The following is a 133,478-nucleotide window of genomic DNA, read 5'->3' as shown; positions in this document are numbered from 1 at the left end:
GCAGCAGCCCCTCCCCTCAGGGCCCCATTCCATCAGTCCAGGCGGGAGGGAGGGAGGAGGGGGCACCCACACAGGGGGATTCATAGGGAAGAGACCTTTTGAAGGGGGAGGGGACCCTGGAGGGCAGCATTCCTGGGGGGAGGGGCAGGCTGTCCTTGGAGATGCAAAGGGATGTGGGGCTTCATGGGACAAGGCCTCCCCCGTCTACTGAGGGGCTCATGGAAAAGACCCTCCCCCCACCAATGGACTGATGTTAGCCTGGGTGGGTGCTCTGGCTGAGGACAATGGAGGTTGTAGTCAGGATGTCTGTGAAGGCTCAGGCTGGGGAAGGGAGGGAGGGAAGAGGAGCTGGACTCCTTGCTCCCTCCCCTACTCAAAGGACACGCAGGCACTTTATTAGAAAGGGGGGGGGCATGCCGACATCCCCTCCTCGGAATCGGGGGGGGGCGTGCTGTGCTGTGCTGCCGCTGGCCGAGCTCCATCACTCCTCATTTTTCACAAAATAATTTTCTGTATTTTATCTAAATGAAAGTCATTTGTCTTCCCCTCCGCCCTCTTTCAATCATCCGGCAGGGGTCTTTCCATGATGGCATGTCACAAATTGAAATATTCATTCATTCTGCAATCCATTCTGCGAGTGGATTATTTTTCATCTGCTTTTCAAGAGGAAGAAGGGGAGGATCGAAAAGGGAAAAGATTAAGGCTCATTATCAGGGGAGAGAAGGGGCCTCTCCGGCTGGGATTCATGGGACTTGTTGTCTGGCCCAGCATGGCACTTCCAGGTTCAGGGTCCCTCAGTCTCTCTGCCCCCCCTGGCCTTGCTCTGAGGTTCCCCCTCCGATTTCCCCTGGGGGGGGAGGCAGGGGGTGTGTAAGGGGGGGGTCTCCTGGCCTCACTCAGGCAGCCGCCTCTTCTGCCCTTAGCAGCCCTGGCCATTAGGAAGAGCAGGTCTCCAGGGAAGGGCTGGGCAAAGCCTCCAGCCGCAGGGACAGTCTATCAGAGTTTCTGGGCATAGGCAAAAGAGAAAGGGCTGAGCTGTGCTAGATCCAGGCCCAGTTGTAGGCCACGGCGTCTTTTCCAGGCTGGGGATGATGGGAAGTGAGGAGAACGGCAGGGGGAAGGGCCCTCTGAACAACCCCTCCTTCCTGGGCTCTGGCCTCTCGTGGTCGTCCCCAGAAGGCCTGGCCAGCCAACCCCAGGAACCTCCCTCCACCAGCCCCATGGCCTCTTGGCCTCTGCACAGGGCCCTGGCAGGCTCTCCTTGCAGCCCCTATTCTGTGGGGGAGGGGGCTGAGCCCCCCCCCCCCCGCCCTTCCCTCTTCTAAAGGCCACTTAAGGAAATTGGGGGTCTGTGCAATGCCAAGGCTCCGAGAGGAAGATTCGAGAGCTTTAAATCCCCACCTTATGGCCAGAGTGGGGGGGGGGGCGCGGGGGTCTTTGCCAACTGCATATCTTCTTCTTCTCTTTGGAGCTTCTCTCCAGAGGTCAGAGGTCAGGGAGGTTTTCCCAAACATTCTTTTCTGAAGTTGAGGAGAAAGTGGCTTTTGCAGATCATTTGTGGGGTGGGTGGGGGCCTCCCCCCCCAAGGGGAGCCTGGGAAGGGGTGCAGCCGCAGTACTGAGGCCTTGGGAAGCACCAACCAGACCCAGAGGCCCCACCCCCACCAGTCCCGGCATGGCTGCCCCCTCCTCAGGGAAGACTTTGCAAGCCTCTCTCAAGGATGTCCTTTGGGGGGGCTCTTAGCTCCAAGAGGGGGTCCCCGATGTGATGCCCACTTGGTTGCCTCGCCACCCTGGTATCCAGCCCAGCTCTTATCCTGCCCTGACCCTCAGCTGCTGGTCTGCCCTTCCTGGCTTCCTCCCTTCTGATCGGGGTCTCCGCTGCTATTAAAGGGGGGTCTTGACCTGATTGCCTGGAGCGCAAGTCCACATGGGAAGAAGGAGGAACAGTTGGCTTCTGTGGAAGAAGCAAGAGGGAGGGAAGGAGGGCCCTTTGCTGCTGGGCCTGGGGGGCCTTCTTGGAGGAGGCTTGAGCCCCCCCTCCCTCCCTCCCCCCCCCTCCCTCCCTGCCGGTTCCTTCCCTGGCAATGGCTACCAGGGGATTAGAGCTAACTACTCTTCCTAAAGATTCCCCTAATTGCTTGGCTTAGCTCAGGTTTTATCATCAAAGCAGCCGTTATTTCCTCTCTAGCCTGCTTTTCTTTTTATTATCTCTTAATTAATCACTCTGGCGTTCACACTTAGAGGATAATTAGAGTCCCTGGAGCCCTGGAGCTCATCTTCATAACCTCTGGCTCTGAGGAGCTGGGGAGAGGGAGGGGGGGAGGGAGGGAGGGGGGATGGGGAGCAGAAGAAGCCCTACCTTGGGCCCTTCCTCCGGGGCCCCACCTGGGCAGTCTCCTCCAGAGCAAGGGAGCTTGGCAGGCCCCCTTGTTCCCCTGGACAAGGAAGTGGGGCTCGCATCAGCAGGTGTCCCTTTCTGGGCTGGCTTTGGAGGCGAGCCTGCAAACCACACCAAGGGGCCGATCCCCGGCCTTTTCCTAGAGGAGGGGGCATTTGGGCAGCTCCTTCCCCAAGGGGTTTCAAGAGTTGCCCCGTGGGGTCTCTTTCATCTTGCGCCTTTCCCAGGAACCCCGGGACCTCCTGGGGCCAAGAGGGCAGGGCCCCTTCCTCAAACTACAGTTCCCATGATTCTCTGGGGAAAGCCCCCTGGGGGTTGAAAGGCAGAGCTGGAAGATGGTACTCGGAGGGCGTTTCTTCCCTAAAGGCTGGCTGGGGGAGGTGGGGGGGGGGGCTGAGCCCAATGGGTGTTCCTGCTGAGATGGGGCAGGTTAATCAGATGGGCTGCCTGGCAATAACCAGTTAGAGGGGGGGGGTCCTGCTTAGTGCCTCAGAGTCCCTGAAGCTTCGGTTGCAAAACGTCCTCCCCCCCTTCCCCCCCTCCCATGTTTACTCGAAGCAAATGGTGCCTGCCTGTAGGGAGGGGGCTTAAAGACGGCCCCCATGCCTGAAATACTTGGGGTCTCCTGGGAGTCCGGATGGGGATGTTTGTGTACACAGGGGGAGGGGGAGGGGGGATGAGCGAGGGGGGGGGGCATTGTTTTGCCAGCTAGAAGCCACAAGGAGCCTGGAAAGAAAAGAGGCATCTGAAATATCACTATCCAACTTTTATTGCAAAATTGGAGAACAGTTGTACGCCTGGAGGTGTTTCCATAGAAACACCAAAGAAAGGGAGATGGGGACTGTGTGGTGTGTGTGTGTGTGTGAGGGAGGGGGAGAGAAAGAGAGAGAGAGAGAAAGAGAGAGAGAGAGAGAGAGAGAGGGAGAGAGAGAGAGATTGGAGGCAACAACCCAATCAGAGTAAATGCTTCAAGGGTTGAACAAAAAACCCATTCAGAGATAATTAAGTAAGAGGAGCCTTATCAAGGGAGCCACTCCTGAATGCCAGCCTCCTCCCTCCTCCCCAGGAGCAGAGGCAAAAGTCACTCTGGTGATGAAGACGAAGATGGGCCCCTCCCTGCTTGAAACCAGAGGCCAGCCAGCTGATCGGTCAGGCCAACTGCCTCCCTCCCCCCCCACGGCCTCTCCCCCCCTTGCTGAGCAGCTGGTGTGGCCCTTGGCGGCCCCGTTGAATAGGCTGGCTGAACACCCCCCCCCCCTTTATGGCAAGGATGGGGGAATCTGCTGCTTCAGGGTCTGGTTCCAAAGTTGCCCTTTTCTGATCCTGGTCAGTTTCATTTAGGGGAACTGGAGCCCTTTGAAGTTTTGTCCCAAAGAAGCTGCCTTTGGCCTTGGTAACAGAAGGAGGGCCTGGTTTGCTTGCAAACAGGGGGGGATCCCAGCCGGCAGGGAGGGGGCCTCGGCCACATCTGGGACGAGGTGGCATAAAGGGTGCCCAGGGAGGAGGTGGGAGGAAGTCCTCCTCCTCCTGGCAGTGGCTGAATGGGAGCTGCCTTGTGAGGAGTCTCGAGGTGCCAAGGAGGAAGGGCATGGCCTGGGCAGCCTGGTCCAGGGGAGGCCCTGGGAAGCCTCGCAAAGCGCTGACCGCCTTGGGCTGCAGCCAACTCTCAGGACGGCTGTGCAGACCAACGGGGAAGGCGGCCAGGAGGGCTGGTTCAAAGGTTAACTGGACCAGCCGGCCAAGCTTTGCACATCCCTCCCAGGATGTGGAGGGATCCTTCCAGGGAGGAAGGAGACGCCGCTGCCTTGTTCCCTGCGCAAGTTACCACTTGACCCTGCAGGGCCTTGTGTCAACCTGCCTGGATTCCGCGTTGCATCCCCCTCCGAAAGAGACACCCGGCCCCTCTGCTGCACGGGGGGGCCAGGATGCCTCCCGTCCCCCCGCTGGGCTGGGGCCCAAAGCAGGCTGGGCTCCGTAGTCTCGCCTGCTGCTTCTCTGGGCCAAGAGGGGGGAGGGGGAGTGCGCTGGCTCTGCTGCTGCTGCTGGGGGGGGGGGTTTCCCTTCTCCAAACTCCCGGCCCAGGTGAGCAACCGATGTGGTAAAGGCGGCCAGTGCCAACTTGTTGGTTGGCTCCCTTGGCATCTGAGTTTCCACACGGAGCTTCCTGGGGACGGAGGAGCTGAGCAGCCGGACGGGAGGGAGATGTGGCGGAGGAGGCTTTGGGCTGCCTCCCCCTCCCTCTAATGCATCTGCCCAGGAGGAGCCTCAGGGCAGGCTCAGGCTCTCTGTGCTGCCCACGGGAGAGTCTTCTGGGTGGCCCCCAGGAGGTCCCACCCTTGGGAGGGAGGCTTTGAGGTTGGACAAAAGAAGGGCCCCCTCCGCTCAGCCTCTGCTACCCCTCTGCAGCCAACCAGATGCTGGCGGTGCCCCTGTTTACCCTCCTGAACTCCTGCTAGGCAGGGTCTTGCTGCCCTTGTGGGCCTCAGCCAGGGTCCTTCCTCCTCCTCCTCCTCCTCCCTTCGGGAACTGTTTGGTGGGCAAAGACCCTCCCACCCGGTCAGAGGAGGCAGGGAGGGTCAGTCCAAAGGCTCCCCCTCCTCCTGTTCTTCAGCGGAGGCACCTCCTCTGACCAGGGGAGCCAGGCCAAGGGAGGTCCGGCTGCTGCGGCTGCTGCTGGAAGGCCAGAGGCTCCCTCCCCTCCCCCACGGCTCCTCCTGCCTCTCCTCTTCTCTCTCTCTCTCTCTCTCTCTCTCTCTCTCTCTCTTTCTCCCGCCTGGCAGGAAATGCTTCACATTCCGGGCTTGTGGAATCACTGCAGTGTTGCAACCACAAGAGCCAGCAGAGGCAGACTGGGAGAGAGGGGGGGGGGGAAGGCCCGGCTCTGCTCTCCCAGCCCCCCCCCCCAGGGCTCCCAAGCAGCACTGTGGGGAGAAGCCCCTTCTGCACATTCAGGGGGCCCTGCTGGGCTGCCTGAGGGAGACCCCCCCCCGCCATGAGGGGCCTGGAGGTGGGAGGGGTTTGCTGGCCCCCCCCACCTGGCCGCGAAATACAGGACCTGTCCCAGGTGTGGCAGAAGCCCCGGCGGCATCTCTCTGGCTCCGGGCTGAAGGAAGCCCCTCTCCCCCAGAGAGCCGGCATGGGGGGGCAGTGGCCTTCTGGGCTTCCTGGAGCCCCCAGCCAGGGGGAGTGCAGGGCTCCAGGGCCAGCCTCAGGCTCCCAGGGTTGTGGGGATGAGTTGGTGGTCCGTCTCTCTCTGGAATGCTCTCTGGGGATTGCTGTGGGGGGGGGGGTCATTGCCAACCCAGCCTGGCTGGAGGGGGGGGCGGAGGGCGTAATGGGTTCCATATGGGCCCAACTCCCTTCCAAAGCCTCTTGTGCCTAGAAACGCAGGGACTTCTTTAGCTGTGGGTGGGGGAGGGGCCCTGCTGGAGGCTCCCCCCCTTCGGTGGGAGGGAAATGTGCCAAGCAATGTTTTGCAGCAGCCCTTTCAAGTTGCCCCCCCCCTCCTTTCTCCTGGCTCCCGAGATGATGCTGGCCGTCTTCAAGGCCAAGGAGGCTGGGAAAGGAGCCTCCTTGCATTCCTCCTTCTCCACGAAGGGGGGGTGGGGGGGAGCCAAGGTTGCAGCGGAAGGCTGGCAGAGGAGGGAGGCTGGGGGTGCAGCCAGCAGAGGCTGAGAGCGGAATGGGGTGCCAAAGAATTGGGGGGGGGTTTCTCTGCTTCAAGTGGCTTCAGCTGCCCAGTGGGGCTGGGGGGACGGACGGACAGAAGGACAAGGTTGGGGCAAAAGCTCTGCCTGTGGCATGCCAGGAGAGCTGGGCAGAGCCTGCGGGAGGAGGGGGGCTGGGCCCTTCTGCCCCAAGAGGGTTTCCCCCGTTCTGTGCAGGGCAGGAGCTGGGCAGAAGCGCAGGAGGGCAAGCGGGGCTGGTGGCCAGTCAGAAGGCGAACTGGGTTCCTTCCTTCTCCCGTCCGTGGTGGGCTGGAAAGGCAACAGCTGCCCTCCGTCCGAGGGGCCTCTCCACCCGCCAGCTCTCCCTTTGCAGACCCAGAGAGGCCTTATCAATCAGGAGGAGGAGGAGGAGGAGGAGGAGGAGGAAGAAGGGACCCGGTTCCAATCTGCTCAGCCCGGCTGGAAGGAGTGCCCAGCTCCCCTCCGCAGCATCTGCTGGAGCCGGGAAGGATAATTCCGCTGCTAAAAGACCCTCATTAAGTCTCCCGCCGTCAGAGCAAGGCAGGCGGGAAGCAGCTTGATGGACGGCTGCCAGCGTCTCCCTTAATGACTGCCGATTCGTCCCTCTTTTTTCAGGAAAGGGGGGGGGGAAGAGATCTTAATTAGCCATTGTCCTTAACAGGGATATTATACAAATTAATTAAACTTGAGCTAATAAACAAGCCCCCTTAGCATTCCCAACAGCCGCGGGGACGGAGGTTTCTGCCAGAAATGAAGCAAAATAAGGGGGACCCCTCCCCTCCCCCAGTCCCCAAACCCCAGGGCTTTTTCCAACCCATTTCACCCTTCAAAAACGTGGATGGGGGACATTTAAGCCAGGAAACTACGGTTCCCGTCATTCACCTCCTGGTCCTAATTTTCAGCAAGCACAGCTTAGAGGGTGCAGTTTGCAAGACCCTTGATGTGGGGTGGGTGGTGGGTGGGCGACCGACAGTGGGGGCAGCTTCGCCCTGCTCCGGTCAGCAGAGGCCCACAGAAAGGCGGCTTTGAGGCACGGAGGGTGGTGGCCTTCCGTGATGACGTCATTGGGCAACCAGTGCTGGGCTTGGACCAGTTTTGGGCCACGGCTTCTCCATCTGGACCCTGCCCTCTGGCCTCTCCGGGCCCCTCAGGGCGGAGGGAACGCCCGTCCCTCGGCCAGAACAGCCAGCAGCCTCATTCCACAGGCAGGGATCCAAGGGCTTAAATGATCACGATTGGGCAGGACAGCCGCTTGTCTGGTTGCGCATCCCCCCCCCCCCGACTGACCAGCCCTGCCAGGCAGAGCCCCATTCCCAGCCAGCCCCCCCCCCCGACCTGCCCTTCTGCTTCCTACCAGCCTCGGGGGGGGGGCAGCCATGCTGTGTGTGTGTGAAATGCTGCTGTGCAACTGTGTGAGGCCCAACGTGCCTCCCCCTCCTCTTCCTCCTCCACGGCCTTCCTCACCTTGCCCCCACCCAGAGAGGTGGCGAGAAAGACTTGCAGCCACTCTGCCATTCCCACCACTGAGATGCCCCCCCCCCCGTGCCCTGGGATGAAGCTGCGTTGATCCTGCCCCACTCAGGGCAGCCTCTGAAGTGGAGAAGGAGCCCTGGACGCCTCTTCCCCTCTCCTTCCATGAAGTGGCCGTGGGCTTAACCCCCCACGGGAGAGCCCCACGCCCAGCACCCGAGGGGGCTTCCGAGCAGAAGACGCAGCCCCCTGAGAGCCACAAAGGTTTCCTCGCCAACCTTCACCTTTGTCCTTCTGAATGGGAGAACCAAACGGCTGCTTCCTTTGGCTCCTTCGGCTGAGCAAAACCCCCTCCTCTTAAGGGCTGGGGTTATTTTCCACGGTGGGGTCCGGGTGGGGGAAAGGGGCTCCAGGTGGGTGGGGAAAAGGGGCCGCAGTCCTCACTTCTTGGACTTCTTAAAAGCTTTGTGTTTGCTCAAGAGTGAGATAAGCTGTGACAATAGAAAGGCAGATATTAAACATTTACACGCACCGAGTGGGTTAATGAAATATTAACTTTAATACGGCGGGTACTAATCGTGCTTCTGAGGAGTCAGGTCTTGTGCTGCCCATGGGCACGGAGGGGGGCATGGGCTTCATTCTTCCTAAACGTGCCCCTTCATAAAGCCCCCTCCCCCCCCAGGCAGGGCCCCTCCTCTCCTGCTCCCTGGAACGTGGGGTTTCCTTGCCTGGAGGGAGCTCCTCCAAGGGTCTCCAGTCTGGTTCTGGGCAGGGGCCCTTTGGGGCCTGCTCCCTTCTAGGGGTCTCAGCCGGGCAGGGGCAATGGGGCAATGGGGCAAGATCAGTGCTGGAGGGGGAGGAAGGCCAGGCAGCCCCTCCCTCGGCAGCCGTCCTTAGCAAAGGCTTTCGGGGCAGCTGCTACTTTTGGGGTTCAGGGGAGGTTGGAGCCCTGGAAGAGGGCAGGAGAGGATCCCTCCGTGGGGTCCTGTATGTGGAGACCCTCCCGGTCTCCGGCCCGGAGGAGCAGGGGGGGGCTGCCCTCTGCAGCCTCCCAGGGCTTCCCGGGCAAAGGGGGGCTGCCTTGTGTCGGTCTCTCCTCCTGAACTGACTCGGTGGTCTCCCTTCGAGGCTCCCGTGGGGAACGGAGGGCGGCTTCTGCCGGCATCCAGGCCAGGATGGACGATTGGAGATTTCCAGCAAAGCAACGGCAGCCTTTACGTTTCCCATCTTGCCCAGAATAAAAGAAGAGCTAAACTAAAGCGGGTGGAGGGGTTGGAGGAGAAATAACAACCTGGAAATTAACTTCCCTGGTGGCTGGTTTTTTCCTCCACCACGGTGCCTGCTTGCCAGGCTCTGCCTCCCCCTGCCCGCTCTTCTTGGGAGAGCCATGGAGGAGGAGGAGGAGGAGGAGGAGGAGCAGCCAATCGAAATCGGGGTGCAGCTGCTGCTGCTGCTGCTGCTGCCCCCAGGCGAGTTCCAAGTGGGAATAACGTTTTGCAGCCTTTAATGGGGCTGGAGATGCTCTGTTGCTTGAAGCCTCCCTGGTCTCCAACAACACGGATGCAGGCGAGGGAGGAGGAGGAGGGGGGGGGAGCCATCCTCCGCATGGGCCTCAGAGGTGGGGTTGGGGCAGGAAGCCCTGCTTGGAAATTGCCAGGAGTCGGGCAGGCCAGTTGAAGGAGCCAACGGGGGCCACGGGGTCCTTCCCTTTCTTGCTGCTAAAGTAGCGCCTTTTCCGAAAGTCCCAGAAACCCACCTTGAGGAGGGTCTCGGCTGCTGGTTCCTGGGTGGGGAGTTGAAGGGCTCCTCCCCCCCTCTGCTGACCCCCCTGGGCAGCCTGGCCTTCAGGGCCTCCGCAGAGGAAACCTCCTTTGCTCTGAGCATCTGAATAGGATGGCAACAGGAGGCGGCGGATGGGGGGGGGATGATGGGGCCTGTAGTCCAAACGTCCCTGCCTTTGGAGAGTCACTCGGGAGGGGGGGTTGCCTAACCGAGGAGGGGACCTGCTCATCCATTTCCAGCCTTCTTGCAGGGCCGATCTCTGGGCGACCATAAAAACAGGCAATTTCCACTTCCACGGCCGTCCTGTTCCTTTCCAAGCTGTTAGCCCATAAATCAGAGGAGCCTTTGGGGCGTTTGGGAAATCTGGGGAGGCCTCTGGAAGAAAATCAATATGTGAAGCAGCTTCCCTCCGAAGGGGAGGCGTGGAGGAGCACCATACAGCTCCCGTAACCGACCAAGCGGGCAGAGCCAGGAAAGGCCTCCTCTGCCCACCTCCCCTGGCTGCTCTGCCCACTCCTGGGGGTCTTCAGTTGCCCCCACCCTGCCAGGGGAAATGGCCCTGGATGGTCCCAGCTGCTGCTCTGAAGGGTTCAGATGCCCTTGGAGGATTCTACTCCCCAAGCCCCGCTGGGGGAGAGCCCAGGAAGGAGAGATTTGGGGGTCTGAATGGGAACCGGCTGGTGGGGGGGGGGGAAAGAGCTTGCCGAAGAAGAAGCTGCCTTCGCTGACCTACTTTTCCACCGGAGCTGCTGGCTACCTGCAAGGAAAGATGGGTGGGGGGAGGCGAGCAGGCCAGCAGTGGGGAGAGCTCCTCCCCATTGCACCTAATGGGCAGACCCCGTTACAGACATGAGCCCCCCCCACGGCACCCTACTGCTAAGAGGGCAGCTGTCGACCCATAAGTCCCGAGTCCCTCTGGGTGACCATTTCTCTTTTCCTCTTTGTAGGGGTCGACGGGGGTCTTTCGCTGCCCCTCTTCCCCTGGGAATTCTTCATGGGAGAGGAGGAAAAGAGGCCCCCCCCCCCCGTCTTTTATTTCCTCCTTGGCTTCAGCCTTCCCACCTGGCAAATGGGGGCTGGGGCTGGTGGGAGTGTGTGTGCTCTGGGCCTACCCTGCAGGGCTCTTGTTAGGGAGAAAGCTGGAGCAGGTTACCAAGGACCAGAGAGGCAGCCCCTTCCTCCCCCAGCAGCCCCCTTGGTCTTTCTGCCTGGCTGATCAGGAGGATTAAACAGCCCCAGGGGAAGGGGGGAAGGGTTTCACGGGGGGGGGGGGCGACGGAGCCAGGCAGATGGAAACCCTCTGAACTGGGGGGGGGGGTGTTTGCCCTGCCTCCCTCCACTTCAGGGAGCCCCCAAGCGGAGGGGCCCCTGAGGCTCCTGGGGGCGCAGTTGGGGAAGGGGAGGGGGCATGAGGGGAGGGAGCCCTGCCAGGCAGGGGGGTGTAATGTTCCAGCTGCTCTGGCCACCAAGGGGCTCGCAAGATAATTGGATTCCTTGGGCCTCTGATTTATAAAAGGAAATGAAGTGGGAGAGAGGGAGGGCGGAAAAATTCTCTCACCAGTGAAAGAAAGGAAGAAAGAAAAAGAAAGAAAGAAAGAAAGAAAGAAAGAAAGAAAGAAAGGAGACAAGAATTGCAGATTCCAGCACAGCGGAGAGGCACTTAACCCCTCCTCTCCCAGCTTGAGCTCAGGCAGCTGGGCTTCCCGCGCATGGGGCAGAACAAAGGGGCTCAGGGCTTGGAGCTGCACCCCTGCTGAGGTTTGGGGGAGGGCTGGGAGCCCCCCCCCTTTTCAGAGATTCCTCCAAAGCTGCACTGTTTCTGGGCTTGGAGTGAAGAATTGAAGGGTTTCTGTGAAAGGCTTTTAAAAACGGGGAGAGGTGGGTGTGGGGCCCAGAGATCTCTTCCAGGAGGGGGGCTTTGGGGGAGCAGACCCAGCTGAGCCCATGAAGTTGGCAGCATTATTCCAGAAAGGGGGAGCTGAGCAGGGCAGCCTTTGGGAACTGCTGGGAGAGACCAAAATTTGGTGTTTTTTTTTAATGTTTCTCAAGAGAGACACAAACCGGGATCTTGTAACTTTGGGATGCTGGTAAACAACTCAGTTTCTTCTCATTGACTTGGATCAAACTTCCCCCCCCTGAGCCTGCCTTGCCCCACCTGCCCTGTTTGGGGCGGGGAGTTGGTGCCTTATTTGGGAGCCCCAGGTAATTTTCCAACCACCGGCTCTTCTGCATGGAGCATCCGGAAAAATCAATCTTGCACTTGGCCCAGATTTTATGTCAACATTCAAAGGTGTTTTAGCTGCAGCTTCTCACCTGCCAAATTAAATGTGGGGGACGGGGCCCCCCGGATGTTGGCAGGTGCTTCTCTTGAGGCGCCCCCGAAGCAGGAGAAAGTTTCCAGCCAGCCTTTCTCTGGGCCCCTCCGGGCTCCGAGGCTTTCTTGGGACGACCAAGGCGGCTGAGCAGAGTTAAGCAGATGTGGGGAGTGGGCTGGAAGAAGCAGGTCTCCGTGGGCTCTTCTGCCTCTGGCAAGGGCTGGACACACCCACTCCCAATTTGAGAGGCAGGCTGTGCCCAACTTTCCCAGGGGCCAAGGCTTCCGTGGGGACCCCAAAGGGCAGCTTTTCCCTGCCCTCTTCGCAGCAACGGGCATCGGAAGGAGCTTCCTTGGATCCAGTCTTTGCCATCCCTTTGATCTTGGGCCTTTTTGGGGTGTTGCAGCTGCTGCTTTATGCTCGGTGTCTCAGATCCTGGCTTAATGCTGGCTTGATCCATCTCCCCAGCCAAGCCCCAGATTCCTCAGCTGCTGCCCATCGGAGGTTTATCTGCTCAGCTGCCTTTCCCTTCCTCTGCCTCCCTCTGTTTCTCCAGACAAATGGAGCTGTTTGCTGCAAGGCGGTAATGCTATTCATTAGTTTTAGGGGCTCTTCCCTGCGCCCCCCCCCCCTCCCCGGCTCTCCTCCAGGCACAGCGGTTCTGTTCCTGTCTTTGTGCGCTGAAAACAGTATAATTTGTTCGGAGTTGGGGAGGACTTCATATATTGCTTTTTGAAGCCTGAGGTTGGATGGAGCTTTTTAATAATCCTCATAATAATTCTGATAATGATAATGTTATTTATTAGGTGGAAAATATTTAGGAAACTTTGAGCAGGGAAAATAAGAGTCAATTTCCTTGTGTCAACCCAGGGCTGTATTTATAGCTCCTCTTGACATCATTTTAATTGAAATTTTTCCTTATGTTTTCTCTGGACTAATTACGGTTCCCTCCTGCACATCCAGCAAGGCCAGAAATTTTCTCTCCCCCTTTCGCCTCTCCATCCTCTCCTCCTCCTCCTCCTCCTCCTCCTCCTCGGTGGTGGGGTGGATGGATGCTCCTGCAGAGGGCTTGGGAGGGGGGCTTCCTCCTCTTTTAATTGATTGGGGTGATGAGGCTGGCAGAAGTTTGATGAATGCCCCTTCATTAGCTGTCTCTTCCAATTACTCCCCGCACCTCCTGGCAGATCACCGGGCTCCCCTTGGGCCTGGCGGTTGTGTGGAAGAGGACGCAGGCCCAGCTGCACTTGGGGATTGGGAGGGGGGGTGAGGGGTTGCCCCCACCCTCCCCAGAAGAAGCCCTCGGGGGCCCAGTGGATGAAGAGTAGAAGCCTCAGAGGCCAGACTTGTGGAGAGAGCTGGAGCTGAGCTGCTCTCTGCTCCCCCCAAAATGGGGCTGTGTGACAGACAGACAGACAGACACACACACACGGATGGACGGACACTTGGAAGGAGCAGTGGCAGATGGGTCCCAAAGAATTTGTCTCCTTCAGGCTGGAGAAAAATTGAACCCTGCAGGAAGTTAGCTGCGGGGCTGCTGGAGGGCCGAGAGAGGAAGAGAGAGAGCTGGGAAGCAGTGGGGGCTTCTCCCTCCCAACCTCCCCCCACCCCCAAGCCAAGGAGAGGCTCTGCCGGTCAGAGACTCTGCAACCACGAACCACAACCAGGCCAGCCTTGGCTCCGGGAGCTGTTAGCGGCGGCAGCAGCCGCCGATTCCAGGAGCCCCCAGCCAGCGCCTGCATCCCCACAGCCTCCTTGGCTCTGCTAGTACGGGGGGCTGGGGGTGGCCCGGAGGACGGTGGGAAGCCTGGAGTTCTGTGGGTCGTTGCCTGAAGGGTTTTCCCCTCTGGACCTTTGGGCTTCCCGCAGGCGATGCTGGCCAGGGTGGGGCCTCTGGGGCAGGCAGGAGGCAGCTTCCCCCCCCCCTCCTCATGAGCCAGGCTGTCCCTTGCCCCTCCTCCCCCACGGCTCCTCTTTCCCACTGGGAGGGGGTCGGAGGAAGTGGGGAGGGGTCTCCTCCTGCTGCCTCTGCACCCGGCTGGGCTCTTTCCCTCCTTTTCTGCCAGGAGGTCGGACGCTGATTGAGTCTGACGTCCAGCAAAGGTGTTTTCCGCTCATTCGGATGCGAGGAGCCCCGTCTTGTGGCGGTGGAATAATCAAGGTGGAATATTTGATCGGGGCAGCAAATGAGGTGCTAAATTTGTTGTGAGATTGGTGTCAAAAGCAATCGTGGCCTTTGCTTCTGCAGGAGAGACGGGGAAATGAGGACCGGCCAGGAGGGCACCGTTTGGGCAGAGAGAGCGGCCACAGACACACACACACCCAGCTTGCCAGGAGGGGCTTTGACTTGGGGCCACACAAAGCACACGTTCCAGGACTCCCGGAGCACCAAGACCCCGCCAGACCCTCGTGGGGCACCTGCCCAAGGGAGGCCTGGGGAAAAGGCAGGGGACCTTCTCTCTCAAAAACTGACCCTGGGGAGTGCTGGGGGGGGGGGAGAAGTGAGATCCGTGGTTTGCCATCTTCTCCCACCAGCCCACCAGGGATGATTATGATCGGGACAACCAAGTGGCCTACACTGCAGGGTGCTTCTCTGGGTGAAGATGAGTGCCGGGCTTTCAAGTGTCCCATCCTCGAGGCCAGAGGGCGCCCCCCCCCCAGGCATCCCCCCCCCCGAGGCCTCCCATTCAGAGGCTGAGACGCCCAGCCAGATCTGGCTAGCAAAGTCCCAGGATTGAGAATCCTTCCAGGGCAACTGATAGTCCCCCCCCCTCTTCCCTCCCCTCCCATTTGAATGCCCTGGAGTAGAGATTGGACAACCCATTTCAAGTTGGTCTTAAGCCACAATGTGGCCGCTTTGTTTTTAGTTTAATGTCTGGATCAGCCACTGTGGTTTGTAAAGTGTGATTTAGGGCTCCCCGTTCCATGTGAATGCTGCCAGCTTTTCTCCCTTCGCCAGCAGACCAGGCAAAGCGGGGTGTGCCAACCAGGTCAGCATTTGAGGAGAGAGAGGCTGGCAGGCGTCCCCCCTCGCTTACCTCCCCTGACCTCGCCTGGGAGGCTTGTGGGGGCCCCCAATCACAGGAGTCTCTCCTTGAGCCTTGGGGCTAAAGGAAAGCGAGCTGGGGGGAGGCTCTGGGGGTCCCTTCTGGGCAGGAGCCTAAGAGAAGGGCCCTCTGTGGGCGTCACTTTCCTATCGCCCACCAGGGCCGCTCTGGCTCGGTTCTCCTTTTGGGGGGGGCAGGTGTTTGCGGGGGGGGGGACTTCAGGGTGCCTGTCAGACAGACGCAGGCAGAGAGGCTCCCCTGGCACACAACGGGTAACGGCTCCGACGTGAACTTTGATGTTGCCAGATCTTGTTGTCTGGCTGCTCCTCTGGTGCCTGTCAGAATCCCCCCCCCTTCCTCTTTCCGTTCCCCAGACCGAAGAAATTTGTTCCCCGTCAATTATCTGGCATCCCTTTGTTTCTCTCCTTCGCTGCTTTGAAGAGGAGCCGTCGGCTGCCTTGTTTCCTCTCTTTGAGGCTGGAGAAATGCTTTTGGCGGAGGGAGTGGGCTGAAGGGGGGGGGCAGGGGAGTCCGGGGAGGGGTATCCCCTGCCAGGTTGCCGGGGAGGCTTTGCAGCAGAGGGGCAGACCCCCCAGTGCTGCCTAACCTCCTCATGACTGGGGGGAGGGGGGGGCTCAAGGAGGCAAGGGGGGAGCAGTTTGTTCCGTTCCTGGCTGCCCGTCCTTCCTCCCTTCGCCAGGTTCACGCATTGCCACCTCTTCTGTGCCCAAGAAAGGGCAGTTCCCCCTCGTCTCCCCCCCCCATCCCCAGAATGCCCAGGGCAGCCATGGGTTTCGCTGCATGCTCCTTGGAGGGGCCCAGTGCCCGGGAGGAAGGCAGAGCAGCTCTGGGGGGAGAAAGGGGGCTCTTGCAAACATTTTGTCTCCATGCACAAATGGCTCCTTGTGACGTCGTCTGCTGGCATTTCCCCCCTTCCCGGCTCAACAATCAATAGGACTGCAGTGTTTTCTCTTATCTGGAGAGAAGTGACAGCAGCCTCGAATGAAATCTCTCTGCGGTGCCTGCTTATCACGGCTATCGCCTCCTCCGAGCCGCTCGGGGGCTGGCATGAGGGGGCCGCTCTGCCTCGCTGGCTCTGCGCTCCGTGTCCAGGGAGAGGCACGACGATCCTGCCAGCATCCAGGAAATAACGCCACCCTGCCATTTCTAAGCAGCCCTGCAAGTGCCCGTTCCTGTTGTGTCTTTATTGCCCTTTATAAAAGTCGTTATTATGCGGTGGGTGGGGAAGGGCACCGGTGCCGGCCGAGGGCCCAGCCTTTGTGGAGCTGCCTCCAGTCGGTTTGGCTTCCCTCCTGAGGAAGGGAGAGGGGATGCCCAAGGGGGCCTCTGCCAGGGGGCTGCCCTGGGGGCTCCGTCTGGGCTTTGGCTGCCCAGGGCAAAGGACGCCTTGCGTGTTGGCATCCCTAGTTAAGCATGTTGCAGTCAAACTCTTTAGTGTTTTTGGTGGCTGAGTTGATTTAAAGCTGGGCCTGGAATTGGGAGGCATTCAGCGTGTTTTGGGTGCCTCAGAAAGTGCCCCCTGCGTCATTGTGCACCCCCCCCCCGTTTCACTCTCCCACGTTTTCTGGGTTCTCTGGGGCTGCAAGAGGAGACCCTGGCTGTTTAACCCATTGACTGGGTGGGGGGGGGACCCATCTATTTTGAAAATCCAATGCGGAAGGAAACACCAATGAATTAGGTGGCACATTTTTAAGGTTAATGATTATTTCACCAAATCCTTCAGAGGAGGGAAGGCTCCCCCAGGGGGCAGGTACAGGTGGCAGAGAGGTATTCCAGTTTGGGGGGGGGGAGAGGAGAGCGATACTGCTTGGGGGGGGTGTTTCCTCCCGGACCCCCCTGCTCCACAGCTTCAGTTGCTGCCCTGAAGCCCCGAGGGAGGAAAACGCCTCTCCTGCCCAGGCCTTTCGCCTCCTGTGCCGGCTGCCCTGGTCCGCCTCGTCCTGTGGGAGCTGCAGCCGCCCCTCTCGCTGCTTGCCCTCCTCATCCTCTCTCCGGAGGACTGTCACCCTTCATGGCGGTTCTGCGGATCCAATTCCCGTGAATGGTTGCGTTAGACCAGTCCGAAGGGACTCATCCCGCCGCCTTCTCCCCCCCCTCCCCTCAGTCCTGCAGACCCGCTTCCTGGAGGAACCGGAGGACCAGACGGTGGTGGCCGGGCAGAAGGTGGTGCTGTCCTGCGTGGTGCTGAACTACTCTGGGATCGTGCAGTGGACCAAAGATGGCCTGGCCCTGGGAATGGGACAAGGCCTCAAAGGTGAGGTCCTCTGCTCCTGGGGGGGAGGGGGAGGGGGGTCTTCCCGGGGCGTCTTCCCCACCCACCACAGGGCCCCATCTCGGAAAACGCCAGCTCCCCCTTCCCGGCATCAGCCAGCCTCCTTCCAGGCTCCTCCGCTCCATGCAGCCCAGAAGTGCCACCGTTCCAGCGCGGAGGATGAACCCCCCCCCCCCGATTCATCTGCCGCCTCTTATTAATTAATGTGGCAGTTTCCCCGTGATTTTCTATTCTGCAGACGTCTCCCTCGCCTGCTTTCATTCCTCACAAGTCATCATCCACCGTTTAAGACACTCGAATTTTACACCAAGGTGACCCAACTAAATGCAGGAGAAAAAGCTGCTGGGGGGGGGGGTTTGGCGTGGCTGCTGCGCTCCTTGCCTGTGTTTCTCGGGGTGGGGTCGTGTGCTGGGGGGGGTATTGACCCCCTCATCTCTTGGCCACTGGGAAGAGCGCCCTGCCCCCCACTCGGTTGGGGGGTGGGCAGGCTTCTCCTTGCAAACGCCCTAAGGACCAAACTTCCCTTCTGCCGTTGACTGAGGCGGCCGGGGTGACCCTCAGCCCAAATCCTGCGGAGGGTGCAGGGGGGGGGTGTCCCCCAGATCCGTAGTGGAGACAGGACTGCCCTGGAGACCCCAATACTCTGGGAAGGGCCCTCCTGCAGGCCAGTGGCAGAGTTTGCAAGTGGGCAGCCTGAGGCTTTGCACAGCCTCACCAAGTCCAGGCAGGGCAGGCCGAGCAGGAGGAAGGGCAATGCCAGCTGGGCACCAGGCCCTGCTCTCTGCTCTGCTCCCGCTCACCCGCCTCTCCCTTCTCAGCCTGGCCACGCTACCGGATCATCGGGGTAACAGATTCCGGCCAGTTCAATCTGGAGGTCACCGACGCGGATCTCTCCGACGATGCCTTGTACGAATGCCAGGCCACGGAAGCAGCCCTGCGATCGCGGCGTGCCAAGTTGACAGTCCTCAGTGAGTGTTTGGGGGAGGGGTGGTTCCCTCCTGGAAAAACATGGCTGGAGCCCCAGCAAAGTGGTGCCCCCTCCCCTCCTGCTGCCCCCCTGCCCCACATTCTGGAGTTGCCTCCCACCGATCCCTTGTTAACAGCCGTTGGTGGCCAGGGGGGCTCCGGGGGGGCGACTGATTTCTTTCCCAGATGCTTCGGTGCTTCCTAAACAGTGTGAGAAATGGGGAGGGGGTGCCTGCTATCTCCCCGCTTTTCCCACTGGGGCCTGGAGGGTCTGCACAACTGCTGGGCCCCCAGACCAGCCAGGCTCTTGTCCAGGATCTGGGCTGTGAGGCTTCCCCTCTCTGCTTCCCTCCCAGTTCCCCCTGAAGACCCCATGATTGACGGGGGCCCCGAGATCTTGCTCCGCGCCGGCACACCACACAACCTCACCTGCCGAGCACAGAACGCCAAGCCTGCGGCCACCATCCTCTGGTTCCGCGATGGGTTGACACAATCTGAGGCTGCCACTGCCACGGTAGGCCAGGTGACGTTGGCAGGAGGGCCGCTTGGGGTGCGCAGGTGTTGTGAGGAAAGTGGCCCTGCAGACACGATTGAGGGGCCAGAACCGGCCACGGAAGCCATGTGGGGTCTCAGTCCGCAGAGCCCGGTGCCCCCCCCCCTCAGGCCTCTCGGACTGCAACTCCCCTAATTCCCAGCCAGCGTCTCTCGAGCGTTTGGAGGCGTTGCTGGTTTCAGCCTCCGTGCCTGGAGCACCGTGTGCGAAGGGCGAATCCTGCTCGGCTGCAAATGGGTTTCTCTCCACTCCCTCTTTCCTCCTGGGAGCGCTTCCCCTCCCCCGCCAATTCTTAATCTCACTCCTCTCCACCAAAATCCGGAATAACCTTCCCACTGGCACGGCTGTTGGCCTCCTCGCTCTGCCGAGGCCGTTTTTCCCTCATTAATCCCCAAGCAGTTTATGGTGCGTTGACATTAATTTGGGCAACCTCATTGGGCGTTTAATAGGCATGGCTGAAACGTTTTGGTTCCAGGCTAATTTGGAAGCGATGATTGGTGCAATTACCCCCGGATTCGGGGCAGGGCACAGGAAGGGCACAATTCCTCTGCTTCTCTGTTTCCCTAACAAAAGGCGGTGGGGCTGCTTCAGTTCCCGCACCCTGTGCAGGAGTCTCTCCTAGGGACGCCGGGGGGGAAGATTCTGGGGCCCTTCATGCGGTGGGGGGGGGGTGGCTGCGTTATTCACCAGAGTGCAACGCCCACCCCCCTCCTGAGTGCAGGGAGGAGACCTGCACATGGATCAGCCCTTCTGGCCGGGGAGAGCCGCGGTCCCAGTCCTGAGGGCTCCCCTTGGCCCCCGTCTTCCCAGCCTCTCCGCTTCTGTTGCCTCTGCAGGAAGTCTTAATGGATGGGAAGAGGGAGACCACCATCAGCCAGCTGCTCATCACGCCCACCGACCTGGACATCGGGCGAGTCTATGTATGCCGTTGCAGCAACGATGCCATCCCTGCGGGCAAGGAGGCCTCCATCACGCTCAACGTTCACCGTAAGGAGACCCTCCCGGGGGGGGGGGGGGGCAAAAGGGCCCTTTGGGTCAGGAGGGGGCCTTCCTGGAGAAAGGGGAGGAGCGCAGCTGATTGGCTGGCTTGGGGGGGTCTGGGAACAATTGGAAGAGAAGAGGCGGCAAAGGCTCCTTGTTGGAGCTTCCGAGTTCACCCTGGGGGGGGAGGATGAGCGGCTGGCGCGACAGCCTAGCTGTGGACCCCTTGGCAAAGCTTGGCAAAAGAGGATGCCAGCAGCCTTTGCAGGTGCCCAGGAGGAGCTGGCTGGGGGTCAGGAAATCTGGGGATGCTCCATGATGAAAGCAGAGAGGCAGCCATCGGCCACACGCCTGTTAACCCCCCCCTCCTGCCTGGCAGATCCTCCCACGGTGACGCTGTCCATTCAGCCACAGACGGTGCAGGAAGGAGAAAGAGTCACCTTCACCTGCTTGGCCAACGCCAATCCGGAGATCAAAGGCTACAGGTGAGCCGGGCACTGGTTGGGTGGAAATGATGGAGGGAGGTTCCTCCGACTCCCCGAAGTCTTGGCCCGGTGGGACATCTTCCTCCAACCCTGCCAGGTGGGCGAAAGGCGGGACGATTATTGAGGATGCCAAGGAGAGCAAATACGAGACGCAGGTGGACTACACCTTCTTCACGGAGCCCGTCTCTTGCGAAGTGCGCAACGACGTGGGCAGCACCAACGTCAGCACCCTGGTGGACGTCCATTGTGAGTGGGGGGCCCGGCTAGCAAGGCCGGGACAAGGAAGGGCAGCCTCTCTGGGGAAGCCAGGCCTCCTCCCTGCAGCCCCCCCCTTCATCCCCCTGGGCCCCTGGTCTCCCCTTTGAGGGGAAAGGGGGGCTCCCATGGCACCTCTTGCCTTGCTCTCCCCTGCTAGTCGCTCCTCGGATTGTGGTGGATCCAAAGCCTCTGACCACTGATATTGGCTCGGACGTCACCTTGACCTGCGTGTGGACCGGGAACCCCCCGCTGACCCTCACCTGGGCCAAGAAGGAATCCAACATGGTGCGTTCCCTCCTTGCCCCAGACGACCACATTGGGGGTGGGGGGGCAACTCTTTCTTAGAAGCAGTTCCAATTTGGGATGGGGGCTGCACCCATGTCTTGATTGGGGTCTCAGGAGGGAGGGAGGGAAGGTGCTGTTCCATGAGGGACCCCCTCTTTGCGCCCCCAGATCCTCGGCAACAGCAACCAGCTGCACATCAAGTCTGTCAAGCAGTCGGACGCTGGGCTGTACATCTGCAAGGCCATCGTGCCACGGATCGGGGTGGGCGAGCGCGAAGTGGCCCTCCATGTCAACGGTGAGTGAAAGCAGGGGCGCCCCTCACCCACGGGGCTCTCTGGGCCTTCACACAGGGACTCCCCCCCCAGGGATGAGGGGAGGCTGCTGACCACCTCAGCTGCCCCTTCTGGGCCGTGGTCCCTCTCTCCCTCCTAACCCCTTTCCTGTCCTCACCTCTGGCTGTTTTCCCAGGTCCTCCCATCATCTCCAGCCAATCCGTCCAGTACGCTGTGCGGGGCGACCGAGGAAAAGTGGAATGCTTCATTGGGAGCACACCCCTTCCCGACCGAATCGTGAGTCTCCATTAGATATCCTGGCTCGGAGCGTCCTGAGGGACCTGGCAGGAGGCCCGGCTGGCTGGCTGGCGGGCGGGCGGGCGGACAGAGGCCAAGACTCTCTCCTCTTCTCCCTGGAAGGCCTGGGGCTGGAAGGAGAACATCTTGGAGACAGGCACCTTGGAGCGCTATACCGTCGAGCGGAGCAACACAAGGGACGGGGTGCTCTCCACCCTCACCATCAACAACGTCATGGAGGTGGATTTCCAGACACGCTACAACTGCACCGCCTGGAATGCCTTCGGTCCACAGACGGCCATCATTCAGCTGGAGGAGAAAGGTGGGCAGGCAGGAGGGGCAGCTGCAAGCCCAGGGAGGGCCGCTCCCCAGCTTCCACCTGCAGCGGCCGCCCTTGTGCCCCAGGAAAGACCAGGAGGGGGAGGAGGGGCGTGCAAATTCAGCAGTCCTCTGCCCGTGCCGGTCCCACATAACGTCCAGCCCTCTGATGCTACTGCTGGGAGAGAAGGTGACCCTCGATTCAGACATAGCCCGGGGGTTCCTCTCGGCTTTCCCTCTAACGGGGCTGGGGCTGCCCCTCTGTACTTGCTCTGCCCCCCCCTCCCCACAAGGACTCAGGCGCAGAGGGACAAAGCCAGCGTGTAGAAGCTGGATCGGCCCTTGGAAGGAGCCTCATCTTGCCCCCCATTACTTCCCGCCCTCCCTTTCGCAGAGGTCCTGCCAGTGGGCATCATTGCTGGGGCCACCATTGCAGCTGGTATCTTGCTCACCTTCTGCTTCATCGCGCTGGGATGTTTCCTCTACCGACGTCGCAAAGGGAGTGAGTGTCTGGTGCGCGTAATCGGGGCCTGATCTGCTTCACAGAGAGCCAAGCGGGGGCAGCGGTTGTCACAGGGCAGCCGAGGGGTATTTATTGAGCGGCTCCTAGCTGGGAAGGCTCTGCTCGCTTGTTTGGCCGGAACTCGGCTCCTGTGTGACCACTTTGTTTTCTCCGGTTGCCTTTCCGGGCTGAGCCCAGGGAGCAGCGGCTGTTTCCTGGGCTCCAAAGTGGCCCTTTCCTGGGCACATCGAATGAGTCCTCTTTCATTCTGCTGGGGACATTGGTCAGGGGCTCCTCCTCCTCCTCCTCCTCCTCCTCCTCCTCCTCCTCCTCCTCCTCCTCCTCCAGTCCCCGGAGGGAAACGTTGCTTAGTGCCGGTGGCTCAGCCCGAGAAATCCCTGGGCTTCTCCTTCTGCCAGGAACTGAAGATGGGACAAATTTTCTCTCCTGTCCAGGCCGGAAAGATGTGACCCTGCGAAAGCTGGACATCAAAGTGGAGACGGTCAACCGGGAGCCCCTGACGCTGCACACTGACCGCGAGGAGGACACGGCCAGCGTCTCCACCGCAACGCGGGTCATGAAAGCCATTTACTCGGTGAGGGGCCTTCCCAGCCGGCTCCTTCACCCAAAAGCCCGAGGGGGGACCTGCCATTCCTTCTCTGACCCAATTGCCGGCTGGGTCAGAAGCAGCGGTGGAATCCAAATGCTTTCAGTGCCGGCTCAGTGGGCGTGGCTTGGTGGGCGTGGCAGGGAAGGATACTGCAAAATCCCTCCCCACTCGGGGGCCAGCCAGGGGTGGCGTTGGCCGGTTCTCCAAACTACTCAAAATTTCCGGTTCTCCAGAACCTGCTGAATTTCAGCCCTGGCCAGAAGGCGCCCAAGTCATGTCTCCGCCCTCTTGAAATTATGGCTCAGATGGGGGAGATGGTGGGAATGTCTGGAGGGTTGTGGGTCAGAGCTGGGGGAAGCGTCCGCCAGGGAGAGAGAGGTCAAGGGGGCAAAGAGCCATGGGGAGCCGCTGGCCTAGGACGAACTCCCTGGGAAACTGCTGGGCCAGAGGGCTTGCTCAGGATGCCCGCAAGAGAGCAGGAGGGACGGAAGGGCACTTGGGGATGTTGTGAAGCAGGACAGTCAGACTTGGCCTGGCTGGAATTTGGGGTCTTTCTCTGTCCCCCCCTTGCAGTCCTTCAAGGACGACGCGGACCTGAAGCCGGACTTACGCTGTGACACGGTGGACACGCGGGAAGAATACGAGCTGAAGGTGAGGAGGAGGCTGCTGGCGGCCCCAGGCGGAACCTGGGAGACTTTGGGCCCCTTCCGGTGGCTATGAAGCAGGGGGGCCTCACTGAAAGGGCCGCCTTAGAAGGCCTCCCAGCCACCTCCAGCCAGCGGCATCCACAGCAGCATCCAGACACTTGGGGGGGGAGGGGCCTCCCTCTGCCAGGCAGAACTTTGTTCCTGGGGGGGGTTTCCTCCCCCTTTTCCCTCTTGGCGCTCGGCAGCGATTGTGAGGCTGCTAGGTGAGCCGCTGCAGCCCTTCCCTCCCGGTTGCTCCCCAGGACCCCACCAACGGCTACTACAACGTCCGTGCCCACGAGGACAGGCCGTCTTCCCGCACGCTGCTCTACACGGACTATCGCGCCCCTGGCCCGGCTCGCTACGACGGGCGGCCATCTTCGCGCCTCTCCCATTCCAGCGGCTACGCCCAGCTCAGCGGCTACGGCCGTGGCCCTGCCTCCGACTTCAGCGGAGACCCCGTCCCAGGACCCACGCCGGGCACGGCCGCTGCCGACACAGCCAGCCAACTCTCCTATGAAAACTACGGGGTCATTCGGGGTTCCCCCCGAGTGCCGGCTATGCCACCTACCGCCTGGGTTACAGTCAGCCTCCACCGCCCACCCTGGACCGGGCAGCCTACGACACGTATGACCCCCTGGGAAAGTACACCACGGCGACCCGCTTTTCGTACACCTCCTCGGACTACGGGCAGCGTTTCCAACAGCGCATGCAGACTCACGTCTGAAGTGGGCGTTGCCTCCTGGTGGGGTGCAGGTACCTCATGACTGCCCCCTGATATTCAGGGGGCTCTTTCCCTCCCCCCTCCTGGCCTCTTTCCAGGCTGGACTTGTGGACAATGCGGAGCATGGCCCCTGCTGCCCAGCCGAGGGTAACGCGGTGGCCGCCGGCCCAGCTGCTCCTCCCTTGCTGCTTTAACAGTCTCTGGCGGTTCTTTTGTGAGGGTCCAGATTCTCCAGACGCCCCTCCCTCAAGGGCTCTTTGTAAAGACAGATCAGTGGGGAGGGCAATGGAGCCCCTGCAGAGGAGGGATTCTCTCTCTCCCTCCCACTCATGGCACTGGGGGCCCTGAGGCCCAATTCGGTACAGCGAGGCCTAGTGGTTGGAGGTAGCCACCAAGTGGGGGGCATCGGCCGAGTTTTAGCCCTGGTCTTTTGAAGAAGCCAAGGTCAGGCCGGCCTCAGGTACAACAGGTGCCTCCTTAAAGCCCCTCTTAAGAGATGTGGTTGGCACCTGGGGCAATGCTGGCTGGGAATGATCCAAGTTCTTCAGCACCCCTCGTGGGCCCCCTTTGGCTGAAGGCTGACCGAGCGAAAGTCCTCGGCCACACCTGTACATGCTGCAAATTGTGGTACGAAATGGACTCCTTGGGGGCGATTCCTCTCCCCCCCCCCTTGCAGGAAGGTGTACATAAAACTTGCACCCTGTGTGGGTCCAGTTATGAGAAGGCTAGATAGGCTGCCCCCCACCCACCCAACAGGAGGGTCTCATCCCCAAGTGAACCTGCTGCCATCCAGGACGGTCTCTGCAGGGCGTGGCACTGTGAGTCCCCACCGCAAAGCCTTGTGCCACAGTAGCCATCCCGGAGGAAGCCTCTTCTGCACCCTCCCCCCCCCCCCCTCTTGCTTGAGCCCCCTCCCCTGGGGCCGCCTGGGCTTTCCTCTGGGGCCGCCTGGTTGCAGTCGGAGGAAGAGGAGAGTCCTGCTGGAGAGAGACTGGCCTGTGGGAGGTCAGTGCTGGACACACCCTCTGTTCTCCCCCATGGCCACTTCCTGAGGGCCTGTCCCATCCCCAGCAGGAGGGCTTAGGGCTTCCTCCTCTGTTGCAGAGGGCTGGTGGAAGCCTCCCGTGGGCCACTGTGGGTCTGTGCAGCCTCCCCCCTCCTCCTTGTCCTGCCCTCCAAGCGCATCAGTCTCCTGTGCCTTAAAACTCTTGCTCTGGTGCGCCCACAGAGACAGCAGAGCAAGTGGGGGGGGGCAGCTTGGCTGGCAGGAGGTACCCCAGGCTGCCCCCTGGGGGAGACAGAAGGGACTTGGCTTCTAGGCTGCACAGGGCCCCGCCCCTCCCACCAGCCCATCCCCCCGGCCCTCCTTGGCACAGTTCATATCTCAGGTGCAGAGCGGGGCCTGTGAGACACACAACTGGGAACCCCCCTCCCCCCTCCCCCGTTCTAAGACAATGGTACCCCTGTCCTTTGCATGCTGCCTCTTCTGGTACTCCTGCCCCCCCCCCCCCCCCCCCGCTGCCCTGGCCTGAGAACAGCCAGCTGAAGAAGTGCATTGAGACCACGCCCTCTTCTGGCTGGTTCTGGGAAGTGTCTGTTGGTGCTACTCGGGGTTCTGCTTCCCCTTCTCCCTGCCCCCCCTCGTGTGCTGAGGCTGGAAAGGGGAGCTCTCGGTGCCCCCTTCGAAGGCTGCGAGGGCCCCCCTTTAGAGGGACCTTCTCCTCGGGGAACAAGAGAAGGGACTTTGGTGGTTCAGGGTGCAAAACCTCCTGGAATGGCTGAGAGGGGAGAGGGACAGGGAGCCCCGCATTGGTCTCACCTCGCAAGTTGCAAGTTGAATGCCGAGACCCCCCCCTCCTTTTTTCACCAGAGCTGCCAGGAATTGAGCTCCTGCAGACCCTGCGTTCTCTCCCCAGGAAGCGAAAGAGCGGGGGGGGGGAGTTGAAGAGGAGGGGGAGGAGGGACGGATTCCAAGCCCCCCGTGGCTGGATTTACACCCCCCGCCAGGCGCCCATAGCCCCATTCCTGAATGAGCCATTTCCAGAGCCAGCTTGAAAGGCCCCACGGCCTGCGTTCATCCAACCTGCTTGGCTGCAAGCAAACCAGCATTAACATTAGCCAGGCTTGCCACGTTGTGTGAATGCAACTTCCACCCCCACTTTATGAACATGCAGAATTTGAGCAATAACCAATTCCAACTCCAAAATGCGCTTTGGGATCAGAGCGCACAGCCTTCGCACGGGCCCCTCCGGCTCTCTGGTTGCAGGCCATTGTGGGGAGCCCCCCCCCCCCCGGCGTGTTTTTGATTTCTCTCCCAAAGAGGTTCATTCGTGACTGTCCCATCACTCCCCCCCCCTCACTTTTTTTTAAAAAAAAATGGTTTCCTTTTCTCATTCTTAAAAAATATTATGTACTATATTTTTAGTCGCAAACACAATATATTATATATAAATATATATTTAATTTTTATATATATAAAGATAAATGTTTAAAAAAAGGGAAAGTGTCCTCCTCTCTTTTGATACAGGCTGTGGGGTGCAACGTTGGGGGTGGTTGAGAGCGGCCATCCAGCCTCTCCCCCCCCCCCCCCGAGAAGCCCAGGACAGCCCAGGTTGCCCTAAACGCAGGAGGAAGGGGGGGGGGTGATCAGAACGCAGGAGAAACTGCAATGGGGGGGGGAGGGATTTGACCTGGAGAGCACAGACTAACAAAAGCCCTTTGTTTTTCTTTTTTCTTCAAGCCCCCCCCCCAATTAAACCTCCACATTACCTTCAATTCCCTCTGCTTTTAGCTCTCTCCATTTGCTGGGGGGAGGCGAGAAGGTCCCCTGCGTGCCCCCCCTTCTAAGGCTCAGCAACAGCAACTCCTTGGCAGGAGGTGGGGGCAATGCCAGCGCCAGGCAAGAGGAGGTTTTGGGGTGGGGGGTCTTGAAAACGCCTGCATTTCTGCTGCTTCCCCTTCCACCCGGGACTTGCTGGCCGGAGCTGAGAGGCCTGGAGGAGCCAGAATGGAGGGAACCAGGCTGCCCTTTGGCCGCATTGCCGTCTTCGGGAGAGGGAAGAAGAGCCCAACACACAGGGCCACCATTGCACCACCGTGGCTTTGCGCGGCTGCTCATCAGCAGTATTGTTGCTGCTGCAGATCGGGCAGACTCTCCTCTCCCTCTCTTCACGCTGGTGGCAGTGATGATAAAGTGTAATTTGATTTCCTCTCCAATAAAGCAGCTAAAGATGCACCTGGGAGCCTCTGGGAAGCCTCGCTTGGCACGTGGCTTCCTCCAAGCAGCCGGCCCTGAGGGTGGGACTCTCCCCGAGCATGGCAGCCTCCTGGCCTTACCCGGCACCGGCCCACACGCCTTGGCCCAGCCTGGGCAGGCCCAGCCCTCGGCCACTGTCCTGCCTATGGGTCAGCTGCAGGACACTCCTTCCGGTGGCCATTTGGAGAAGGTGGGGGAGGAGCCTCATCGGAATCCTAAGGAAGTGGGCGGTTACTGTAGTTGCTATTATAATATCGTGCGGAAGACCCTCGTGCAACACTCAGCAGGCCTCCCACCGCCCTCTCCTGCCTCTGCCGGGCGCCTTCGGTTGCTTCCCTCGGCTTTGTTCTTGGGGAGGCCAGGGAGGAACAGCCTGCCATTATTTTGGGAGAGTGCGCGAGGCCTGTGGATGGTCCAAAGGAAGGAAGGAGGCCGGAAGGACCTGGCCAAAGCAGAGGAGGAGGGGAGAGGCGGCAGGCAGGCTGGGAATGCGGCGTTTGGGGTCTTTGTGGTGCGGCCAGTTCAGGGGAAAACAAGCCCCCCTCCTCACCTCTGCACAAATGGCACCCTCCCCTCCCGGTGTTCATCCCAAGAGCCGACACCTGGGCTGGAATCATGCCACTCTTGCCATCTGATGCAAATCCTACGCCTTCCAATGCCAAACGCCCGGGACCACCTCAAATCGCGCCCTGAATGCTGCGCATTTCTCTGCCTCTGTAAAAGTGGAGCATGGGAGAAGCTTCCCTGACACTCCAGGCTCGGTGAGAGTCTGAGGACCCTGTCAGCCAGTCCTCTGGGTCCCTGATATATGGTGCAATTTCCCCCTCCCCCCCTTTTTCTTCTTTTTTATATGTCCCTATTGTGAGCAAATAGGCGCCTTTATTTGCTGAGCAGAACAATTTTTTTAAGCCAAAAAGAATGGCTTTTTTCTCAGAAACCTCAATGTCACCTATTTTTGGAGCGTGAAACGCCAGCGCTGAGGGATAGCGGTTTAATTGAATCACAGGACAGCTCACAGGAAGAGCTCGCCTGAGAATCTAAGGCCATCAAACACCTCTCCCCCCCCCGCCCGCCCGCCCCCGTGTTGCAAAGAAGATTATCAAAGCAGCGTTCCCTTTCCCTTGCAGCATCCGTAGATTACCACTCTGTAATTCTGAATCCGCATTAAGGCAACACCTTTATTAGCTCAAGTCTGGGAGGCCACGCCTCTCCCGGCTTCGGTGCCCGGCCCCCCCAGAGTGCTTCTTCCCTGTTGCCCCCCCAGACGGGGCAGGCTTGGAAGATGGGGCCAAGGAGGACCCCCACAAAGAAGAGTGCTCTGGCTCTGGCCAATTCTTCCTGCTTTTCCTCCTGTTTTCTGCCTGGTTTTCCCCCCTTTTGCTCCCTCGGCTCCCGATGGAGTTAAATGAAGTGAAATGTTGTGGTAGTAACTGCAGCTTTTTGTACCAATGTTTGACCTCACCGTCATTTGTATGACCAGAGTTTAAACACTGAATTATTTGAAGAAATGGCCCAAAGGTGGTGCCTTCGGCATCTCTTCCCCTTCATTCCTGCAAGAGCGCCAGGGACTGCCTGTCCGAAAGCAGGCGGGGGTGGGGGCTCAAGGGCACCAGGACCCCGCCTGGCCTAAAGGAGGTGGCGATTCTGCAGGCAGCAGCAGCCAGGCTCTGGCCTCCCCTTCTGACCCACTGCCCACCGGAGGAGGGCTGCAGGGGGAGATTTGGGCTCTCTAGAGGGCAGAAGCGCTTCGGGGCATTTGGGGAATGGAGGGAGGTTTTCCCCTTGAGGTGGGGGGGGGGAGGTCTGCGTCTTCGGACTTGCTGAGTTCTTGCCCCGAATCTTCCTCAAGTGAATGTAATTTCTGTTGGGCAAGTCTGTCTTAGTGCAGCCTCTTATTTATTTAGGACTCTTAGAGGACACATTTCCCACCCTTATTTAATTATCCCCGGGCTCTCCGAGGATTTCAACGGCAGAGGAACGGAGGCTCCTTTTAATTAAGCAGAGGCTCACGGAGCTGGAGTTAAAGAGGCCGCCCAGGGCAGAGGAGGACCTAAGAGGCGGCGGAGGGCAGGCAGAAGAAGCCGGGCCAGAGACCCTCCGCTCAGAGGCCTGGGAAGGGGCGATTGCCAACCCCTTGGGAGGGGTGGGTGCCATGGGCTCCCCAGCTCCATCACCTGCCATGGGGGCCACCAGGTGGTTCCGGAGGGGTCCAAGGAGGAAGGGGCAGCGTTCCCCCCGGGTCTCTCTCTTGCTTGTCTTCTGCTAGCTCGGAGGCCCCTTTGCAGGAAATGCCATTCCGGGGACCCGGAATGTGACTCCGCTGAGTAGAGGCAGGAGATGCACTCAGGCAGGACTGCCGCCCTGTGGGGAGCCAGGCCGGCTGTCCAGAAGAACAAAGAGGGAAAGACCCTCCTCAACTCCCCTCTTTGGCGGGCCTGCGTGTGCGTGCACATGTTTTGAGACCACCCGGTGGGAGAGGAGCCATGTGGCTGCCCAGGGGGGCTGTGAGGGAGGAAAGATGTCACTTGAACCTTCTGCTACAGAAAAGGAAGCAGCCTTCGGCCATTCCAGTTCTCCCTTCTTTGTTCGCTTGATGGCAGTGCTGGATCTCTGGAAAGCTGCCTTTGAAGGGAAGCTCTGGAGGCAGGCAGATCCTCTGGGATCCACTCCCAGAGAAGACAAACCGTCAGCCAGAAAAACCCCGGGCATCCCTTGACTAAACAAACATTAATTAGATCCAAAGTTGGCAAGAGGGACCTTCCGTGGCCCTTAGCTCCCCTGAGGGCTGGGGCAGGCATCCTGGCGTCAATCAGCTTCTGTTCCTGAGATTTGGGGCGGAGGAGACCCAAGACCCTCCCCGGGTTCTTCTCCCCTTTCATCAATTCCCTCCTATTTCCCCCAGGCCCCTCTGTTCCCTTTTTTTAAAATCTTCATATAAATTTACATTAAAACGTGCTGGCAAACGGTTTGACACACTTTTTCTTCTGTTTATATTTTCCTTGCAAAACATGGGTGACTTAATGCATTTACCCTTAAAAGAAGGCTTGGCAAGGGACGTTTTGAGCTGAAAACTTGCCCAACAAGGAGGTTGAAGGACTTCCATTGGCATCTTGACATGAATGGCTCTCATTATTTCCCATCTGCGGGTTGCTTAAATCCAGAAACTTGGCCAGCTGGTTTGAGAATCTCACACACACAGACACACACACACACACACAGAGGGAAGTGCATAAATTTATGTTAAACTATGCCAAACGTTGTAAAAGTCCTTCCCCAGACACAGAAGAAGAAGGAAGCGGTAAGAGCAGTTGCTCAGCAGCCTCTCCAGATGGTTGACGGATTTTATGCCTTGGGTTTTAAAAAGAACTCCCAAATTTCCCCATCATCCTGGCTGGTGTTTGCACTGTTAAAGGAAGAGCTTCATCCCTTCCCTGAGAAAGGGGCTTGGGACCCTCCTGCTGGCCCAGGAGCTGATCTCCAGGTAAGCCGGGGGTGGGTGGGCTGCCACACCTGGGAAAGGTGGCTGACCAAACTCCACGCATGCCTCCCTGGGACTTCCTGGTTTGCAAATGTTCCAGGTGTTTCTACAAGGATGATGGGAATGACCCAAAGCTTTAGCAACTGGCTCTTTTGCTCCGAGAAAATGTTCTTTTTTTTTTTAATAAAGGGTTAACATTTTTTTTTATTATTACAGCTTTATTCCTCAGTTGCATTTGGTTAACTATGCCAATGCAAATATTCTGGGAAGGGTGCATAGAACCCCTAGTAAGATCCGTTTTCTCTCTTTCCAGAGCGCAGGACAGGCAGCAGGAAGGAGAAGGGGAGGAGGAGAGAATCTATCGGAAAGGGAAAAGTAATTAATGCATAAATATCTGGATTTTATTTTCTTTAGACATGTCAGTAACTCTGCCAAGGATGTTTACTCAGGCAATCCCGGACCATGGCTTGACTCTGCTTTCTCAGACCAGTCAGATGCAAACGTCCGTCTTCCAAAGGGAGATTATCCACTTTCTACGCAACTAAAAACTAAAAGGAAGGCGTCCCATCCCACCATTTAATGCATCAAAGGGAAAAGATGGAAGACTGGATGTGGTGCCAGAGGAAATGCCAACTCTCCTTGGCAAGAGTGCTCCTCCCTCCTGTCCTTTGAGGGCATCCATGCTCACCCCCAAAGGTGGGAACTAAGCGAGCAAACGGATGGCCTGCCTTCCTTCCTTCCTTCCCACAATCTGGAACCAGAGCAAAGAGGAAAGAGGGCCTGGAGCAAAATCCCAGCAGCAGCAGATATGAGTGTTGGGTGAGGCACAACTGCTCTTTCCGAGGAAGCCCCTTCCCAGGAGCCAGAGGGGAGGTAGGGGGGGGGACCTGCCTGTTCTTGGTGGGGAGGGGGCAGCCCCGAAGTTCCTCAGCCTGCTCTCTTCCCAGCTTCCACTGAACTTGCCCTTCCAGCCAGAGGCAGCTTCTCAGCCAGATGCAGCCAGGCACCACAAGGGGGCGCAACAGTCTTGCCCCAGACAGGGACTGGGAGGGCAGGATCAGTCTGACTCTCTCTCTCTCTCTCTCTCTCACGCACACGCACACACGAGGGGGGGGGAGTCTGCTCTGTTATTTTGAGCCCCACCTGTTGAGAAGCAGCAAAGCAGCAGGAGAAACAAATGGGAGGGGGGGTTGGGGGGGGCTGCAGAAATAGATGCCGAGCGTGGGAGGCACTTTAACCCAGATCTCCAGCATCAGGACGACAAAGCCGAGCCTTTCCAGAGTGTTGGGAGGCCAGAGGGTCTCACCTGCAGGCAAAGACCCCGGTTGAATCCCAGCCCTTTCTTCTCAAAGGGAGCTAATGACACTTATGGCAAACTGCCTTCGGGGCTGCCTTGTGGCCGGAGGAAGCCTGGAGCCGTTTCCCGATGCTGCCTTCACCCAGAGGGCTTGGGGGGGGAAGGAGGAGGAGGCCCGTCTCTGCAGGCTTCCTCTGGCAGCCTCTGCAGCAGACAAAAGAGGCTGCTTCAAGCCCCCCAAAGACCCCCACTTCATACAGGAAGCGTTTCCTTTAAAAAAAACCCAGCCAGACACCCCCAGCCGCCTCAGCTGCCACAGAAATAGCCCCAGGGAGGCTCCCAGGCCAGCCGGGGTCTCTGCGATGACCCTCAGGGAGCCCCCCCCCCCCCTGCCTTAGGAGGAAGACACTCCTGCCAACGCGGGCAGAGTTTAGATCTCCCAGGCGAGTAGCAGAATCGCGGCCAGGGTGAGGCAGAGGAAGGAGCTGGTGGCAACCTGGCGGGCAGCATCCTGCTGGAAGAGGTGAAGCTTCTGGGAATCTGGATGGAAGATTCGGGCATCCTCCAAGGCGCCACGAGCCGCCAGGGTGAAGTTGCTGTCCCCCGAGGCCACCACGTCGAAAACGCACGAGTGGAAGTAGACGTCCTCCACCGGCAGCTTCTCCTTGCACAGCCGGCGGGCTTTCTCGGTGGCGATGGTGCCATGGCCGCAGCAGCCGGTGTGCCGGGAGATGCGCTGGCTGGCCGGGCATCCTCCCACGCACAGCTGCAGGTCCTGCTTCTCGGTGAAGGAGCTGGCCACCTCCTCGGCCACGCGGATGGAGAAGGACAGCTGCTTCCCTGCCCGGCGCACTGCAATGGTGGTGCCGATGTAGGCCGCCCGGATCTCCACGTGCTGCCCGGGAGCCCGTTCAAGGATGCTGAGGCTGTCCCCACCAGGCCGCTCCCCCCCGTTGACCGAGCCGTCCACAAAAGCCGCCGGGAGGTTCTCTACCTCTGCCTGGAAGACCTTCTGGTCAACGCACTCCTTCATGTTCTTGAAGATGATGGTGATCTAGGAAGAGGGGAAGGTCAGCGGCTGCAGGAGGCTGCAGGAGGCGGCCCAGTACGGCCCCCCTTCCCTGGACTCAGGGGGAGCTGCACTTGGTTGGGCGGGGGCTTCCCTCCGCCCCTCCGGTTTGTCCCAGAGGCCCCGATCCCTGGCCACCCATCCCCACCCTTGAGGAGGCACCCCGGGGGGGGGGTGGGGGGGTGTCTCCTATTTCAACTGAAGAATTTTCAGATTGCAGGCCTGAGCCCGAATCGCCCCCCCCCAGACCTCAGGTACCCCATTCTCCCAGCCTTTCCAGAACGGCCACCCGGTCACCTTGCTCATGGCCGTGGCGTCTGATCCTTTGGCCACGGGGGAGTTGGTGGCCTGGGCATACAGGTAGTGGTTGTCTAGCAGTGGCCAGGAGCCCTCCGCGCGGCAGGTGTGGAAGTCGTCCCCAAAGGTCCGGACGTGGGGGTCCCCAAAGGAAGCGCAGTGCTGGTAGGTGGGGGGCCGGCCGCGCTTGTGGGCAAAGGCCTTTTCGTAGTTGCAGAGGTCTGGGGAGCCGGCCCTGCGGGGCTGTGGGGGGCGGGGACCCGGGCTGGGCCCCTCCTTGGAGCAGTTGTGCTGGGCCATGAGGTCCTCGATGCCGTGCACGGCCAGGTGGAAGGCCAGGTCCCCGCGGCAGCTGCGGGCGGTGTGGCGGGTGCAGCGGGCGTAGGCGCGCAGGGCCAGGCAGTGGGCCGCTCTCCTGCCAGGGGCTCGCAGGGGAAGGGTGGAGGCCACATACTCCGAGTTGCAACGCAGGATCCTGCAGCGGCCTTGCACTGTGCGGGGCAAAATGCCGCTGCGGTGAGTGCCAGGCGCCCCCCAGGAATGGCAAAGACCCCCCACCCCCCCCACCCCCCTTCCTCTTACCGTAGCCACAGAACAGGAGAAGGAGGAAGAGGGCTTTTAGGAGGAAGCCTCTGCCCAGGAGGTGCAGGAGGGGCAGCCTGGTCGAGCAAGGCGGCCCCCCACTCCAATCCATGCGGCCTTGGAGGGAAGCCGCTCACCCCTCACGGCTCCTGGCCTCTGGAAAGACCCCGATGCCAAGGAAGCCTCCGGCACCCGGCCCTGCACCTGCCTCTCCCCAGAACCCCAGCGGTCCTTCTCTGGAAAGCGCTTCGGCCAGCCTCCTGCGTCTGGGGCTCCGGCGTCTGCCTTGGGGCTCCGGCTAAGGGCATTTGGTGGAAGGGAGAGGAGAGGACCTGCAACCCGATCCCTCCCCCAGAGGCAGCAACCGAGGCAGAGGCTGTAAATAGGCCTTGCTATTTCAGACCCCCTAAGCAAAATGGGGGGGGGGGGATTTTAGGCTCAACCCTCTCGCATATTTGCACATATGCCCGATCAGAGTGAGCAGCACAGACAGGAGCAAGTGGAGGCTCTCAGGAACTCCAGCGTGTCCTTAAGTAGAGTCCCCCCGCCCCCCCCCGTGTGCCTTTCTAGGCATCTGAATGTCAACGCTGGATCACGTGACGAAAGGAGGGGCCAATTGTCTCCCCCAGCCCACCTTTGGGGCATTGAGAGAAGGTTCAATCCAAGCAGAAGAGACCCTGGTGGGATTTAAACGTTTGAAAGAAAAAGCCTTTCTACGGAGAAGCCAGGAGGGGGCGCTCTTCTTCCCATGGCCACTGGGTGCAGGCAGTGTGTCAAATCCTCCGACGCCCGTTTTGTGTGAGCAGTGTGGAGTTTGGGGAGCCCCTTTCAGGCCGTCGTCAGCCAGGGCGGTTCCTCTCGAGGAGGCGGAAGGCTGTTCTGGAGAAGGTGGGCAGGAGGCTCGGAAGGTCGCAAGCAGCCCAGAGTTCTGGGTTGGGCATCCAAGGGCGGGTGACAAAGACCCCCCCCCCCGACCCCCGACCCTTTCCTTACCCCAGAGATAGAGGGCAGGAGGTTTGGCAGTGAAGCTGGTTCATCGCCACAGAGCGAACGTTTGGGCAAAAGTTGGGAAAGCCGGCTGCAGACCCACCGGGCCCTCCACCTCCCTGGCTTTGGAGAGGAGGGGGCTGCAACAGACAAGTCAAGAGACGGGCACACCTGTTCCTCCGCGGCTGTCGTCCCTGGCTGGAGGCAGTCAAAGCCCTGGGGGGGGGTGTGGGGGCGAGGAGAGCTGCGCAGGCGGAGCCAGGCGGAGATTCCGGCACACGGCAGCTGCCTGGTGTCTCTGGAGATCCGTCCCGGGCGGCTCCTGGGTGTTGGGTGGGAGGCGGGTCCCCACCCACAGCCTTTGATCTCCTCCTCCTCTTGGAGAGAAGCGAGGACTCTCCTCTAGGGGGCTGACGCCTGTATTCAGAGTGGGCAGGAGAAGGGTTTTTCCAGAGGTGTGTGCGCGCCCCCCCCACAGACACGGACACAGACCCCTTGCGCTGCAATGTAGCCTCTGGGATCCCATCCGGAGGTTCCCCCCACTTGCCCCACATGCCAAGGGCAACGGCTGAGCCCCCCACTGAAGACCTGTCTATCAAGGCCGCTCCTGGGAAAACGTTCCCCTCCCCCCCCCTCAAGAGGTCCCAGCTGTCTCAGGAGCCCCCCCCCCCCCCAGTTGGCCCTGCTGCAAGGCTGGAGCCTCTGGAGAGTCCTGCTCGGCTGGGGTGGCTTTCAGCACAGAACCAACGGCCGGAGGCGGCTCTTCGCCGTGGACTCAGCAACGCCTGGGAAGATGCCTCTCCTTCAGTCTTGGCGGTCTCTGCCTCGTCCCCTCCAGGGTGGCTGCGGAGCCTCCCCACCGAGAGAGATTCCCTTCCCCAGGCGAAGGGTCTGCAGGGCTTCCTCCTAGGGCTTCCCCAGGCTCCCTCTGCTGACCGCCTGTGATGGACGGGGCCTTGGATGCCCGCCAAGGAGCAGGTGAGACATAGAAGGAGGGGACTCAGGCTGAAGAAGTGCTGCCAGTTCAAACCCCATTGTGATGTCTGATGGTGAAGTCATCGCATGGGCTGGAAAGGAAGGCTGGGGGTCCCTCAGAGCAAGGAGAGGCCCACGTGCCCAGCTCTAGGCAAGGAGGAAGATGCCATGACCCCTAGGAAAAACCTATGCCCTGGTTGTCCAGCCTTTTGGTCCTAGAAGAGGAAAAGTGGAAGAGAGAAAGGGGGAGACGCCTGCCTCTCTCATGAGAACGGTCACTTCCTTCCACTCCTGAGTCGGCCACCCTCTGGGACGTCACCATGCCTAAGCAAAAGGACCTGGCTATCGGGATTGACCTCGGAACCACCTTCTCCTGCGTGGCCGTCTGCCAGCATGACAAAGTAGAGATCATCGCCAACGACCAAGGGAAGCGGACTACGCCCAGCTACGTGGCCTTCACCAACACGGAACACCTGATTGGGGACCCGGCCAAGAGCCAGGCCCCTCTCAACCCCCAGAACACGGTGTTTGACGCCAAGCGGCTGATTGGCCGCAAGTATGAGGATGCCGCCGTCCAGGAGGACCTGAAACATTGGCCGTTTACTGTGGTGAGCCACGAGGAGAAGCTAAAAGTCCAAGTCTCCCACAAAGGCAAACAACGGACCTTCTACCCTGAGGAGATCTCTGCCATGGTCTTGGCCAAGATGAAGCAAACGGCTGAGGCCTACCTGGGCTACTCCGTTTCCCAAGCCATTGTTACGGTGCCCGCCTACTTCAGCGATGCCCAGCGGCAGGCCACCATTGATGCCGGAGTCATTGCAGGCCTCCAGATCCTGAAGCTCCTGAACGAGCCCACGGCGGCTGCCATCGCCTACGGCCTGGACGCCAGGCACCAAGAGGCAGGCGGCCGAAACATCCTCATTTTTGACCTGGGTGGAGGCACCTTTGACGTTTCCATACTTTCCGTGGAGGACGGCATCTTTGAAGTCAAGGCCACCGCGGGAGACACACACCTGGGTGGGCAGGACTTTGACCAGAGGTTGGTGGCCCACCTTGCAGAGGAGTTCAAGAAGAAGCACCGGAGAGACCTCCACCAGGACAAGAAGGCTCTGCAGAGGCTGAGGACGGCTGCCGAGCGGGCCAAATGCACCTTGAGCTCCTGCACCAGTGCCAGCATCTCTGTGGACTCCCTCTTCCAAGGGGTCGACTTCCACGCCACCCTCACCCGGGCACGGTTCGAGGACCTCTGCTCCGACCTATTTCGAGCCACCCTGAAGCCCCTTGAAAGGGCCTTGAGAGACGCCAAGATGAGCAAAGGGGACATCAAGGACATTGTCTTGGTTGGGGGCTCCACCCGCATCCCCAAGATCCGGAAGCTGCTGAAGGACTTCTTCAACGGCAAGGAGCTGAACAAAGGCATTAACCCTGACGAAGCTGTGGCTTACGGGGCAGCTGTCCAGGCCGCCATCTTGACGGGCAACCGGACGGCCAAGATGCAGAACATGTTTCTTCTGGATGTCACTCCTTTGTCTCTGGGGATCAATACTCAAGGAGGCGTCATGGCAACCATCATAAAACGCAACTCCCCTGTCCCAACGAGAGAGATAATGGAGTTCACCACGACGGAGGACGACCAGGACACCATCTTGTTCATGGTGTATGAGGGAGAGCGAGCCTTGACCAAACACAACCACCTCTTGGGCATGTTCACCTTGAAAGGCATCCCCCCAGCCCCCTGTGGGGTCCCGGTCATCCTGGTCACCTTCTCTATTGACGAGAACAACCTTCTGACCGTCTCAGCCAAGGATGTGGAAACGGGGACCACCAGCCACCTGACTATCTCAGACACCCGCGGGCGCCTGGGCAGGGAGGAGATAGAGACGATCGTGCAGACGGCGGAGGAATTTCGGGCCAACGACCTGAGCCAGCAGGAGAAGATTGAAGCCATGAACTCCTTGGAGTCCTGCACCCTGGAGCTCAAGCGGGTGGCGGAGGAGCAGCTCCTGGACGGGAAGGCCAAGAGGAGGATGCTGGACATGTGTGACGGGGCTGCCTCCTGGCTGGAGGGGAACCCCCTGGCCGAGAAAGAGGAGTGTGAGAAGCGGCAGAAGGACCTGGAGGAGGCCTGGGACTCGGTCTACACTGGCCCAGGCGAGGGGGCAGAAGAACGGATGGAAGGAGACCCCGAGGCCGCTGAGCCGAAGGAAGACAGGGAATGAATCGGCCAAGTGCCAGAGTACATTGTTCCACCCAAAGGGCGCATTAAAACTATGGGTAAAAAAAGGAGTCCCTCTCTGGCTGCAACCCTTTCGTTTCTCACTCGTGGCTTTTAGGCCCCCATCAGCCCACCAGCAAGTCACGTGACCAAGTGTATCCGAGTCCACGTTGAGGCTTAGCAGGAAGGCCAAAGCAAGAGAAGAGGCATTGAGGGCGGGCCAGGCAAGTCGTCTTGAGTGGCTGCCCAGCTGGTCAAAGTCCCCTGCCCTGGCCTCAGCCGAGGCCCAAGTCCACTCCAAGGTGGCACTGCAAGGCGCCTTCTCAAAAGTGCAAGAACCCAGGAGCCCCACAGCTCGGCTTGCTCCCCCTTTGCCCGGCTCTTGACACAGTCGCGGTGGAGCCCTGGATGACCCTCCCTCCCAGGACGGCCACTGCAGCTCAAGGACGGAACCCACCGGGACCTTCAAAAGTCTTCCTTTATGTCAGTGTACCCTCGTTTCCTCTAGAAGGCTTCGGAACAGGGTGTTTGGTTCAGGTTCTCCAGGTGTGGGGGGTGGGTTCTCTGTCCCATTTAAGGATTTTGTTGGGTTTTCTCTGGCTCCGAAACCCACCACAAAAGGGACCTGCGTCAGGGGAGCAAAGTACAGCCAGACCCCTGCCCAAAGGCCACGGCACTTACCCAGGAGGCCCAGCACTGCCCGTTTCCCCCAAGGTGGCTGGGAGCAGGGAGCCAAGATGCTGCTGTCCCAAGGGGAAAAGCCCCCCAGCCCACCTCCTCCGGGTGGAAACCATGGTGGGCTCTGCAGCAGAATCTCCCCTGGAGACAGCAGAAGAAGAAAGGGGCTGCCATCTGCTGGGGACACCGAGAGCCCCAACAGGCCCATTGTGACATGCCCGGTGATGGGGGAAGGGCATGCTTGTCCTCTGAAGAAAAGGCCAGGGGGAGAAGTGGGGGAGGGAGGGGGGCGCACGCAGGGCCCAAGAAGACCTGCCCCCTGGGATTGCCAATTTTCCATCATTGGCAGAAGGCCAGGGGCTGCTCAGGGAAAGAGCCACCTATGGGAGCTGACTTCAGCCATGCAGACGCGCCCAAGCCCACCTCCAGGCCAGAGACTCCCTCTGCGTTGAGACCAGGCGCGCCCAGGATTTGCCCCAAGGGTCCAGCCGTGGGAATTGACCTGGGCACCACAAAGTCCTGCGTGGCAGTATGCCAGAGGGGGAGGGTGGAGATCCTGGCCAACGACCACAACAGCCGCACCACCCCCAGCTGCGTGGCTTTCACCGAGAGGGAGCGCCTGGTGGGGGAGCCGGCGGAAATGCAGGCCAGCCTCAACCCAGAAAACACCATCTGCAACGTCAAGCGGCTGATCGGCCGCAAGTACGACGACCCCTCGGTGCAGCTGTGCCTGAAGGACTGGCCGTACCACGTGGTGGAGGCCGGCAATGGCAAGGCCAAAGTCCAGGTCTCCCACCGAGGGGTGAAGAAGGTTTTGTACCCCGAGGAGATCTCCGCCATGGTGCTCTACAAGCTGAAGCAGGTAGCTGAGGCTGCCTTGGGCCGCCCGGTCACCCAGGCGGTCATCACTGTCCCGGCGTACTTCAGCGATGCCCAGCGCCAAGCCACCATCGACGCGGGGGCAATTGCAGGGCTCCAGGTCCTGAGTTTAGTCAGTGAGCCCACGGCGGCTGCGGTGGCTTACGGGCTCAAGGAGAGCCGCCCGCGTAAGGGCAAGAGAAACATCCTCATCTTTGATCTGGGCGGGGGCACCTTTGACGTCTCCCTCCTCACTGCCCAGGACGGCGTCTTTGAAGTGGTGGCTACAGCGGGGGATTCCCACTTGGGCGGGGAGGATTTCGACCAGAGGCTGGCCAACCGGCTGGCCCAAGAGTTCAAGGACAAGTTTCAGGAGGACCCCGCCGAGAGCAGGAAGGCGATGCAGCGGCTGAAGGTGGCCTGTAAGAAGGCCAAACAGGCCCTGAGTTCGAACACAACGGCCACCGTCTCCGTCGACTCGCTCTACAAGGGAATCGACTTCCACACCACGGTCACCCGGGCCTGCTTCGAAGATCTGTGTTGCGACCTCTTCCAGGCCACCATGGTCCAGGTGCAGCAGGTGCTGGAGGAGGCAGGGCTCAAGAGGAGCCAGGTGCATGAGATTGGGCTCGGGGGAGGCTCCACGCACATCCCCATGATCCAGAGGCTCCTGTCCAAATTCTTTGACGGACAGCGCTTGTGCAAAAGCATTAGCCCCGAGGAGGTGGTGGCCCACGGGGCAGCCATCCAAGCCGCCGTTCTGACGGGCCACCGGTACCAAAACCTGCAGAACCTCCTCCTCCTGGACGTGACCCCCGTCTCGTTGGGGCTGGAGACGGTGGGAGGCGTGATGGACGTAGTGGTCAAGCGCAACTCTCCCATCCCCACGAAAGAGAGCAGGAACTTCTCCACCACCGAAGACCAGCAGAGCAGCCTCTTCCTGCAGATCTACGAGGGGGAGCGGATGCTGACCAAGCACAACCGCCTGCTGGGCACCATCACCCTCGGCGGCCTCCAACCAGCACCAAGAGGCGCCCCGATTATTGTGGTCACCTTTCAGATTGACCACAACAACATCCTCACTGTTTCAGCCACGGAAAGGCACACGGGCAACAAGAAGGAGCTGGCCATCAGCGACACCCGGGGCCGGCTGGATCGAGACGAGATGGAGAGAATCCTCCGGGAGGAGGAGGAGCACCGAGCGCAGGAGAAGCTGGAGGAGGAGAAGCGGGAAGCCCTCAACGCCTTGGAGGCCAGCACCCTCCAGCTCAAGAGGGCGGCGGCGGAGAAGTCCCTGGACGACCGGGCCAAGCGGAGGCTGCTGGAAATATGCGAGGAGGCGGCCGCGTGGATGGAGGACAACCAGCTGGCGCCCAAGAAGGCCTACGAGGAGCGGAAGAAGGAGCTGGAGGGCGTCTGCAGCACCATCCTCACTCACTTCAGCACCGGGGAAGCCCAGCAGGAGAAGCCAAAGGAATCCTAGCTCCAGACCCCTCGAGGGGGGGGGGGGGAGCCTATTAAAAAAAGAGAACGGGCTCACTCATTTTCTCCTCCTTCGCCCAAGGGAGTCCCTGGGGGGCCTCAGGGGCAGCCGGCCCAGAGTGGCAGAGCGCCTTTGGTGCCTCGGCCGGGCAAGGAGCTGAACTAACACCCCATCCTCCTCTCCCCCCCCCAGGCCCCCACCCACTGGGCCCCAGTGGCAGCAGAGGGTCTGATAGGGCCAGTGGGCACTCCAAAGGGATTGCACTAGGCCTGGGGGGGGGGTAGTCACAATAGTGTGTGTGTGTGTGTGTGTGTTGTGGACAGCAAGTGGAGTGTGGAGCTGGCAGCTGTAATGGAGGCCATCCTCTCTAGGGCAGTTGTGCCCCACTGAGTGGGCTTCAAAGGAGTTGCCACACCACACCTAGGACAAGGGATCCTCCAGCACCAGCTATTTGGAAACAGAGGCCTTCAGCCAGCCCCCCCCCCCAAACTCTCAAGGCCCCCTTGATCAAAGGAACCCTGGTGGGGATCCAGGCTCTGTGAAATGCAGATTCCGCTCCTGGAGGACCAAGTGGCTGCCAGCCTCAGGAATGGGCATCACCTGCGAACTGAGTCCTCCCTTCCTCCCTCCCCCAAATCAGCCAAGGATTTGCCTTTGGGGCTGCTGCATTCAGAGAGAGAGGGGGGGGGGGAAGGATATCAGCCGCCCCAGATAGGGAGACAGAGAGGGGACCCCAGGCTTAGGCGGATGACTATATATTTGTGCTGGAACCTGGGGGGGGGGGCGTCCTGTTCCTGCCGGGGGAGGCTTTCAAAATGTTTCTCTCTGCGGTTTATTTCAAAACAAAGCTGACCAAGGTTTCCTCATCTCAGAACCTCATTGCCCAAACTAGTAACGTCTCTGGGACCAGCACTGATGATGTTACCCACTTTGGGTAACGCAAGAACACCACCAAGGTCAGGAAGCATCCGGAAGCTTAAGGGATGGGCGGGGAAAGGCGGGGGAGGACATGCCAGCAGAGGGGACTCAAAAGCTTGGAAGCCCCAGCCAAGGAGATTTGGCCTTTCAAACGAGGACCCCCGCCCACCCAGGGGATGGAACTGGCTCGAAACAGAACCAGGCGGGTTTAAGCTGGAGATCCTGTTAGGTGGGGATCTTGTGCAGTGGGTGGAGAGACCAGAGATTCCCCTCCCTGTCCTGCAGCCTGAGAAGATCGGGGGGGGGGGGGGGGGCTGAAGGAGGCATCAGAAGCCCCTCCCCGCTCAAAGGCACCATGCTCAAAAGGCCGCAGGGACGTTGCCTGAGGCCACAGCATGGACCTGGTGCAGAAGTGACAGCCTGGGATCTCCTGGCTGCCTCCCAGCCAGGGTGGAGCAGGCCAGGCCCTCTGCTGCTTTCTGGGACCGGCCCAGGTGGGGGGCTGCCCCAGTCATGGGCCTCGGCTTGGGCTGGGCGGCTTCAGAGCGCCTCGCGGAGGAGGGGGCGGGGGCGGTGGGGGCGGGGATAAGGCGCGTGGGTGGGGGGACAGAAGCAGGAAGCAACGGTCTCTTTTCTCCCGCTGGACAAGCGCTTTCCTCCCAGCAGCTCGGAGGGAGACCCGATCGTGGGAGCCGGCCCGGCCTGGCAGAAAGCTCAGGAAAGGTTCGCTCGCCACCTGGTGGACAAATCCGGGCCTGCGCCGACTCAGGGGGCTGGGATGGGGTCGGTCCGGTGTCGGGAGGGCTGGGGGATGGGAAGGGGATGCGTGCGCTGCACCTGGCCACAGGTGAGTCCCGGGAGGGAATCTCCTGCTGAGGATCGGGCGGCGCGCTGACAGCCGCTGCAGAAGGAACATCTACCTGCGGCGCACCTGGAGCCCAGGAGCGGAGGCCAGCGATGTGGGGTTCCCATCAGTTCCCACTCTGGGCGGCCACGAGAGCACCGGGGTCTCCGCGGCCCCAAAGCGGCTCTTCCCCGTCCCGCCCAGCCAAGACTACGGCTCCCAGAATGCAACAGGGCGCGAGGGGGGGGGCTCCTAGAGGCTGCCGGGAAGTGTAGTGCCGTTGGCGCCCCTCGGACTGGCAGGGACTCGCTTTCCCGGCAGCGGCGAGGCGGGCTCAGCGCGGAGCCCAGGAAGGGAGGCGGTTTGGGGACGCGGCAGGTGAGTCACCTTGGGCGGCGCAGGGCCGGCGCAGGGGCCCTTCCGAAGCCGTGTTGGGGGGGGGAGGTTGCTGCGGCCCGCCGGGCTGCCCTTGGCCCTCTGCGAGCCCTGACGCTCCTCCGGCGTTTCCGTTGCAGCTGCTCCAGCCGACCGGCCGATGCTGCCCTCCAGCCTGCCGGCGCTCCTCGGCCGTGCCCTCCGCAGTCCGGCCTTCTCCGCCGGACGGGCGGCGCTGAGCGGGGCGGCCCTGGAGAAGCCGGTGGAGTCGGGCATCCGGGCGAAGCTGCAGGCGGCGCTGGAGCCGCTCCACCTGGAGGTCATCAATGACAGCCACATGCACGCCGTGCCCCGCGGCTCCGAGACCCACTTCCGGGTGGTGGTGGCCAGCCGGCGCTTCGAGGGGCTCCCGCTCATCCACCGGCACCGGCTGGTCAACGATCTCCTGCAGGAAGAGCTGGCCGGGCCTGTCCACTCCCTCTCCATCCAGGCCAAGACCCCCCAGCAGTGGGAGAAGGGCGCCAAGGCCAGCCAGAGCCCCCAGTGCCTGGGAGGGGCCAAGCACGACCCGCAGATGGCGGCCAAGTTAGGGAAGCCGACGGTGGAGGGCTAGGTGGGGGGCCCCGAGGGCAGCCTCCTCCACGGGTCCCCACCACGTGCCTCGTCTTCCACCAGAGGCGATGCTCCTTCCGGGCTGAGCTGCCCAGAGCTGGCTGCCCTAAAGGGGCCTGTGATGTCCGCTGAAGCCTATTAAACGCCTTGGCCTTTCCTCCCCTTGTCTGCTGTTTTGGGGGAGAGGGAGGTGGCTATTGGGGGGGGGAGCTGTTCCTCCCCAGGTGAGGGAGAGAGGGTCGTGATTCCCTCCCCGCCCCTTGGCAAAAGGGTTCCCAGGAAAGAACATTGGCTGAAACGGCAGGAGGGTGAAAGAGCCATTTGCTCCCTGGCATTCGGTTGCCCTGCGCTCTGGAGGAAATGTTGCTTCAATGGCCTCTTGCAGCTTAACCAGGCACCACCCCAGGAGGCTGCCAGGTGGGCAGGGAGGCCATGGCACAGGCTCAAAGCAGCATCCCTCATCGAGTAGGAGGGGTCTCAGTGGAACCTCAGAGGAGCCCCCATTCAGCCGGCACTGGAGCTCCGCAACTCCCCACGAGGGACCCTTCTGGTCTTCCGCCCATAAGCCCCCACCCCTCCCAAAGGCTCAGCTTCCCTGCCAACTGATTTGGCTTCCTTTCCAAAGGTCCTCCTGGGGCTCCCTCCGAAAAGGTGGCCTGTGAAATGGACGATTCTGCCCGGTTATTAAAAAGCAGACTTCAACCAGGAAAGAACATCAGATTTTTCAATCTTTTATTTCCCTCCATTTTTTACATGGATTGTTGTTAACTACAAGTTCATCATGGTGGTGGTGGGAACATGGCTCGATTTAGCCAAACATCCAGATTTCCTTCTCCGGTTGGACGATCTGTACACATATTAGCCAAAGGATCTTTTTTTCTTAAAAAAACAAACACCCACTGTTTCTCACAATGACATTTAAAATAACTCTCCTATCTAACCAGCATTCTAACCGGCTTCCTTGTTTATACAAAATGAAATGGCCCAGAGGCTACAGCTGACGTTATGGGTTGTTTCCCCCCTGGTTTTTTAAAATTGTTGTTTACAAACATCTAAAAACTACACCACGGCACAAAGTTTTTGTCAGTTGGTTTTGCGCACAGACAGAGCTACGTATGGTTGGTGTCTTGGTTTTGTTCAGAAGCCCACCTACGCCGGGACAAGGGAGGGGGACGCAAGCTCTAGGGGGGGGCCTGGAAGCAGCAGGAAGGGCGTGATTTCACTAGGTAAGGTCTGGTCAGCGAGGTGGGGAGAAGTCAGCTTCCCCTCCCTACAAGCAGATGTGGCCTTCTGCATCTGGAGAGGACCTTGGAAGAGGAAAAGACACCCGGCTGCTCTCCCCAATAAGGAAGGAACCATCATGGTTGCTGCAGGGGGTGAAAGGGACTGGGGCCATCCTCCCTAGTGGTCCCACCGTCAGTTAGGAGGGGGGAAGGGATGGGGTGCAGGGGGGGGGGCTCCCATTTTGGTACAAGGTAGCGAAACGCACAAGACTCGGAATCCTGCAACTAGGCAGCCTCTGAAGGATCGAATGCCCCACCCCAAAAGCATCAGAGGCCCCATCCAGGGGCTTCGTTTGGTCCAAGATCCGGCTGCTGCGCTCGGCCAGCCGCTCCCTCCCCTTGGGGGGGGGCATTTTCTGCTCTTTTGGTCTATTCAGGACAAATGCAAGGAGACGTTTCTGCTTAACTCCTCCCAGGTTGTGCTCGGATGCCCCAAAACTGATTCCCAGTGTTCAGTGGGGAAGAAGGCAGGAAGGGAGGCCTCCCCAGGCACCAGGCGAGTCCTGGCTTCACCTCCTTTTCCTTCAGGGTTTCTCTGACTCAGTCAGGAGAGGCCAAGGGCCTCCTGGATCAGCCCAGAGGGGGGGGGGAGGGAGGGGCCACCCCTTGAAAAGCACCATCGCAAACAGCGGGGGGGGGGGGAACACGCTGCAAGTTAAAACACTCCTTATAAAACCTTTTTCTTGGGAAAAAGTTGTGCTAGGGTGTGTGTGTGTGTGTGTGCGTGTGCCTGCCCACTAGGCTTTGAGGGAAGCTATGCCTCCAATTCACCTGCTTGTGTGTTTGTGTTGTGTGGATCCATGCTTCTAGCCCTCATTGTTAGCTATGGGAGTTGTAGCTTTAGTTTACTGGACAAATAGAGAACTCATATTCACATATACACAAGTTTGTGGAAACTGTGATCGAGAAGCAGGAAAGGAGACTGCAGAATACAAGATTGTGTCTTATGTTTGCTAAGTGCCTAGCTTGCAAAATGCCACCCAGCTCCCAGGGCTTGGCCGGCCCTCCCTTGGCTTCTCCGGCCGCCTTCGCGCCTGGCGTGGCCCCGTGGGAGAAGGGATAGTGAGGAGAAAACCCAAAAGAGCAAGTGAGCTTGTGGAAGAAAACTCAAGCGAAGACAGATTTCCCACTGAAATGGTACAACAAGACAGTCACAGTGTCTACAACGCTAAATCTCCCCCCGGGTGGGGGCAGGGATGGGGGCGGAAGAGTGCGGGGGGGGGGCTCGCTCTCATTGCAGCACCTGCCCCCGGGTCTCCGGCAGCTTCAGGGCCAGGGAGCTGCCCACGGCCAGGGCTGCTGATGCCAGCAAAATGGGCACGGCTTTTGTGATGCCCACAAACGATGTGAAGATGCTGATGCCCAAAACCGCCGCCAGCTTGCAAAGAGCGTTGAGGAACCCAAACGCAGTAGTCCTGGAAGCAGGGAGGGGGAGGCCGTGAGGAGGAGGAGGAAGGGACAGTGGTAGGCTTTGGTGGGGGCAGAGCGTTCCCTGGGTCTCCCCGTCCCTTCTGATTCCAGGGGCCCGGAGGGATCCCCATCCCGTCAAGGGTGAGGCCACCTGGATCCCATGAGTGGCAGAAGCCCAAAGGAGCAGGGCCCCTTTCCAAACAGGCTCACGGAGGCAGCTAGGAGGGCCCTGGGCACCCAGATTGGGCAGAAAGCCACAGGCATTTTCGCCACGCCCCGTGTAGGTGAGACCCCTTCCCCAGCTCTCCTGGAGGGCAGGTCGGGGGAGCCTCACCTTCTGTCCGAGGGGTACAGCTCCACCGTGAGGACGTCCAGGGCGTTCCAGGAGGCAATGCTGACCCCACCAAACAAGCAGAGGAGGGCAATCATGGCTGACTCGCTGTTGCCGAAGGACAAGAAGAAGCAGCTGACGCAGGACATGACGCTCGAGCCGGCTGGGTTGGTCAGAGGAGGCCGAGCAGAGGAGGAGGAGGAGGAGGAGGAGGAGGAGGAGGAGGAGGGGGAGGAGAAGCATTAGGCCCCCAGGGTCCCTTTCTAGACCTCATTGTAAAAGACAGGCAGGCTCAGGAGCCTTTTTGCCCGCAGCCGGAGTCCCCATGGCTGGTTTCAAAGATCCTGCCGGGCCGCCTGGCAGCCACAGGCAGAGCCTCAAAAGGAGCCCAGCACCACTCTGGATCCTCAAGCAGCCCCCACCCCCCACCCCCCGCATGGCTGACCCTTAACAGCCAGTCCCAGAGCGGGAAAGGGGCCCCCAGGAGCCCTGCTGAGAGGGAGGGCCGACCCCCCCCCCAAGGCTTGCCAAAAGGGGCCCCTCACCCAACATGCGAAGACGCCCGATCTTGTCCATCAGGAGCGCGGAGACGATGTTGCCCGGCAGCACCGCCAGGGTGCCCAGGAAGCTGACAAAGTAGATCATGTAGGCGTTGTTGTCGTCACTGAAGTCCAGCTGGCAGCCCTCCTTGTTGTGCAGAAAGGTGCTGTTGACGATCCGGCTGTCGATGAACTTGTACTCAAAGAGGTCTGGGGGGGGAGGGGGAGAGGCCCGGGCTTAGGCCCTAAAGAGACCCAGCAGACCCCCCCCACCCCTCCTCTGCCGCCTGCTCAAGCCAGCCCTCGGCCCACCCATAACCTGCTTGTGCCCGTGGGTGCCCGGCCGAGAGCTCCCGGGGCTCTCTGGGTGGCTTCTTGCAGGCTCTGCCAACAGCTGCCCCCTCGCCCACGGCGGCCTCTGTCTTCCCACGCTGGGAGACGCTCCTGAGCCGCCTCTTCCTCGCTCTCCAGTGGGGCAGAAAGGCAGCAGAGGCTCCCCAGGGGGATCTGGGGCTGGGGCAGCAGCAGCAGCAGCAGCAAAGCGCTTCTTGAGCGGCTCTTGGGGGGAGCCCAGCTGAGGCAGGAGGGATGACGGAGGCTCCCCCAGGACCCCCCCCCCGCAGAGGCGCCCGGGAGCAGCTCTGCCCCCCCCACCCCCACCCCCCCAGAGACGCCACCTGTGTTGTAGAAGACGGTGGCCAGGAAAGTGCAGTTCTTGAAGAAAGTGTTGCTCGACGTGACGTCCTCGAAGTAGCACTCCTCGAACAGGGAGTCGATGAAGGAGACCGACTTCATCTTCAGGCCAATAAACCTGTCCGGGGGGGGGGAGGGGGGCGGAGGGGGGAAGGTTGAGGACCCACCGGTTAATTCACACCTGCTGCTCCGTCCCAACGCGGCTTCTTCTGGCCTGGCCTGTCTCTACCTGCTCCAAAAAGCATCGCTGCTTTTGGAGACCCTGCTGGGAAAAGACCGGAGCTGGGCAGCCCAGATGAAGCCCCCGTGCTGGGCCCCCAGCCTCATCTCTGCACCACCGAGGAAGCCTGAGGAGGGGGGGCAGCAAAGCCGGGTTGGCACCTACTTGTCGTTGAAGTACTCTCCCCGGCGGTGGATCTGGTTCTCCAGGGTGAAGTTGAAGGTGACGTGCCGGAAGGTCTCGTTGTTGAAGACCTTCGTGCGGGAGGCGTATTCCACATTCTGGAGGTGCTTAATCATGTCTGGGAACCAGACGGTCAGCCCGTAGTAGCTGCGGGTGGAGGTGGAGGAGGAGGGGGGGGGCGGACCGGAAAAGAAAGAACCAGAGAGGTTTGGGGACCCTCAGTGGGAGAGAAGGGCTGGTTTTCCAGGACATCCCTTCTCCCCCAGTGGGATGTCAGGCAGGACCCCTCCCTGGGCACTCTGGGTGGGACTCTGCGCAGCCCCCCCCCCCCAAGTGCAGCCGCCCAACCCTCAGCTCCTCCGGAGGGAAACGGTGGGAGGGAAGGCCCTGGGCCCCAAGGTGGCCTCCGCCCGGCTCGTGCCCTGCTCCCCGGGGATGCTGCTGGGTTGACTCAGCCTTGACTCAGCCTTCCATCCTTCCGAGGTGGGTAAAATGAGGACCCAGATTGTTGGGGGCAATATGCTGACTCTCTGTAAACCGCTTAGAGAGGGCTGAAAGCCCTATGAAGCGGTATATAAGTCTACTGCTATTGCTATTGCTGGTGGGCGGCTGGCCTTTTACTCCTTAGAGCAGGGGTGTCCAAACCTGGGAACTTTAAGACTTGTGGACTTCAACTCCCAGGATTCCCTAGGAGTCTGGCTGGCTGGGGAATTCTGGGAGTTGAAGTCCACGAGCCTCCCTGCCTTGAACATTACTCTCGGCTTCCCCGCATAGATTGGAGGCCTGGATTCTCTTTGCCACTCAATACTTCACGACGGGAGCCAAGCGGCCCAGGGTGGGCTTGTGAGGGAGGAGGAAGTAACCGAGGGGTTTTAGGCGAGGGGAGACGGGGGGGGGGGAGGCTTTTCCCAGCCCAGTGCAGAGAGGTCGTCTTGTGTTCCAGAGAAGGGATCGGTGCGTCTCCCTCCCTCCCTCAAGGCAGATCCAGCGGCAGGTCGCCTGACTCTCCCCCAGCGGGCTCACCTGAAGGACATGGTGAACCAGACGGCCATCATCATCAACGTCACCCGGCGGTACTCGGGAGCAAAGCACTGGTGAAAATTTGCCCAGACCTGTGGAAGGCGAGGGGACCCACTTGGAGTTTCCCGGTGTGGGACGCAGCAAGGGGCGCGAGGGGCTCGGCCGGCTTCTCCGGTGGGTCCTTTGGGGGGTGGCTGTCCTGGAGGCCTTTTGTGGAGGCCACGATCGGACTGCAACCTTCCCCCTCCCTGGCTGGTTTTATTGCCCAGCACGGCTCCCCCCCAAGGGAAGAAAAACCCAGCCAACCCACAAAACCTCCCCCCCCCCCGGACAACTGACCTGCTGAGAAAGATTCAGGAAGCGAACCATCCAGCGCCGGTACCAGGTGCCTGTGTCCGACTGGATCTCCACCAATTCGTCCTCCTGCTTGATTGTCTTGATGTGGGTCACCTGGGAGGGGATGGCAAAGGAGAGGTGAGGACCCTCGGGAATCCTCCAGAGGCCCCCTTGCCAAGAGAGCGGCAGGGAGGCTGGCAGGCGCCAAGGGGGCGGGAAGGGCTCCTACCGAGAAGACCCGTTCAGGGTGGCCTTTGGCCCTCATGTTGGTGTCATGGACCTGCTTCAGAACCATCCAGGCCTCGTCATGCTTGCCGTTCTGGAAAGAGGGAGACAGGGAGGCATCCGGCACCTTCCTTCCCGAGGGTCTCCCTCTGCCCCCTCCGAGAGAGCAGCCTTCCCCCCCCCCCACAGGCCCAGCCCTTGCCCCCCACCCCCGCATCGGCTGCAGAGGAAGCAGAGTCGGTGGGCATCTGGCAGTTCTTTCCGCCCTCGAAAGGGGGCACCGGGGTCTCCCTACCTCCAGGAAGAAGCGGGGGCTCTCGGGCATGCTGGTCAGGGCCCCGATGGCAAAGACCGAGGGGAAGGCGCAGACCAAGACGAAGACGCGCCAGCTGTGGAACTGGTAGGCGGATCCCATTTGGAAGCTCCACCCTGTGCAATGAGGGGGGGGGGAGTGGTCGAGAGGAGGAATGTCCTCTTCACTGCTAGAAACAGCCTCTACACCACCACCACCACCAACACCCCCCCCGCAAGGTCCTGCCCCAGCTCCTCATCTGAGCCATGGAAGGCCACGGGGGGCCATCGGGGGCAACAACGGGCAAACCCTGGTTCTCCGAGCCCCAGGACGGCACCCCTGGCAGACACCTTCAGATTGGGGGGAAGGGACAAACCCTCCTGCTAGCTGCCCACCTCCGGGGGACGAGTGGGACAGCGACCGAGGAGCAATTTCCGTGGGCCCAGGGGAAACCCCAATTCCTGGGATGTGGGCCTGGAAAGCCAGCCAGGGGCCAAGCTGAAAAGGCCCTCCCGATCCCACCGGTCCTCTGTGACCCACCGTAATGGGGGATGATGGCCCAGGCCATGGCAGAGGCGTAGATGCCGCCGATCATCCAGAACATGCAGAGCCAGCTGAGGTGCTCGCCCCGCTTCTCCTGGGCCAGGAACTCCGAGTAGTAGGAGAAAACGATGGGGATGGAGCCCCCGATGCTGGGAGGGGAGAGAGAGAGGTTTCAGAAGGGGGACGGGGAGGACCAACGGAGGCCACCCTGGGCCCCCTGCCGGCCCCAGGACTCTCTTCTGGCCCTGGGCGCCCTCAAACACACTGCTCTGTTTGGCTGGGGGAGGATGCCCGGTTCACCCCCCCCCACCGCCGCCCCCACTGGGAAGCCAGCCCTGGCCCAGGATGGGGAGGAAAGCCCCCAGGGCCCCCTTACCCCACACCAGAGAGCAGTCGGCAGAAGAGGAAGGTGCCGTAGCCCTGTACGAAGGAGGAGAAGAAGGCAAAGACACTGTTGACCGAGAGCGACATCAGCAGGCACTGCCTGCGCCCCAGCCGGTCCGCCAGGCCGCCCCACAGGAAGGCCCCCACCATCATGCCCAGGTAGACAATCAGGCCTGCAGGGGAGAGACAGCAGGAGGGGGGGGGAGGGGGAGGGGGAGGAGTTACAGCGTGGGAGCCACCTTCTGCAGGGAGCTTGGCAACCCTCTCTTTCTTCTTGGGGAAAGGGCTGGCAGCCAGGGAGACTCCGGCTCTAGGGAGGGAGGGGGGGGTAGTCTTGCATTTACACCGACTCTGCTGTCGAACCAGGCTGAGGTCCAGGAGGGGAAGGGCCCTGTGGCCTCCAGAACTGGGCATGTGGGGATTCTTGCTACCTGCTGGCAGTCCAGAGTTAACCTCTCCAACACCGGCCAATTGTGCCCCCCTGCTGGGTACCTGGCGGCCTTGGCCTGGGCTCTGGCAGCATCTCCGTTGCCGTGAGGTAAGAGGGGGGCTGTGGGTCTTTCCGAGGGCTCCCTCTCACCCCTGGGACGGAGCTGCATGCTGTGCCCTGGTGGGGGGGGGCACCCCCGCCCTCTTCTGTGGCTTCACCCAGACTTTTCAGGGAGGAAGTGGGGGTGGGGGCTGGCTTTTTGAGCTCTCAGGCAGCTGACCGAATGGCCCAGCCTTGAACCACAGGGCTGGCGGGTGACCAGGGGCTAGGAGAGGAGACGGCCCCCCTCCGCCTGAGCTATTGCAGGCAGCCCCCATCAAGGAGCCTCCCTGTGGTCCGGAACAGGCCTTGCTCTGCTTGTTGGGTGAGTCTGTCCTCCAGTCCCGTCCTCTGCTGAGGCCACCCTGCCCACCTTCTCCAGCCACCCTGGCTGCCAGGGAGCCCAAAGCCTTTGGAAGGCGGCCTCCCTGGTGGCTGATCTGATTAGGCCCACAGCAGAGGAGGAGCGCCTGGCTCACTTGCCCAGCCCAAACCCGAAGGCTGTGGGGTTCTGCTGCTGCTGCCCCACTCCTGCCTGACCTTTCCCACCCGAAGTGGGGAGGAAGGCCGGCTCTGCCGCACTGCGGTGGTGTCGCATGGAGATCTGGCCCCACAACTGCCTCCAAAGCCACTTCCCCCCCCCCTCGATTTCTCACCCCCAGCCTCCTCCTCCTCCTCCTCCGCCCGGCATCCCTCTTCCTTTCTGGGGAATTTAATTTTGCCTGCGCTGCTCTCCCTCCCCGCCTGGCCTCCCTTGCAGGGCCCCAAAGCAGCAAGGAGATAAGCTGGGGAGGGGGCTGGTCTCTCTGCACAGAGCGGCTAAGATGGAGAAGGGGAAGATGAGTCACCCGGCAGGCAGTGCCGGAGCCTTCGTCAGCAGCAGCAGCAGCCGCAGCTGGTCCCCGACTGAGTCACAGAGCTGCCTTGGAGCTGCTGTCCCTGCAGCAGCCAAGGGGCTTCCATCCCTCCCAGGAGGTGATGCCCCCGTACTTGGGGTCACTGCCTGGGGGAGAATCGCTGCTGCTGCTGCTGCTGCTGCCTTTGTCAGTGCCTTCTCTGATCAAATGGACACGGAAACACCTCTTTGGCCCACAGGCCACTTCAACAGAGAGGCGCTAGGAAATGGTCAGTACTGATCAGAACAGGGCCAGGGCCCCACCAGTACAGACCCCCGGTGGGAGCTCAGCCAGCTGGACGGCTGGACCCTGATCTCCTTGACCTCCTCCTCGGCCTGTGTGTGGAGAACAGCCATTTCCTCCCTGGATGTATTTCTTTTTCAAAACTATCCGGTGGCCCTAACGGCATGGTTTATAAAACGAAGGAATCCCTGCATGGCAGGAGCCGGCATTTTAGGGGAGAATGAAAACTTAGAGCATTGTCCTCCCTGCTGTGCTGGTTTTCCATGGGATTTGTGTCTCCTTACACTCAACACGGAGCAGTCATACAATCCCAAAGTGCAAAGTGGTGTTATAACTTGCAAGCACAACAGCTCTTCTTTACGGACTCTCAGGCCTGTCCCCAGATACATACGCACGGAGGAGTCAAACTTTGCGCAACCATCCACTATGCTCTCAATCTGTCTGATCCCATAAAGATTGCACTGGTGGCAAGAGAGCGCTATATAATCTGAAAGTTTGCAACGAATACTTTCTGCTGCCAGAAAATTAGCAGTGCCAACTCCACAACTCATTCCACATGAACTGGGATGACTTTCTTCAGGGCTGCAAATTTCTTGCTATAAATTATTATGCCTCTTCCCTAGCTGCAAATATTCCTTAACTGGGAATCACTCTTGGTGGAAGTATATGTGGCTGAAGGTAAACCTTTTATCAAGTTTCGGGTTGCAATAAATAGGATGATTTAAAAAAAAAAACCACCTGTTTCCCATCTCAACTCTAGCAGAGAGCATCGTCTCTCTCTTTCCCATGATGCTCTGTGAAACCCTAGGACTTGGGTGGGGGCAGTTAACCATGCTCATCATCTATTGTCTTCTGAAATGAAAAAAACTGAATCTACACCCGAAAAGACGGTTGGGGCAGCCCCCTTCCAAGGTCATCCCAAGAGGCCAAAGCTTCCAGGAGATCTGTGAGTCCCTCACTACGTCACGCCCTCCCTGGGGGACTTACCCAGCATGCCTTTATTGGAGTCCGACAAGCACATGTCTTTCTCAGCACTGGGGAGGACAAAGCCGACCACAAAAATCTCCACTCCGTCAGCCATGAGAGCCAGTCCGAGCACAAAGTAGAGCGTCCACTGGAACCTCCCATGTCCGCACTCCTGGAGGATGAGCTCATACTGCTGGGAAAGCTCCTCCTTCTCCTTCTTCTTGTCTCCTTCCAGGTCATCAAAGTCTCTGAACTCACTGGCTACCTCCGGCCCGGCCGTCAGCCGCTCCCCCACTTTCAGGGAGTCATTCCGGGGGATCCCCTGGTACTCCCCCTCGTAGATCTCGTCGTCTTCATCGTGGCCTTCCGTAGCATCGCTGGAGGCCCCCTCATCGTCAACCGAGGGCTCCCCACGGTAGTATCCATCCTGGGGCTGATAGTCGTCATCCTCCTCTTCCTCGAAGCGAGCGTAGGAGCGCTTGGTGTACTCGTCCTGCACGCGGTCCACCCCCTTCCCCACCTTCTTGGTTGTGTGCTTCTTCACCTCCTTGGCGATGTCTTTTGCGCCACGGATGAAGGCGGTCCGGTCTCTGAAGCCTTCGTCCATGACTCCCACCAGCCCTTCGGGCCTTGAGATGAAAGGAGGAGGAGGAGGAGGAGGAGGAGGAGGAGGAGGAAGGTGCTGGGGACTGGGCCCGTGTGTGCGTGTGTGTGCTGTATTCAGCTCCTTCTTTTGGCAAAGGCTCCCCCTTGGAGGTCCAGCTCTTCAAGGGTGGGGACCCATCTGCCTGAGCCCTGGCTTCTGCTTCGGGGGGGGGGGGGGGGCGGCAGTGGCAGTGGCTGCCCAGGGGGCAAGGCAGAGGGGGCTCTGCGGGGCTGACTGACAGTGACCCTGCAAAGGAAGGAAAGGGAGGGGTTGGTAAAAGAAGACGGAAGGTCAGGTGGAAGCCCGGGGGGCTCAAGGCAGCTCAGGTGACGACCAAAGGGACCAGATGGGGAGATGGTGCCCTCGCTCAGCCCCGGGAAGCTGGGGGCAAAGAGGAAATCTTTTTTGAAAATGGGGCCAAGGAAACTGCAGAGGTCTCTCCAGGTGCTGGCAGGAATCAAAAGGGACTTGAAGGCACACATTTAAATCAATAAATAAAATAAACGGCACCTATTGGAACGCTTGTTCAATACAGGTAGTCGAGGTTGGGACATTCCTCCCATAGATCCTCCCCCGGCTGGTCCCGGATGAATCCCGTGTGTCCCTCCCTTTCCAATCCCAGGCAAGGAAACCCAATGAAACTCAAAGGGCCGTGGATCTTTGTTATCCCACCCCACAGCCCCCACCCCAGACACAAACACCTGGCAGGACGGGGCCACTTCTTGAACCGGGGGTGGTGGTGGGGGGCTTTGGAAGAGCAGAAGGAGCCAAAAGGATTTTGAGTGGAAGAAGAAAACGGCCCCTTTGCCAAATGGTCTCCTCTCTCTCTCCCAGCAGGCTATTTTTAATCTCTGGCAGCAGAAGTGGCTCTGGGAGTAGGAGAGAAGCCCGGCTGAGACCCAGGGGGCGAGAGGTGGCTCTCCAAGGTCTCTGGCAAACCCGGGGATCCTCTTCCTAATTTGGGGGCTGGGAGAGCAAGGGAGCCTCGCTTATTTTGCCTCACTTTCTTATCTTTCCAGCCCCGTTTTTTTATTTCCTTCTGCATCAGTTTGGGACTGAAGGAAAAAACACCGCACTTTCCCACTGGAATGCAATCTCCCCCCCCCCCCGCCCATGTTATGCCATTGGCACTTCAAAGGGGGACACGCGGCCTCCTTCGCTGGATTCCAGATTACACAGCTTCACCCGGCAAGGTGCCCCCGAGAGGCCTCCTCCAGGACTGGCAAGAACTAGCAGGGGCGGGGAGGGTCTGTGGGGCCTGGGTGCTACGGGTGGAGGTCTGCCCCAACACACAGGAGGGAGGTGGAAGAATCCCTCCCTCGGAACCCCTTCCCCAAGGATGGCCTGTGGGGGAAAGCAGCGATGCAACCTGCCTTCTAGGCCCACCCCAGGAGGCCCACAGCGAGGCCAGTCTTCTGCACCTCCAAACCTGCAGGACTACAACTCCCATCCCCATCGGGTCGGCCTCTGTTGGCCTCAGCAGGACTTGCTCCTGGGCTGGGAGGCATCTCAGCCACCTGGGATGCCTGTGAGGGAGGCTCCCACTCACATGCCTCCGAGGCCTTACCTTGAAGGCAGCCAAGGTGGGCCTGCAGCCTTGGGGGAGCCCCGGCTCTGCCTCCTTAGCAGCCTATCAAGGGGAAGAGAGCCCCACCCCACCCCCGCTTTGGCTCCCTAGAGGCCCCAGATTTCCACCAGGTTTTGGGTTCCCTGCAGTCCGACCGAAAGGGGCGGGAACGGAATCGGTCATTTGCATAGCTCCACCCCTCCTCCAAACAGCCCCGCCCCAGGTGAGCAGATTTTTCCAAAAGGGGGAAGGGGAGGAACCATTTTTTTCAATGCCCCCCCCCCCCCGATCTCCCCCATGCCGGGGCTTATTTTAAGGAGTAGCCGCATTCTGAGCTTGTACAGAGCGCAGTTGCCTACGCGACGCAGGTCGGATTCCAGGGTCGCTCCTAAGGGAACGCTTGCTCGGCCTTGCGCGGGGCTCAGGACCCCTCTCCTCGTTCGCGCAACCTGAAGCCCGCAGACCTGGGCATTTTCGCGGCCTCCTTCAAACGTTTGCCCCAAACACGCGTTCTATGTGGGGACGAAACTCTTGTGCTAATTGGCAGGGAACGACCCCCCCCCCAAATGCACACCTAGAGCTGGGAAACCGCGCCCGCGTTCCTCGCCGGCAGCCCCCCCCCCGGGAAAGGCCTCTCCCGCCTCAGTCCGGCCAAAGCGGGACCTCGTCGCCAGCCCGGCCATAGCCGCTCGCAGAGCCCGAGCGATCCGACCCGGCAGCTGCCCCCCTAGCCTGGCGGGGACCCCTCGCTCGCTCGAAAACCAGCTAGATTAGCCCGTTCCATCTATTTAAATACGCAGAGACGTCGGGCTACGTCTCGGGCCCCATGATTCCGAAGGGGAATCACGCCGGCTGTGAGCGATGGGGAGGGTAGTCGTTGATTGTGGGCTGGGGTCCGCAATCGGGGCGAGGCGAGCAAACGTGGGGGTCCCCCCCCTTTTCCTTCCCAGCGCCTTCTTCCCCTTCGGCGCCGTCCTTTGGGTGGGGGCCTCCGAGACCAGAGAGACGCTTCTTTCATAACCATCCTCTCCCCCCCCCGCAAGAACCTATTTTTAATTTGCAGGACCGACGGAACCATCAGTTCCTCCGCGCTGCCGGCACCACAGAGACCGCCGGCTTCATGCGCTTTGGACGGGGGAGGGCGATCCCGGAGCCCGCTTGGCCCCCTCCCAATTATTGTCGGCCTAAAACCATCCCGGCTACCTGGGGATGATGAGCGAAAGGGGAAGAGCCCCGGCCCCCTCCCTGCGCTCGCCCCCCGCCCCGGCCTCCAAGGTCATTTTCTCTCCCGCCTCTGCCGCCGCCTCAACGGCTTTCTTCCTCCGGGCAGCCCCGGCCGTGGCGGAGCATCGCCTCGGGGACCGTCCCGCAATCCTGCACCAGCCAGGGCCGGAGCGCTCCCGCAGGGCGAGCCCGCAGGGGGAAGGGGCTCCAAGGCGCGGGAGGAAGGCCAAGGTTTCCCAGGACAAAATGGCTACACGACGGGAGAAACGGCGCTGGCATCCCCCGCGGCCGGCCTCGACGCCCCCAGCCCTCCTTTGGCTCACCTCACTCCCGCGGTACCCGGCCCGTTCGCAGCCAGGCAAGCGCTCGCTCCCCCCGCCGCCGCCGCCGCCGCCGCCGCACGCTGCTGCTGCTGCTGCAACCGCCTAAGAGACGCAGGGGGGGCAGCGGCGGCGGCGGCGGAGCTAGAGCGCTAAGACTGCTGCGCCCCTCCACTCACGGGAGAGTCCATTGTGGCACGGAGGGGAAGGGGACGGGGACGACAGCCCGGCCGGAGCAGGACTGGGCTGCGTCGGGGTCCCGCTTTCCTCGCCTCCCAGCTGAGCCCCTCTCAGCCCTGCGCCCCGAGAGAGGGAAAGCGGTCCGAGGAAGGCAAAGGAGGCGACTTACCCGAGTCCCCGCTTGCGCTGTTTCTTCTCTTGCGCTTCTTCCAAGCAAGCTTCTTTAAAAGGCAGCCGCCAGGCGAGTGGCTGGAGGACGAAACCGAGTCACGCCAGCCAGCAACCCTGGAACAGCAGCGATGCTCTGCCCTGCGGGGGTCTCTCCCCCCCCCTCTGTCGCGACCCTCTTTTTCTTTACATCACCAGTTTCTGGCCAAAGGACCCTCCTCCCATAAGCCAATGGCCCTCTGGTCTCTGGGCACCGTAACCCCAACCCAGCAGTGTAGAAGGGCTTTCACGGGTCAGGCTCTTCCCTTGGCCTGGAGCACCCTCCAAGGGCCCTCAGCTGCTGCAGAAATGCCCGAGGGTACCTGGGCTTTGTCTGGAGCAAGTCACAGCCCCCAGCTCAGGCTGGCAGCTTGCCTGAGGTGGGTGGGGCAGCTTTGATCATGGTGCCAGAAGGGGGCCAAGACTGGCTGAGGGTCTGGGAGAAGTCCTGGATGGAGGTGCACAGATGGCGGGCACTCTGTCAGGGCGAGGCCGCCCTGCGTATCCCACAGGTGGTGGTGGGGGGTCTTGCTGCCCAGAAGTGAAGTGCATCTTAGTGGAAGGGAGATGCCCCTAGATGGGCGGTGGGGGGGGGGAGGGAGAGGAGGGAGCTAAAGGTCAGAAGCCAGGAGGAGGGTGGATCCTCTGGCTTTAATTCCTTTCATGTCCTTCCCACATGTGGCCAAAGGAAAACCCTGCACTTCCAGAGAGAGAGATTCCGGGATGCCCTCTGAAGCCGCCTGTTTTGCATCTAGGAAAGGGCTTGTCTCTTTTCTCTCCCCCGGGGGGGGGGGCATCACTGGCCCAGGCCCAACCCAAGTAGGGAGGGAATTGCTGCACAATCCGCCCCCTGGGCCACCCAGCAGGTCCCCACCGGATGCTCCCCCCTCCCGGATCTTGGCCTGCTTATCCCACACCCTTGGGAGGCGCCGGGGGCCTCTTTGCAAAGCAGCAGAGTCCTCTCCGCTCCTCTTCCAGGACAGACCTAGTTCACACACACACACACACAAGATATTGTTCAGAGTTGGTTGTTGTGAGCCCATCTGAAAGAAGACCCAGGAGCTGCCAGGATCCCTACGCCTGCTGCTGCCCAAATGAGCTGCCAGGTACGTGCGCTGCTGGTGGGCACACCGGATGCCTAGAAATAGGCTCAGCATGCACTGCAGTGTTTGTGCCAGAGTTGTGACCTCTAGTGGCGGCAAGATCCTAACAATTGTGTGCTTGGCTTGGCTTTGTTTTTCAAGGAGATGTGGCTCAGAGCAAAGAGAAATTGGCGGGATGCTATTCAATGTTCGTTTGGGTATTTAAGAAACGTTAAACTGAAGATAAAGCTTTATTACTGCAGCCGATCAGGCTCCTTCAGCACACTTGGCTGAAACAGGCAAGCTTCCATCTATTTACTCTGAGCCTCAGTCCATCCCTTTATCTTTCTGGCTGGAGAGCTTAAGAAAAGGGTGAACTATTCAGAAAACTGCCCCTTGGAAATGTTTTTCAGAGAGGTCCAAGTCCATTTCTCACATCAACTGTCTTCTTCCAATCTCACCCATTCCTCCCAATAAATGCTATTAAAAACATGTGTTTCGCTAAAAATATATATACTACTGTATATTAGCAGGTCACTCCTTTGACATTTTCCAAAAGTATGTCAGTTCTTTGTAAAAAAAAAAACCAAAACCCTAAAAGCCTGAAATTTAGAGATTCTGCAAAAAATAGAACACATCCTGGTCTCACTCCCCAAGACACAACAACCAGGGATTAAAATACGTGTGAGTTTTATCTGCTTGAAAAAGGATGTGTAGAGAGTACAGAGACAGCATTAAGCCTGAATGCAGCACTGTTGTGAGGTGTTAATTTTCCTTACCAGGATATTTTTTAACATTCAGAATGTGGGATAATTATCAGTTCTTTGCCTGTGATCACACTGACTATGTGGGAACCAAGAAAGCTTCATAGATTTTACACCATTCTTTCTGGGTACACCAGTGGAACCCACCCCTATCCTTCGGCCCCACTCCAACCTAGCAGGCCACTTTCATCCCAGTCTTACTCTCAGGAAGGATCATCTGCATCTTGTCAACTACGTCAATCCCTGTTATTTTTATATTGACAGCTTTTTCTGTCTCTGGGTTTTTTTCAGACTTCAGTTTGGCATCTTGGTTAAGGCCTTCTGGGAGGTGGCTATGGTTGGGTTCAAGTGGTGGTTCACAGCTCCTTGCAGAGAGGATGTCACTCTGCAAACTGATTCAGGGCACACGAGATCTAGTTGTAAGAATGGGTTGTTTTGCACGGGTTTCCTCCTCCCAGTCAGCGGTCATAAAGGGAAGGACAACCCTATATACTCTGGCCCAAACTAACACCATGTTTAACCACTGCATGAACTTTTACTATAAAAAATAGCGAGAGGCACGGACTGTTTTCTGGGAATGCAGGCAGGTGGCAATGCCCGGTGTAGACAATGAGGAATTTCCAGGTATGGCATCTCACTGATACACTGGTTTCTCACCCATCTTATTCTGTGCACAACTATAAAAGGTTTACAAGCCAGCCCCTTGCCGTGGCAGAATACAGCGCACCTACTTACTGTTGAAATATTTATCCATATAATAAAGCTTGTGAGGATCATGTTGGCTTTCAGCTCCTCCTCCTTGAAATCTCTCGCGGCCACTGTGCCTGGAAGGCATGTACATCTGTGCATCAAGAACTCCCCATCCCCAATTTTAAACATTCAGTAAGGTAATAGCAGCACAGTAATCTGATAGCTGGGAGGGGGGGGGTATGGCACTTGGAAAGCCCAACCTGTCCTACTGAATTGGATGCTCTCCCTACCCAATACACTAACCTCCCTGCTGGGAGGAGCCGAGCCCCTTCCAACTCCGTGAGGGCAGCCATAGACAAAGAAAGTCATTACAGAAAACCTTCTCATTTTTTATTTCAAAACAGCAGTTTTTCAGTTGGATTTCACAGGCTCATTAAAAAAAGGGAAAAGTGAAAAACCAGCTTTTATTTACGGGAACACGGAATAACCGGGATGCCTCAATGCTGCTAAAGACATGACCATGTTTTTCATCACTAAAGCAGAGGGAGATTCTGCTTGCTGGAATGTTTGCCCCCCCCCCCCAAAAAAAAAGAGAAGAAAAAGGGAGACCCACAGGAGGCGGCTGTTTTTTCAGGCAGGCTGGTGACCTATTGTGGCCTAGGGGGGGAGAGGCCCCCGCATAGGTCCCCGCGGAGGCACCATGGGCCGTTGGGCAGGACGAGGCGGCAGAGGGATGCGCTGATAGCTGTAGGGTGGAGGCCGAGGTGGGCCATTGTATCCATGGGGTGGCATCAAAGGAGGCGGCCCACGCATGCCATGAGGTGGCATGGGACCAGGATGACCTGGAGAAATAAAACATGCGGGTAATTAGATGGCACCCAGAAGCCCAAGACCGCATTAAGCTGTGAGGGTAAATTGTTTCAGGCAGAAAGGGAGTCAGAGCTATTGCATTGTTGGAGGGATGTAAGAAAAACTGTTTCCCTTCTTTGGCTGGAAGCCACTTCTAGGAAAGTTGATACCCTTCACGCCCCCCACATGCCTTTTTGGCACTAAGCCAGAAGAGGAGAGAAGAAAGAGAGTACTTGAGACTTTGGCTTCCACTTACCCATTGGGGATCCAAAGTGAGGTCCCCTGGGTGGCATGCCCATGGGGGGTGGCCCAGGATGGGGCATGCCTGGAGGTGGGCGCGGAGGTGGCTGCCCCCCTGCTCCTGGAGGTCCAGGGTGATGTGGGCCCATCCCGGGCATTCCATGATGGACCTGCATTTGCGGCATCCCTGGGAAGACAACAAAAGGCAGGGATTTCTCATGCACACCTTCACTGTCCCAAAGACACAGATCGGCAATTTGTGTCAGGAAGATCTCACTCTCATCGTACAGCTGGTTTACAGCTGGACCCCACTGTTCCCAAACTCTCCCCAAAGACAGAATCGGTCTTCTGCTAAGAAGAAAGGTGTCCAGATCACAGAACGTACCTGGATGCATCCCGCCAGGAGGGAAAGGATGTGGGTGGGGAGGATGCGCCCCACCGGGGGCTCCTGCAGAAGGAGGTCCTGGGGCACCAGCTCCTGGTGGCATGGGTGGAGGTGGCATGGATGGAGGCAATCCTGGTGGCAAAGCTCCCGGAGGGGGTACTGGTGGAGGAAATGATCCTGGCGGGGGGATGCCTATAATGGAAAATCATAAACACCCTGAAATACTAGAGAAACCACACAATAACCCCCTTGTTATGCAAAACGTTGCATCACTCGTCAACGTTTTCAGAAATTAAGTACTCAAGCAGTGCGAAAAAACAATTGCCGGAAGCTACCAGCCCCAGAACTGGTGTACCTGGAGGAGTAACCCCTGGCCCCAAGGTGGTAACCACTGGCGTAGGCACCGAGGGTGGGGGTGGAGCGTCTGCAAAGAGTTGATGTGGCCGGTCTGCCTGGGAGAGGGGGTTCTGCGCAGCGAGGAGGCGCTCAGCCGCTGAGCCATGCCTTTCCCCCTTAGAATCCTTCTTGAAGGCATAGGAAACGGTTATGGGGCGGTTGCAGAGGTATTGTCCATTCATCGCCTCTATGGCAGCATCTGAAGCATCAAAGCTGGCAAAGTTGATGAAGGCGTAACCCTTGGAGTTGCCCGTGTCAGGGTCACGCATGATCTTGGGAGTCTGAAGGATGACCCCGAAGGCGCTAAATGTGTCGTACAGCAGCTTCTCGTCTATCTCCGGGTCCAGGTTGCCGATGAAGATGTTGGCGCCCACATCCAGGTTCTTGTTGTGGGCCGAGGCCTTGTTGACCCGGATGGGCTTCCCGTAGAGTTTGATCATGTTCATGATCTTGATGGCGTAGTCAGCGTCCTCCTCGCTGAGAAATTCCACGAAGCCATAGCCTGCAAGGACACAACCCGGGGAGGGCAGCCGATTCTGCCGGTCATCGCTGCCCTCGCTCGCCCCAGCAGCGCATGGCCCCCTGGCCAAGAAGGGCTGCCCCAGGAGAAGCCGCCCGCCGCCCGCTTACCTTGGTGCTGGCCCGTGACGCGGTCCTTGGGCATGTGGGTGTTGACGACGGGGCCCGCCTGGAGGAAGAGCTCCCACAGGAGCGGCTCGCTGACCTTCTCGTCCAGGCCGCCCACGTAGACGGTGGCATCTGGCGGGCGAGACGGCGGTCAGGCGGAGGAGCCAGCCCACCCTCCCCCCCGCGGCCCCTTTCGGAGGAGGGCGGCCGAGGCCCAGCCCGCGACTCCGCCAGGGGCCTCGCGAGGGCCTGAGGAGCGGCCGCCCCGCACCGTCCCGAGCCCAGCGCCGTTACCTTGGTTCCGCTCCGAGATGGGGCCCGCCGCCATCTTGATCGGGCCCTTCCCGGCTTTCACTCGCACTTCCGATCCTAGCCGGAAATTACGTTAAGGGCGCAGCGTGGCCGCCGCGGCCATCTTGTTCTCGGGCGGACGCTCGGACGCCTCGCCGTGGAAGGCAGCTGGCTGTAAGGACTACCGGGCAACTCACGCGCATAATAATCTCCTCGCGGAAATCAGCCTTCAGATTAAAAGTAACGAAGTGCCCGCCACTATATCTCAATAACGCGTCTACGTACGTGCGTCATTTCGACAGCGATAACGTGGCCTAAAACCAGAACTTCCGTGGTCCACCAGTTATGCTACTTCCGCCCATAAGAGGGAAACTGCTCCTGGCCAATCAGCGTGAGCCTATCCCAAATTCCTCCCCTTCGCCTTTTCCCGCTTTTTTCTTTCACCACGCAGGCGCAGTAGCGACTCACGAGCTCAGCTCCCCCCCCCCTTTTCCTTTTCGTTCGCGCGCCAATTCCTGAGGGGGGAAATCGTTGCCTTTTAAAAGGAGGCAGAAAAAGAGGGGAAAAAACCTTGAGTAACTAAGTTTTGTGGGAGCCTCCTCTCCAAATAGAAAGACAGCCATTGGCGCCTCTCCCTCTTCTAGCCAGGCCGTGTTTGGGCTCGCGAGGTGGTCGAGGCCCAGCAAGGGCAGGAATAAGACTGGGGATGATGGGTCCTGTGGCCTGGCTGAGCGGAAGGAAAGAAACATGGCCTGGGACGGGCAGGTGGTTTATGTGCTTCATGCTAAATAGGCAGAGAGTTTTATTTAGACCCCAAATACTTCTGTGGCAGACCTTTATATTACATAGATAGCAATCCTTTAACACCCCCCCCTCCCCCGGGCGCTCAATGTGTTTCTATGCCAGTCTGGCCAAGGAAGAGCCACTGGCAGAGGGGACGATGAAGGCTCTGCGGTTGCTTCAAACGTTGGTTAGGAAAGGCAACTTCAGGCAGAAAATCATGATTTAGCCCAAGGTGGGTGAAACAAGCTTTGCTCTTTCTTTTATTTTTCTGTCTAGGTGAGAAGAAAGGCAGAATAAATAGTAAAAGGTGTATATAGCACACAGACAAACAAATGAAGTGAGTATGAAATGGTGGCATGAATCCTATATACTCTGGATTGCAGTTTGACACGTACAAAGGAAAATTTGCCTAAAGGTCGGTTGTGGCAAGCCAATTTTTTCCTTGTAACATTGTGACCAAGAGAAAAACAACCCCCATTTCATCAAATATACAAATGTCCTTGACCACAGTTTGGGTGTATGCTGTTTACAGAGATTTTTATTTTATTTAAAAAGCCATTACCTTAAAATTGGCAATTTCCTGTTTGCTGTTAAGGCTTCTAAACCAAAGCTTATGAAATAATATAAAATTTAAGTTATGACAAACTCTTGCCTTTAAAGAAATATGGAAGGTTTCACTCACAAAAACTTGCATATACAGTACATATATATATATATACACACACACACATACATACAGCAGATAGTACAAATTGAGTGAATAAACAATAAGCTTGATATAAGAAGAGGGAAGCTAAAAGGATTATGTTTTTGTGCTACAGTGTATCATGCATGTTGAGTCTGTGGCTCCAGGGTTGATGATTTCTGTCTACTGTATGTATAAGTCAGCTTTTGATGCTACTTAACAATTATTAATGTATTTACAGGTTACCTCTTAGGCAGGAAGGCAGGCAATTAAAAAAAAAAGTTCCTATTAATCCTTTTCTGTATTCCAGGGCTGTAATTATATAGCATGTCATTGTCTCTGCAGCATAAGAACGTTAGTTCATTTGCAAGGATGTTCATTTTAGAAAACTATGCATGGAATATATAAAGTACAATGCCTCATTTAAGAAGTTTCTAAAACCCAGCTTGTGGTGGGTGGTATCATATGAAGGAGAAGCAATAGCTCACGTTTTCCATGAACGTTCACGAAGCCCATTCATTATCCATGGGAGGACAAGAATGAACTATTTTTAATAAACTGCTGTAGCCTTCTTACGCATTTTCCAGAGCTGTACTATAACTTCCTCTTGCTTGCAAATAGGTTAGCTGCTTTTGAAGACGATCCAGTTCTTCCGTGAGTTTAACAATGTTGGAAGCAAAGAGGCCAACCTGAAGGATGACATACATTGATATTAAACCCACAAGTTACAAAATAGTTTCTGCTGCTACTATACATGCTATTTTTAATTAGCTCTTGCGCTTATACTCCACGTGTGTGTTGAACAATACAGGACACAAATTTATCACCAAAAGGATCTAACAAGAAGGATTTTTAGTATGCTTTTAATCCAAATGTTGCATCAGAAAATTAAATTTTCTGCAGTTTGAAATTTCATAAGACAGAAAATCTTTTCCACAATTGAGGATACTGCAAGTCTTGTCCTTAACTTCTACAAAAAAATCCCCTTATCCCAACCAAATACAAGAGGGAAAAGATAGTATTTCCTCTCCCACCAACATTTTTTTGAGGGTGAGGGAATTGTTACCCATGGAGCAGTTTCTATGGGGGAACTGCTTAAGAAAAATCTTGCCAGGAGGTAGGATGATGCAAGAGCAATGTTTTGCCCTAATCTCTTGGGAGCTTCAGTGTTTCAAATGGGATGGGCGCTTTTACCATATCTCCAGTTCACCAGAATCAGAAGAGTAATTAGTGTATAACCTTTAATAAGTAATTTTCATATACATCAAGGCTGAACCAGAAATAAATTGGCTCATCTGCTGAATCAGAGGATAGCAGGAGAAGATACATGTCTGGAGCAGATTGTGGATGGCACCAAGACGTGTGCAAGTGCAAGAAAGGGAACACAAATTATCCCTGCAACATGCGCCTGACATTTTTTAACATGCAAGATCTTTTGACCTTAGTGCATGCTTAGATTTTAATTGCTTTTGGCATACAAGTGAATGGGTTAAAATGATTTAGGAACAATGCAAATTAAAAGCACTGCCCACTTGAAAAATAATTTTCATTACAGTGCAATGTTTGGAACCGAGGCAGTAAAGATGAGATGCTGAACAAGCTTTTACAGATTTTCATCACACGAGCACGCGCGCGCACACACACACACACACACTTCAAAAACTATATTTGGCAATTTATTATTTCAGCTGAGACTTTTTTCTATTGGATTTTTTTTTTTTTTGTACCTGAACTTCTGGATTCCCCCGAAGATAACACCTTTTCCATAAACGTATTGAAGTTCCTGAATGCGATGGGAGAAGCAGCAAATTGTTATGATAAATGAAGCTGTCATTAGATTTGGCCTTCCAAGACCTTTCTTGTTCTCTAGAAGTCTCCAGTGCCTGAACACGATGAAAACTCTTTTTGGAGAGGGTTCCATTTTTCCAAGGAAATATGTGGGTTTGCAAACTGAGAGACCCTTTTGAAAAAACGTACAAGGTCCATTTTTCTGAAGAAGTGTTTTCCATCTAGAGGAAAAAGAATGTAGAAAAGATAGTTGGCTTTGAATCTAGCAAGCCAAAGGTTAAAAAATAGCACCTTACATTTATTAATACGCACCCTGTGGCCATTTGTGAATGGGGATTTTTTGTTTAAAGTGGTGCCTCCATTGCTGAAGTTGTTCTCACTGTACCAGGGATTCCTGAACTGTGCTATTTGCCAGGGGTTGGATCTGAGTAGCCAGTTCCAAACTGTAGACAAATTCGTGTGCCCTACATTCTTGACAGGATACCCTCCTTTTTGCAGGACTTCTAAGCAGAGATTTTCTTGCCAGCCATTGATAGGCGTGTAAATTTGATTGAGAAAATGATTCTGAATACAAAGGAAGAGAAACCAATCATTTCCAACACATGTTTCCTCTATTTTCATAGACTTTAATATTCAAGGAATTAGGACAACAATCTCAACTCCGTTATTTTTCACAAATGACGCCAGTCTTGGCTCACCTGATTCTTTCGACCTCGTTCCCACTGGCAGTTGAATAGGAAAGTACTAGAAAATGGGATGAAGCAGCTATCGTATATGGCCATCAAGTAGGCCTCCGTAAACTCAAAAGATTGTGGGAACTGCTGCAGCAGCTGCCATATAGAATCCAGGAACAGGAAAAACACCGGTGACTAAAAAAGAAAAGAAAAAGAGAATTACAACAGATTAAACAATGAAGCAATTTCCCCCTCCTCCTCCTCTAATCCGTATCTCTTTTGTATGTAACATTTTTTTTCTGAAATGAGGATGAATTTTAAAGTAAAATGAATGCTTAATAGCGGATGGGAACACCATGTTTTTTTAAAGGCAGAAAGAGGTTCGGACTATCCCTTCCATTCTTTGGGTTCCTTGCAAATCCATTTCATTTATTTTCATTAGATTTCTATTCTGTTTTATTGATTGATTGGTCCACTGAAGGCTGAATACATACTTGATATTCCTGCCTCCTATTTTTCCTACACCACCAGTCCTGTGAGGTGGGTAGGACTGAAAGAGACTGACTGCCTAAAGTCATTCCGCTGGCTTTCATGCCTAAGAGAGGCTTAGAACTCGGTTTCCTGGTTTCTAGGCCAGCACCTTAACCACTACACGAAAACAACTCTCATTTTATTTTACATATACACATTTTATTTCAAATAGCTAAAGGCACAATTTCATCCTAACTCTTAAAAGAAGAATCTGACCTCATCCTGGTCATTTTTCTGGAGTACATTGAGACGCTGCAGGAAAGGATGGCCAGCTGCTACCCATTCTTTCTGGATCAGACTCTGGAATCCATGTATAGTCCTTGTATAGGGATCTGAAAGAACTTGCACTAGGGAAGCCAGCAAACAATTCAAATCTCTGTCATCTGATTCTGGGAGGAAATGGAACAGATAAGAAGAGTTTGTAAGCCATGGCATTGTTGCATAATTATTAATATGCAGATAAATGGATTTTATTTACTAGAAATAGAAAAGAAGACAAAAATTATAATAGTCACAAAGATGTAATAGGAAACACGCCATAGATCCTGTTTAAAAACTTATGGACAAAGAGAAATAATACAGTGAAATCTGATAGAAGGTATTACTTCCATGTGAGATTTTGGCACTGTTCCCAAATCAGTACCATGACCTTGGGGGGACAAGGGTTTCCCTTAGCACTAAAGGCTTTGTAGCTCTAGGTTTTGTTTTCAGCTTTACTAAAGGCCTGGGGGGGGGAGGGGTTGTTCAGCTTATTTGAATATTTTTTGTTGTAGATTCACTTTGACTCTAGTCATCTAGGTATCTCATCCTATTCGTAAGAGGAACCAAACGGGGTTGGGAAGTGTGTTTTCTCAAAAGTAGCATCATCTCTGAAATTATGGTTTATTGTGTGAACCCTTATATTACAGTTTGCAACAAGGGTCAAACAATTGTCAAGCAATTATTTGAAAATGGAATTAAGGACCAAGGAACTTACTTTACCTTGCAGAACAATTGATCGACTTCTCTCTGTTAGCAGAAGAGTCACTTCACTGGCTTTCTTCAAGCATAATCTAGACGAGGAAGGTAGCACTTCTCAAGATGTTGGAAGCAAAAGGTACAAGTCTCATATAATCTTTCCTGCTTTGCTAATTCTCCTTCTGTCTTTCTGAAGAATACGCTTTGTGTGGCAATTTCTTTTATATACTGAATAACCAGTCATATTTAATATAAATCATTTGAAAGGTTTTCATATCTGCATGCTAACATTGATCTTTAAAAAAAAATGATGTAAAAACAGCCGCGTTGCGAATCAAACATTAAGTTTTTCCCTGCAGTCTCTTCATAGCAGTTCTTTGGCCAATCTAAAATTACCTCTCTTAACTAAAATCAGCCTTTAAAGCACAAGATTAAGTAATTAGGAGGATTCATCTTGCAAGAAATAGTTCTCAAATCATAAGGAAGCTAAAAGTCATTTTGTAAACAATCTTCTAAATTTTCAAGAGAGACAGGCCTCCTTATTTCATTGAAAGAGAGCAAGAAACAGAGCCAGAGCTTTCCCATCATAATTGTCGTGTATGTATAGGCTTTGCATTTGAAAATAGAATACTTACTTGAATTAATGTATTGGTTTGATGTTTAATAAATTTATAGGCCGCACAATCCCAAAGGACTCCGGGCGGCTTACAACAATACATTTAAAATAGAAGTTAAAAACACAAAAACATAGTTAAAAAGACCACAACATACACCCAGTCTAATCGGGGCTGGAACTCAGTCGTAAGTTCAACAGCCCGGGGCCAGCCGGAATAGCCTGTTTTTTAATCAGTCGGTGACTGAGAGAGTTAATTACGGGATAGCTAGTTCCCGTCCAAAAGTCTGAGACCTCTTACCGTACATGATCCAGCCACCGTGTATTTTCCAGACTTGAGAGCCATTTCTCATCAGATGGTGCAACAGATGTATCTGGGAGAAACAAGAAGTATCACTGAAGTTAAATTTGACAACAACGTTTTGTGAAAAGTGGGGATATTTTACACTTTTTTATAATAGAAGGCTCATTAAAGGCCTAGGAATAGAATCCTAGGCTTCCAAACCCAAAGAATCAGCTGTATCATAGATCTAAAAATAAAATCAATAAAGTAAAAAAAATAGGTAAAAGAGGGCAACTGCAATAAAGTGAAGAGCCAGATCTTCACGGATGCTCTTGAAGGGCAGAAAGGGGCCCTCTAGTTCTTGGGGGTGACTTCATTCTGGAAGGTGGAGAAGATGCCCTTTCGGTTCCTCCTGAGGGACTATATTCTTTATTTGAAGAAACCTGGGGCATTCCAATCTTGTAGGATCAAATCAACTGGGTGGATGTCATGGGAGATTCCTCAGGCCCTATGCCATGTATTATTGTTTGTAAGTTTAAAGTATTTCACATAGATTTTAAAATATTCCAACATGCTTGGAGTAATTTTATTGACATTTTGTGGGAAATTCTCACAAATTAGGTGAGAATTGAAGGTAAGAATAGCTTTCTTAAGGCCATGTCTTGTATTGAACCAACGATTTCCTGATCTTTAACTCAATATATCACCTCTTATCCACATAGGTATTTCTGGATTTCCTAGCGTCTGAATTGAATTTCTGACTTAAATGTATTTATGTTTAAATTAATGTAACCGAGTATGTGAGTCTCTAGCATTAGACCTGTTTTTGATGTTCAAACCTATCTGGTTGCTTATGCCATTTTCTTGCTGACAAAATTGCTTAATGATTTGATGTTAGTAGAGCGCTTGTCATCTTGTATCTTTCATTCACTTACGCAGGCATTCTCACATAATTAATGATTGGGTGGAGAGATCTCTTGGTCTGTCCTTGCTAGTGCTAAAATGTGTGTGTGGCACACTTCTTAGAAGGAGAATTGTCTTCTGATTCTGCTTACCTGTCAGGCAAAGGCTCAGGTTCCACAGTTTGGAGTAAGACTGGTGGATCTCGGGAAGGCTGGGAAGGTCAGCAGTTGCTTCTACAATTACACACTGAGAATGTCCAGCAAACAATAGCGTTTCTATTGCCCTTCAGAGAGAAATAGGGAGGGTGAAGGTAATACTCCAGAAAAAGAGACTTGGGGGAAAAAAAGGAGTCTAAGGTACTGCACAATTTTGACACTGCCAAAATTTTACAGATTTTCGATCTTTGGCTGTGTGAAAATGCAGCTCTGTAAACCTGATGAGATTATATCATTCTGGATCCTTTGTGTCTGCAGTTCACCTCCTCTCCAGCTGTCCCACAGTCTTTAGCATAATTCATCCCACCCCTCCCCGTCATCCCTGCCTTTCAACCAGTTGTGGTTTCTCAAGAGCATAAAATTCCATGTCTTACTGTTAGCTATGAGTTTCTCTTGTTGGCATATACCTTATATCTTCCTTCTCTGGATCTGAGTTAGTGTGGAAGTTAGCTGCTCTAAGAAGATCACTGCCTCTCGGGTGATGCCAGCACAACCTCTGGTCATAACAACAGAAGGAAAAAACTTGAGTTCTAAGCAAGATTTTTCTGATCTTCAAATTCAGACTTTCCTCTTTTTCTTCTAAATGGTTTTACGTTATTTAGGCAGGTATTCCAACATGCAAACATTTCCGCTTTCATGCTCACAGACTGGGTTTCCATATGATGCTAAATGCAAGTTTAAAAAGCACAAGTCTTAATTTTTATAGAATGTGCTATGCTCTTAGAAATAAACCCTATTGTGGTTTAATGTTAGCATGATTCACACAATGTACTAATATAGTAAGTGAGTTTCCTCATTATACTGAATCACTAATTACCTGGTTCCATTTTAATCTTGTCTTTCAGGTTGTGGGAACTTGGAATCATGCTATATTCAGCCTTTGTGGGGAATAAATGTCCCCTCCCACTGCTCCTCTGTTTGTGGCTTAACAGAAAGGCTCCCTCCCTCATTTGCCCTCTTGTTCTTGTGCATGGCACAGCACTCTCTAATCACAGTCTTATACTCAACTGGTATTCGTCTTTCGTTGAAATGCACAAAGGCTCTTTTCAGCTCATTGTCCAGAAATCGACTGGGGACCCACAAGTATTTAGGAAGGCTGTTAAAAGGAAACAAATACATTTGAAATCAAACTTTACAAAGTACTTCTCTGCAACCTGGCACCCTTTAGTTACACTCCACCATCCCCAGCTAGTATGGGCAGGATAGGACTTAGGCTAACACATCTGGAAGGAACCAGGTTCCCAAATAAAGATTTTTAATATATATGTTCAGAAAGGACAATCTCGTATTTACTGCTACACTCTTATTTAGTTAATTCCATGCCTGATTCTTGCTGCAGCAAGACAGCTTAAAATATTAATTCATTAGAATCTGACTACATACTTTTAAAATACCTGGGGTTTAAGAAGATTCTACTAAAAAAAGAGACAAATGGATATGTTAACTGGCTACACAGAACAAACACTAACTAGCTTTTCACCGTTGTTGCAAGAGCTTCCAGATGTAGGCTCCTTGGGTTAAGCAACAACTTCTGTCTCCCATTCTTCCTGGCTTCACATCTTTCCATTGTTACTTCTCCATCAGCACATATGCCCTCAATGCATCATTTGCTATTGGTGGCCAAGCACCTCCCATTCTCCTGAAAATGATCTTTACCTGGTAGACATATCAAAGCGCTCATTGACTGGGCTGACTCGCCAGCCAGCTGCACCGAGACGCTTCAGCTCCTTTTCCCAGTCACAGAGGGTCTCAAAAAGCACTACTGAGAATTCTTCCTGCAGCTGTATGTCCTGCCTGGCCAGGCAGCTGTTCTCTAGAACACAGATGTCAATGTGTTGAGATGCATGTTGCAATAAAATCTCCCTGTTTCTTTGATGTTGCAAGTGCTCCATCGCTGGAGGTTTTCAATAAAAGATTGGATAACAGTTTACCTGAGATTGTGTAAAGACTCCTGCCTGGGGCAGGGTGTTGGACTTGGAAGACCTCCAAGCTCTCTTTCCCACTCTACTTACCCAAATTCTTCAGAGTTAGGTATTCATAGCAGGTATCCCTGCCACTGTTCTCCTGAGCTTGTGCAATGGCCATTGTCACCTGGAAAGCAAAGTTATAGAAGAGCAAGGTCATCTAGCTGGTTTCCTGTCTAAGGCGAGACTAGAAATTTCTATTGTGCCACTCATCTGTGGCATCCAGACCGAGGGTAAAAAAAAAAAAGTAATCTCTTATTTTAAAAGAGAAGGCTTCTCTGCCTTTAAGGAGAAGTTAATAAAATATGCCAATGAATGAGGCCAATGAGTCTCGTATCTAAAATATTATTTACCATGATGAGAAGAATTAGTGTGTGCCAGCTTGCATTTTCCAGTGCCAGAAGGGGCAAAGAATTGTGTATTCTCTTAATTGCAGAAAAAGGTGAGTCATACAAATATTTGATTTCTGGATGCGGAGTGAGAATATCTTTTGGCAGAAGGACTGTGTTTAGACTCACCATTCACTATATGTCTTTCTGTTGAATTCACCTCCACAACTTACCTGGAAGGCCTGAGGTTCTAAGCCATTTTCGTGGAACTGGAACCTTAGCACCCGGAAATCTCGGCAGTAAATGATCAGTTCCTCAGGAATGAACTTCAGTGTAGATGTGCTCGTCAGCACCTTGGCTTTTGTGAAACTATTCACTGAGTGAGAACAGAAATCATGTTATTAGGAGAAGGAAGGCTGTTGTGAGGGAAAGACTGTTTATTAGAATAACCAAGAGCAGTGTCAATTCACAGAGCAATAAGATAACAATTTCCTGCCTTGAGCAGTTTACAAGTCTACAACTGGATGAAGTCCTTCCCAACAGTTACATTCTAATTCTGTCTCTGTTCTTCAGATGAGCAACAGAAAAATAATATTCCATATTATAGATTTGAAGAGGTATTTCAAGCTGAATAATATTTCCATGAATATATCTCTGTGAAATGGAAAAGAAGCATTGATTGATTTCTTGCATCTTGAGCAAAATTATCTAAGAACAAAATAGTTGGCTATTATAAACCCAAAGATTAAATAGGTGTTTTTCCTCTAAACCTACCAGCCACCAGTTTTCCAATACATGGTAGGGCCACTTCATAATCACTGCACATAAACAGACAGCAAGGGTCATTCTAGAAGGAAAAGAAAGAACTTTTAATTGGTTTTTTATATTTCTTTCTTAGTGTTCCTTTCACACTGGATTTCAACTGATTCTGTAGGCTGAATCTAGAATGGAAATGTAACTCAAACCCAAAGCAGAAATACAACAGAAAATATTCCTTCTGTGAAGGCAGGTTTAAAATTCTGTTACTGATCAGGCCCCAAGAATTCCTGCATTCTGTGTTGCTCTTCTGAGTTCCGTGCCTGCACCACTTTCGAACTATCTTTCCTTCCTACATTTCCGTTCTTGTTGCTCACCTGCTGCTCTCCGCTTTTGGCCTAACCTGAATTGCTACTAGTAGCCGTGAATCAATCGCCAAACCCACCTCATTGTTTGGAGAGGAATCTGGTAGGAAGGCCACTCTTAGATTAGTACAATAAAGTGTGCCAGGAATACGGCCTTCTCCATCTTGGGAAGAACTGCTTTTTTTAACATGGCCTGCTGCTTCTTGGATATATTCACCTGAAATAAACAGTTAATTAACAGTTGAAGGACGACCACACAAGGATTTTGTCTTTCATTTTTAAGTGACATTTCATAGGATATCTGAAGGTAGTATGTGAAATATTTAATGAGTTACGTGCATGAAGTATGTAATGAAGGATCATGTATTTTATATATGAGAAGTAATGTAGCAGTGTGACCTCAAATGAACTATTGTACAGTAATAACCCTTCATGTCCTCCTTGCTATAAAAAGTCTGACTCGGTTTTTAAGAGCATTTCTAGCTCTGGTTTTTCCTCTCCATGCAATCTCAGCATGCTTGAGAAATGTAGCCCAAGACTGACATCCATGTGCATGCATGCCCCTATTGGCCCATTTCCCCCACTACCTGCAATGCACTGGAGAGTGTGACAATTTCCGTTCCTCTTTCTGTTCATGTGGGGGGACTTTGGATTCCTGGGCTGCAGGGAAAGAAGTGAAGATGGTCACCAGTGCAGCACAAATTGTGTTTCCTAGAAGCAAAGATCTTTAGTCTGAACTAGTAAGACATATTTGGATATTCTTAAAGTAAGACCCAAGCGGAGATGAAACAGACAACACTTCTTGTCTTTTCAGTGCTGGTGGAAAAAGAGACAAGGGATTATTTTGCATATTATTTTCATAATTGTAAAGGAGGAGGGGGTTGCCCAAGATATTGGCAGTTTACAAGACTGTATTCTATCCACTCCACTACACAAGGTTTCAAGGCCAAGTATAATTTAAGAGATCGGTATTTTGATTTCCCCCTTTACCTTCTCTGGCAGTGCTAGTAAAACCAAGCACATGTCTGTCCTACCATTTCTTTTACATTCTAGACGTGAGGTTGAGGTTTGTCAGTCTAAAATAGCAAGCAAGCTCACCAAGGACTCCTCACGTCAACCCTGAGCTACAGATGTTCTCCTTTATTCATAAGCTTTAGACTGATTATGTTTCTTCAGCCCCAGTGACCGTTACAGCACTTGGGCTGGCTGACTTCCGTCATGCATACTTCTGCCTCAGTTTGGAAAACATTGCTCGATCATGCAAAGAATATCAGAAGGGAGAGAGAAAGAGAATTCATGTAATAGTAAAAAAAAACAAAACCCAGACCTTTCTTGGAAAAGCAAAGACAATTGAAGCAGAAAAATATACACAAACTATTAATTAGACAAAATGTCAAGCATTTTGAAACAAGCACTTTAGAATCACAGACTTTAACCTACTTTATTTGGCCTTATTACTCTCCTTGGCTGTTCTAAAGAAGCAGCCTGAGATCAGCTGCCTGGTCATAGCAGGGACGCTGGAATGAAGCACTCTGGCCAAGAGGCTGGGTTTCCTAGCTACCAGCTCAAAAGCCAAAGAAGTATTGAAGCCAGGCGGCAGGATTTTTGAAAAAAACATCCTAAATGTTTGTGAATCATTAACGGGAAAGTTGCCCTGCTGAAACGCTCCGTGGCCAAGTACATAACGTACAGAAACAAACACCCATTTCTAAAATTATCACTGCTTTAAACAAAAAGGGAGACCAGTGCTGTGAATCAACTTAAGAGTTTGGACGTGGAACTCCTGCAGATCTTTACCCAAAATAATTATAGAAACGTGCTTTGAAATTGCAGCAGTATTCTAAACCTTCTAAAAGAAGACAAAAACAAACAGTTGGCTACATTGAAATTATTTCCCAACATAATGCCATGGATATCCAGTCATTACACCTAACGTTGCTGTTTTTCTACCCCTGTCCAACCGTTCTGTTGTGCAAGGGAACACATTGATGTTAGTGGCCGTTGTGGCAGGGATACAGTTAACAGTTTGCATCCCAATGATTTCAGTACACATTGTTTTTGAAGAACTCCTGGATGATACAGGTGCCACTTTAAAACATTCTTAAATTTGCACAAAGTATAGAATTAACTTCCCCATAGGCATACCACAACCACCAGGTGTAACAACTGTATACTTAACCCATTGCGTATCAGTTAGACCCTTGCAGCGGACCTCACACATCATCCTCTTCATACTAGAAGCATCTTACCGAGCAATCTAATCCCCTGCTGCATTTGAGAATATTACAGTAGAAAACCGGAAGATACATTCATAGCCGTATTCCCCATCCTCCCCCAGTTTCCCCAAATCGCTGGCAAAAAGTTACTCAACCTCCATTCACACATCAAAACAACAGGCAGATTCTCACTACTTACCCCTGTACCCGGAAGAGGGTGTTTAATTTTAAAAGAGTTCTTGGACATAGAAAGCATTGTAGTGTCTTTGTGTGCCCCATAAAAAAGGGGGTGAGTCTATTCTTGAGTGTAGTGGGAGAGATTCAGGAAGGAGGGAAAGAAGTCCGTGCCCTAAATCTCCCCTCTGATTAGCCTGGAATCTGAAATGCAGGCTGGGACGGGGGTGGTGGTGGGGGTGGTAGGACGGGGGGGGGGGGGATCTTGGTGATCAGATGCCTCCGAGACTCTCCTTCCCGCCAGGCAAGGTAAACTGAAGCAGCCCTTCTGCATATGCCGAAGTCTTCCTTGCAGAAGGCAGAAGCAGAGAGAATGGGTAAATTTTAATCAGATTCCTTTCTGAAAAATAAAATGTTGCTGCTGTTTGGAGAGGACATCTGGAAAAGCTAGCCAGCAGCTGTGCGTGTAGGAGGACTGCTAGCTACTGCAAGGCGCGGCTTTTGGCTTTTCCTGGGAGGCCCTCCCCCCCCTCCCCTCTTGCTGCAATGGGCCCTTTGGAAATGAGCAGCCGCAGGAGGGCCATTCAGTCCTCCAGTCCTCTGTGAAACTGACACCTTCCTCCCTCCTTCTGTGGAATAAGGAGGGCGGGTGGTGAAACTGACGCCCAGGCAATGCTTGTATGCTGCATGCAGCAGCTGCCAGCAACAAACCCCCCCCCCTTCCCTGGAAGCTGCAGTTTCACAGACAGAGCGCTCGCTCTGCTGTTCTAGGTTTACAGTTGACAGGCTAACCAGCAGGACCCCCACCCACCCACCCCCGTCATAAAAAAACCCCTCCCACACATTAGTTCTTTTTGCAAGTAAGTGGTATAAACGTGTGGTTTATGCAAGGGCAGGCAGACCCCTCTGTTTAAATTTCCAGAAGTAAATTCCCTCTCAAGAAAGGGCAAACTTGGCAATCATTTTGGAAAGAGCTACAGTGTTGAACAATTGAAGGCAGAAATGATTAATTAGATGTGATAAGAGAATGTAAAGTAACCCCCTTCTATAGTGGAAGCTAGTGCTTTTTTAACACATGACCAGGCATTTGTAAGCAGCAAGATTTTTAGCTTTACTGACAACAGCAAATTAGAGTGATTAAAACAAAAAATGGATAATGGACATTAAAAAGAAATAAACGTCCATTGTGAGCAAGTTCCAAATTAAGTACAGTAAAAGAAAACATCTCATTTTTATACAAACTGGTGTTGCTGTCATGTATAAAAAATAATAAAGACTATACTTTTTGCAGAAAATATATTTGTAGAAAGTGGGAGGAGAGTTGTCATATATAAATGCTGCAGTTTAGATACAAATAAATCAAAATTCTTTTAGAACTCAATATTGAGAGTGTGGGAAAGCTGAAAACGGAGTTGTTTGCAACCTTCATTAATCTCCAGAATTGTTGGGCAATGACAATTAAACCCAGGTCCTGTGGTCTTTGGACCTGCTTGCTGTGATAGTAACTGTTGTAATCCAAAACATCCAAAGAGCACTAGGTTAGGAATATGACTCCCAAGATCTTGCCCAAATCTTGTTTCCTTCTCCAAGAAAACAAGTTAGCAGCAGCCTCAGGAAACCTGGCTAATGGTTACAAAAAGAGGTCTTGCTGGAAGGATCGAAGGGTAGCCTGTCACAAAGGCTCTGATGAGGAGGAGATCCTCGGAAGCTGAGCAGCTTTGAGTGGGAGTTAGACCATCCCAGGTCAAAGTCTCCGAAATGTTATTCTCAGTTAATTCTCTGCATTATATAGCAGCTTTTTTTCAACTTGAACAGCAAAACGCAGTTCCAGTTATTGCGAGTATATACCGTATATAAATTTGGACTGATGAATAATGCCCTCCAACATTGCTAGAGAAGATTAGTTTGAAACAGCAGCTATGCATACTTGGGTAGGCCAGCCCTATCAGACTCCAACAGCCTTCCCCACACAGAAGCCAAGAGCTGTCTTGAAGCATGCCTGAGCAGGGATGGTATAATGGGGGTCACCCCTCCCTGGCTGGGGGCTTTTATAATAGGAGAGGAGGATGAAATAGAGAGAAGGAATGCAAGCTGAAGCAGAGGCTGGCAGAGTTCCTGCCGTGCCTTTTTCACTTGTACTTTGCTGTCCAAAGAAATATTAGAGACAAGGAAACTCTGCTAGCTAGAGGATTTATTCCTGTCATAGAAAGCTTCTTGGTTAATCTTGAGAAGATGCAAATAAAAATACTGACCTCCTCTGTCAGCTTTATAAGGTAGACGACTGGACCACGAAACCAGTGCCATAGATGCTACTCTTGTTGGAACCATTGTAACGATGGAACCTTGCAAAGTCTCCCTCGCTCTCACTTTATGCCCTCTATAACTTTGTGGAAAAAACCCCACTCCCTTGTACAGAGTCCTTCCCACTTTCCCTGTCCAAAGCAGGAGGCTGTCCAGACTAGGAGCTTTAAGTCATCATTTCCTAATCAAGAGAAAAATTTCTGATCTGCCTCTAATATATAAATATAGCTATAGTATATGTATACACATATACATATACATACATATACACATACATACATACATATATACATATACATATATACATACATACATATATCTATCTATCTATCTATCTATCTATCTATCTATCTATCTATCTATCTATCTATATATATATATTTAAAGTCACAACCCCTGGTATGCCCAAATATGGGAGGAAGGTCACACTTCCATTCTCTGTCCTTCGGCTCGTCACAAGAGACCATCCAGACAGAAACCCAATATTTTTTACTGTTGCCTTTTTGTTACATTTGTTATGTTTGTGCTGATAAAGGGAACGGGCTGTGAAGGCAGCAAATGGAGCTTAGTTGGGATATGTCCCTTTTATTCTCAGATTCACTAACCTAGAGAGGAAGGTTGACCAATTGCAGGTATTTTTTTCTGCCCCTCTTCCGGAAATTCTTTTCCTTCCCGCTCCCTCCCAGTTAGAGGACAAATTTAACTCCACAGCAAAACATGCTGTTTCCCTTCGCCAGTCTCCCTACCTCGGGGCATCTTTGGTCAAGCGGAAGAGAGTTATTTTTGGAGGCCACAGTGCCCGCCTTGAGAGCAGCAGCGTATTATAGAGGAGAGGGACAAAGACTCAGCATGGGGCTTGATGGTCGAGGAGGCGGAGCCAGCAGGGATGCTTGTGGGAAAGCAGAAACAAGCTTCCTTGGCACTTCAGATACAAAACAGGAAACTGCAATTCTCTCTGTCAAGAAGTAATCCAACCACAAGTCAAACCAGCAGATGCCACTTGGTTCCCCTTTGCCAAACAGAAGTATATAGTAAAGCTTCCGTCCCATCAGACTACACAGGATTCGCCCAAAGACTCACCTTGCCTGGCATCTAAATATTCCTGACCTGGTCACACGAAGCAGCAGAATAGCAGAATTGGAAAGGACCTTGGAGTCTTCTCGTCCAACCCCTGCTTGAGCAGGAGACCCATGGATGATATACCTGGGATCAGTGGGATGGTGAACCTATGGCACGTGTGCCACAGGTGACATGCGGAGCCATTTGTCAGGGCACTGTCAGCTGGCCAGTGCACATGAGTTCAGCCTTTTTTAAAGCCATTTTTCACCCTCCCCAGGCTCCAGAGGTTTATAGGCGCCTGAGGAGAGCGCAAAGAGCCCCCCCCCCCGGGGCGGAAAAAAACCAGCCCTATGGGCAAACCGGAAGCCAGGAACGAAAGGGAAGCCTCCGGAAGGTCCCTGAAGACTCCGGAGGGCCTCCGGGAGGAGGGGACGGGGGGGGGCTGTTTCCACCCTCCCCAGGCTCCTATAAAGCCTCTGAAGCCTGGGGAGGGCAAAAAAAGCATGCAAAAATGGGGGGGGGAGCGCCTGTCTTGCGCGCATGCACACTGAGGGGGCCACGTGTTGCATTATGGGTGTGGCATGCCTGCACATGACCCCCCCCTGCACCCCCCCCCACTTATGGCATGCAAACCAAAAAAAGGTTCACCATCGCTGCTACATACTATTTCAGTATGGATGATATATGGCTCAGCAGTTCGCACTGCATAAACGAACCTTTTTCAAAAGAATGTTTTTAAAAAATCTGCACCATTAATAAATTACGTTTCACTGGATTAAAATTTCTAGATCCATACTGAGCTTTTAGAAGTGACGCAATGCAGCTTCCTGGCCAATATGAGCTCTTTTACCAAAGTAGAACCAGTAGATTCACTCCTTGGTTTTGCACTCAGAAAGAAAAGTGGAGACCTCCAACCCGGGGCAAGGAAGCCCGGCTGAAGTCCCTCAAAGCCCCAAGAGGCCATCTGTCTGAAAAGGCTCTTGTTATGGCACAAAGAATTCCAATGCAGCATTTAGCAAAACTGCTTGCCTGGAACCGGGTTAGAGAATATCAGTTCTTTAGAATGCAAGCAATGCTCCACTTGGGGACCAATTCCCTCCTGTCCACCCCCCCCCCCCCCTGCTCCTCAACCCGGACTGGCAGGGATCAAAGAGAACAGCCATTACCAATCAATGTATTTAATGTACTTGAGGCAGAAGGGAAGCATTTCACGCAACTGAGGACAGGCCCAAGCCTGCAGTTTGAACCAGGAGAGCTCCCTGGAATTTCCACTTTTAAGGCAAGGGTAGACGAGGACGAGAAAGCAGGGGTGTATGTGGGGGAGCAGCCTCCTGCTCAATACCAGAAGCATCTTCAGGGGGCCCAAGCCAGCTCTCTCGTGGGCTTTGGTTCTTCCATTTTGTTGCCATTTTCCCTGCCAGGGAGGGTGGATGTATCAATCTGTAAAACTACATACATGTAAAAAGTAAAGTATTTGGAAGATTATTCCTATATACTGTATATTCCTTAAAAAACAATTGAAATAGACAAACAAAACATCAAGAAATGGTGGATTCACAAAGATAAAATATTCTCCATTGTTATTTTAAACCAGATCCCAGTCATTCTTCATCTGCAGACAAGGGGAGGGGGGGGGGAACCTGTTTCCAAAGAGGCTCCCCAGTAGAAAAGAACCTGAAGAGCATCAGCTCACCCTCCTCCTGCTTAAAAGGCTACGGTAGTCGCACTAATTCTTAGAAACATTATTACCTAGTAACACATAAAGAAGACATTTCTGGAGCAGAGTAAACAGAAATTACAACAATGCAATTAAATAAATTTTTTAAAAATATTTTTTATTGTCAACAACTGGAGAATTAAATCACGTCAATTAATTCTTAGACAACTAGCAGAAAAAAACCTAACAGAAAACCTTTCTATAGAGTTTCTACATGCTGGTTAAAGTTATACCCTGGGCGTTTTTATTTAAGGTCATTCTATTTTTGTCAAACTAAAATGAAACAAATTGAGACATAATGTCAGAATTAATCATAAAGGAACCGAAGCCAAAATGAGGCCTTTTCTTTTGCTGTGCAAAACATTATTGTGCATAAAAATGGGAAAAGTTTATTTTGAGCATGGGGATACTGGGAATATTAAAACAATTTTAACTATTTGAAGAGTCCCACAAGTGTCTGTCAGAATCCACATCACTAACAATGCCTGCCTTGCCTCAGAGATCTGTGGTCTCTCTCCGCCTATGCGCATCCATATATCCATAGGGAAAGGGGGGAGAATAAAAACCAATTGTTAAATTTCTCAGAGTATGCCATGAGCTTTTTCCTCCAGCAGGGGGAGTAAGACCACAAACCTCTCCCCCTACTTGCCTTTCTATGAAAAACTCTTTACTGTAGTGTCCCTTCTACTAAATTAGAAAAAGGTGCTTGGGAAACTCATCTGCTTATATTTCTGCTCAAGAAAATAATGGCTAAAAAAGGTACCTTAAAATATATCCACTGCATTCAATTTATAGCTGCATAGACAATGAATAAAAAGGGGATGGTTTTATTTTTTCAATAAATAGTATTTTTAGCCTTTGCTTTTTTAATGAAAAAAGAGTGCTGTTTCACCATAAAGGAAACAAACCTACACTTTCAGAAAAATAGGAGGAGGGTCGGGAAAGGGAAAGTCAGTGAACAACTATACCAATTCAAACTTGATCTGGTAGGCAGAAGTTAAATAATTAGAATTCACTGTTACTAAGGCGGAGAGGTTCTGGAATTAAAATTCTGGTGTGTACATAGAAAAATACTTTTCAAATAGAGGTTTTTAAAGTGTTCACTTTATCTTGATGTACAAAAATGCTACAATCTATGAACCCAATTGCTATAATAATTATAATACTAGTTATAATTAGAAAGTGATCAGCAACAAACTGTCAAGGTACAATCTCAAAGTTACTAGTTACCAGTTTGGAAAAGCAAAAGAAGAAAGCACACAGATCTCTAGAAAGAGGTCTTACTACTTGGAAAAAAATATATGGGAAAAGGGGATTCTGCATATATCATGTCTTCCAGATAGCACATGTGCATTTCCAAACAAAAATTTTGGAGGTGACATTCAATTTAGCGAAAGTGATCCAATACAAAGTAGTCCAATGCCACGGATAGGACTTCTTGTGATAACCAAACATCTTAAACAACCAGCACTGAAAAGTGACACAGAGAATCATAAGAATGCAACCACTATTGCTGCTGCCCTCATAAAAATAGATTTGGGATAGTTAATTTTTGAAGAAATGTGTAGTTTTTTAAAAAGGCTATTTTGAGCTCAGCTACTCTATACAGCCACCAGCCAACTGAACAAGCTCCTCCTCAAATTAGTTTTTAGGCTATCAAACCATAAAACTGCTTGAAATATCAAAATTGAACATCCCGAGTTGGGTTTTCAGGTCATATGAATTATAATCTCCAGATGTCCGCCTACTGTCAAATTTTAAGACTGAAATTATATTTCTGAACACAATGTAAACATTTATGTTGCCTAACAAGAGAAATACATGGTTTTATTTTTCTTTTGCTCCTGATTTTACCCCTGTGCACATCCTGGATTAAAAAAACCACCACCTTTCCCCTATTATGGGGCTCTGAAATTAAGGAATCTTTCATCTTCCATGACAGCATTTAGCCAGAGGGGTGGATGGACTATCAGCTGTGAGTGCAAATCCATCTTGTGTGTCTCAGCTTTTCTGCCAGCCCCACTTTAATTTTATATCATGCAGCAGATCCTGACAAATTTAACACAGAGCAATACATACACTTTTGCCTCTTAATAGTGCTCCTTTCTCAAATAAAATTATCTAGGAAAGACACAAGAAAGCGCCATGTTATTTCATATTGGGCTACTGTCCATGTTAAGGCAGTGCAAGAAGTATTAAAGAAAGCCATGAGTATTGGGTTATTATTTAAAATATTAAGTACACTTGCAGTTCTCTGTCCCAACTCAGCAGCTCTTGATGGAAAATAATTGCATAGTTTTATACTCCCAAAGGAGCCAAAAAAGAAAGAAAGAAAAACATTATCCACCACTCAAAATTCAGTCAAAACATAACTGGCATACGTCTATGTGAAATATCTGATTAGGAGGGCGTTTTCTTTATTTGTTGGAAAAATATTTGCAACAAATGCTGCAACACCAAAAGTGGGAATAATCAGGTGCTTTTAAAATATACCAATATTTCTGAAGGCTGGAGGTGATGGGAAGTTAATGTACTGCATTAGAAAACCCGCAAGGAACAAAGAATAATTTCTGTCTTATGTTCCCCCAAAGTCAGATTTTTTTCTATATAGAACAGAGGTAGTCTGGGATAAAATAGCTTGGACAGGAAGAAAGTTGTTCTCTGCAGACAAGAAAATATTACACAGATGTATCTTCTGATGCTTTTAAAAGTAGCTGGAGCAAAATCAGATAGCTAAGGATTCTTGCCGTGATGCCTCATTACCACCTTTCATCTCTCCCTGTTCAAAGCTGCCTGCAGTGGTTCATTGCTCTTATTAAAGCCCCACTGATTTCCCTCCTGGTCTCCAAAATTCTACTAAAGTAGTTTGATTCCATCAAGAACAGCTTCGTTTTTAAATTAAAACTTTCTCTCCTCAATACAAACAACACCGTGACTTGATTCCTTCCCACCTAGCACATTCGGCTCCTAACAAGAATGTTAAAATATATACTTAAAAGAAAAAATAAATCTCTGGAGCCCATCTCTAACTAACTGAAGCTAAGACTAGCTAGAACAGGCATGCTCAGAAGACCAGACAATTGTGGGAAAAGATGGGTGGTTTGGAAGGAGGCAGCGTCAGAAGAACAGGGAGGTAACTGAACTCGACTCTCTCTCCAGAATACTTCCTTTCCAACACGGCCCCTGTGCAGTGTCAGAATGCCCCAGAGACATAAAAATAGTCATAAAAAAGACATGAAGCTGTTAAAGAGCCTGCAAATTTCAGGCATTAAGAAAAATCTGAGGATGCTCATTTTAATCCCTTTGAAATAAAAATAAAAAAAATATGTTGGAGGATGATCAAATAAGAAGAGGCCTTTGTCATTGTTTTTCTCTAATCTTGGAATTCAAAGCTTTGGTCTAGAGGAATTGCTTGATTCAACAACTACAGTCCTGCACAAAAATGCAACCTCCCTGAATTCTACCCCCACCTACCCTAGAGTAATGTGTCCCCAACACGTGACTCTAGCAGCCCTTGCTCTTCAATGTGGAGTTTGCTTCTAGCTCTGGTTCCCCCACTCCCACCAGCAGCTTACCAACCCCAACTGGCCAACTCTTCCCCTTAATGGGAGGGGAACAGGGGTAGAGAAAATTATTGCATTCCCCATATCCCACGGGTCCAGATATGAAACGCACATCTTTCAGTTTCTTCAGAACCGATGTATCAGTGTCTCTTTCTCCTGTTCTTTGCGTCTCAGCTCTTCTTTGTAACAGCATGAACAGAAATTCCCAGTCTCTGGATGTCCATAAAAACTGCAGTTGGGCTGTTTGCATTTGGTCTGCTGTACACTGTACAGCAGCCACGCTTTGCTTCGATCACCCTGCACAACCTTTGGAGAGCCGCCATCTGGCTCTGTGCATTCTGGGTAGCCATTGCTGGACAGAACTGGGCAGGAAGAGCCCTCACAATCCACCTCCGCATAACTAGGTGGCATATCCATCTCTGTGGCACAGAAGTGCCCCACCTGCTGGGAGAGGTGGGAACGGCTCTGCGGGCACTGCCGGGGCAGCGTAGCGTAAGAGGGAAAAGGAGCACAGAGGCCTCCAGCCACCTGTCTTCGGCCATCTTGGTAAGTAGGAGGATAGGTGCTTTCCACATTGCTCATCGGAGAAGGCCGGGGAATGGTGAAGACTCCTGAGTGGCCAGTGGGAAAACTGGACATTTTAGTACCCACCGTGGCCAGATCTGAGCTCTGGAGACTGTATGGCGACAGTCCTGGGTGGTCCATGGAGTTCAGCAGAGTCTCTTCTCCTTTGAGAGGATGGCCTTCCAAGTCCATCTTTTTGGCAGCTCCCCCGTTGCCCAGTGCCACCATCTTCTTCTCGGCCTCCTTTTGTTTCTGCTCTGCAGAATAGCGCTCCTCCGCATCCAGGAGATACCGCTGGATCATCTCCTCTTGGTACTGGTGCCGGTGACTGGTCTTCAGCTGACTGGCAAAGATGAACTTGCGCTCCCCTTGCATGGTGGCTCGTAGGATGCTCAAACTCAGCTTGACGTCACTGCTGTATTTGTAGTTATCGGGCTGCTTTTCTGAAGACGTCTTAGCTGGACCTGACTTCTCTGGAAGACCCAAAAAGTCTCCAGAAGGCGCCTCCTCCTTACTTCCTTTCCTTATTTTTATGGAGCCTTTCTTTTTCTTCTCCAAGGTCTCCCCTTGTCCATTGGTTATTCCACCTTTGACGGCCCGGCTGTGCATCAGCCCGCCCATATTTTTTTTTAGCTTGCTCCCCAGAGTTTTCCCAAAACTTCCAAGTTTATTGGCTACAGAATCAGCTCTCTTCTTCTCCTTGTCCTTTTCCCGCTCTTTCTTTGGTTTCTCCTTCTCCTTATCCTTGCTACTGGCCTTGCTGCTGCCACTATTGCTTGCTGAGCTGCTGCAAACCGACTCCTTATCTGAATCCCCCGAGTCTGCAGCCGACCGGATCTCATCCCCCGCAGAAGCCGTTGGAGACTCTGGCTGAGCAAGAGGTGCCTAGGGAAAGAACGGAGAGACGTAGTGGTAGACGTAGGAAAAGCAATAGCAATAGCAGTGGACTTATATACCGCTTCATAGGCCTTTCAGGCCTCTCTAAGCGGTTTACAGAGAGTCAGCATATTGCCCCCAACAATCTGGGTCCTCATTTTACCCACCTCGGAAGGATGGAAGGCTGAGTCAACCATGAGCCGGTGAGATTTGAACCGCTGACCTGCTGATCTAGCAGTAGCCTGCAGTGCTGCATTTAACCACTGCGCCACCCTGCGCCAAAGGCGGCTGTGCAGCGTTAAAGAAAACTTTCCCACTGCCAGGGGAAGGGGAGGCTGGGATTGGTCAGGAGGGGCTGTTCCATATCACCTAGTTCTACAGTAAAGTGGATCTGTCTTAAGAGTGGAGCACCTTTTCCAGAAAGAAAAGATAACCGTGGTTCAAGTAAGGATTTATAAAGACACATTTTAGTGTATGGGTAACTTTAGTCTATCAATCTCTTTAAATCATAGTATACTGAATGTAAGTCAAATGGTCACATTGCTTGCTAAACAAGCCACCTTTGCAACATCAGTGCAAAGGCCTCTTTCATCTAATTCTGCTTAGCACAATTATTTTGTCTTCTTGAGAATAATGGATTTAAGTTACAGAAAGGCACATTCTCATTGAAAAAAACTGAAGAAAAAAAACCCCTTCCTGAACCTGTTGCACACTGAAAGCAACTGTCAAGAGGGGGTGGGGGAGATATGTTCAAGAGGAGGCTGGGTGGCCATTGGTTGAGGATTATTTAAAGTGGATTCTTGAACAGAGCAAGGGGGAGGGGGTTGGATTCGACAGCTGAAATAATCCAATTCTAGGGAGAACAGGAAAATAATTTGAAGTATCCCCCCCATGACATGGATTTTGGATTCCCTTAACATTTTTTACCTGCATTTCACAAGACAAAGGGATCCACTTTACATTCATGTAGCTGTGCAGCAAATGCAACTTGGCTTCCAGTGAAAGTGTCACACTAAACAGGCAGGACCATGTCAAAAACAAAAACAAAACGATGCCACTGAGTTACATCGGAGCTCCTGTCCCCGGATCTTACAGCAATTCCAAGAATGAAAGAACATTCCAAATAAATAAGAATACCCTGGAGAAATTATTGTACATTTCAAAACAGGAGTATAGACTTCCTCACTTTTTTTCACTCCAATTCATATTTCAAAAGACTGCCTCTGTGGTTAGCAATTCCCCCTTTCCCAGCCTAAAGCCAAGCACAGAAAATCAGGAGTCAAGGCGGTTCAAATGGTTGGTTGTTTTTTCCCCCTCAGCTAAGCCCCTCTACAAGAACCTCAACTGCTAACGGTCAAAGGAGCCAGGCGGCAGATAGGAGCCCACGGAATTCAAGGTGGGCTGGACTCAGATCCCTTGTGGGCGCAAAGGGCCAGAGGCCGATGGTGCCCCGAGCCCTCCCCCTGCACCTAACCTCTCCTCTCTTGCACGATTCTTCCCACCTTCCATTTCCATACTGTTCTTTGCCAAGAGACTTCTTTCTCTGGAAGTCTGTTTGTCCTCCCTTACTCCTTTCAAGCTCCAATATGAAATCCAAAAATGTAGAAACTCAACATTTCTTCCACACTGAGCTCTCCTTTTATTTACCTTGCCAATTTGACGTTGTCATTGTCATCTTTACCCCACTCCCAGTCTTTCCCAGGATCCACTGCGAAGTGTACCGGAAGCAGTTTGTGTTCAGAGTCTGTCAGAGGGATCACAGCTAGGTTGGAAAAGGGGGGAAAAAAAACAATTTCCTTAAGGTCCCCAAAAACGGAATTTGGAGTTGGGAAAGCAGGAAGACTACCAGGAGAAGAAAGCCATGTGTTTAATGGGAAGGGCTGCGAGGGGATCACAGAACTCCCCCCCCCCGCCTGATGTTTTTGCAGGGTCCAAGACGGAGAGCAAGGAGAGAAGAAAGGCTAACGGAGCAGCAACCTGTTTTGTGCACACCTTGTTCCTTGATGGGCTCCTTTTGCTCCATGGACACCAGGGCTGAGAAATGGGCTTGATCGTAGGCCAGAACCAATGGGGAACGATGGCACTTGCTGGCAGGAACTTCCAGAGGCAAATAAATGCCACCAAAAGGGATAGGAGCAAACGCTGGAAAGAAAGAAAGAAGCCTCTGGTGAAACCTCGCTCCTCAGTTACCAGGACCATCATCATCCTCACTGAGAGAATGGGTGCACCGGCAGGGAGTTGCTGAGGGAAGTTGGCAGAAAAGGTCAAGAGAGGGGAGGACTTGCACTAAATGATGTAGAGACAGAATAAACTGCTTTTGTGATCTATTCCTGGAAGAGTCTAAGAATTATGCGTGTGCTGCATGCAGGCTGGTGCCTTCCCTGGGAGAAAAGGCCGTAAGCTTATCAGAGATGACAAGGAATTCCTGGAACGGATGCAGGAAGCACTTTAGAGGTCCAGCGGTACAGGAAACCTCTCAGAACATAGAAGAAAAGTAGATGGTGGGGACGGACAGATGGAGAAAAGAGACGCAAAGTCCCAAGCTCTTCAGAAAGGGCTCTTGTTCCTTGGACTTTCAGAAAAGATCTCCAGCCTCCCTTGCAGAAGGGGTTTCCTAGACCCTCTCAATGGTTGGGGGCAACGGCGTCTGTGGCTTGGAGAAGACGACTAGGTGGAAACATAATTGCGGTCTTCTTCAAGTATCTGAAGGGCTACAATGGAAAAGATGGGACAGAACTATACAGAATTGCTCCAGAAGACGGGACAGAAACCAGGGAGTTCAAATTTCAAGGAACCTATTCAGGAGACTGCCAGGGGAGGGGTGGGCCCTTCTTTGCTGGAGGCCCTGAAGTGGTACTTGGATGGCCACTTGTAAGGAATACTGCCATACGGGATTTCTACACTGAGCAGACGCTTCAATAATCTGTAAGATCTCTTCCAAACCTTCTATTCAGTGACTAAGTAAACTATGGAAAACTTTCAATTTTTACTATGAAACCAAAAGTAACCACTGAGACTACTCTACATCTCTACTCTCCCTTGTCTCGACTCCTTCCAGCCAGCAGCCCTGAATGTCAATATCATTTGCAATGGAAACTGCGTCTCGACAGTCTTTTACAGAAGCTTCCCACTGCAAGAGTTACTACTACTTGGGGCCTTTTTCTTTCCAAATAAGCAGCATACTGAAAATAGCAACTGGCACTACCAAGGCAGATCATAGCCGCACTTTCTTAATGCACCTCATTGCACTGTTACCTTCTCCTCCAGAATCTCGCAACATCGTGTCTGCCACAACCACAATGGGCCTCTTCAATACATGGGAAAGGACAAAAACATGGAATTCTTCCAAGCTCTCGTACACAGGCTCCTCAGATCCTTCAACCCTGATGAAAAGAAACCAAAAAGCATGGGGAAGAGATGACTAAATGTTTAACGTTCTGCATGCTGAATCACTGTATCACACACCCCTTTCCTGTGTCACTTAGAAGAAGGCAGTCACTACGGATTGGAGCCAGCAGCCCTTGGTATAAAGACCGGCCTATGATACATACGTGGCCAAGACAGGCATAAATTGCCATTTGGTGGGAATTGACGTAGGTGGCATAACCAGGTGCAGTTTTCTGCCGCATGCGCCTTTACAAACAAGCACATTTATTTCCATTTGAGCACCTTTTTAAGGGCCCATAATTATGCCCCCACCCACCCATAGCTGAAGTCCTGGGCATTGCAATATTTTGCTTAATGAAATGTTCTGCTTACCCGCCACAGTTCCCACTGCTGGTGCCGTAATGCATGCGGGGTTCGCTTGAAGCCAATTTGATTAGCTCATTCCACTCTTTTTGCCACTCTTCTTCTGTGTATACTAGGCCAGACTATAATATTGGCAGAGACAGTGAAGAGAGTAAGGGATCTGTATGCAAACGAAACATCTCCTCTCGATCATCCTATTTTAGAAGGGTTTATACTTCAAGATTATTCCCCAAGACTGGTCTGGGAGGAGGAGCTGCTGCTGCTGCATTTAGGTGTTTAGAAAAGAGACCCCCCCCCCGTCTTTGACAGTTGAGAGAGTGAGGCTTCCAAAGGGACCCAAGGCTGAATCTCGGGCTAAAGAATCCCCTTTTTGGAACAAAGCAGAGAACCAGTCCCCAAAGGCCGCCCCAAACTGTTACCTCTTTGTTTTGCTGAGTCTGCTGCCACCTCCAGCGCCGCTTCAGAGCCTCCCTCTCTGCCCCTCGGTCCATCAGGGCGTAAAGGGATTTGCGGAGCATCAGATCCCTGTCATGGAAACCCCACATACCTGGAGGTGGTCAGGAGGGAATAAGAAATAGCCTCCTTTGAAGGCGTGTTTAATTGGGCCCAATCCCATGTCCCATTGGGCCTAGGTCATAACATGCATGCTTTGATTTTGGTTTACAATATTGGTGGCTTATAGCACCCAGGAACCCCAGCTGATGGAGGAGGAGGAGGAGGAGGAGGAGAATTTGGGACATGCAGCCTGAGAAAAGGGCTCAAAAGGTTACTCAAAGAGATCCTGGGGTAACTGAGGTATTTGTCATTTTTACCAGGAAAGTGTAAACATCATAAGCTGTTGCTTATGGAAGGAAGGAAGGAAAAAGAAAGGACGCCAGGGCCCAGCTGCCTAGCAACAGAAGGAATGCACAGAATAAATGTGCATTTCACAACCGAAAGATCCTACCTAGTGAAGCAGCATGAAGCAGGCAATTTCCATCCCCCGTTGTTGCCAAGGGAAGCAGCCTCTGACAGCTGGGATCTACGTTGGCCCACCAGTTCAGACGACCTAGGTCAAGGGGAGAACCGACACGTGTGTATATACATACTAAACACAAACACATGTTCTGCATTTTATGCGTTGGAGCATTTCAAGTACACACTGCTATCCTCATTTGGCCTAATTTCTGCATTTAATGAGTTGTTCCTCGCCTATTATGGAAAGAAAGAAGAATTTCTTGGAGAGTCACAAAACTGTGATTCTTGCCTACTATACTACAACAGCTACTTGAGAGACAAAAGCGGTGACAGAAAAAGAAAGACTCTGCTGAACCTTAAAAATAAACTGGACACGAAGATTACCGGACTGAGTCATACAAAGCCAAACAGACGAGGGGGAGAGTTAGCAGCAAACCCAACCAGAGCAATCTTTCCCTTATAACTAGAGCAAAACTTTTGATCTTGCCTTAAATATGGCAATAACTGTCCCCAGCTTCCTTTAAAAAAGGGATTAAAGAAATAACAAAATATCAGGGTAGCCCAGCAAGACAGGCAAAACAGCATTTCTCAAGAAGAACTCTCTCCTACCAGAAGGCTCAGGAGAAGAGAAGCTTTTGATTGCAAACCCCTTGCTTTCTCTGGAATTGTTTAACAGGCTGGAGATCAGCTCCGGGTCCTCCGTCGTCCTCCAAGAGAAAGCGTTGGAAACAGGCATGATTGGCCCTCAGCCCCCAGCCTTCCTAAACAGACCAGCCACTCCCATTTCGGTGGCATGCGGCACAGCCAAGCCCCCCCCTGTCACTGAGCAGCAGAATTCCACACAGCAACAGAGATAAAACCAAATCTGAGGAAAGCAAAAGGATTTTCATTTTGTCTGTTTCTTTTGGATACAGGATCTATCTATATTACATCATCCTTTCTTTTGGATACATCATCCTTTTTCTGCTACACACACACACGGGTGCTAGAGGTTTACATCATTGTCTTCCTAAGCAATAGCAGATTATGCCTGAAAGCAACATAAAGGCATTCCTGATTGCAAGACAAGAAACTGCCTGAACATCTTTTCCAAGATGGACAATTTTAAAGCCCAAGTAACCTTAAATCTTGTCACCTCAAGGGGGGTAAGCCAGAAGACCTTGTGATGAAAGGAAAGCTCCGACTTGAACCAGTCTCCAGCATTAACCAATTTAAAGTTTGTTGGGAAAATGCGTTGATTCTCCAAATTATGTAAGTATTTTAGCAAAGAGAGAGATCCCTGAGATTCCAGGAAGAAATATAAGGTGTGATGCTGATCATTAATGTGTGAGAGATTGTGTTATTTCCAGAAGGTGTATTTTTCCTCCTCTTAGTTCTGAGAATGCTGTCATGTGCTGCAATTTTCCAATTCCCACCCCAGAAAACACACCCTAAAAGATCAAAGAGGAACCAGAGTGAGAATGCTAAATTCTGAACCTGCGCAGAATGGAGGATGGTTTAAGTCAGCAGGGACTGAAAACGAAAGCCGTTCTTTGATGTAGGTTCTGGGGCATTTTCAATTGAAGCACCCTGGTGCTTGGCTCTTACAGGCCCAGGAAGCAATCCTCAGGAAGGCCCAGGAGAGGTTAAGCCTTTGTATCTCCTTTCCGAAGAGCAGCAACTCTCTACTCACCAGCCTGCTCCAGTGCCACCAGCATCGATTGCTCAATGAGATCCCGCTCAATGAAGTTCCGGAAGTCTTCACTGTAAGCATTCAGGTCAGGGAGCTGGAAGGTGCAGATCGGCATCTCCAAGAGATGCTCGCTGCCACCGCCGCCGCCGCCACCACCGCTACCGCCATTGCTGGAGACGTGGGAGCGAGCCAAGGAGACGATGGTAGAGCTGGCATGGGAAATGCCTCGGGACAAGCGCTTCTCTGGAAACAGAAGAGGAAGGGGAGCGGCTGCAGAGGCGGCATCCTTGTCCTCTCCGGACTGCGACAGGAACTCAAAAGGCAGGGAAAAACCACCACCTTCCTGCAGGTGCCGACTCGCTTTCCTCGGGGAGCAGAGGGTGCCTCTAGCCATCAAGCAAGCATTTCCAGCACCAGGAGAGGCACTTACCTTGAATTACATCATCCTGGCGCTGCAGCTGCGGACGGACACTCCGGGCAATCTCCTTCTCCACAAATTTGAAAGTGCGACCGTCATTGAAGGAACGGGGCAGGACCCCGGCATGGACCTGCCTCAGCTGCTCAAAATCATTCAGGGCAGCATTCAAGTCCCAGTTTTTCCCTAGGAAAAGGAAAGGAGCCTAAGCAGGTTTTAAAAAGCCAAGCCAACCTCCGCTTTCCCTTCAGAAGAGAATTTGGGAATCATCATGGCCACCACCACCATCATCCAAAGGACCTCAGCCTTTTATCCCTGCTTTCTCTAAGTCTCTAGAAACAGAGGCACTCGGCCCTTTCTGCCCATTCAGGGAATCATCATAAGCGTAAGTATTTCACAGGAGGGAAACTGTCACGGACGGAGACTTAGGAGATACCCAACTATAGAATAAAATCCTATAACGCACCCCCACCTCAAGACGGGGAGCTTTGGGGTGAGCTGTAGATAATCATATATAGCCGGTTGTGGCATTTTCTGAGATGACCGCGTCATTTTGCAACTCAGAAAGAAATAACTAAAAGGCAAGAGTTGAGGGTGGCAGTAAAAAGTGGAAACCATCTTCAAACTGAAGTTTTTACCTTCAAGCAAGTCTCTTGCCAACCCCGGCTCTGCCCCCGTTGAGCGAACAAAATCCGAGAGGACGACATCCATATCCAGGGTCATGAAATCCTTGAAGGTGGCTGGAACTGCAGGGACATCTAGCCGGGACAGTTTTTCACTCTAGGGAAGAAAAAGAGAAGGTGGAGTCTGGCCGGTTGCTACAAAGGTCATCCGAGAGATCTGCCCCTTCGATTCAGTGGGAGGCCAAGGAAGTCGCATCGTCTCCCAAGACAGAAGCCCCGCTTTGCAGCATGAGGCTGGAGCAACAAGGGGACGGGCGGAATACTCGGCCTTCCGGTGGGCCTTCAAACCTGGCTCCGATGGGGGTGGCCTATGCTGGGGCCGGCTGGCAGGCTGGATTCCACCCTCTTGGCCTTCATTTTCTAGCTGTTTCCTTAATCTTAATTGTTCTCTGTTTGCAAGCTGCCCAGAGTTATTTCAGCAGTTAGGTGTGCAGCATAGAAGTGCAACCAATCAATAGACAAAGGAGAGATTCTGCTACTCCCCGCATCTGATGATGCTTTAGCTAGAGTTGCCTGACCCAGCTCCACTCCAGATAAAGGAGCACCGTTTCCACTTCTGGGCAAGGTTTTGCTTCAGGCCTAAGCCACCTGCCAAAGAGCCAGTGGCAGAATGGTCAGTACGCACATCCCATCATGAAACACAGGTTGTTCTCATTTAGTGACAGGCAACCTTAAGCAAAGCAGTCGCTAAGTGAAACTGCAACTATACTTGTCCTTACTCCACTTACTCCAGCTTTTTTTTTTCTTTACACATCTGTGAAGGTCGTAAATGTGGAATTGCAAAGTTACTTTTCAGTCACTAAACAAGTCAATACTAAATGGCTATCTGTAGTTCTTAAGACTTTATGCTTCAAACTGCAAAACAAGTGCTGTAAACGATAATTTTAAAAGCACCGAATAAAGACATCCTTGTATTCTCAGTTCTACTGGGCAAGAATAACTTTGGCATCTGGAAGAGCTTCGAAAGGCCAAGAACACTAATTAAAATGAAAGAAAATAGATATTTCCATAAAATATAAATTGGATTCCAATAATCAAACATGAATTTAAACTAGCAGAAAGAGGCGGCTTTTTCAGCAAGAATGGCAGAAAGGCAAATGGATATTGGTTTCCAATGGATTGCAAGTTCTCTAGAACTTCTGTCCTTACTTACCAAAAGGATCATTCTCCCTATAGTGGAATTTCAGAGGCCGTTCACACCAGAAAGAACCTTAAGAATATTTCTGTATGCTTTTAATTCAGATTTCTACTGGAATAACTACATTCATTTGCATTGGTTATTTTTGCTATGAAAAAGATGAACAATGCTGCTATAAGGAGATCTCCACTCCTCACAAGACACCACCCAATAGCAATCTTGAAGACTGTTTTGCTAAACCCTGCTTAGGCAGCCGGCAAATTGCACTATAAGTGGTCTACAGCTGATCAGGTCTGCCAAGAAAGAAAGATTTACCCTTGCACTGGAAATCCGAAAAAGTAGTAGAGAAAAGGGAGGGAGTCCTTATTAATTTCTTGTCCTTGCCCGGCCAATTGCCAAACTTCAATCTCAAATTTCCCCCCAAACCATCCTTGATAGAAGAAAGTAGTTTGCTCCACAGCCTTATAATCAGCATTTTCCTGCCCTCTCTGCCGCTCTGCCTCAAATACACACCCACATACCCAAAACATGTTACCTTACTCCACTCCCCCTCTTACAAAGTTCCCAAAGTAATTGGAAAGAAATGTTTTCCTGCCTGTTGCCCAGCGCAACCAAGGGAGAAGTACTGAAAGATTCAGAGGGGGAATGATAGGTGGGCGAGGCTGCTGACTGATATCTCCCATTAGAAATACTTCCATGGTTGCTTTTATTAACCATTGTTGCAATCTGCCCTCAGCCTTTAAATTGGGGGGCAAACCCTAACAAAACTCTAAGAATCGTGATTTTGGGTGCTTCCCCCCTCCCCACTCTCAAGCTCCAAGCAGAGGAGGAGGAAGAAGAGAAGTGCCCCTGCCAAGGAGCCCCTCCTGGGTTAGCTGTCTCTAAAGACCCCACTGACGACAAGTCCAAGCTTTCTTCTCCAGCCAGGCCCAGAGAGAGGAAAAGAAGAGGGCAGCAAAGAATCCCTTGCAAAGGATCTGCTGGTGTGGCCTTTTTGTCATGCCTGACTTGCTATATCCCTGGATCAAAAACAACACCTCAAATGACTATCAGATTTTTTGGGTGTGGGGTAGGTACACAGAGGAGATAGGAACGTGCCAAAACCTTTACATCTATAAAGGCAAAAATATCACTTTTTTCTTGACACTCCTTAATTTGCACATCCACAGGAATTATGTTTTAATCTCATCTGTAGGAGGTAAACAAACCAGCAGGCACCATTCCCAGTGACTTAGCAGGGGGCAATGCTGATGCTAAGATAGCAAGAATATGCTACCTCTGCCATAGGGATAGTGGCTACCTACCTAGAACATTACACAATGGTAAAAAAAATAAAATAAAGTGCTCTATGGGAGAAAGCAGCAGATTTTGGTGGGAGAGTAAACTGTGCCACTCCCTGTAACACTTTTGAATGGAAGAAAATGTTATCAATACGCAGCACGGAGCTCTGTCTTTTAGGCTGGATAATAGAGAAGTAAAAGGAAAGTAGAATTGGGTCACCTTGCCTTAGAAGTTGCTTAGACAAAACCTCAGATTGACTCTTAAACAGAAGACACTCCAAGAGGCTAGGAGAAGATCTTAATAATAAGATAATTTCCCCATCTTTAAAACCAGGTATTACTATCCCTGGGAGATTCAAGAAGAATGATGTATTTATTTTATTTATTTATTAGACTTATATACCGCTTCATGGGGCTTTCAGCCCTCTCTAAGCGGTTTACAATTTCTTTTAGCAAATTGAGGCAGCATATCGCCCCCACAGTCCGGGTTCTCATTTCACCCACCTCGGAAGGATGGAAGGCTGAGTCGACCTTGAGTCGGTGAGATTTGAACCGCTGAACTGCAGATCAGAGTCGGCTAAAGTGGCCACTGCGCCACCTCGGCTCTTGATCTGCTATTGAAAGGAATATATCTTCTTGTACCTGTGCTAAAGTCTCTAGTCTTAATTCATCTTCCAATCAGAAACAAAGCCACCGAAGCAAGGAGGGGTTCTTCCAATAACCTCTTTGAAAGCTGTATAAGCCTGGGACCCCTGACGGTATTTAACTACCAGTCACTTCTGAAGAAAAAGCAACCCCAAAAATCAAGTATCGTAACTGCATACTAAGTGAGCCCTAAGCTTTTCCAATCATCCTTTGTGCAGGCAAGCTTGGAAGCTCAATGTGTGTATGATCTGCATCATCAGTCCTGTAATAATCTTCCTTCCTTCCTTCCTTCCTTCCTTCCTTCCTTCCTTCCTTCCTTCCTTCCTTCCTTCCTTCCTTCCTTCGCTAGTCTGAGTTTAAGTATGGTTACAGTTACCATCAGCAGTTCCATCAGTCTTGAGGCCCCCAAGATTCTCCAAAACACATAACCGAATCACTGCAGTCGCTTGCTATTATCTCCCAGCAACGACCTCTATGCATGAGGAGCTATTTCACAAGAGCACACCCGAGTAAGTGTTCTTTTCGGATTTACTAATATGAATGTGAAACAATTCTGGATTCTGAAAACCCAAATTACAGTTCATATATAGCAGTAAGTCAAGGTCTATTTAGGGTAATTAGTTTAAAATAAGCCATCTTTGACAAAAGGAATAGAAGAGAAAGAATACAGGAAGCAAACCTCCTAGAAGGAATGAAACTGAATTTCATGGACAAATTCCACAATGCTCCTTTATATCCAGGGAACGAGCAAGGGAAAAGAAAAAGGGAAGACAAGCAGGGACCAGTAATGTTTCCCTTCAAACACGAATGACTGCCTGCAACTGCAGCCTGGCCCTGGGCTCTCAGGAACTCAAAAGAGACTCAGCGTCTCTTCAGCTACGGTGCAGCCTCCAAAATATGCTTCCAGATCCACCAAAGGAGTCTTGCCGGTGGTAGGGAAGGGCAAGGCCATCTTGGTGCAAGGGATGGAGGAACGGCCCCTCTGGGAAAGCGACTAGCAGGGCATGGCCCTAATTCCCAGCCATTTCATTATCTCACTTATTTACCACAAACTGCCTCCCCCCCCCCAAAAGGGCTGGGGATCCAATCCAAAGGACAGTATAACTACTACTATGAAAAATGTTCCAACACTGTTCTATATCCCTGATAGGAAAACCGGCACCCTAAGATTAATCTGAGAGTTTTCCTGAACTTTAAGCACAGCTTCTTCCCTCAGAAAAGACTGATAAGAATGTAATTAAACTGGGTGTTTCTTTTTCTCCACGTTTGCCAAAGCTGAGCTTGAGCAAGAGAAATGGCAAATGCCCCCTTTCTTTCAAAGAACTCCTTGAAATAGCAGGGCTTCTTCCCAAACGGAAAAATAAGCAAACTGCCATGCATTAACAGCACCGTCACCAGCACCGAAAGGCTCGTGCATTTGCACATTCATGCCCAGCATGTAACAGATATTATCAGCCTCGTTATAAATAGCCTCCTCTGGACAGGTCTTTTAGGTGCTCTGCTATGCAGGAAAGAAACAAGGGAGGAGGAGTCTCTACCTGGTTCAGAGAGAGGGGGGGGGGTTTGATGCCAATCACTTCACAAAGACCAATTGCACCCCCCCCCTCGGGCAGCACAGGCCTTTGCAAACCAAAGCTTCCTGGTGCCCATTTTTAACAGCAGGAAACTTGAAGCACAGAGACAGACGGCGTGTGACCGGCCTGGTGAAGAACAGAGGTTGCCATTTCTACGAGCAAGACTGAGAAAGCATCTGGCAGCCTTTCTGGGCCTCTCGGCAGAGCCTGCGCAAAGCTCCAGAGCAAGTGATTCACCTCACATGACACCCTTTTCCTGGAACTTCAGAGGACCCACAAGACCCTCCGTGACTTCACCAACTCCACTCAGCTCTGAACAGGCGCACATTAAGCACCCTGAAAGAGAAATGCGCCCCAAGAGACACGGGAGATGGGCCTGAGCTATTCCAAGGAAGAAGCACTTCCAGATAAACAGAAAAGGTTAGATTCTGTCCCCCGGAAATAAAGGACTATTATTCTTTGTAATAAGAACGGGGTACAGATCTTTTCTCACCAGCAACTGTAGTTTTAAACACAGAGAAAATGTGCCAAAGAATTATTAGATACATTTTTTTAAGTGAGTGATTAAAAGCCACCTATATAATATATATTTTTTTAATGGGTGCAGGAATGTTTGCTCATGGAATTCCAGCTGCATATTCCAACCTACCTGTGACTCTGTATAAATCAGTAAATTGTTAAATGATTCATGGATCACATTTTATGACTTCACAGAGGGTGGAGAAGTCCACACCCCATTGGGTCCAACTTCATAACAACCTCTGCATCACAACGGGGAAACGATACACATTTATCAGGCTTTTTTCAATTTGGCCAAAATTATGTATAAATTGTGAATATTTCCCCTCACCTTTCATGCCAAAAAGCAGGCACAATGCAAAATATACGGGCACCACGTAAAATGGCAAGTACTGCCAAAAGTTTTCCATTTAGTTCTCTTCAATGCCAGTTATTGAATTGTAGGTTTTTAATAACAAAAATAGATTTACTTATATTTGATCTGAGGAGGAGGAGGAGGAGGAGGAGGGCAACAACAACGTGGGTGAGATAAAGGCTAAGGAGAGCTAAGCATCTTAAGAAGCAGACACGGCACAAGATCCAATGAAGTCTGATCTTGAAGGCTATTCAGAAATACATTTCTTCCTAAGTCCACAAATCATTTCCCCTTCCCCTCTCCTTATCTAGGTGCATCAGATATAGCCTGGCCCAAATGTGGGGGTTGCATCTACAGCCCCTTACCATGATTTTTTAAATCCATCCTCCAGCAGTCAATTGCAAATTTAGCAACGCTCTCTGCAGCGCTCCCAATATAAGCATTCACCTTTGTTGCAATCCCACCGGTATCCAACCTTCACCCACAAAAAAATGTTCCCAGTCAGGCAGCGCTTTAATTCCAATCCATGTATTGCCAAACAGCCAAACAGGATACAGTATTATAAACCAGGAGATCCTTAATGGTGAAATGTGTTTATAAAGGTTTAAGAAGGCTACTAACTTCCTGAGGACGTAATTGTGAGGCTTGCTGACTCCCCTCTTTAGGAGTAGCTATTTCTGAGCTTTGAAAAGATTCTTGACAGGCAGAAAGCTGAGGGCTGTTTTTTTTCTCTTAGTTTTCTGCAGGAAAGATGATTTGTGAGGTTGCATCTTATCGAAAATTCCTGTGCATCAAACGTCGAAGAGGCTCTTTGGTAGAGGACAACTCTAGAAAAATTCACATTTGCTGATTGAAAAGGTGAGGAAGAGTTCCACTCCCACCCACCCCCCTCACATTATGGCTTTAGCAATAATTGCCTTCAGGGGGGAAAAGACCATTGGTTCCTCCTTCTGCTGCCAATCACATGCCAGGTTAAAGGAAAAGGGATACGAAGGAGGATCGGCCCATTTCTTTATTTATCTGCTTTCTATAACCACTCTTCTCAACAAATGACTCTGAGTGGCATACATTATAAAACAAAAACAAATAAACTGCTATAAAATAAATATAGATGCACCAAGTAAAACTGTTACTATACAGCTAGGAAACGGGGCCCTCCTACTTGCTACGACCCAATCCTTCCCCATAACTCCCCAACAGAGGAGAGGCAGGAAAACCCCTGGTGTGTTGGTTGGGGTTAAAGCAAATGATATAGTATCATGCAGCAGTCCCAAGATGTAAATATACCCCAAGGTACAAGTGGGATGACTATGCAGTCGCGTTATCCAATGGCAGCCCTGAAGTCGTATCATAAAGATGTGTCAAATAATCTCAGGTGTCCTATAGCTCATGTTAAAGAAGTTGGACCAGGGGAGGCTAAGGACGCCATCCATAGGTTGCAAATCATTGTGGTTTAACATCCTAAGCTAACCCATCGCCTAAATTCCAATCTTCAGGCTATTAACTCTACCATACCAATTTGTACCTAAAAACAAGTGTCCCTCTGTTATTTATGCATTCAGTTATTTGCAACTATGATTTGTAGGGAAGATAGCAAGCAGCATGGATAAAAATAAACTTAAAATTAGGTGACAAGGCTAAAACATGCAGATACTTGGAACAGTCTATCCATGAAAGAGAACATCACCAATGCAGCCAATGCACATAAGGCCAGCGGTAAAAGTATGTAACAGATCTTTAAATGGATAGGCATAATTATCAGCCAGATTCTTCAGTCTTTAATGTCAGCCAATTTTGCATACATGTTAAAACAAAAAGTATAAAGCCTTTATTAAGACCTTAGTGAATATCTATCTGTCTGTCTGTCTGTCTGTCTGTCTGTCTACCTACCAACCAAAAATGCTTGGCAATCTTCCTACCTAAAAGAAATATATCAAGATGATTGTATTTTATGATTATGATCACGATTTATCACTTGCTGTTCATATGTTCATACCGGGAGCCTCTGCACCAGAGACAAATCCCTTGTGTGCCGAATCCCCCTTGGCTAAGAGAGAATTCTCTTCTGCTCCTGTTCCTACTTCCATTCCATTCCATTCCGGACATCCATTCAGCCAATAGGAATTCCATCAGAGAGGGGTTTTTATGGGGAGGACACCTTCGTGGAAAAGCCTTGTTTTCTTGCCTCAGTAAAAAAAAAAAGGATGGAGCAAAGAAGGCAGCTACTCTGGGGGAAATAGGCGGCCTCCCCTCAGGTTCCTGGGGAATGGGAGCAGGAGGGGGCTGCTCTTGCCCTCCTTTCCTGCTTGAGGTGCTTCCTGGATGCCCTGGATGGCATGCTGAGGGGGGAAAGGGCTGGATGCCACAAGGGGCTGGGCTCTCGGGTCCTTCTACGAAAGCACAGAGCCTGGGCCTGCTTCACTGGAGTGGCTGTGGGAGGGAGCCAGCTGGGCCCAGGGGCTTTGCAGGACGGGAGAGATTCCAAGATAAGAGCTATTGCCCAGCTGGATCCACAGACTCCTTCCCATTCGCCTCTGGCACATGGCAGAGAAAAATGTGCCACTCAGCTGAAGTGGCCATCTGTACCAGACATTCCTCTTCCACAAAATAAGCACTGATCTTGAAATTACTTACACATCTGCCTTGGCATTAATAGATGTTTTAAAAAACCCAGATACTTACACAATCTTCATTGATTGCGCCTAGGAATTTTAAACAATAATTCCTAACTCTGTACAGTGTTGTTATTTTACAAGAGATGCATGGAAGTTCTCACTGCTTGTAGAAATTTCTGTTCTATGAGGTGGAGGAGTCAGCACAAAAATGGTTGCAATTCTTGAGATTCCAAAGAAGCCCTACCAAATTCTCATCCTCCACAGTTAAAATGGTAGAGATGCCTCCCACTTCAGCATTTATTCTGTTTTGAATGGTGCAATTAAGTAGCGAATGCTTTAAACTGTTTAAGGTAGAGGAGAGAGAATAGAGCAGGTTCTCTGTAGTACTATATCATCATCCACATGACGGAGGCTTATCCCTACACAGCTGCTTTCTTGAGTTCTTAGCAGTTTATTTCAGTGTCTTCTCAAGCCTGAGCCAGAGGCTGGATCAATAATGTACAAAGGGGTTCAACTGGAAGACTGCTGCTAGAAACACAAGAGAGGCCAAGATCAGGAGGTCAACGGGACCAAGAAAATATTGAGCCTTCTGACAGACAAGGCAGGCAGAAGCAGCTAGTCTACAAGCAAGACCAGAGGTTAAAGCGAAAGTTGACACCTCCACTGCTCCTGAAATCATCACTGCACTCGGAGAAACGGGGAAGAGGAACTGACCCAGAACTCACACTTTGTCATCTGAATGAAACAGGTACAAGGAATTCGGACCATCCAGGATCTCCAGGGAATGGGGAGGTTAACTTAAGGACAAAGGATTCATCCCAGTTCCGGCTCTGCCTGTCGACTCACCAGACAGCTGGAAGGACCCTGCAATGGGCCCAAGACCAGTTTTCAGCACTGCAGGCGGAGCTAAACCCAGAGAAAAAGGATCCAGGTCATCAGAGGTTGGAGCTGCCATGTTTTGGTGCAAGGAAGCCGCTTAAGGAGAAGGAACGGCTGTCATCCTTCAGCAGCAGCAGCAGCAGCAGGGCACCAAATGCAGAAGATCCCAATCCTGTTTCTAGGTATGGGTGGAAAAAGACTGCACTGCCCCAAACCCCAAGAGCTAGCCACCACTGCTAGGCGCCAAGGCCAGGCTGAGCTGGCTACCTCAGCCCCATGACTCACTCTAAGGAAATTCCTGGCCAGGCCCTTTTCTTTCAGAAGGGCGCCTGGGATGCCGCTCGGCTGAAGAGCAGCCCTATGCCAAGACTGGCTTCTCTCGGGCACCACTCCCACAGCCAGGCCTCTCCTAGGCAGCCTTTGTTTGGATGGGTGTGTTCTGTTCAGAGGAACAGGGCTTGACGGGCAGGCGCTCATCTGCCAAAGGCACGGAAATCTTTCTAGCCAAGCCCCGAGATTTCATCACATCCCTCATTACCAAAGACTGCAGGAGCCAAGAGCCCAACTCCTTGCCCAGAAGACGCGTGCTTTGCTCCCAGGAAGACAGAGGCAGGAGGGAGAGAAAGGCCAACTGCCTAGGCAGCAACTGGGCACATCCAGCACTTCCCTCCCTCCTTTGAAGGCAAAAGGAAAGGGGGTTTCCACCTCCAGGAGCAACATCGTTTGAGGGACTCGTCTTCTGGGAGTCAGCACCGCAGCCCTTACGTGCCTCCTCACAGTGGAAATCGGTAACAGAGGTCCAAGGACCGAATTGTCGCTAGAGCCGCCCTTGTTCTGCAGGACAGTCGCTGCAAAGCACAGGACACTCATCTCCAACAGCACCTATTTTGGCCAGGGAGGCTGTTCGCTCGGAAAAGCCAATTCAGACCCTCTATCCAACCAGTTGCACAGGCGGAAAACAAGCCACTCTCCCCTTGTCCTCCCATATCATGTCAACCGCAAGGGACCACGCTGGGTGTCCGCGCCTGGCAGGCTGCTTAAGGTTCGCTGCAGGGGGAATAAGACCCTTATTAGGGTGCCCTCCAACCCGCCGGCTGAGGAACAGAGGCCCACTCCCTGCTGCCCAGTGGGCCGGATCCGCTTGCTGGAGGTATTGCGGGGAGGAGGCTGCACGGTCTATAGAGAGCAGTCAGGTCCAAAGAGGGGAAAAGACCCCTCTGGAATCTCCCCCTCTAGGCAGGCGGCTGCTGCTGCTGCTGGAGCACCACCGGAAACAGCCCCTGGGGCACCTGGGGGGCGGCAGCCAAGGACCGTCGTCCCACCAGAACCACCGCCCCCTCCCCTGCCAAGGAGGCCTGGCGTGCATGGGAAGGGAGGGGGCTCCTCCGCAAGCCCTCCGGGAAGCAGCTCTGGGTCATCTCCAGCCGCCCCACAATCTTCATCGCGCCCTCTGGGCACCGGGCGAGGGCTTGTGGGGCCAAGAAGCGTCCCCGGCCCTTCTGCGCCCTTCTGCTCAGAGGAGCCCGGGGGGACTCCAGGGGCGGCGGGGCCCGACTCCGGCCGCCCTTCGGCGGGGACTCCCCGGCGGGCCCAAAGCGAAAGCGCGGCAGAGGCAGCCGACTCTCGGGGGAGGCCCGGAGGACAGGGGGAGGCGGCGGCCGGTAGGGAGAGGGCGGGGAGGGGCGAGGGGGCCCCGGGGAACGGGCAGAGGCTGGGGACGCCCAGCGGGGAAGCGGCGCTCGCGGAGCCGGCGGCTCCCCGCCACTTACCCTGTTCGTCCTCGGCCGCCGCCGCCGCCATCCCGGCCCCGAGGAGGCCCAGAGCGGGAGGCGAAACCTTGGCCGGATGGCCTCCCGGAGACCGACCGGAAGGAACGGTGGGGGAGAGGGCGGCGGCGGCGCCCCTCCCTCGCTCGCTCTGCGCGTGTGCGTCGCTGGAGCCTCCCCGGCTCTTTCGCCCCGGAACTCCGCTGCGCTGCCTCCTCTTTTCCGCCCGGAGGTCTTTCTCGGCTGCTCCGGGACGGGGGCGGGGCTTTCCTCGGGCGCCCTGGCCGTGGAGGGGGGCGGGGACTCCTGGAGGGGTGGGCGGAGGCGAGGGGGGGCGGGGCTCCGCGCCGGGCTGGGCTGGGCTGGGCTGGTGGCGGCCGCAAATAAGCGGGAGTCATCGGCCACTGGCCCCCGCCGCCCTGGCTCTTCCTCTGGCTGGCCTCGCTCGCTCTCTCTCTTTCGATGCCCAGGTGCCTCCGGCTTCCGCGGGAGCGGGGCCCAAGGCGCTCCCGCCCAACGAAGCAGGATAGAGAAGGGGGCCGTAGAGGGAAACTCCGCTGGAAGAGCCGGGTCTTTAAGGAGGTCAAAGCCGCCTGCATCCTAACCAAGCGAATTCCCCCCCAGACGCTTTTCCCCACATTAAATTTGGCCGCTTTAACCAAAAACAACCTCGTCTGTCTATTCAGCAGGCCGCGTTATTCTCAGGGATGCCCGTTGAATCGGTTCCCTGGGAGTTTGATTCTCTGGAATCAAACAGGACGATGTGTGGATTTCTGTGGCTGCTTTTCCGGAAGCGCTGGATGCAGCGCAATGCAACTGACTAGCACCGGTGAGGTTACCTAGTCTGGGTAATGAAACGCCTGCAAGAAAACAGTCAAGCTCAGAGACCACCAGAAACCGCCGATTCCTTCCTCTTTGCTACCCCTCTTTCAATGCAGAACCGTTGGCTGGCACACAGCGGTGCAAAGTGCAGATCCAGTAACCAAACGGCACAGATTTTGTAAGAGCCTGTTATTGCCCAGCAACTGGCTGAAAGTGAGCTTTAACATAGTGCTGTCTGGATGAGTGTGCCTGCCCTTTAAAAATGTGTTGTAGTTTGTACTTTTATTAAATAAAGATATGTAATGGGAACAGGGCATTAGGACATCATTTGGCCTGGAATAATATCGAGATATAAAGATAGTATCCTGTGAGGTAATAATGCACAGTGATCTACTTTACTGACCATCCCATAGTTTGGGATTTTGAACTTGCTTTTAATTCTAGCCGGCCTTTTTGCTGTGAGCAAAGCCACCATCAAGATAAACCTGAAGTACTATTCACTCGTCTTCTTCTTCTAATAACTGATTTACAAACGGCCTGGAAAAGGGACGCTGTGCCTAAATCCTGCTGTTATCGGGGTAGGAGGATTGAAAATAGCTTCAGCCTTCATTGGAAGTGCCAACACGAATCTTTTCCTGCATGACTGAGTGCGCAGACATTGTAACTAAGGAGGGCATCTGGTCACTCACCAAAAGGATATACAACATAATATTTGGAGTCATGTCCCATGACCGATATTACATTATTTTAAAATAGTGAAAATATATATATTACAAATATATTCATATTCATAGTCAAATTCTTCCCCAAGCATTCAGAAAAATAATTAAAATGCTTACTTCATTCCCTGAAAACAGCCAGCCCTCAACTTGGTTAAATCTCCAGAAAAAGAAAGTTCCAGAACAGAGGATTCTTTGCTCTTTCACGCAGCTCTTCCCCAAGAAGAAGAAATAAATCCTGGTCTGAGGACCTCGGTGCTTATCTTCCCATTCAGCTTGAAAAGCTAACCTTCCCTCTTGGAAATCATTGCTGCTGCTGCTGCTGTGAAATGATAAAATATTTGTCCCTGCCAACAGCTTCTGGGAAACAACAACACGGCAGTGGGCAGAGGCCTCTGGCACTCAAGACCCCTGTAAGGAGAGGGACGGCATGTCCCATGGGACCGAAGTGCTTGGCATTCTCCTGACCGTGGGCTGCCCATAGTGCTATGGATGGACCAAGCAGGAAGGACATGTATGGGGTCTGCTCTTCAGTTTGGGCTGCCTTTCTGGAAGGCGGGCAGGATGGGTCTTCTTGAAGAAAAAAATAACGCTTCTGTGTTTCTCGGCCTCTGGATTAAAACCAGGGGGCTCGAGTACCCAGAGCTTTTTTGAGGCTGCTCCCAAAGGCTTTTGCCCACTGGTGGCCTGTGGCCAGCAGGTCCAGCGGAGTCCAAGGCAGGCCTGCTTTCAGGTGTGGGAGGATGAGGGGAACAGGAACTGTATATGCAGCTTTACAATGTATTCATTTTTTATTTCAGTGGTTTTTTAGAGGAGAGTTTTATTTTAGAAGAAATCTAAGCATTCTTCTCTCATGATTCTGCGCTCTGGAAATATTTTTCTGCCCCTCTCTCCCGTTTTCTATGCCTGCATGACACAGTAATTGAAGGGTCTAACCTGGTCCCCAATTTCTTCTCAGGCGCGAGGAGGAAGGTGAAACCAAACTCTTCTTCATATACTCGTTTCTTTTAATCCCACCTTCTATTGTTTTTATACGTAATTTAAGGAGGCAAGCATACCTAATGCTCCTTCCTCCTCCTGTTTCCCCCACAACAGCCCTGTGAGGGGACGTGGGGTGATAGAGAATGACTGGTCCAAAGTCACCCAGCTGGCTTTCCTGCCTCAGGAGGGACCCCCAGCCTGTTTCCTGGACCAAACTGGCTCCATTTCCATCTTCCTGGAGGACTTGTGGTGTTGCTCTAATGGCGACAGGAAGAGGCTGGGCATACATTGGTTGGTTGTTTTTAAACCTGTGTGACCTTGGTCCCTTGGAGGTTCCACGATACCCCCGGTGTGGCCCAGTAAGTCCAATCCCAAAATTAACCCCCCCATTCCGAAGTCACAGAAACGAAGAGGCATGAACCTGTCTCCAGTCAAAGTAGAGAGCTAAGGGGGGCCGGGCACGTGGCCCCCTCAGCTGACCCAGAGGGTGAATCGCTGCCTTTGTGTTTCCCGGCCATTGTTTATGTACTGGACAAAAAGACCATTTGTCATCTCTGCGGACGCAGAAGAGTCCATGAAAGAAAGGAGAGCCTGTGCGAGGCTGGCTGCCCATGAGAGGGGCCCAAATTTTGTTTCCTTGGCTTTTTAAAAATTAAACTCTGGGGTTTTGTTTCTAACGCAACGTTTGTGCAAAAGGGAGCTGGAGAAGAAGGGGATGAGGAAGCCGCCTTGGCAGCTTATCAGCCGTTTGCACAGGTCAATAGGAAAATAATTGTTTGCACTTTGTTGTGGATGAATACGTGAATACATGATGCTGCCTTTAAACGTCCATACCTAAATTAAGGGACATTTCAAAAGCAAAGACACAAGATTTATGGATTAAATGTTGGATATCAAAAAGGAAGGCTGTAAGAATGACTGAGCCAGCTGAGCGAGTGGGGTTTCCCTTCCAGCTGCTCCCCTGTCCATGAAACCCAGTCTAGGCTGGGCTCCTTTCCCCCTGCCAGACCTCCCTGGGATTCTGGTCCCAGCCAAGCGGTGGGAGGCTGGCTGGGAGGCTGGGTGGCTGGGGACATTTCTCCCGTGCCGATGGGTTCCAGAGCAGAGAGGGAAGCAGGGGAGCCCATCAACGGGGCTTGGTGGGGGTCAATTGTTCCTGGCTCAGTCCCCAAAGCAGTGGGCCTGCCTGGCCAGCTGTCTGGCCACGTCTGCTGGGGCTGCCCATGGATTTAGGACATGGGGGGTAACAAGGTTTATTTCTTATTTATTTGCCAAACTCTTAAGCCAAAAGCGGCTCTCTCCAGTCCCCGGCCGAGTCCTGGCTGGAGAAGACTGGGATTGTAGACCAAGAGAGGCAAACCTCCTGGCAGGGCTCTTCCTGGGTAAGGATCCCACCCTGCAGCCGCCCAGCTGCTCCTGAGCAGCCGGCGCTGGAATCCCCCGGCTGGCGACATCCCAGGCGGAGCTGTCCGGGGTACCGCCGGGACTGGTACGTCGCCTCGCAGCCTCTGCGTCCTCCCAGCCGGGACTCTGCCGCCCCGGAGCCAAAGCCGCAGCTGAGACCCCTTTGCTCGCCCCGGGGAAGGCTTTCGGGGGAGATGGGAAGCTGGGAGACGCTGCCCAGCGCCCCGCTCCTCTTTGCAGGAGGGCCCCGGGGACAAGCGGGCGGAAGGGCCGCCGGAGGGCCGGCGGGGGAGAGTCCGGGCGAGGCGTGAAGAAGCGACCTCCTTTCCAGGCAGGGAGGGAGGGAGGATCGGGGCTGCGCCGCCGGCCTCAAGGCGCCCCCTCGCGGAAGGCGTCGGCAGGGCAGCGGGAGGCGGCCGCGCCCTCGGGCCGAGAAGCCGAAGCGGCGGACGGAAGGCGAGCCCGGCTGGCGCAGGCGCACTCTGGCTGGCCGGCCAGGAGGCTGCTGGGGATTGTAGTTTAAGGCGGCGCGAGACTACCGCTCCCAGGTCTCCGGGAGGGAGGGAGGGAGGGAGAGAGGTCCGGGCTTTTCCCAGCGCGAGGAAAGCGGCGCCGCGGGGCCCGGAGGGGAGCCGGCAAAATGAACGTGGTGCTGGCAGTGAAGCAGTACATCTCCAGGATGATCGGCGACAGCGGGGCCGGCATGAAGGTCCTGCTGATGGATAAGGAGACGGTGAGCTGCGGCGGAGAGGCGGGTGGGGGGGCTGGCGCGGCAGGGTCGGAGCCGGAGTTCCATAGCGCCCCGGTGCTCGTGCTCGGCGGCGCCGGAATCCCATTCCGAGCAGGCGGGGAGCGGCTGGAGTGCGGGGCGGCCTCGAGGCTCCCCTCCCTCCCTCCCCTGACTCTCTTGTCCTAGACCAGCATCGTGAGCATGGTGTACACGCAGTCGGAGATTCTGCAGAAGGAGGTCTACCTCTTTGAGCGCATCGATTCGGCCAATCGGGAGAGCATGAAGCACCTGAAAGCCATCTGCTTCCTCCGGCCCACCAAGGCAAGCCCCTTCTGCTCCCCACTGAAGGCCCTGCTGCCGGGGAGCCCCCCCCCCTGTGGCTCTGGCCTCAGCTGCCATTGGACATGACTCTGCTCCCCAAAGTCCGAGCCCCCTCAGGCCCCCTCCCCCCCTCTCCAGTTTGCCACTTCCTCTGACATTTTGACTGGCAGCCTCCGACTGTGGTGCTTTCCGATATTTTGCACACCCAGAAGGGGTTTGTGGTCCTCTGGCTATATTTTTGCTGCATAGAAACAGTTCTACTTTCTCCTTTACTGGTTTGCTGTTAGTTTGCTGATCACATTTTTCTCCTTGGATTTGTTTCTTCCCTAGGAAAATGTGGAGCATCTTATCCAGGAGTTGCGGAGACCCAAATACAGCTCCTATTTTATCTGTGAGTACCCCAGGCCTTTGCCAGCATCTCCTCCCTGCAGTGTGTTCTCCCACGCAGAACCTACAGCGGGGCTGAGGGTTTGTCTGCTCTCATCCCTGGGGCTGCTTCTCCTGGAGACAAAGGGAGCCCAGGGAGCAGCAAAGAAGGTGGTGGGAAGAGCAGGCCTGTGGCAGGGGCTCTTGTGAAATGTCACTGCCTGTTTCTCACCCTGGCTGAGCCAGGGGCAGGTGGGGCTTCTACCTTGCTCACCTGGAGGGGGGCAGCTGTGCAGGTGAATGATTCAGTTCAGTGAGCACTTAAGTGGATGTTTCGTGTGCATCTGGCCTCACTGCCCAAGAACCTGCTTTGGGCTTTGCTCTTTCAAGAATCCGCCGTACTTACAATCTAATAAAAACTGTATGCCAGAGTCTTGGTATTATATAGGTTTCTGCTTTATTTATTTTTTAATTTGAACTACAGTTGGGTTTTGCTAACCCAGATTAAATTTTGTGTATACAGGAAAGGGGGTGTGGCTAAATGGATAAATTATTAAATTGTACACTCCCAAGTTCCCAATCTGAACCCACAACAAGGCACAAAGCTCAGCCTCTAGGAGTCACTCCTGGCTGAAGTGGCCCCGTTGATCCGGCCCAAATGGCCACAAAGCCTCCAATATTCCCCACAGAGCTTTTGGTTTTTGGGTTGTTCTGTTTTTATTCCTTTGGTTATGTTCCAAAGTCTCTTGATGGAGGATGGTTTAAAATGTCTGTAAAAAGACCAGAAAAATCTCCATAAAAAAGACAAGATACCCAAATGACAATATATATATATAGAGAGAGCCTGATTTTGAAGTGCAGCTGATTGCATGATCGTCTGCCGATGCACTATGTCTCATAATGAGGTCTCCAAGTCAGGTGATCAGCTTTTGCCCCGCGGGAGCTGATGGGAAAAGAAGGGCAGCTAAGGTCCCAGGTTAAAGTGCTTGTAAGTGGGCTTTGCCTTTTGCCTGCACTCATCCCTCTCTTCACTTTTCTTTTTGCACTGCAATATTTTAATGAACTTTCAAAAGTCTGTTTTTCCCTGCTTCGTTTCAGATTTCAGCAATGTGATCAGCAAGAGCGACGTCAAGTCTTTGGCAGAAGCTGACGAGCAGGAGGTGGTGGCTGAAGTGCAGGTATGTGCTGCCCTGGCACCCGGCACAGCCAGGAGGGATTTTAGAAGCAGAGGACAAAGGCCTTTGAACCAAATGGCTGGCTGTACTACAGAAGGCCTACAGCCGCCTGCTTCCCGGCCCTGGACTGATCCCGAGCTCCTCAATCAGTTTGTCGCTAGCAGGGCAGTGAATCCTTTCTCCTTTCCTTTCGGTAGGAATTCTACGGAGATTACATTGCTGTGAATCCGCACGTGTTTTCTCTCAACCTCCCTGCCTGCTGTCAGGTAAGGGGTTGCAAGGCAGGAATATGTCTTTGAGGGCGGGGGGGGGAGAACTTCCAGTGCCACCAGTGTGTCAATCTCTGGTCCTTTTGGGCTGACTGGGCAGAAAGATAAGGAGGGCTTGCTGAGAATTGCACTTCCTAAAGACTTTAGCTGGCGTTCTGCCATTTTGAGCTCTTGGAGATTTTAAGAGATGTTAAGACACGGGCAATGGATTTTCTTCAGTGGGAATAGGAATAGGAAGCAGTTCTATTTAGGTAACCAAACCATCTTTACAGGAGCAGTTTTGCTCTTCAGTAGCTGAAACATTGGGAGGAGGTTTCTCCCCCCCCCCCCCCGGCAGCCTAAATGCTCTTTGTGTATCTAGTGCAGTCTTGGACAGATGAATGGAGGGAGTTTCTTTTGGAAGTCAAAGCTTGCATCAGTGCTGCCTTTCCTGAAAGCTTAAATCGAAGAGGAGGGTGACAACATAATAGCTGAAGCCTAAAAGCTAAAAGAGAATTTTCTTCAGCAAAGGAGAATTCTCTTCCAAACTGCACCTGGACTGGTGTTTACGTTCAGAAGGGGGGAAGTGCGTGCGGTACGGATCTCCCCTCCCCCTCCCCAATAGGTCTGCTCCTAAAGAGCCCGAGCTCCCCAGGATCTCCCCCAGATACTTGCTTGGGGGGCCGAGGCTCTCTTGCGACCCTGTTTTCTGTCTCCAGGGCCGCAACTGGGAGCCAGCCCACCTGTGCAGGGCTACTCAGGGCCTCACCGCCCTGCTTCTTTCCCTGAAGAAGTGCCCCATGATTCGTTACCAGCTCTCCTCCGACTTGGCCAAGAGGCTGGCCGAAGGCGTCAAGGTGTGGTTTTGCATTCTTCCTGTTGAGGAGAGCCAAAAGGCCTTCGGCACTCGCACCGCTTCCTCCTCTGTTTTTAGAGCGTGGGCGTTCTGCCGCCCCCTCTAACAGAGGGACTTCCTTTGCCCCAAACAGCAAGTGATCACAAAAGAGTACGAGCTCTTTGACTTCCGCCGCACGGAGGTCCCTCCGTTGCTGCTGCTCCTGGATCGCTCGGACGATGCCATCACTCCGCTTCTCAACCAGGTGAGCGGCTGCCTTAAGAGCTGCCGAGGCTTTGAAGGAAGGGCCGCACCCCCCCGGCTGGGGGAGCTTCTCTTTCCTTCCCCAAGCGGCACCGCCAGGGAAACGACTGTGCCGTCTCTCCGCTTGCCCCCCTCTCTGTCCAGTGGACGTACCAAGCTATGGTTCACGAACTGCTGGGAATCAACAACAACCGCATTGATCTCTCTCGGGTCCCCGGCATCAGCAAAGACCTGCGGGAGGTGGTCTTGTCCGCGGAGAACGATGAGTTTTACGCCAATGTAAGAAGCTGCAAGTCTTCGTTTCGGATTTCGGATTCCAGGTCCGCCATGGGGTTCTCTTTCCCCCGCCAGCAGCTGAGGCTTTGGGTTGAAACGTGGCTTTTTCACTCTGCCAGGGCCGCCAGGGGGACCCTAGCTGGATTTATGCCTCACCCTGCTTGTTTGGAGCCTGAGCCCAGCCAGGGGCTTAACAAACCCTGGCTTACTGCGATGTGTACAATCATCTCAGTTTGCAAATGTCAGGTCCCTCCAAATGTGGAGCGTACGGCTGCACGGAGAGCGCTTTTAATTGGGCGCTTCTGGTTCCCCAGATGTTCTGCCTCGCTTCCTGGGATCTTTCTATCCAGGAGCTCCTCCCGAGCGCCTGCTGGCCGATTGCGAGGCTCCTTTGGGGCAGCTGGGGTTGGCGATGGGTCGGGCACCCTCTCTGGGCAGCTTTTGTGAGGGGTTGGGGCTCTTCAAAGGGGTCCCTTCGCCTCTCCTCAGAACATGTACCTGAACTTTGCGGAAATTGGCAGCAACATCAAGAACCTGATGGAGGATTTCCAGAGGAAGAAACCCAAAGAGCAGCAGAAGCTGGAATCGATTGCAGACATGAAGGTTAAGCAAGGGGGTGGCTGGGGTATCCCCCCCCCCCCAACCTGACAGTCAGCCCTGCTTGCTCAGCCATGGGCATGGGGTGGGGGGGCAGCTGCCTGCACCCGAGTATGGCGGGTGGGGGGGGGAGCCTGTTTCCAATGCAGGAGCTCTCACGGTGAGTTAGAGGCCTTTGCCTGGCCAGCCAGGAGCCTCCCCCCCCCACAGCTCCCCCTTCCCCTTCCAGGCCTTTGTGGAGAACTATCCCCAGTTCAAGAAGATGTCGGGCACCGTCTCCAAGCACGTGACTGTGGTGGGGGAGCTCTCCAGGCTGGTGAGCGAGAGGAACTTGCTGGAGGTCTCCGAGGCCGAGCAGGAGCTGGCCTGTCAGAACGACCACTCCGGGGCTCTACAGGTACCTCCGGGGCTCCCGCACGGAAAACGGGCGCGGATGTGCGTGTCGCAGCAGCTGCCAGAGGGGGGGGGAGAAAACAAGACTCGGTACTCCCCACACTGCTGCTCCCAATGCCAGTCTAAGGGAAGTCAGTGGGCCCCCTCACGGTGATAAGCCAAGATGTGTTAGCCATGAAGTGGGCTGTTTTATACCGTAGTTGTTATGGCTACGCCCTCCGGCTAACTCCTGTCCTAGGATGAGATACGCACGGTGGCAACCATCGTTATGAACGAATGACCCAACCCAGTCCTGAAGGGGGTGAGAGACCGTCACCCGGTCGCTGCCTTCTTAGAGCTTGTATCGGTGTATGCCCACCCCCTCCGCAAAGCCCCCCATTTGGGACTCCTTTTCACTGGGTATTTCTAAGAGCACTTCCGTCCCGTAGCCGCCTGTCGACTGGCCGAGGGAAAGGAGTTGCGTCCCTTTTAGTGGAGGGATCATCTGGAGGCCATTGGGAAAACCGTCTCCTCTGGATTCCGCCCTCCCAGGATGTTGGCGGGGGGGGCGTGGGGGCTGCTGCGAAAGGAGGGATCTGTCCCTGGAGGAGAGACTGGCTTGAGGGCGTCTGGCTGTGGGGCAGGTGGAAAGGCACAATCTCCCGTCCTTGGTCTCCTTCCAGCTGTGAGGGATGAGTGCGAGGGGCAAGGAATGGGGAGCCCCACGGTTGAAGAAAGCGGGGGGACTTGTCTTCCCGGGGAGGGGCTCTTTTGATTGGGGGCCTCCGTGGCCGTTCAGGGATGCGGGAGAAACATATCCTGGCAGCCTTCTCCTTTGCTTGAGTCCCCTTCGCCTGGCTATACGGCCACCGGAAGCCTCTGAGGAACAGGGGAAAGTGCAGCGTTCCTTCCTGGGGCTCTGCTGAAGGCCCTGGGCAGTCTTGGGAGCAGCGGCCCTCTTCTCTCCCCCCACAGAGCATCCGGCGGCTCTTGCAGAACCCCAGAGTGAGCGAGCTGGACGCTGTCCGCCTGGTCATGCTCTACGCCCTCCGTTACGAGCGCCACAGCAGCAACAGCCTTCCAGGCCTCATGCTGGACCTCAAGAACCGGGGGTTTCCGAGAGGCTTCGCAAGGTAAACGGCCTGAGGGAGGAAGCTCACCAGCCCACCGGCCGGTTTAATTCCGCCTTCTGGACTGGAGGGTTCTGGGATTGGCAAATCCCTGTGGAAACCTGCAGGAGGGCGGTCAGAATGTCCAGCGGGAGGACCATATTCAAGCCTCACGGAAGCCTTAAAAGTGACCCCCCCTCCCCTTCTTAAACAGTTGGTCCTGCCATCACGGAATACGGAGGGAAACGGGTTCAGTCCAGCGAGCTCTTCAGCTCAAAGGATGCGGTTGGCCATTACCAAACAGTTCCTCAAAGGGCTGAAGGTATTTCTGTTCCTCTTATTCCGAGCTGTATCCGTATTGTGCTTTCAGTTGTCTTCTTACTCCGCACGGGGTGGTTTACGGAAGGCCCGGGTGAAACGGATGCGTTCGCAACCAAAGCAGCAAAAAAGAATAGAGTAGAATAGAATTCTTTATTGGCCAAGTGCAGATGCTCTCAGTGGACATAAAGAAAAATAAGATAGAATGCATTCTTCAAGAATCATAAGACACAAGTGATACTCATAGGTTACTAATAAGCAATCAAATCATACTAGGAAACAATATAAATCCTAAGGATACAAGCCACAAAGTTACAGTCATGCGGTCATAAGTGGGAGGAGACGGGTGATAGGAACGATGAGAAGGTTAATAGCAATAGTAATGCAGACTTAGTAAATAGTAAATTGTATATGAAAAGCCCAAAACTGCAGTGAGTCCCATGAGCCCCTGAGGGGGAGGCTGAATTCTCTCTCGTCCTTCTAAATGTGTCCTTCTGATCAGGGGGTTGAGAATGTGTACACGCAGCACCAGACCTTTATTGCACGAGACTCTGGATCAGCTCATCAAGGGGAAACTGAGAGACAACCAGTATCCGTATCTGGGGCCCAACACCTTGCGTGACAGGTAACAGGGAATCGGGCGTGGGTGGGGTGGGGGAGAATGCTTTGGCTCATAGGTGGCTAATTTAGACCCTCTGAAGGGCTACATAATGAATTCGGCATTTGCAATGATCACTGAGGTTCTTTTAACGTATGGAATGTTAATGGTCCCTTAATTGAGATACTGTGGTTAGAAACTGCCTTACAGGCCATGAGGTAGTAGAGTGAGGGCTGACTAACGAAATCTTCCCCAAGGGGGCATTCTTTCAGATGGGCCCACCTTAGTTTGAGGCAGGAGGCTCAGAAGGATGGCGGAGGGTCAGTCTCTCCAGGGCCAGTCTTATAAGGCAAGGCAGGATGGCAAGTGGCAAAAGCGTATTGGCATTTGTGCAGAAAACGCCCTGGTGTTTCCTCACCAGAAGGGGCTTCAGGGCACCCTCCTAAAACCTGCCTGGGATTTCCGAATCCAGGCAGACCAACCTCTGCAGCACAGGATGCCAGTCATTGTAGGAGCTGAAGAAAAATAAATCTTACTTATTGATGTGGGGGATTCTATATTCCACAGAAGGAGCTCAAAAGAAAGTGGAAAAGATTGTAAATTTATGGGGTCAGCTAAGGGGGCAGCCTCTTGCCCCCTTTCCTGCCCTTTTCCCAGCTCTCTCTCTCTCCGTCTCCGTTCCAGGCCACAAGATATTATCGTCTTCATCATCGGTGGGGCAACGTACGAGGAGGCCCTGACTGTTTACAGCCTGAACCGCGCCACCCCTGGTGTCCGGATCGTGCTCGGCGGGACGACGGTGCACAACACAAGGAGGTGAGGGGAAGGTGGGGCAGAGCCGTGGGCATCCTCTTCAGCCATGTGTCTCTTCCCTTTTCCTTCAGAACGGAATGCTGACAAAGGTCTCGTTTTCACTCTCCCGGAACAAATCTTCCCGGGGGGTGGGGGGTGGGGGGTGTTGCGTGTCTGTGTGTGTGTGTGTGTGCGTGCAGGGGCTTCACAGAGCTGAACATTTCTGCTCCAGATTCACTTGTGGATGGGCACTGCCTTCTGGCGCATGCACGGAGCCCGTTCTGGGAGGAGGTGCTGCTGGGTTTCACCTGATTTTCCCCACCTGTGACTTCCAAGGGCTTCATGCCGGAACCTGCCGAAGAGGGGGGGGGGGGTTTGTAGTCCCTGGATGGGAAAGAGAGAGGCAGCCTTTTCCCGCAGGGTGTTTGTTGCCCCACAGGTAGGATGCCCAGTAGGCCGTCCACCGTAGCTCTTCCTCCTCTTTCGGGGGGGGGCGTGCCACGGAGAAGAAGTGGCCTCACCCCCCCTCCCCTTTTATTGAAGCTTTCAAGCCCGTTTCTCTTGCCGCCTTTGGGGAAGGGGCAGCTCCTGGAAGAGGGAAAGGCCAGCAGTTTTGGCCCTGTTTCGGAGGGAGGAGGGGGCTTTAGAGCTTCACCAGGTACCCCTCCATAATAGAGTTGCTTTAATTGCTCCCAGGAGATACATTCCTCCCTGCAGAAACACCCTTAACTTTTAAAAGATGGGGCTTCCAGCTTCTTCGGCTCCCGGTTGAGTACACGTACAAGCCTGCAGACACAAAAGTGTTTGCGTGTGTGTGTGTGTTACAGTTAGGTCACCTGAATTCTGTGACTCCATAGGTGTGGGAGATGTTTGCCTCCCTACCATGCAGCCCTGCTAGGAGAACCGACCCCCGCAATGGTTCCTAGGAAGCTCCTGGATGGTCCGTGATGTTTTTCTGGCACAGTTTTTGGAAGTTGTGTGCCCTCACCATCACCATCACCACCACCTCCTCCTCCTCCTCCTCCTCCTCCTCCTCCTCCTCCTCCTCTGGGGCTGATGGCTGCCCAGCTTCTAGCCTGGAGCCTCAGCCGTTGGACCAGAGAGGATCTCTCGGGTTGAGAGATTCAGCAGAAATCTGTAGCAGGAGCTGAAGAGACCTGAGAGATTTCCAATCTTCTTTTTGACGTCAACTCTGAAGCCTCTGGAGGCTTCTTCTCATCGTCCTTTGGAACAGGGATGGTTCCTGCTCTGCTCCTTATCCCTTTGCCCACGTCTGCCGTGCTCGCTCTGCCCCGCCCAGAGTCCCCAGGCGAGGGGAAGGGGCTTGGGGAGGCGCCGTGTCCCACTTTCCAGGCTTGCTTCTCGGCTTCAGGGGTGTCGAGGCAGGTGATGCTTTCAAAGCCCCGTTGCAAAAGCGCCTCGTTCCCGCTTTCTGTCCACTTTCTCTGGCCCAAATCCTGCCCATTTGGCTCAAGCCGGACCTTGGCCTTTGGAGCCGGCCAGTGAGAAACGGCTGCTCTTCTTTTAATCCTCCCTTGGTGTCTTTCTCTCTTCCCCAGTTTCCTGGAAGAAGTCTCCACTGCTGGCTTCCAAGGACGGGGCGCAGAGAGCTCACAGGGGATGGCCCAGGCCGCAGCCAGGCGGCTGAACTGAGGCAGCCCCGTCCTTGGCTCCTCCCAGCCATCTCAGGCCGAAATCCATCTGGTGTGGTTCAGAGCTTGCTGAGCTCCGGGCTTGGCCTCCTGGATAAGGGCTGCAGTGCTTCTTCACCTATTGCAGCCAGCACAATGGGATGGAGCCCTCTTGTCTCTCTGTCTCTCTCCCTCCCTCCCTCTCTCTCTCTCTCTCTCTCTCTCTCTCTCTCTCTCTCTCTCTCTCTCTCTCTCTCTCTCTCTCTCTCTCTCTCTCGTCTCCTTTTCATGGTCAGTGCTCAGCTTGTCATCTGCCTCCTGGGCTTCCAAGTCAGCCTCTGAGTCCCCTGCTGTGTGAACTCCAATAAAAGGACATTCCGGCCGAGGCCCCCCTGGGTTTCTTATTTAAAATGGGTGACTGTCTCTGGAAGTGGGGCAGGGAGGCCGGCCGGCCAGAGAAGGGGGGCTGCTTGTGGGAGACAACCTGGAGGCCTCCTGAAGCCATGGGGGATGAGCTCTCCTGCCCCCTGGCCTCATCCAGCCTGCTGAGGAACACAGTGGGGCTTCTGGTGGACTGCAAGAGACCCCAGACCATTCTTGGGCCCCTCTCGAATGCAGGACTGGGTGTTTCACACACTTGTTTGCATTTCAGACTTGCTCCAGTTTGGGGGGGGGAGGGGGGGGGGCTCTGATTTCCTTGCTCTCCGTTCTGTGGGTGCAATGAGAAGCCTCGTATTGGCAACAGCAGAGAGTGCCCTGGAGGGCTTTGAAGCATCCCGGTATTTGGCCCTGGGTCGGCCTGGTGCTTCTGCTCTCCTGGGGCTGGAACTTCCAGGGCAGAGGGGGGGGGGTTAAGGGGTGTGGAGGTCCCAGTCCAGGGACCAAAGCTTGACCAGAGTTCTCGCTCACCCTTTGCCATCGAGTATGAGAGAGAGAGGGAGGGGGGGGTGGTGAAACGCCCGTCTCCTGAGGTGAGTAGACTGGAGAAGGAGAAGCCATGGAGGGCCCCACGTGTGGCTAAGTCCAGGTTTTCCATAGGAGCCGCCCTGAGGAGGCCCATTGTCCTCCTCCTCCTCCTCCTCTTCCTCTTCCTGGCAGGGAGCAGGTTGGCTTCTCTTTCTGACGCAACGTTTCATCTTCTTTAATTAGCTGCAATCAGAACTGGAATTTTGACTGTTAATGGCTGGGCCTAATTAAGCAGATTGCAATTCCCTCTTTCCCCCCCCCCACCCCTTGTTTTCAAGTGGGACAGAGAGAGAGTGATGGGCCCAGAGATACCCAGCTGGCGTCTTACCTAAAGTGAGACTAGAACTCAGGGCCTCCGATGCTTTTACCACCATGCCAGGCTGGCTCTGTGGCCCTGCCTCTCGTGGCAGCACCTGCCACTCTTAGCCGGAGATCAGCTGCTACGCAGGAGGGCCGGCTGTGGTGTCTCCTTCCCCAAAGCAGCCGGGGAGGTCAGCAGGCTCCAGGGGCTGTCGGCCTGCGCATCGGCAGGCAAGATACACCAGTGGAGGGCTAACGTAAGCCGGCCACGGTGGGAAAGGCTGGCCGGTACGGCAAGTTAGTAGGAGACGTGGAACAAAGAGAGTCCTTTGCCGTTCTGGCAAATCATGCTAAGCCGGAAGTGGGCCCTAGATGCCTTGCCTGGAGAGTGGGTGCCTGGGGGTGGGTGGGGCGCAATTCTCCACTGCGGTGGGTGGGTGGGTGCACGAGGGTCCCGTCTGCACGGGCAGCTCTGGAAAGAGATGTGAGCCTCTGCCTCTCAAGGGGACCTGCGCCCGGCTCCTGTGAGTCAGGCAAAGCTTCTCTTGCTTTACATGATCGATTCCCCCAAGCTCTCCACTGCCAACCGCCCGGCACCCCCGAAGCCCCCCGAGCGCCTGCCTGCCTCTTTTGCTCACGGGGTCTTTGGCACCATGCTGGGAGCAGCAGGCTGCCATCTTCTCCCAGGCCAGTCCCAGTCTCCTCCGTACGCAGCTTCTCCCTTCTCCCTTCTTTACTGGCCCTGTTGCCTGCTGAAGACCTTGGTTGGATGTCGCAGCGGGTGTGTGTGTGTGTGTGTGCCATTTTTGCTCCCAAGCAAGGTCACCGAATGGAGGTATTTCTCCCGGCAGGACCCCCTCGGTCTTCTCTCCCAGGGTCGTGCCAGGTCGCTGGCTGAGCGTGACCTTCTTTCCGGAAGGACTGTGGAAAAGAGGGTCTCGGTGCCCCTGCCTCCTGCTTTGCCTGCCCCCGTTGAGTCCCTGCCCCCCCCCCCGGCTCCTTGGGGCTCTCTGGCCCTGCTTAGTTCCCCCCCCCCCCGACCTCTCCTACCTTCACAGCCAGCTGACTCAAACAAAGAAGAAAGGGTCTCTCCTCCTCCCTCCCTCCCTCCCTCCCTCCCAGCTTCCTTCGCCTCTTTCCTGGTGAAAACGTCACGGCTTGTCTGGCTATAGATGGTGCTGTGGAGCCCTGGAGAAGCCTTTCAGTCCATGCCCAGGCGGGAGAAAGGAGGAGGAGGAGGAGGAGAGTCGGAGCAGGGGAGGGGGCTTCTGGGGGTCCCTCTGCCTGCAGAGATGTGTGAGCATCGCAGGGGCAAATTCTGCCTCCAGGTCATGGGGACTCCCTTGTGCTTCCCTTAAGGAGGAGAGGTTTATTCTTCTCCCCCTCCCCAATAATTGCACAGATCCCCAGTCCTCTGATTTTCTCCTGCCCCCCCCCCTCCCAGCACACCCTCTCCCCCCCTTCCCTTCCCCTCTTCTGGACAGCTGCATTGAGGAATGATGAAAAAAACCAATCCGGCCAAACGGGTGAGTCTCTTCTGCTTTCTGGGCAGATCCCCTGCGCCCCCCCTTCCCCCCCCCCCGGGCCTTTTCCTGCCGTTGTTATTGTCCACTTTCTCTGCTTGGTCTGTGGGCGACGGGGGGGGGGGGCCCTCAGGGTGAGCCAGTCTTGTTCCAACTTTCCTTCCATCCCTCCGTTCCCCCCACCCCAAAACCCGCCTGGCTCTCCTTTCTGATCCTTCAGCCTTTCAAGCGATGCCGTCCCCAAATGGAGGTCTCCATTATTCTAGCTCTGTTTGCATTCGTTTAGAAACGTCTCTCTGTGCATTTGGGTGGGTTTCCTCCCCCCCCTCCCCCGGATGAAGAGAGAGGGGTTAGGAATGTAGAGGGGGGGAAATTGGAAAGCGTTTGCCTTGCGAAGCCTAGAGAGGATTTTAGTCTGAATTTCGGAGAGAGAAGGGCTCCATCGTCGTAATTATTAAATGCCGATTGGGCCAAGAGCAGATGGATTCCAGCCTTCCTCCTCCTATAAAGCAGGTGGCGGCAGCAGCAGCATCGTTTCCCTTCTATTTATTTATTTGCCTGACATCATTTTGTCTCCTTTGTAATTGTGGTGGCGTTTTGTTTTTTTTAAACCAAGGGACTTTGCCAGGCTGCTCTGCGTGTTCCCAGCCGTCCCAGGTGCCTTGGGGGGCTTTGGGGAAGGGCCAGCGATGGGGAGAGGGGAGAGCTGGCAGGGGGGCAGGCCGGGGACCCCCCCATCCTCCTCTCAACTGCTTCTCTCCTGCCTTTCTCTGCTCCCGCTTGTCCCCCCCCCCCCACTCCCGTCCTTTGCTCCCTTTCTTTTTGGACTGCAGGGGGTCCAGGAGGGGAACCAGCAACCGCTGCAGCCTGAGAAGGTGGGCTGGGTCCGAAAATTCTGTGGGAAAGGCATTTTTCGGGAGATTTGGAAAAATCGGTTTGTGGTGCTGAAGGGTGACCAACTTTACATCTCGGAGAAGGAGGTTGGTAAGAGGCTGCTCCCCTCCGGCTTCTTTAGCCTTTCCTTTCTCCCCCCCCCCCGCCCCCCCCTTGCATTTCAGGGGACTGAATTATGTGATCCTCTCGCTCGGATTCTGCTCCTTCAGTAGTTAGTTGGTGGAAGAGGAAGTTGGGGCGGAAGAGAGGGACGAGAGACCCTCAGCTGGGCTTCACTGTCCTGCGGGAGGGGCTGCCTTTTCATTGCCTCTCAAAGCTGGAGGGCAAATTCACCGGAGAAATGCTCCTTCCACCCTCACCTGGCCAGAACCTGTCAGGAGGTCATCCCTGGGCTTCAGCTCTTGTGGCCCAGGCTGGAGCCTGAGACATCGTGAGATGGGGGGGGGAGGGGAGGGATGACAGTCCCAGCAAGTCCCTGGAAGGCGCCCTGTGGCATCTCCTCAGCCCCAGGAGGCCCACGGCCTTAGGGGCTGTTGGTGGAGCCAGTCCCACCGACAGGACAAAAGGGCTTGGATTGAGCTCTCCTCCTCCTCCTCCTCCTCCTCCTCCTCCTCCTCCTCCTCCTCCTCCTTCCTCCTCCTCCTCCTCCTCCTCCGTGGCTTCCTGTCTGAACTCAGCTTCTGGGAGGCAATCCCTGGCCCAGCACACAGATGTCGTGTAGAGGCTGCTTGGGCTGTTCTGGCTGCCAACTCTGGGGCTGGGCTGCTGCAAGCAGGGCCAGGGTCCCGTAGCCCCTTGGGGAAGCAGCCGAGCCTTTGTAGGTTGCAGCCTCGGCTGGGCTTTGGCCAAGAATCCCAGATTCCCTCAGCAGGCCGGCCTGAAATGAACCTGAGCAAGAAGTTTGAGCAAGGCCAGAGGATCCGCCGGGTCTCTCTGCTCCTCTTCCTCCCCGAAAGGTTGGGAGGATTGTCCCCACACCTTCCTTTTCTGGTGTTCGGAAGGCCTGGGGTGAATTTTGCATTTCTGTTTAGTGGCTTTGGGGCAAAGTATCCGCTACATGCAAATCATTTTTCCACTGGCTCTTATTCAAATGAGCGTCCCTGGAGGTGTGAATACCTGTTGCTTCTCCGATGTTAGGTTTGTCCTTTGCAATAGTCACTTTCTAATACAAACCTTTGGTGCTCAAACATCGCTTGGAAGTTTCCCATTGATCCTAACTCTGGATGAGGAGGAAGCTGGGAGAGATGCTTTCCTCGGTTTCCCTCCTCCTCCTCCTCCTCCTCCTCGGATCTTTTCCTTCCCGCCATCGGATTTACCAGCTCCAGAAATTAGAAGTTGCTTTTTTCCTCCCTTCCCGTTCCTTCCATTCCACACATTTAAAGGAATGGACAGGCCTCTCACCCCCGGCCTCCCGTGTTGGTGTGAGGGCCCTGCTGGGGTGAGCGGACAATGGAGGCGGAAGGGAGGCAGGGAGGAGCTCACTCACGTACACAGTTTGTTACCTGCTATTCAGTACTCTGGTAGTTGTGCCTCAACTCCTCCTGGGCCAAAGGAATTGCTCAGATTTCACAAAAGAGACACTCCAGCATTTGATTACCCTGAGCCCGAACGAGGGCTTGGCTGGCAGGGAAAGGAAGGCGGCATTAGCCATGCAGGCAGGGGATGAGCTCCGGTTGCAAGTCACCGGATAGCCACGATCAGCTGGAAAGGGGCTAAGGGGCGGGGGGGGGAGAGGAGGCCGCTGAGCTCCTGCTGGTCTCTGGGCAGCCTGGGGTGGCCCCTCTCATCCCCCTGGCGGGTGCAGGACTATGGAGGCAGAACGAGAGCAGAATCCTTAGAGTGGGAATTTTAATTTTTGCTTTCACTCTGGAAAACAAAAGGGAAAAACGCTCATTGTTTTTAATGCCAGCACTAATTATAATCACTCCCGGAAGAGGTGCCTCTCCTTCATCCTTGCCCAGGAAGCGGCCCCCGCCAGCATAGAGGGGCTGTCCGTCAAGCAGCCCTCGTGGCTTAAAACTGCTCTCCTTTAAACTTTTAGTTAATGCAAACTTGATACCAGCTGGAACCCCATTAAGCCCTACTAGGCAGGCAGCTCAGATTTCCTGTCCATTTATCCTTCCTAGGTTAATTAGTCTTCTGAGAAATTACGCTCCTTCCCCCCCTGTGGCAAATCTGTAGGATGTGTTGCTAATAAGGCGGCGTCTGCTCTCTTGTCCCAGCCAAGAAAAAACTCCGGGTGTCCTGGGGCTACGGAGGGGCTGTCCAAACTCAACCGGGGGTGGGGGGTGGGGGTGGGGTTCTTTTTCATGCCTGTGTTGGGAACTAGAATTCTCCGTGTGTTTGTGATGTGGTGAATGAGTGCAAAGAGTCCTTCATCGCGACCTCCTTGGCGGTATCTGCCCTCGTAAACCTGTGATCTGTTTGTCCGCAGCTCCGAGATGAGAAAAACATCCAGGAGGCGTTTGACTTGAACGATTACGAGAAGTGTGAGGAGCTCAGGAAGTCCAAAAGCAGAAGCAAAAAAAACTATAGCAAGTTCTCCCTCGCCCACTCCAAGGAGCCTGGCAACACAGTAAGCGCCCCCACGCCTGCCCCCCTCCCTCCCTGCCTCCTGGCTGCGCATACAGGCCCCTGCCTTCGGTTGGGAGTAGGGGGGTGGCCATCCTGGGAAGCCTCTGTCCTTCCAAGCCCTGGAGACCCTGCAGAGAAGGAGCCGCTGGCTGTGCCCGGCAGCAGCACTTCTTCTTCAGGGGGAACGACGCAGCCGCAGGTGCCCCTGGACGAGGGTCTGGGTCTCTCTCTCCCTTCCACCATTGCGCCTGCTCTTCAGACAGAGGCCCCCTGGCTGCTTCCTCCCCTCCTTGGGCCATCAGCAGGAATTCGGATAGTATTTCCTCTGACTGGAAAGGGGCCAGAGCAATTTCTGCATGTCCACGGCAGCTTCGCATGGGGGCTTGTGAAGTGATGCAGCCCAGGACCTGCAGGCGGCTTCCTCCCCTTGATCTCACTACCCGATCATTGGCCTTGCGGCTAACCCATCCCTCCCGGCTTCCTCTCCAGGAACAGGGCAGCCCCCCCCCCATCCCCCTTCAGCTGTCAGTGGCCTGAGGGCTTCCACCCTCTCCATCTCCTGGCGGCACCCCCACTCCTTTCCACTGGGTCTGGGAGGCCACCAGGCCCTTGCTGAGAGCAGCCCTCCCCTCCAGTTCTTCCCCAGATCTGTTTTGTTTTATTTATGTCTGTGTCGTCTTGATGTGGCCGCCCATCTCTTGAAAAGCGGCAGATGCCTTGGGCTCCCGTTGCCTTCGGGCACTGCAGTCCCAGCACCCCTGGGGGTGGCCGGGATAAGCGGTTGCAGGCGATTGTAAGGCGGCAGTGGAGAGGAGGCCACTGTTTCCTCCTTCACCCCAAAGCCGCGAATGCTGCCGGATGTTATCTTGGACGGGGGCCAAGCGAGGCGGGTAAGCCCCTCCTTGGTTGCCGATGATGCCTCCATCTCTCTCAGGCACCCAATCTCGTCTTCCTGGCCGTGAGCCCCGAAGAAAAGGAGTCTTGGATCAATGTGCTCAACTCTGCCATAATCCGGGCCAAAAACCGCATCTTGGATGAGGTGAGCAGCCGGGCTCTCGAGTCGGCCTGTCCTGGCCCACTGGCCTCTCCAGAGTGTCCCCCTCTGGGGCCGGGTAGGAGGAGCCCAAAGCTGTGCGAGAGAGAGAGAGACCCCTGGTGCCCTTTCGCCTGGCTGTTCTTCAGCCCACGGCCCAGGCGCCTTTGGGGGTCCCAGGCAGTGGGGAAAGCAGGGGGGAGGGGGTTGCCGCCAGTTCGCTTCGCCCGCGCAGTTGGCTTTAAATTGTCCTGCGCATGTGCAGAACGTGAAAATATCACTAAAAAACATGCCAGCATCGGCAACCAGGGAACCTGTTCGGGGGGGGGCGGGGGGCGTGGCCAGCCTGGTTCGCTGCCAGTTTGGGCGACCAAGGCCAAAATACCCCTCCCAGTTCGCCTGAACTAGTGCAAACCGGTAGCAGCCCACCCCTGGTGCAAAGGCCGTGCTTGCTTGGGGGGGGGGCTGGCGGAGGGGCCTCCGTTCTCAAGTGTCCAGGTTGAAAGTCTCAGAAGGCCCGAGCCGGCCTTCCTGCTTGCACATGGCCAGGCACATCAGTCGCTCTTCAGTTCATTCTGGCTCGATCTCTCCTGGGAAGAGGAAAGAAAAGAGAAAAGAGGAGAGTGGCAGAGATTTCCCCTTCACTTTAATTCTGGCAATAATCCGAGAAGAGGGAGAAGAGATTCGCAGGGATGTCCTTGCAGAGGCTTATGGTGCGGAGGGAGATGGTGCTGCTGGTGCCGCATGTGGAGGCCCCCTTCGGATCTGTGAATGGCCGGAAGGTTTTCGATCTAAAGTAAAATTGGGGGCAGGGAAAATAAGGGGGGGGGGAGCAACAGAGGGCAGTGGAGTAGGTTTCTCTTTGTCTGCCCTCCTGATGGTCTGTAGAGAAGGGGCAGCAGAATAGAAGGGGGAGTTAATTTTCCATTGTAAGAGGGGAAGATCTGTCAGGGGAGAGAGATGGTTTTAAGGGTTTTCAAAGCAGAGAGGGAAGCGATGATGGTCGCTTCAAATGAAAGAGTGGAAAGTAACAAAAGCGGATCTGTTGCTGGCTTGGGAAACGCCTCCCCGGATTCTTTACGTTCTCAGAACGAAGAGGGAGGGGTGGCAGGGGGGTGGTGGAAGTGGGCTTGGGGAGAAGGTAGCAGACCTCACCTGAGTGGGGAGGGAAGAGCCCCCCCTCCCCCCCCATCTTGCAGGGGTGGCTGAAAAGAGGAGAAAGTAGATGGGGGAGAATTTGGTTTGGAGATGCACATTCTTGCTTTCATTCAGGGATACTTTTAATTCTTCTTCTTGCCACGTAGGGAACTCACAAATGAAACGCTCTGTCCTTGAGGTTCCTGGGGAGGGAACCTTTTCCTTTTGGCCGATGGGGAGGAATAGGGCCAGAGAGCTGCAGTCTGAACCACTGGATGCAGATGGATGGGTGGGGGGAATCGTTTCTCCCGGGAGTTAAACCATTCACACCATTTATCAAGTAAAGCCCAGTTAGCCGCACTGTTAGGCGTGTTGCGTGCCTGGCATTGTGGTGGTTGATGGCTGCTTCTCTCGCTCTCCAGGTGACGGTGGAGGAGGAGAGCTTCCTCGCCCATCCCACTCGGAACAGAGCCAAGATCCAGCACTCCAGGCGGCCTCCGACCAGAGGCCACTTGATGGCCGTGGTAAGTGCAGGCAGGGGAGGAAGACCCCCCTTCAGCCAGCCGAGCTGTTGCTGCTGCTGCTGCTGCTTCCCCTTCCGATGGCGATAGCACAAGGACGTCTGCTCCCCCCGCCCCCCCGAGAGAGGAGGGGCAGAGGGGTTCTTTGGGGGGGGGGCTGGGACGGGTCCGCATTTCCTCGTCGTGACTCCCTTCGAGTCACCAAAGGTCGGACGGTCCCAGGAAGCTGCAGCCGCTTCTGCCCACTCCATGTCCACCGATTCCGACTCAGCCGATTCAGCCAGAGCTTTCCGGAGCTGTTAACGGCGACAGGATATGGAAACTGATACCAAGACGAACTTTGGCACCAAAACCCCTTTTCCGTGGTTCTTTCCACCCTTCCTGGAGGTTTCTTCACACATGCTCCCCCCCCCCTTCTGCCTTTGCAGGCATCTACCTCAACCTCTGACGGGATGCTGACCCTGGACCTAATCCAGGAGGAGGAGGCCTCCCCAGAAGACCCCTGTGAGAAGAGTCTCCGGGTGGACACATCGGCCGCCCATTTCTCCCCCGGCCGAAGGCGCTCCAGCGATTCAGAGGAGGCCAAGGACTCGGAGAAGGCAAGCGGCCTCCCGCGGAGGAAGGACCTGTCCGGGGAGAAGGTCTCCGCCCACAGGGAGCCCTTTGGCAGAGGGACCATGTACACCCCTCAGGTCCCCAAGAAGCTCTCTCACCTGGAGAAGAACAAATGCGCCTCCATGGAGGAAATCCTCTCCTGCTGGGACTCCCCCTCAGCCGGCCAGCCAGCGCTGAGGACCGGCCTCAAGGACCCAGCGGCTTCCCCTGAGCCGGAGCAGCTGGCCAGGATACAGGCGCTGGTGGCGCTGCAGCTGGAGAAGACGCAGGGCCTGCTGACGGAAGCCAGGGGCTACGGGGGAGAGGGGCTGCGGAAGGCGCAGGAGCTCGGCTCTGCCTGTGCCCCCTCCTCGCCCAAGCTGGACTCGGCGGCCACCTTGCAGGAGATCCAGAGGCTGCTGGGCGAGGCCTCCTCCAGCTGGAGCCAAGCCCAGAAAGTGCTGCAAGAGGTGAGAGAACTGAGGAGCCTCTACCAACAGCTGCGGCTCTCCAGACCTGCTCCCCCACAGAGCCTGCTGCTGCCTCAGTACAGGAAGAGCCTGATGTGAAGGCCAGCGGTGGGGCGATCTCTAGGGAGGACAGGGCAGGGCAGGGCTGGGAGGGTGCAGAGGTTGGGGTGATGTGGAATTGGTAGCGTTTCATGCTCCCCGGGTGTCCCTTGATCCTCACTCCTCACCAACTCAGCTTTCCCCCCCCTTCCACCACAGCTACGTGTGACCCCCGCTCCTCTCCTCCAACCGCCAGGGGCCCCGTTTCAACGTATCCTCCGTCTCTGCAGCCCCCAGAAGGCAGCAACTTACAGGCGGCGTCTTGGAACGTAATTTTTCAGAGACAGCCTGGCTCTCTTTGGGCCCAAGGGAGACCTCTGCCTTTCCTTCTGCACAGACGGGTGCGCCACCCTCCCAAATGCCAGGAGAGGGGGGGGGGGTTTGCACCTCAGGTGCCAGGGGGCGTGGCCTCCTCGGCAGGGTCCCTCCCGGGTCCCCTGCGACCACTCTGCCGTTGGGTGGGGCCATTTCCCTGCTTGGGTCCCATGTTCCGCTGGAAAGGCACCTTCGCCGCCTGAAACTATGCAGGAGACTCTTTTCCAAACTCGATGCCGTCCCAGAAGCCCCCCGGGACCAAAGAAGGGCTGGCCCAGTTTTGCTGAGCTCCAGACTGAGGTCCCTGACTGGAACCGGGGAAGCAGCTTCTGCCCTTCATCCCGGGCGGTTCTGGTCCATGGGCTTTCGGTACCTCATAACATCCTTCCACGTCCCTTTTTCCAAGTGGTTTTGCTCCCTCTCCCCCCCCCCCCCCCGGTCCCTTTCCTCACCTTCCTCCTGGCCTCCGGACGCAGCTCACGACGGGCAGCACAACGGGCACCACGTGCTTAGAAAGCATCGTGTGGTTTTGCTTGCCGGCAGCAGGCGTGAGGCCAGGTGGTCTTCAGGGGCCTCCTCCTTTCAGTGCAAGAGGAGCCGAGCAGCCGGCAGCGTCCCCTGGCCCCCCATGCCAGCCCATCGCTCCTTTGGCAGAAGGTTCCTGTAGCTCAGGACTGGCCCCCCGTACTCTGCTGCCTGTGTGAAAGTTCAGAGGGCATCTCGTCCCCTTGAGTTGAGTCTCATCCCCATTTTCCCCGGGAAGCTTCTGTCTTCTGTGGCATCTCCAGTGCTCCGTATATCCCACCAGCCCCACCGCCTTGCCCCATCGACTCCATCAACCAGTAAACCCAGTCCTCTTTCGTTTCCTTTTCCCATCACTGATACTGGAGCACAGCGGACACTCTGTTGGGCCCTCAAGAGGAAGCCTCTGCTGAAGGTGGCCGTTTCTCTCCGTTTACTTGCAAAATTGTTCTCCTGTGGAGGATTCATTGGTGGTTGAAAGGGCTCTCTGGTTACACTCAGAGGCATCGGTGCCCTCCTGCCCTCCCTGTCTTCAGAGGAACCACAGAGAGGAGGGTTCTGGTCCATAGGATTTCTCCAGCCAGCAAGATCTCACAGTAGAAAGTGCTTCCCCGCGAGAGAGTCACCCCTGCCCCCCCCCTTCTGTGGCCATGACTCACTGCTTAAGACGGCAGAAGGTCCCCTTGTGATGGCCTCTCCGGGGCCTCCGTCCTCCTCCTCCTCGTGCTGGCTCAGCCGAGAGTCAGGAGGGGAGGACTCGGCACAGGTTGCAACTCAGGTACCTTCCTATCCTGGCAGACGGATACCTCTCTGCTCAGCAGACACTCCTTGGCTGCCCCACGGGTGGAACTGGCGAAGAAGAGTCCTCCCGTTCGTGATGTTTCCGTGGGTGGCACTTCCTGCTCAGGCTTAAGAGAAAGTGAGGCCCATGCGAGTCTTCCAGAATCACCCCCCCCTCCCCGAGAGAGAGAGAGAGAGAGGACTGGAAACGGACGCCCCACAACAGGACTTTCCAATTGGCCTCAGGTGCCCCTCCCCCCTGCCCTTTTTAAGGGAAACGGAGAAATTTATTTGGCCTTCTCTTTTTTTCCCAAACTTATGACGGCCTTTTAGGGTGGAAGTTACCTTGGTGTTCATTTTACACCCCCCTGAGTTTTCCTAGGGAGTAACCACATTCAGAAGTCAGATCCACATCCTGATTCTGTAACGGGTGAAAGGTAGTTGCACAAAGTCAAGATTAGCACGTAGCTCAATAAAATTAAAAAGGGACAAGAAACTTGTACGCTGGTGAGGTTTAGGGCAATAGAGAAACACATGGAAACAAGTAATTCGCCCCACTGAAGAGAAGTTTATCCGTGCCCGCTCTGTTCCCTGGAAAGGGCGGAGAGGACAAAGGGCCAGAACCATGGAATGTAATCCTTGCAGCATCTTTTTTCCTGAAAGAAAAACCATCCCTGTGCACAAACCAATTGTGAAGCTCTCACTAATGCATGTCGGCATCTTTCAGGAGACGAGAGAGAAGAGGAACAACGGAAGCGCTGGGCGAGTTCCCTGTAGGAACTTTTGCTTAGAATCGATTGATTGACTGCTTCAGTCAAGCAAAATCTAAGGAGCTTAAAAAGCTAAGAGACAACAGTCCATTCAGATGTTACAAATACGTAGTTCAGACTGTAAGCTCAGAAGCGATACAAGAGCGAAATATTGTTCATCGGGGAACAGCGTGCAAATGCATAGAAACGATAGTGATGAAAAGCAGCGCTAACGAGGAGGCTGGAAGGAGTTTGTCTCTGCAAGGCGGAATTTCACGCGGGTGCCAGCAGCTGCTCTTGGCTGCCGCTTGTGGGATAATGTTTTTCGCATGTTAGAGATGAAGTTGGTATTATAGCAATATTGATTTTAGAGAGTGTTTCCATTGTTCCAAAGTAAATAACGCCAAGGGCTGCCTGTAGGTTTCGTCTTTTGGGGTTTTCTTAGGACTGCATATGGACACCACAGTTGTTGATGTGTCTTTGTGTTGTAGGACACTCGGCGTATTTCGTTCCCTTCAGATTCGTAGGGTTGACAGTCTTCATCCTTCTTGAATTCCCAGGGACCTGCTGCTCGTAACCAGGTGAGGCTCCCCGCTCAGGGTGGGAGCTCCCCTTCTCATGCGCCAGGTGAGGCCTGGCTCCCCCTCAGCTGCCGCCATTGCTCTGGGCCAGGAGGTTGGCCCCAGGGGGCCCCAGGAGGAGCTCTGGAAAGAGGGAGAGGGAGGGGGATGCTTAGCCAGGTTCCCTTTAGCCAGCCTGCCTGAAAGCCATTTTCCACAATCTTGATTTGTTGTTTTAGTCAGAACAGGGTTTTCTCTAGAAACAGAGTTTGGTTCTTCAGGTCTGAGCTGACTTTTTAAAAGGTTTGGCTTCCTCCCTCCTCCTCCTCCTCCTCCTCCTCAGGGCTTCTCCCTCCCACACACATAGATTAGCTGACCCTCAGTACGGAGTGACACTCTCTTCCCTTTGCTGCACCCCCTCGCCCAGTTTCAGAGAATTCGGGGCTAGGATTGAACAGGTTTTGTGCGTCGATTCTCAAAGCCCCAGAATTTATTTCTGGCCCATCTGAAGTGCAGATATCTGGAGCCGCTAGACGGCAGCAGGGAGAGAGATGGGAAATTAGCTTCTTGCTGCCATCTCGCCTTGTTTATGTTGCTGCTTGTGAGTAATTTGCTTTCGTTTCATTTTTCTTGGGGATTTGTTTTGTGACCATAAGTGGGAAAACAAGTTCTAGATTCCAGCTGTGTTTTGTTCCTCCTCCCTGGGTACGAGTTAATTATCATTGCGTTTCTGGAGGAGTCTCCATGCAGGGCGTCCTTTGGAGATTATTGGCTGGGCGCTGGCATGAGCTTCTGGGCCCAGAGGCCCCGGTGAGCCAGTCACCCAGCTCTCCCACAGGCGAGATCACAGCTCCGGAGGCTGCCACCCTTCAAACCTTGAGTGGGGCGGGGGGGTGAGAGGAGGCGAGGGGGTCGGGGGCGGCCGCTTGTGTTCCCTAAGAGGGAGAAGGCTGGCGCAGCAGAGCCACCCCTTTCCCAGAGAGCATCTCCATGGCTGTGGGCGGATGCAGCCATTATGTGTGTGTCTCCTGCAAAAGTCAGCAGTGCATGTGCAGCACTTCCAGTATGCAACCCCTGCGCAAGAGCCCACCTGTGCGGCCTGCGCAAAGCTGCCTGCGCTCTTGGGACAAAGAGTTAAACGTTGCTTCCACTCCCAGGACTGTGAAATTCTGTGATGTGCATCAGTGTCCTGGCATTTGCTAACGTATTTATGCTGAGGCAGACAGAGAGTCCAAGAGGACAAGCCTTGGGATCTCCCTCTCCCCTTCCTCCCCCTTCCCTTCTTCATTTGTTCCAGAGGTTCTGCGGACGCTAAGGAGCTGGTTTATTTTTGAAAGAAATCTATGCAAACTGCTTAATGAAGTCTTGTTCTGTCCTCCGCTCTCTCTCTCTCTCTCTTTTCCTGGGCAGGATAGCATGTAGAAGCCTATTAAAGCCCGTGAAAGGCTTTTCTTCCTGGAAGCTCTTGCTCTCCTCTCTGCATCCATGGGGAGCTTCCTCTGCTATGGGGCTGCAGGAGCGGTGGGCGCATAAAGGGACATGGTGTTGGCAGAGAACTTCCTTCCTTTGGGTGACCAAGGGCCGGTTACAGGGTTCCTTAAGCAGAGCAGGACCCTGGGTTCTGCTGAGAGGTGCCTGCGCCCTCCAGGAGCCCATGGCTGGGGGTTCACCCCTTGGCTCGTCCTCTGCCGGGCTGGCCCCTTGCGCTGGCCCCAAGCATGGCCCTTCTGGTGCGAGTCTCTCCCCCGCAGTCCTTCTGCTGTGGCACATGGGAGCTCCATTCTTGGCTGCTGCTGCTGTCAGACGCTGCCCCGCCTTTGTCCAGCTCCTTTCGTAATGCCACCCGGCTAGTGGCTGCGACTGAACCTTCCGCCAGTCGGTGCCCTGAGCAAATTGTGCCCCGC

At 54.2% G+C, this 133,478-nt stretch overlaps 11 protein-coding genes across 16 annotated transcripts in view; 6 read left to right on the top strand and 5 right to left on the bottom strand.

Annotated features, from left to right (window-relative positions):
• Positions 1-26,418, top strand: part of KIRREL1 (kirre like nephrin family adhesion molecule 1) — a 28,457-nt gene extending 2,039 nt beyond the window's left edge. Inside the window, 15 exon segments of the mRNA XM_014055447.2 lie at positions 16,826-16,975; positions 17,812-17,961; positions 18,316-18,473; positions 19,349-19,499; positions 19,873-19,978; positions 20,076-20,224; positions 20,394-20,521; positions 20,690-20,816; positions 20,990-21,090; positions 21,214-21,412; positions 21,803-21,910; positions 22,366-22,505; positions 23,094-23,171; positions 23,470-23,731; positions 23,734-26,418. Coding sequence (XP_013910922.2) covers positions 16,826-16,975; positions 17,812-17,961; positions 18,316-18,473; positions 19,349-19,499; positions 19,873-19,978; positions 20,076-20,224; positions 20,394-20,521; positions 20,690-20,816; positions 20,990-21,090; positions 21,214-21,412; positions 21,803-21,910; positions 22,366-22,505; positions 23,094-23,171; positions 23,470-23,731; positions 23,734-23,933 — 2,207 coding nt within the window. The 3' untranslated portion in view covers positions 23,934-26,418.
• A 5,553-nt stretch (positions 26,419-31,971) lies between these two features.
• Positions 31,972-34,371, bottom strand: HJV (hemojuvelin BMP co-receptor). Its single transcript, XM_087704970.1, has 3 exons — positions 33,910-34,371; positions 33,328-33,818; positions 31,972-33,015 (listed from the first exon to the last, which is right to left on the bottom strand). The coding sequence occupies exons 1-3, from the start codon at positions 34,019-34,021 to the stop codon at positions 32,392-32,394; spliced, it is 1,227 nt and encodes a 408-aa protein (XP_087561096.1). The 5' UTR covers positions 34,022-34,371; the 3' UTR covers positions 31,972-32,391.
• Positions 34,372-35,838: 1,467 nt separating this feature from the next.
• On the top strand, positions 35,839-38,157 carry LOC106540330 (heat shock 70 kDa protein 1-like). Its single transcript, XM_014055406.2, has one exon. It carries the CDS (start codon positions 36,192-36,194, stop codon positions 38,088-38,090), a length of 1,899 nt encoding a protein of 632 aa, XP_013910881.2. The 5' UTR covers positions 35,839-36,191; the 3' UTR covers positions 38,091-38,157.
• Positions 38,158-39,073: 916 nt separating this feature from the next.
• LOC106540331 (heat shock 70 kDa protein-like) lies at positions 39,074-41,481 on the top strand. Its single transcript, XM_014055407.2, has one exon. The coding sequence runs from the start codon at positions 39,147-39,149 to the stop codon at positions 41,103-41,105; it is 1,959 nt and encodes a 652-aa protein (XP_013910882.2). The 5' UTR covers positions 39,074-39,146; the 3' UTR covers positions 41,106-41,481.
• Positions 41,482-42,630: 1,149 nt separating this feature from the next.
• On the top strand, positions 42,631-44,011 carry BOLA1 (bolA family member 1). Of its 2 annotated transcripts, none has more exons than XM_087704966.1 (2): positions 42,631-42,746; positions 43,383-44,011. In XM_087704966.1, exon 2 carries the CDS (start codon positions 43,403-43,405, stop codon positions 43,853-43,855), a length of 453 nt encoding a protein of 150 aa, XP_087561092.1. In that variant the 5' UTR covers positions 42,631-42,746; positions 43,383-43,402; the 3' UTR covers positions 43,856-44,011. The 2 variants fall into 2 exon arrangements, with proteins under 2 accessions (XP_087561092.1, XP_013910926.2); XM_014055451.2 differs by lacking the exon at positions 42,631-42,746 and adding an exon at positions 43,090-43,245.
• A 1,889-nt stretch (positions 44,012-45,900) lies between these two features.
• On the bottom strand, positions 45,901-54,609 carry SV2A (synaptic vesicle glycoprotein 2A). The gene is made up of 12 exons (XM_087704955.1): positions 53,969-54,609; positions 51,306-51,486; positions 50,927-51,078; positions 50,390-50,523; positions 50,099-50,188; positions 49,873-49,983; positions 49,537-49,625; positions 48,496-48,660; positions 48,095-48,228; positions 47,424-47,627; positions 46,882-47,041; positions 45,901-46,552 (listed from the first exon to the last, which is right to left on the bottom strand). The coding sequence occupies exons 1-12, from the start codon at positions 54,552-54,554 to the stop codon at positions 46,369-46,371; spliced, it is 2,190 nt and encodes a 729-aa protein (XP_087561081.1). The 5' UTR covers positions 54,555-54,609; the 3' UTR covers positions 45,901-46,368.
• A 6,386-nt stretch (positions 54,610-60,995) lies between these two features.
• Positions 60,996-63,565, bottom strand: SF3B4 (splicing factor 3b subunit 4). Its single transcript, XM_014055414.2, has 6 exons — positions 63,419-63,565; positions 63,128-63,256; positions 62,457-62,999; positions 62,102-62,293; positions 61,733-61,903; positions 60,996-61,469 (listed from the first exon to the last, which is right to left on the bottom strand). Exons 1-6 carry the CDS (start codon positions 63,450-63,452, stop codon positions 61,285-61,287), a joined length of 1,254 nt encoding a protein of 417 aa, XP_013910889.1. The 5' UTR covers positions 63,453-63,565; the 3' UTR covers positions 60,996-61,284.
• A 1,153-nt stretch (positions 63,566-64,718) lies between these two features.
• MTMR11 (myotubularin related protein 11) lies at positions 64,719-77,207 on the bottom strand. Of its 5 annotated transcripts, none has more exons than XM_087704951.1 (17): positions 76,677-77,207; positions 74,849-74,921; positions 74,342-74,478; positions 73,915-73,987; positions 73,374-73,516; positions 72,860-72,938; positions 72,504-72,741; positions 71,856-71,943; positions 71,255-71,343; positions 70,785-70,915; positions 69,748-69,820; positions 68,858-68,928; positions 68,093-68,265; positions 67,370-67,540; positions 66,984-67,235; positions 66,611-66,892; positions 64,719-65,572 (listed from the first exon to the last, which is right to left on the bottom strand). In XM_087704951.1, the coding sequence occupies exons 1-17, from the start codon at positions 76,731-76,733 to the stop codon at positions 65,456-65,458; spliced, it is 2,247 nt and encodes a 748-aa protein (XP_087561077.1). In that variant the 5' UTR covers positions 76,734-77,207; the 3' UTR covers positions 64,719-65,455. The 5 variants fall into 5 exon arrangements, with proteins under 5 accessions (XP_087561077.1, XP_013910927.2, XP_087561078.1 ...); XM_014055452.2 differs by having other exon boundaries at positions 72,504-72,660; positions 76,677-77,204; XM_087704952.1 differs by lacking the exon at positions 76,677-77,207 and adding an exon at positions 76,441-76,643.
• A 4,618-nt stretch (positions 77,208-81,825) lies between these two features.
• On the bottom strand, positions 81,826-105,087 carry OTUD7B (OTU deubiquitinase 7B). Its single transcript, XM_087704950.1, has 12 exons — positions 104,983-105,087; positions 94,164-94,305; positions 93,541-93,711; positions 93,111-93,353; positions 91,428-91,529; positions 90,901-91,028; positions 90,491-90,603; positions 89,987-90,114; positions 88,724-88,873; positions 88,379-88,493; positions 87,659-87,743; positions 81,826-86,740 (listed from the first exon to the last, which is right to left on the bottom strand). Exons 2-12 carry the CDS (start codon positions 94,246-94,248, stop codon positions 85,418-85,420), a joined length of 2,643 nt encoding a protein of 880 aa, XP_087561076.1. The 5' UTR covers positions 94,249-94,305; positions 104,983-105,087; the 3' UTR covers positions 81,826-85,417.
• A 4,382-nt stretch (positions 105,088-109,469) lies between these two features.
• VPS45 (vacuolar protein sorting 45 homolog) lies at positions 109,470-118,922 on the top strand. Its single transcript, XM_087704969.1, is given in 17 exon segments — positions 109,470-109,638; positions 109,822-109,956; positions 110,287-110,347; positions 111,421-111,500; positions 111,695-111,763; positions 112,465-112,602; positions 112,735-112,845; positions 112,989-113,123; positions 113,610-113,723; positions 113,947-114,114; positions 115,065-115,263; positions 115,413-115,486; positions 115,488-115,520; positions 116,019-116,048; positions 116,050-116,141; positions 116,799-116,930; positions 118,466-118,922. Coding segments are annotated over 17 exon segments (1,758 nt in total). The 5' UTR covers positions 109,470-109,545; the 3' UTR covers positions 118,560-118,922.
• Positions 118,923-120,346: 1,424 nt separating this feature from the next.
• PLEKHO1 (pleckstrin homology domain containing O1) lies at positions 120,347-129,740 on the top strand. Its single transcript, XM_087704961.1, has 6 exons — positions 120,347-121,329; positions 122,160-122,306; positions 124,655-124,795; positions 125,729-125,833; positions 127,387-127,488; positions 127,914-129,740. The coding sequence occupies exons 1-6, from the start codon at positions 121,300-121,302 to the stop codon at positions 128,646-128,648; spliced, it is 1,260 nt and encodes a 419-aa protein (XP_087561087.1). The 5' UTR covers positions 120,347-121,299; the 3' UTR covers positions 128,649-129,740.
• The last annotated feature ends 3,738 nt before the right edge of the window (positions 129,741-133,478 follow it).

Source organism: Thamnophis sirtalis, unplaced genomic scaffold (assembly GCF_051295495.1).
Source record: "Thamnophis sirtalis isolate CommonGarterSnake01/CBP01778 unplaced genomic scaffold, rThaSir2_p1.2 scaffold_2, whole genome shotgun sequence".
Taxonomy (NCBI): domain Eukaryota; kingdom Metazoa; phylum Chordata; class Lepidosauria; order Squamata; family Natricidae; genus Thamnophis; species Thamnophis sirtalis.
The sequence above is the reverse complement of the archived record's forward strand: the minus strand, read 5'-3'. Positions and strand labels throughout refer to the sequence as shown.

Excerpts from the sequence above, each read along its gene's own strand:
- HJV (XM_087704970.1), bottom strand. The coding sequence starts at position 34,021 with ATGGATTGGAGTGGGGGGCCGCCTTGCTCGACCAGGCTGCCCCTCCTG. Across the intron at positions 33,819-33,909 it reads TCTCCTGTTCTGTGGCTACG|TGCAAGGCCGCTGCAGGATC; the intron begins GTAAGAGGAAGG and ends TGCCCCGCACAG. Across the intron at positions 33,016-33,327 it reads ACGCCACGGCCATGAGCAAG|ATCACCATCATCTTCAAGAA; the intron begins GTGACCGGGTGG and ends CCCTCTTCCTAG.
- LOC106540330 (XM_014055406.2), top strand. The coding sequence starts at position 36,192 with ATGCCTAAGCAAAAGGACCTGGCTATCGGGATTGACCTCGGAACCACC.
- LOC106540331 (XM_014055407.2), top strand. The coding sequence starts at position 39,147 with ATGGGAGCTGACTTCAGCCATGCAGACGCGCCCAAGCCCACCTCCAGG.
- BOLA1 (XM_087704966.1), top strand. The coding sequence starts at position 43,403 with ATGCTGCCCTCCAGCCTGCCGGCGCTCCTCGGCCGTGCCCTCCGCAGT.
- SV2A (XM_087704955.1), bottom strand. The coding sequence starts at position 54,554 with ATGGACGAAGGCTTCAGAGACCGGACCGCCTTCATCCGTGGCGCAAAA. Across the intron at positions 49,626-49,872 it reads TCCTGAATCTTTCTCAGCAG|GTCTGGGCAAATTTTCACCA; the intron begins GTCAGTTGTCCG and ends CGCCTTCCACAG. Across the intron at positions 47,628-48,094 it reads CACCGTCTTCTACAACACAG|ACCTCTTTGAGTACAAGTTC; the intron begins GTGGCGTCTCTG and ends CTCCCCCCCCAG.
- SF3B4 (XM_014055414.2), bottom strand. The coding sequence starts at position 63,452 with ATGGCGGCGGGCCCCATCTCGGAGCGGAACCAAG. Across the intron at positions 63,000-63,127 it reads CGTCACGGGCCAGCACCAAG|GCTATGGCTTCGTGGAATTT; the intron begins GTAAGCGGGCGG and ends GTGTCCTTGCAG. Across the intron at positions 61,904-62,101 it reads TCCTGGCGGGATGCATCCAG|GGATGCCGCAAATGCAGGTC; the intron begins GTACGTTCTGTG and ends TTGTCTTCCCAG.
- MTMR11 (XM_087704951.1), bottom strand. The coding sequence starts at position 76,733 with ATGCTTTCTATGTCCAAGAACTCTTTTAAAATTAAACACCCTCTTCCG. Across the intron at positions 69,821-70,784 it reads CCTGAGCCTTTGCCTGACAG|ATACATCTGTTGCACCATCT; the intron begins GTAAGCAGAATC and ends TGTTTCTCCCAG. Across the intron at positions 65,573-66,610 it reads GGGGGAATCCAGAAGTTCAG|GTTGGCCTCTTTGCTTCCAA; the intron begins GTACAAAAAAAA and ends GTCATCCTTCAG.
- OTUD7B (XM_087704950.1), bottom strand. The coding sequence starts at position 94,248 with ATGACCCTGGATATGGATGTCGTCCTCTCGGATTTTGTTCGCTCAACG. Across the intron at positions 90,604-90,900 it reads AGACTCAGCAAAACAAAGAG|TCTGGCCTAGTATACACAGA; the intron begins GTAACAGTTTGG and ends CCAATATTATAG. Across the intron at positions 90,115-90,490 it reads AGCAGTGGGAACTGTGGCGG|GGTTGAAGGATCTGAGGAGC; the intron begins GTAAGCAGAACA and ends TCTTTTCATCAG.
- PLEKHO1 (XM_087704961.1), top strand. The coding sequence starts at position 121,300 with ATGATGAAAAAAACCAATCCGGCCAAACGG. Across the intron at positions 121,330-122,159 it reads AAACCAATCCGGCCAAACGG|GGGGTCCAGGAGGGGAACCA; the intron begins GTGAGTCTCTTC and ends TTTGGACTGCAG. Across the intron at positions 127,489-127,913 it reads GAGGCCACTTGATGGCCGTG|GCATCTACCTCAACCTCTGA; the intron begins GTAAGTGCAGGC and ends CTGCCTTTGCAG.